This window comes from Nelusetta ayraudi, unplaced genomic scaffold (assembly GCF_046127955.1).
Source record: "Nelusetta ayraudi isolate G7.1 ecotype Tasmania unplaced genomic scaffold, CSIRO-AGI_Nayr_v1 ptg000071l, whole genome shotgun sequence".
In the NCBI taxonomy this organism is placed as follows: domain Eukaryota; kingdom Metazoa; phylum Chordata; class Actinopteri; order Tetraodontiformes; family Monacanthidae; genus Nelusetta; species Nelusetta ayraudi.
In genome coordinates, this window is record NW_027466121.1 from 2,066,855 (window position 1) to 2,211,033 (window position 144,179).

The 144,179-nt window shown below is 42.9% G+C and overlaps 6 protein-coding genes across 13 annotated transcripts in view; all 6 read right to left on the reverse strand.

Moving 5' to 3' along the window:
• Positions 1–8,685, reverse strand: part of cbfb (core-binding factor subunit beta) — a 27,133-nt gene extending 18,448 nt beyond the window's left edge. The window contains exons 1-3 of one of the 3 annotated variants that reach the window (XM_076042747.1): positions 8,487–8,685; positions 7,775–7,861; positions 2,630–2,746 (exon numbers count right to left, since the gene is read on the reverse strand). In XM_076042747.1, coding sequence (XP_075898862.1) covers positions 2,630–2,746; positions 7,775–7,861; positions 8,487–8,564 — 282 coding nt within the window. In that variant the 5' untranslated portion in view covers positions 8,565–8,685. The remainder of the gene's footprint in view (positions 1–2,629; positions 2,747–7,774; positions 7,862–8,486) is intronic. The other 2 variants (XM_076042749.1, XM_076042748.1) reach the window with 2 other exon arrangements.
• Positions 8,686–24,663: 15,978 nt separating this feature from the next.
• On the reverse strand, positions 24,664–102,879 carry gnao1a (guanine nucleotide binding protein (G protein), alpha activating activity polypeptide O, a). Of its 6 annotated transcripts, none has more exons than XR_012928712.1 (9): positions 101,975–102,876; positions 101,003–101,045; positions 84,578–84,719; positions 47,020–47,180; positions 41,116–41,244; positions 38,752–38,881; positions 34,130–34,283; positions 29,531–32,675; positions 28,323–29,464 (listed from the first exon to the last, which is right to left on the reverse strand). XR_012928712.1 is itself a non-coding variant. In XM_076042746.1 (8 exons), the coding sequence occupies exons 1-8, from the start codon at positions 102,090–102,092 to the stop codon at positions 26,704–26,706; spliced, it is 1,065 nt and encodes a 354-aa protein (XP_075898861.1). In that variant the 5' UTR covers positions 102,093–102,879; the 3' UTR covers positions 24,664–26,703. The 6 variants fall into 6 exon arrangements, 2 of the variants coding, with proteins under 2 accessions (XP_075898861.1, XP_075898860.1); XR_012928711.1 differs by having other exon boundaries at positions 29,525–32,675; XR_012928710.1 differs by having other exon boundaries at positions 29,517–32,675.
• A 10,190-nt stretch (positions 102,880–113,069) lies between these two features.
• Positions 113,070–127,239, reverse strand: hsf4 (heat shock transcription factor 4). The gene is made up of 13 exons (XM_076042856.1): positions 126,424–127,239; positions 125,167–125,275; positions 124,936–125,063; positions 124,423–124,547; positions 122,340–122,415; positions 121,795–121,862; positions 120,914–121,013; positions 119,934–120,052; positions 119,403–119,645; positions 119,104–119,221; positions 118,865–118,930; positions 117,010–117,100; positions 113,070–115,232 (listed from the first exon to the last, which is right to left on the reverse strand). The coding sequence occupies exons 1-12, from the start codon at positions 126,547–126,549 to the stop codon at positions 117,041–117,043; spliced, it is 1,338 nt and encodes a 445-aa protein (XP_075898971.1). The 5' UTR covers positions 126,550–127,239; the 3' UTR covers positions 113,070–115,232; positions 117,010–117,040.
• A 305-nt stretch (positions 127,240–127,544) lies between these two features.
• Positions 127,545–132,545, reverse strand: LOC142899311 (cytochrome P450 2D14-like). Its single transcript, XM_076042852.1, has 11 exons — positions 132,343–132,545; positions 131,322–131,484; positions 130,911–131,075; positions 130,601–130,761; positions 130,120–130,188; positions 129,847–129,951; positions 129,594–129,732; positions 129,268–129,353; positions 129,091–129,192; positions 128,124–128,265; positions 127,545–128,031 (listed from the first exon to the last, which is right to left on the reverse strand). The coding sequence occupies exons 1-11, from the start codon at positions 132,502–132,504 to the stop codon at positions 127,853–127,855; spliced, it is 1,473 nt and encodes a 490-aa protein (XP_075898967.1). The 5' UTR covers positions 132,505–132,545; the 3' UTR covers positions 127,545–127,852.
• Positions 132,546–134,442: 1,897 nt separating this feature from the next.
• Positions 134,443–138,382, reverse strand: LOC142899312 (cytochrome P450 2F2-like). Its single transcript, XM_076042853.1, has 11 exons — positions 138,175–138,382; positions 137,528–137,690; positions 137,103–137,267; positions 136,764–136,924; positions 136,569–136,637; positions 135,986–136,090; positions 135,730–135,868; positions 135,512–135,597; positions 135,335–135,436; positions 135,051–135,192; positions 134,443–134,967 (listed from the first exon to the last, which is right to left on the reverse strand). Exons 1-11 carry the CDS (start codon positions 138,334–138,336, stop codon positions 134,789–134,791), a joined length of 1,473 nt encoding a protein of 490 aa, XP_075898968.1. The 5' UTR covers positions 138,337–138,382; the 3' UTR covers positions 134,443–134,788.
• An 870-nt stretch (positions 138,383–139,252) lies between these two features.
• LOC142899313 (cytochrome P450 2J6-like) overlaps positions 139,253–144,179 on the reverse strand; it is a 6,301-nt gene continuing 1,374 nt past the window's right edge. The window contains exons 2-11 of the mRNA XM_076042854.1: positions 143,434–143,596; positions 143,030–143,182; positions 142,634–142,794; positions 141,716–141,784; positions 141,509–141,613; positions 141,293–141,431; positions 141,076–141,161; positions 140,813–140,914; positions 140,548–140,689; positions 139,253–140,401 (exon numbers count right to left, since the gene is read on the reverse strand). Coding sequence (XP_075898969.1) covers positions 140,214–140,401; positions 140,548–140,689; positions 140,813–140,914; positions 141,076–141,161; positions 141,293–141,431; positions 141,509–141,613; positions 141,716–141,784; positions 142,634–142,794; positions 143,030–143,182; positions 143,434–143,596 — 1,308 coding nt within the window. The 3' untranslated portion in view covers positions 139,253–140,213. The remainder of the gene's footprint in view (positions 140,402–140,547; positions 140,690–140,812; positions 140,915–141,075; positions 141,162–141,292; positions 141,432–141,508; positions 141,614–141,715; positions 141,785–142,633; positions 142,795–143,029; positions 143,183–143,433; positions 143,597–144,179) is intronic.

Sequence of the window (144,179 nt, forward strand, 5' to 3'; positions counted from 1 at the left end):
ATTCTGTAAAAAAAAATTGGAAAATATCAAACTTATTCAATAATAACTAGAGTTATTATGAGAGTGCTGTGCTTTGAGACTCCACAGGGCTTGCGGCATCCAACTGCTTCTGCTTATGAAAGAAAGGAACTGGGAATGGGACTTCACATTAGTTTGACACCATTTTCTTTAGTTTTGCTTGTGACGAATGACTTTGTAAAAAGGCTTTGAAAAAGTTCGAAATGTACTTAACAAAGTAGCCAGACCTCACATCAGACTTAACCCGGTGCCACTGGTTATGGCAACGCGTCGATGTGATTAGGTGAAAATAAGACAGACTCTTCTCACTCAATAGTAAAAAAAAAGAAAAAAAAGTTTGTCCAATGAGGAGGTGAAACTGTCTCTCTTCCCCTCATCTGTGTGCGGACAAAACCTTAATGTTTCCAGTCTAAGCTTTTGGTTTGTAAATGTGCTTTGCAGTGTTTCTGTTGCAAATTCCTGCGTGCAAATGCATTTAAATAAGGGGGAAAAATGGCAACGTGGATTGAACTTAAGGACACACGATCAACCCCAAATATGTTGCCTGCTCTTGCTGGCTCACAACAACGCAGCTCAGCTTTTTGTGTCCGTTGTTATTTCTGTGAAAATGCTTGTGTGAGAGAATTAGAACAGAAGGTGTAAAATTTCAGGTTTCGGGGATGAAGGACTCATCGTGGGGAGCGTATTGTGTGATTGTGTTGTGACATTAATTAAGAGCAGAGGTTGCAGCGTACACGAAATCTCTGCCTCACCCTGACAGTTGCAGTCTACAGGGAGGTCCAGCAGGCTGCTGCAGAGGGTGGTGTGTGTGTGTGTGTGTGTGTGGGGCAACAGTACTTGTTGGGAAACTACAGAGAAAACATCTCATACACAATGAAAGACTGCATTGGGCAACACAACAAAGTGTCGTAGTCCACATCTACAATCATATATTTAAATTACGTTGCGCTCAAGACACCATGTTGAGCACTTGGCCTGTCATGTAAAACAAAAAGGTGAAATAAAACTACACGTCTTGACTGAAGCTGTCAAAAAGCAGCTTCTGAGACATCTAATTTGACTCCTTGTGGTGGAGGCACACAGTGTCAGTACAGATACATAGATAAAAGGAGTGAAAAAAAATGGTCAGAATGTTTGAGTTTATCCACAGTGTGTAAGAGTGTGTTGAGTGCGTGAATTATTGGCTTCCGGTTCAAAAGAGCCACAATGAAAGTTCTTTAAAACCAATGACTCTTAGGCCTTGTCCACATGGAGACAAAAAATAGGTGTTCATTTCAAAATACTTCCTTTGACTTTTCATTGTACCGAAGAATTTGAAACCGTTGCAGTGTATATGCCAGGCCTGTAAGGGGAGCTCTACATGAAACTCTTGTGATGTAAACAAACCAAGCCATAGGTATGCTTTTTGGGCCCCATGTGATTTTTCTTTTTCTTCTTGCAACACCACGGGTGGCCACTGAAAAAATAAGCATGCTAGCCAAGTGAAGGTGTTATAATACAACCATGAAACAAAGTGAAAGAAAAGGAAAAAAATAGAGCGATGATGTTACGAATATGAACGCACGAGCGAGAAAGCGTGAACGTTCATGTCAATCAAAGACATTTAAAAGGAATTTTAAGCGAACCCAAGACTGTATGTAATCTGCCACTGTTGCTGTTGTTGGCAGGATTAGCCCACACGGGTCAAGGGAGATTTTGGACTATGAAGTAAATATGGAAATGCTCTTTGTTTGTTTGATAATGCATCCACACATTAGAAAAGTCTTACCAATACTCCAAACCTCGGCCCCGTGAGGACGAGGCCTTGGCCTCATTAAAACTTCACAGATATGTGAGCACTGTTTTGGTGACCGGGGACTGAAAAATCGTCTTAAGCGCGGCCACAAACTCACTGTGGACAATGTGCACGCCACGCACGTTGCCGATTGAAGTTGTATGCAAAACACTCGGAGAGGTGTATACTGGCACACACACACGGTTTGCACCCATGGAGGCACTTGTGTGTGTTAAATAATTAACAGGGTGAGATTAGCGCATCAGCCCTGGGCTCATTGATTCTCTGAGAATGCATTTTTAATGAGCCGCCAGTGAGCATTCACTTCAGCTGGCCAGTGTCCGTGGAGGAGCTTCTGACTTCTAGTCACACACACACACACACACACACACACACACACACACACACACACACACACACACGTACACACATACAGGGATTTAGTGCCATGGGAGACAATTAACAAACAAACACATCAAGCAGTAGGAGGACCTCTGCACAGCACACTACAGCGGATCACGTCCAGAGCGACAGAATGAGCGAACCGATGTCTTTGCAGCCTGCTCAGCTGGTTTAGCTTTGTGTCTCTGGTTGTCTGGACGGCCATTTTCACTTCATAACATAAAAGAGGAACAGAAAGCAAACAAGCAGACGTAGAACATTTTTCAAAATGTGTGTATCAAATGAATCAAACAATCATGTGAGAGCCTGACACCCCACCCCTCCGCCTCTCCAGGAACCTTTAAGTCTTATGTTGAAATCAGTCACATCATCAACAGCTGATGTGAGAGCACATGAACCTTGTGAGTTTTTGGGATATCTCGCGCCTGGTCTTACCTTTCCCGTCTCCCTCTCAAAGTCAACGTAGTCCCTCGTGGGAACCTGCCGCTGCTCTCCGAGCAGGTTGGCAGGGAAGAACTGGAGAGAGAGGTTGGTGCCTGTGGCCACAAAGGCCTTGAGAGGGAGACAAGAACAAACAGAGCGAATATTAAGAGGTGTCCACATTTGTCAAACTTTACAAGCAAAACGCTGTTTTGATTAAAATCAAACAAACAAATGACTTGAAAGCAGTAGATATTTTTAGACTATCAAATTGGAAACTTTTCTTTTAGACAGGAACTGGAGCTTTAATAACAAATAAAAACAACTTTACTAAAGTAATAGTATTTGTTACTGTAATATGATATATATACATATATAAATATGTATTATTATTATTATTATTATTATACACACTTATGTACGTATGTATATCTATATGTATATATACATATACATTTATACACACACACACACACACACACACACACACACACACACACACACACACATATATACATATTAATATAATTATAAAATACACATATATGTTTTGTTTATATATTTGCATAGATATTATATATAGATATATGTACAGGTAGATTTGGTCCTTTCAGGCCTTTTTTATTATTTCGGTCTTAACCTAGAAAATGTAAAACGTCTCAGTCAAGTCCGTTCCGGACTGACAAGAACGAGCTTGTGACCTGCTCTTCCCACACACACATAATCACATCAAACTGCTCTAGTCCTCAGTTTTTGATTTCTATAAAACTGCCTCTTGCTCTAATGGAAGACATTTCCATCGTAATAAGCCTGCAAGCACACGTGCGCTCACACGCGCACACACACACACACACACACACACACACACACACAGACACAAATTAAATGGAAATCGATGGATTACATTTTTCTGTTGCAGAGGGGCAGAAAATCTAGTTAGAAATTGTGTATTTCATGCACAAATGTGCATGTGTGTGAGGATTGTCTTTGTGTGTGTTCCCGGTGCGTTGTGTTTCGCTCAGACAGATCAATGCTAAAGGCATTAGGGCGGGAAGCACATGAATTATGCACCCTGCCAAGTATCGCTCATCAAAGACAGAAAGATTGAGGGACAAAAAATGACTTCGGGGAGAAGAAGGAGAGGACAACAACAGGAAGAGGACGGCCACTCGCAGTGTGTCCGCAGGAACACAAGTGAGAACCCCTTTTAGTCAAGCACACACACACACACAAAGACACACACACACTAGGGGCAAGGAAAGCACGAGAAGACGCAAGTCATCATTTCTGCTGCGTTTGAAGTGTTGGATTACGACCATCTGATAGTCATTTGCTGCCTTGTAGTGTGAAAGAAATGGAGGGAAAGAGAGGCGGAAGGAGGAAACCTCAGGGTGAAAAAAAGGAAAAAGAAAAATAGGGGAAGAACTGCAAATGTAAGGGAGGGCTGAGAAAGACAGAGTGAAGGGAAAGAAATTCAAACGGGAAAATTCAACAGAAATTGGATGTGGAAATAGTGATAAAAATGTTAAATTCGGCAGAATACGGTGGATTAACGGAGAGATTCGTACGCACTGCAGCACAATCGATTGCAGTCAGGAAAGCAACTCATGTCTAATGAGATAATCCACTCTGAATGATTGTTCAATTGGGTAGATCAATCCTGAACACTTTAGACTCGATCCGTGTGTGTGTGTGTGTGTGTGTGTGTGTGTGTGTGCCAGAGGGAGAGAGACCGAGACAGAGAGAGGGAGAGAGCGAGTGCGAGGAAAAGAATTCCTTGCTGCACGATAAACACGATGAGCAGTTTGAAGCAAAAATAATTCTCAAAATAAAACTTTGCCCGGACTTATTTTTCACCTCCGTCAACAGGCCTTATATTTATTTCAGACAACAAAATACAATACTATATAAAATATAAAAAAAGTAGTGTTAAATTCTTTATTTAAAAGTAAATATATATGTATTTCTTCTTCTTCTTCTTCTTCTATCTAAACTGAAAATGCGAGTTGATTCCAGTTAGACTGATCAAGCTACACCCGACCACATCGCTCCTGAACAGGTTATCGTGCATCCGGTCTCGGGCGCCTGCGCTCGATGGGAAACGTCCCAACGTAGAAAAAAAAGAAATTGCTCCTCGACAGCAGCCCTTGAGCCCCGCTGAGTCGCAGAAGTTGTTCACACGCGCCGCTAAAATAGCGCCATGATGTCACACCTGCCGTCCGGCCTATTAAAGCCGCCGGCATCAATTCTCACAGAAGAGGAGCCACGATAAATATGGTCGAGGGCCGCCAGACGGACGGACAGACGGACAGACAGACACATCATGCCCCTCGGAAACACGGTGAAAACTAGCTTCTGGGGACCGACTACGGTCGGTGTGCGAAATAACCCGTCAGTATTCGGAGGGGGAGGCCCCCTGATTGTTACACACAGGACCGGTTGGCTCCGCTTGGCAAAAACAAAATTGTGAATAACATTTTTTTTTTTAAATTCATATCGCCCCAACCATGAGTTCAGGAAGAAGCGGGTATTGAAAATGGATGGACAGGTGGATGAAACAATTAATATTTATAATTATATTTATAATACTTTGAGGCTTTCAGGGACTCTCGTGGGTTAATCGGGGCAGTCTGACCCCCCCGGATCTCCCTGTAAATCCCACACTGACTACACCGCAGGTGTGCCAGCAGCCCGAAGGCTCCTCGCCTCACTTTTTATCGACAACTTAATAAAGAGGATGTCTTAAGTACTTCAGACTCGGAGTGAGCAGCAGCCGCATCACACGAGTTCGAGTGAGTCCTCGCTCGCCTCGAAGCGACACGCTGCGCTTCCCAGGTGTTACGCCCCTTTTTATTTTTGCAAGGCAACCAAACAAAGGTCACCTGGTTCGGCTGACACTCAGAGGAAACTCCCCTCTGCAGAGACGTGGTGGTTAGATGTGTTTCGACTCCACTGAGCGTGTTTTTCTCCCACCGGCGCAGATTGACGTGCCTGCGTTTTCACTTTGTCAAACAAAAAAGTTTAGACGAAACAATCTAAACTGTTATAATATTGACTGGCACGGTAATATCATGGCAGATGGTGGCCGCAATAAGCAAGACTGATGTTATACTGAAACTGCTCTTTCATCGTGCTCTTACTGTTGCTGTATCCATAGGAAAAAAAGAGAGAATTTGTAAAAGGAATCGCATTAAAAACAGGAACATCAAAGCTGATGATAGCTGATTAAACCAATGCAAACATAAAATATTGCATATATGAAATAATGGGCTTATTTTCAAGGACAAAAATTAAATACAAAGTGATTCATTTTGACTGTATGCACGTCAGACATCTTTTTCAAACATATCCAACTTCCACTGCGGGGCTTCTGCTATTAAAAGACCACATTTTAAGCTGCATCGAGCAGTGTTGTTGGGTTCGGTGTGTGAGTTCACCTCACGGACAGGGAAATCTAATTATAAGTGATATAGCCGTCGATATTTCAGACCTGAAAAAGAGGCTATCGTTTTGTCAGCAGGCCCGCGGCCAAGTTTTAAAACAGGAGGAAAAGCAGCTAAGACGCACGCTGAAAAAAGGCACGCTGGCGGGGAAGATCAGTCAGAAGAAAAACACACACACACGCACACACACACACACACACAAAGGATGAAAGGCGGAAGCTATGAAATAATTTTAAAAAAGCTTTTTGGCCATATGGTTTATACATTTCAATTGATCATAAAGCAAAGGCAACTCTGTCTTACCAATATATTCATTTTTTTTTTTTTCCGAATAGCAACCGCAATCTTATTAAGGCCCTAAAATGAAATGTTAAATTTCTGAAAGCATGTGATTCGGGAGCTATTTATACAAAATCAGAGATTTGCCCTTTTAATCATTCCAAAAATGCAACTTAAACAATGAAAATATGACATTTTCACTGACACTGGTGGGTCAAATTATTTTGAGAAAGAAAAATAGTGCTTAGTCAGAGGCAGCGCTCTGACGCCATGCGCTGATGTGAACTGGCGAGCACAGCCACAAGCCACATCAGGTCTTTCCCTCTCTTCGGAGGCAGACCGATGTGAAGAAAACGCCAGATCGAACGTATTTTTAAAAAAAACAAAACGTGGCAGCGGAGAAATGTGATTGGATGGTGGACGTAGACTGAGACGACTGACTGCTGTGAATTCAGGGCTTTGTGTTTTGTCAATTGGCCAGCTGCAACTCCAACCAAGTGGATTCAATTTTTGTTTTGTTTATTTTTACCGCACCTAAAAAAAAAAATAAAAGTTGATGGTAAGTACATAAAACAACAACAAGCTGGTTAGTTGCCAGGTTTAAAATGATTCTTTCCGAATGAGAAAGGGCGTCTCGATGCAAATGCGCATTTGAAATTCAAACGTAAGTCATTTTTTTCTCGTTAGTCAATGACAGAGCAGAAAATAGCTGATACATATTATTTGTCAGTCTCCCCAAATAAAGAGCGGAGTGACAAAACAGGAATGGAGTTGCTAATACTCACAGGTTTTCACCGCCTATTTACCAGTTCTTAGCATTACGGTGCCGCTGACCACAACGCAGTGTGACGTCACAGGACACTTATCTTTCTGTTTCTCTCACAGCACGCCGACCAAAATTAGAAACATGAACGAGTGATGTTTACCTGATGTGACCGACAAAATGACGGCCCTAACGCTGCCTATTGTAACCATAATATGAGCATATCGTGACGATAACCATCAGTTCTCACACACCGGCGTGAGTAAGCTGCAAAATTTAGAGGGGAAGCGGTGATGAAACGAAGACTGGTGGCTCTGCATGACAGACAACACGTCCTCTTCCTGGTGCACAACACACACACACACACACACACACACACACACACACACACACACACACACAAACACACGTATAGCGCAACCGAGGTGTCGCTGCGAGCACAAACTGCTCAGCCTTCGTGTTCTCGTGATAAGGACAAGTTTGTGTCTTCGGGAGGGAAGAGAAAAAACCTGAACGAGCTGAGCTGCTCTTCCCATTGGCGATATTGACATATCTTCACACACACACAAACACACACACACATACATTTCCATGAACAAATGCACCAGTTTTGTTGGGGTGTTTTGACAACAAATAGCAAAAACATGGGAAAATCAGAAACGGCCTTGCACTCACCACTTCTGAGCGGCCATCCCTGCAGGCGTTCTGGAAGCGGGCTTGCCTCTCCTCGTGGGGCCGGTCCCTGAACCCGGTGTATTTGATCTGCCATGAGAGGAACACATGGTTTTAAGTTTCCCGGACCACCTTTTTTTTTTTCTTCTTCTTTTTGGGTCTAATTTTGGGGCGAGGAAACGCTCCATCTGTGCTGCTTGACGGCGACCGGTGATTCTCACCGCCAGCAAGTTCGGGGAGGTGGGGGGGGGGGTTGTAATTTGAAGAGAAGCCACAGGAATTTTCATATAAGACAGAGGGCATCATTCTTTGTTTGTCATCATTTCTTCATCGGAGCCTTCACCCCAACCACCCAAACCAGTACAGACCCAAACATCACATGAATAATAATTCACTGTGTATTTGTATTAAGAGATTAAATGCACAAATAAGAGTTTTTGCCATGAAAGAAAAAAAAAATCCCAGACTTGACGCTTCAGGGCGGCTTTACTCTTCTCTTTACTGTATTAACGTACAGGATCAGTTTAATCCTGCTGCCCATTCAATGACTGAATTGAAAGAGCGTTGGGTGGTGTGAACGTACACACAGCGCTGTCTTAATTTCCGCCACCAGTCTTCGCAGAATGGACCCAGTGTGTGTGTGTGTGTGTGTGTGTGTGTGTGTGTGTGTGTGTGTGTGTGTGTGTGTGTGTGTGTGCGTGCGCGTGACGCTCACCTCACACTCTCTGCTCAACTTGCGGAAAAACTCCTCATTGTCAAACTTGCTCCTCTGGTCCGGGACTACCCGCGGCATCTTCTTCACCAGCACTTCTTCTCTTTTTATTGTTGTTGCGGCACCGCTCGCGCTCTACTCACTTTTCAGCGCTCCCCCGGTTTTTTTCTTCAGAAAAATAAAGAAGGAATAAAAATGATAAAACAAAAAGAAAAAAAAAAGAAAAAAAAAAGAAAAGATGATCCGTTCGAAGTAGAAGTGGAACTGCGCCTCTCTCTCTCTCTCTCTGTGTCTCCGTCACTCTCCCGCACTCACTTCTTCTCTTCCGTGTCTCTGACTGTGCGTGCGTGTGTGTGTGTGTGTGTGTGTGTCTCTCTCTCTCTTTTTCTTTTCTTTTCTTCCCTGTCTGTGTGTGTATGTGTGTGTGTGGAGTAGTTGCGCTCTGTGATTCGTCCGCAGCTCCCGTGCGCAAGGACTCGCCTCTGACTCCAAAATGCTTCTTCAGTGAGTGAAGTGAAGTGACCCACGGCGGTGGAGAGTCAGCCTGACCGTCTCTCTCTCTCTCTCTCTCTCTCTCTCTCTCTCTCTCTCTCTCTCTCTCTCTCTCTCTCTCACTCTGTCTCACGCCCTCGTCTACCTGCAACTTTCACGAGCCTCTCCCCGGTAGGCCCGCCGATTACTGGCGCGTCTCGAGAGAGATTTTCTTTCTTTCTTTCTTTCTTTTATTTATTTATTTTTTTTGTGAGTGCGCGCAATTTACGCGGAGACACAAAAGACTCGTGGTTAAAGCAGCCGAGCCAATGCACCCTGTAATTATAGTTTAAAGAGGCGATGCCGATTCTCTGTTGCTGTTTGTTTTCCGGAATCAAGAGTTTTGGCGCATCGCCCAATTTGTTTTATTTTCAATTTGAGTTCTTAGTTGTTGTTTTTTTTACGCATCGCAAAGGGCAAAATAACACAGAACAACACAACGCGAACGCTACTTGCTTTATGGGTTTTTTTTTCTTTTTCTTTTAAAGTTAAAGGGTTGTAGCTAAAGCTTGAAACGAAATACGAACAATTACGTAACAACGACAAGAAGCGCAAAACGAGCGAGGTGTGGCTGTAAGTTGCAAATTGATGCACCCTGGCTGCCGTTCGTTGATAGTTTTTACAACGCATTTACACTTTATTCCCCACACACACACACACACACTTCTTCCGTGCGTCGTCTGTACGGCAAGGCAACGCCTGCTGGCGCTCAGAATTACGACCGTTCCGCGAGTTCGTGAAGGCGTCAAGCAGCCTTCCTACTTCCTGGCTCCGCCGAGTCGCTCCTGTGACTGTACACCCGAAATACCCTCCTCCTCCTCCACCTCCTCCTCCTCACCCCCCTCAGCCCCATTCACAATAATAATACTACTACACACGCTACTCGGGGCCTCCACTGCGCACGCGTGGGGAAACTTTATAGAATCCGTATGCGAGTAGACAAAAGAGGAGGCGAGAGCGTGTCAGGAGCCCCCCCCACCCCCTCCAGCAATCCTAAAATCCTCCTGCTAAGCGGGTGAAGACTTCAGTGAGAGAGATGCACACATGTTATGTTGCCATAGGAGCAGGGGTACACACCCTGAAGCTTGCTCTTGTTTCAGGTATATGTTTTTGTCTTTCAGTGGGTCAACTGACATGGAGGACTTTGTTCACTTTGAAAACAAACAAACGAAGAAACTGAAATTCACAGATTCTTCCATATCAGTGCTTGGATGTATTAAGAGAGGATTAGGGAATAAAGTTGAAATTTCTTGAAAAAAAGACGACATTTTTGAGTTACTTCACGTTGAAATGAATTGCAAAATTTTGATTTTACTCTCGAAAATTCAACTTTTTTCTTGAATTGGAAACTTGGGAGAAAGAAAAATCTTACTTTTTTTTCTCTTCTTGTGGCCCTAATCCTCTTCTGTAATTAAAATGACTGGAATATGTTGCTGTGCAGGACATCCTGTTTTAGGGCCTTTAGAGAACTTGATGTTTTTTAAGGATGCGTTCAGGCTGCAGTTTGTAAGTGAGTCATGTGGGAATCTGACAAATTTTTTCTTTCCCGTACCTCCTCAGATATGAAACAGTTTTGCCTCACAATCTTTTTTCTCTGCTGCCGGATGCTGGAAAGTGAGTTTCTTTTCTTTTTTTAAAAAAAAATAAATAAAAATGTAAAAAAAAGAGAAACGAAGAAGAAAAAAAGAAATTGATTTTCTCAATGGCAGGACCTTAAACAACAGCACAAAATAAGCCACCCTGGGGTTATACAAGCTTCAAATTTTCGTCGGTGTGCTGCTAGCAATTTTTCAACCCCATGACTGAAAATCAGTTTGGGGCCCCCTCTCTTAGATACTGGACCCCCCCCACACCCCCTGCACCCTGGTGACTGCTGGGCCCATAAAATCGTTCACATTGTCCCCCAGTCAACAGTGGCCTCAGCAGGGAGACATGACTAAAGACTCTGGCCAGACTGAACAAGTCACCACCTCAGAATGTAATACGAGGTCAAAAAGCGAAACAAAATAAAAGCAGAAGTCTTGGGTGATTTTCGCTGCTGACTGTGGTGACAACTACCTATGCCGCAACACTGGAAAGAGTGAGGGGGAGAATTAAGCCCCCAGAATCCAAGATGGCGGCCCATTCATTTCAATGAATTTGGAAAAATCACATCACATGCGCCGAAAAAGTTCTTGAGTTGCGCATTAATGGGCCCATAGAGCATGCGCGGTTGTGTCACTTCCCATCATGCCTCTGTAAGTCACATCATCTAATTGACCAATCAGATCAATGCGACATCGCGCTGCGAAGAAACTCTTTTCTGGTGATTTTCTGTCCTTTGTCATTCCTTTAAATGATCTATGGGAAAAAATGCTTTTTGGGCCATGGGATTTTTTTTTTTTTTTTTTTGCTGCAGTACCTCGAGTGACCACTGGAAAAATCGTCGAGCGCCGCCATATTGCCAGTCCGGTTTCCAGCTCTTATAATGCATCAATGGGGAGACTCTGCTCAGGCTGTGTTCATCGAATGCTTTGCCTTCGTGTGAGGTTCATGATGTTTATGCAAAACACAGACACACACACACATACACACACACACACACGTAAACACAGAGTCAGGCAGACAGTCAAAATATTTAACCGCAGCTCAGACGTATTGCAAGATAATGAGGAAGAAATAATGCACAGGTGACTACAAACACACTCCACGGTACAAGTCAGTGCACACATGCGCGTACACGCCCGCATGCACGCGTAAGCACAATGTAAATACTGCATGACAACCAGACTCCCAAGAGAGTTGCGTAATCAACCACACTCGTCTACATTGAACTACCAGCAACTTGCAAAACAGTGTGTTTGTGTTTGCACTGTTTGTTCTGTGCTATTTCTTTCAAACATTACACATTATTTGAAGCAAAACATATTGGGTTTGTGTTTGTGAAAGCAATCGCAGTCTGGTGTATCTAATCTGATTGCTGCTGCATTAAGCGTACCTGCAGAACTGTGTCCTTCCTACATCTGGTGCATGTGTTAATCCTATGAAAGAACTCATTTGCATTGACCTCTTGGGGCTTTACGGCTGGATCGATGTCTTCGGGCGATAACATATGCTCTGACTCTTCCACATGAAAAGACACACTCCCCTTTATGACCCATCGCTATTGATTTCCTCCCAATTGCCCAGGTAAATCAGTGTCAGTGTGAATACACGTGCACACAAAAAAACCCTCTCCACTTTAAAACTGACTGTCCGTGCGTTAGCTGCAGGCGAAAAGAGTGCGTGAATGAGTCGCAAACACAAGCTGGTGAGGCTGTTAAAAAGGTTCATTAATGGATGAGAGCATCTGAGGCTGTAGTTCAGACGTGCAGCCTGGTCTGATCTGAGTAAAGCACACTGAACAGTGTTACTCCTCATTAGTATTTTTGTACAAAATGACAGTTTTGTTTTTTTATCTTTGTTTCAGGTTAAACTTCATTTAAACTTAATTGAACTTTTCAGCTGTTTGAAAACACAAGTTCAATGCACACTTAGAACTTAACTAAAGGTATGGGCTTGAATGTATAGGTATCATATGGTCCCCTTATCAGCAAGTAACTGCCAACTGCCACCCATTGTACTTTTTCCTGTAGCTGTCTGTGACAATAGCTTTATCTGTCTGTTAGTACAGTTAACATGCTAGTGACCCTAAAGATACTATAGCCTGTCAGGGGTTACAGGGCTCGAAGACAGCGGAGCCTCTCTGGGCACCAGACTGGGACTGCACTGGCAAAGTGCCATGTGATGACAGCAGGCAGAGGACATGAGGAAATCTAAATGGGCCAATAAATGACAGTCAGTAGGTGAAGCATCCTGTCACGTGTACAGGAGGTGCAAATTACATTCTGTGAACAGTGAAAACCCACACAGAAACCAAATGGAATTTGATAAATGTTTTTCAGTGCAATTATTTACTGCATGAGTAATGAGTAATGAGTAGGACAAAGTTGACTTTTGACCCCATAGACTTACATGGCATTTAGTTTTTATTGGTCTTGGGACAGTGTGTGTAGCATTGTTTGGGGGTGCGGGGGCCCTGTGACTACAATTTTCACTTCACAAGTCGCGGGACAACTCATGATTTGTGTGGACAGGTTACGACCAAACTTGTCGGTAGTTTATTTTGTGTGAGCATGTGGAGAAAAAAAGGAGTAAAATGATCTGGAATTCATCCAGCATTGTACAGGCTTGTCCCTCATCGTCAGTATTCAAAGACAGGAGTATCTGTACGTGGTTTGCTGGTAAAAAAAAAAAGAAATGCTGCTGCTGCAGTGGAAGTGGCCTAATGCATATTTAAAACCCATCAATAACACATGAGGACAGAAAAGCTAACGATGCTGCAGTGACACGTTGTTGACTGGAGAGGAGGTGGGAGGTGTGTGTTTGTGTTGGTGTGTGTGTGTGTGTGTGTGTGTGGCGGCTTGTGCTTCCAACAAACCTCCTTGATGTCTGCGCGCTCCAAAAAATCCGAGCAGGAAAATGAAGGTGGTGGCTGCACCTCCACCACCTCCAGCTGTCTTTCTTCGCAGCTACCTGCTTGCTAGGCTGCTCCTCGTCAATAATGTACAAACGCAGCCGCGGCTGACGCGGGAGGTTTTGCAACTTTTCTGTCAGTCTGACAAAGAGCGCAAGACAACCATGCAACTCGTCGACGCAACACTTTCCACTCCCGGGGAGCCATGCATCATGCATGAAGGGAGGGTATTTCAAAAAAGATTGCGAGACGCCCTCCTCTCCGCTCTTCACTGCCGTGAAAACCCAAATCCCCTCGTCTTGAAACATTTTTTTCCTCTTTTGTGGGAGAACTGGGAACGCACGCACGCACGCGTCCACTAAATTCTCGTCCAAACTATTTCCTGTTGGTTTTGACAGGAGGGGTCAGAGGGTTTTACGAGGAGTCAGCGGGGTCATAAGGCCACGGGCTGAAATGATGTAATAGTTCTGCTTTAGATGGAAACGACCATCGGGTGCAGACAAGATTACCGCGGGCCCGCACGTGGCCTCGATGTGAACCAGCTCTCCCAGTCAGCTTACATCAGCGACTGGGAATCAACCTCCTTCCTCAGCAACACAACCCCTTTGCTGAGACACACACGCACACACGCACAGGAGCTGAGTGTAAAGCAGGGGAGACGCCGCGATGTGTGTGTGTTTATTCTTGGTGCGACGGCTGGATCCCGTGGCTGGCAGACAAATTTGGAATGGCGCATGGTCCAGTATTTAAGTGTATCAGTTACACTGTTATGGTCAGTCAGTCTGTCTGCCTGTCTGTTTGTCTGTCTGACTGTCTGCCTTCCGAGGATACACCGCGGCCTGCGAGTGGCTGCGAGTGCGTGTGGGCGGACCCCGAGCGACTCCTGAGTGCAAAAAATAAACATACACCTCGTAAATGTGGAGCCACACGTTAGTTGTGATGCAGAAGTCACAGCAAACCCCCCCCCCCCCCCCCCCCCCCGGCGCTAAGTGTTTTAATTCACTAAGTGACAACTTAGTGACCTCTGTACGCACGTTTCACTTTTATTTTTGATCACGAGAAAAGACATCGTCACTCGAGCAAAGATTTTGCTGCATGCTCTTATTTTGAAACAACCGAGAGAGGATTTTGATTGTAATTACTAGATTTGCGAACACGATTGTATGGATTTGGCCAGATTTCAGACATTACATGTATACGTTTTTCACCGGTAATACCTGAATTTTAATTATCCTGGCTTTGCTGCCCCCTTGTGGATGGCGAACATAGTTGGCATTCATGATCGCGCTCCCTGAATAAGCGTCTCTCTCTCTCTCTCTCTCTCTCTCTCTCTCTCTCTCTCTCTCTCTCTCTCTCTCTCTTGATTTGTTCCACATGGAGGGCGAATGAGGTCAAAGAGGTCAACGCGGTGTCTGTCATGTCCCATTTGGCCATATTAAAGAACTCAGAGAACACATAACAGTTGTGAGTCCAAGAAACTGAACTCTGGACAGCTGGATTCTGGTGATGTAACCTTGAAGGGTTTTGTTGAAGTGATCAAGAGAGCAACAATGAACAGCAACCTGATGGGAAAACATGCAAATAGAAAAAAAATGTTAGAAGTAACAACAACAAAATCAGGATAACATTTAATTCAAGAAAACAGCAGGATAAAATAAATTATCTTAGCTAAATTATAAAAGCTTTGTCCTTTTGGGAGGTTGCTGCAAGTGAAAAGTTGAATCATTTGAAAATTTAAAAAAATTTGATGAGATTCCAAGGTTGAACTGTCTTTTTGCCACCATGGGTGCCTACAACCTACCTCCGCTGAGTTCTGCAAAAAAATTTGGACACATTTTTAATACGTGCTGCTGCCCAGTCACCTGTCTTTTTAACTGAACAACCTCAGTACGTTGCGGCACAACTGCACAGGGTGATGGCTGCAGATACTGAAGACTTCTAGCTGGATTGCACCGCCACTGAGTCACCCTGAGGAGAGCTGCATCATATGAAAGGCTGCTGGACAGTGAGCTCTTACAAATCGTTTTTTTTTTTTTTTAAAGTAATAATTTCACCCATAGCGTGCAGTGATGGAACAGCATTTGATTGTTGCCATCATTTTGTCATTGTAATGTTTTAGTATTATTATTGCTTTAAAAAAAAAAAAAAGTTTTTTAATAGTTTTTGGAAATTAACATTTTTTTTTTTCGTTTGGGGGAAATAGCATGTGTGGTTATTTGCGCCTGTGTCCGTTAGCAAAAACAAATGAAGAATAAGTGAATGAAATTAGACATTTCTGGTTAAAATAAAATGAAAACGAAAGATTAAAATAAAACCTTCCTACCTTTCTGGGCCATTCTGCTGAATCGTGCTGTTACCAGGAGGGGGCGACGCAGAGCTTTCCCTCAGTCTCCGGCAGTCTGCTGGGAAGGCCTTCGCAGTTGCCACGACAACCGGATTCGTGCCGTCGACAAATCACCATCAGCATTTTGTCTCCTGTGCCAGTGTTTGTGTGAGTGTGCGATGAAAACGACGCTGACGCCATCTCGGAAAAGTGTGTGGGTGAGCGCCGTCAGAGGCGCAGACAGTATCAGCCAAGGCTGGGCACATGAAAGGGGGTTTAGTCAGAGAAGGGTGGAGGAAGAGACGGAGGGCACTTTTCAGTAGTCTGGTGCTGCTGTGGCGAGCGGCATGGCGACTGGGTGGGGTGGCGCAGTGGCGCACACCGGCCACAGGGTGGATCACCTCTTCCACTGGAGGAGTGGAAGGAGGGCTGCAGGCGCGGAGCAAAGTCGACTTTTGACGCCCATCGCCCTCTTATCGCACCGGGGATCTCATAATAAGAGCAGCAAGCAGAAGGGAAAAAACATCTTGTGTTATTAAAAACACCCACTTAGCAACCTCCCCAGACCTGCCTCATCTTATTAGATCTCCTTCCCCCCCCGGCATTGTTTTCGTGATAGGATAGGAATAACAGAGTTCTATCTGTATGCTTGGCTACATCGCAGCTGCTGTGCTTATTGAGCACATGGGGAACACGCCGAAGGTGGACAAACTCTAACCTGGTGCCAGTTAGGCTGCAACGGAAGCTCTCCTAATATCCACCATCAGCTTCAAAAGCTCAGGAATGCCAGCGGCAGGCGCCCAAATATCTTTCAATGACGCAACGCTGGTTTAAGCGCTGATTAAACAAAGGTCATATTGTTTTGAGGTACAATGATCTCTGAAGTACTCACTTTTGGAGGGTCCAAAGACTGATTGCGTCTCCAGATGCCTTGGTATTTTCAACGGTGAATCTGTAATGCCTCACATTCGGCCGCTGGCGGAGACGCTCCAAGCGAAACCGGGGACTTTATTATTTTTTTTAATGAAATCATGCCTTTCTTTAGAGTCCAAAAACAGAATAGCCAACGAGTGCTGTGATGTTTTATACACGCATGTCTCGTTCCAGGGCCTGCATGCATTGCACAAAGTGTATGTTGGAGATTAATTTAAAGCCCCTTGCACACCACTTTGTTGTCTGGTCATGTTGCTGTTGGCCTTGAAGAATCTACAAAACCACTTTTTGTCTACGTGTTGCTTCTGATTTCATGTTCCTATGGTACGAAAAGAAGAAACATCCAGTCAGTTAGCTGCTACATTAGCCGGTTTGTTCAGCCGCAGTGCTGGACACAGAGTAGAGCAAGTTGCAGGCTGATCTGAAATCGGATCTGAACGTTTCTCTTTGGTACGTCAAGAGCGTAGTTGACAAAGTCAAGCAAAATAGTTTTGCAGTCATGAGAAGGAGACTCTGAATCGCGTTGTTTATCAGACGCACTAAACATATGACTTGACGACTTATGACTACCACGTATGAATTTGTCTATTTGGTGGCAGTCCCAGGCTCTAGTGCTTTCCCAACATAAGTCTGTTGGTTTGTGTTAGAGGTCCCCCAGCGAGATGCTAGTGCTGTTTGGGGGGCCTTGGCGGGGGAAAGTTTGGGAACCACCTGTTCTAACACCCGACACCACCTCAGAGGTCAAGTTTTTGTCCGTCAGTTCAGTGATGCTTATTTTCTCGTTCTCTTCTCTTTTATTTTGAAATGCTGTTCCCTTGCGTGGTCGCTTGACTCGTCCTTTCCTTGCGCATCCCCACCTGATTAGCATCCAGTACCTTGGAAGTATTTATTGTACGCATCTTGTTCATTGCAACAGAGCGCCACTCGTGAATTTTATTTGATACTGTGTGCATTATTGTAGCATTTCCTCCGCGGAGTGATTCTGGGTTTAGAACTCTTGCTTATTGGTTTTTCCTCTTCAGAGTGATTTTATGTTCAGAACTTTAGATTACGTTTTTCCCTCCTTGGAGCGATTTTGTGTTTAGAATGTTTTTTTTTCTTGTTTTTTTTTTCTCGTGATTATTGTTTTTGACACAAAGTGAGCAAGGATTGCTTCTGCCTTCCTGGTAGACCTTGATGTGAACAAGACATAGAGCTCCTCAGTGCTGATCCCAGCAATATCAGCATGTCGAAGGCGAACCTAAGCCAGCAGATAAAAGAGAAGGTTAAAACAGATTCAATAGAACAAGGATAAAACATCATTGTAAAGGAGAAATCCACACTGAGTATTTCTCGACTTCTGGTAAAAGCACACATCATTCAGGTTGTTATTGTACCCAGACAGTACAGTACAGTACAGTTGACTGCCTGGCCACGACTCAAAACAGATGCTGCATTGTAAGGGATCAAAGTCTGCTCACATGGTGGTTACTGTCTGTGACAGAATGGCTCTGCATGCGGTATCCTGCCTACTTATTACCAACTAGTGTCTGCACATTTATAGTCATTTATTGCCACTGTTAAAAGATGATTTGATTTGTAAACCAAACACTGTTTTCTTTTTTTTTTTGTCTTGTCACGAATTCTGGCCTGAAATAAAAGTGTCCTCCTGCTCTGTTGAACTCATGAAGTGTGTTGTCCCTCCAGCTCCTCTCTTTGCCCTGGCTCTGACTTTTACTTTTAAGTCCACTATAAAACTACTGAGACCACAAGACAAGCATGAAACGCAGTCGGCCAATCAAAATGCCGCGTATCTTGCTGTGGAAAGTCGATGGCGGACAGCAAGGAGGGGGGAAAAAAAAGTGCAGTTAAAAGATGCCACATGCATGTTTTACTTTTGTGCACTTTGCAGTCTCTTGTTGTCATCATCAGATTATACTCATGAGACCTTTCATGAGAATACAGCCTTGGCTTCAATCCTGAAAGTAACCACTGTGGACTTTCCAGACTTACCTTGGCCGACAGTGTGTTCTGTCTCTTGTCTGGGTTTTTTTTTTTGTTTTTTTTTGTTATTCTGTGGTGGTGTGCATCCTCAAAGGGGAAAGTTTGTGGATTGAGAAGAATTCTAGTTAAAAATTTGTGATGAATTTCCTGAGGCTGCAGAAGCCCTTTAAACACTCTTTCAAACTCATGGTTTCATTTCAAATCCGAGGCGCCTGAGGATAGAGGCAAGGTAAACAAAAACCTGTATTAATACTGTTTGCAGTTTAAAGGCTCATCTTGGTTGTTTTTTTTTTTCCTCTCTTGAACAAGATGACTCCAAGACCTGAGGTGAAATATTTTAATGATGTGGGGAAGAGCTACACAAGAGCAGGCCAAACAGAGATAGCCAACCCCTGCAATGCATCCGACTTTAAAACAACCTTCTCGACCAACTTGAAATAGCTTACAGGTTCGTAAAAAAACACCTTGTGCTCTGGACTTAGAATTCAGCACTTTTCACCAATAAAATGATTATTGCTGTCAAATTTCAGCGATGAATCTCCCAAAGCACGACGCAGAGTGATTAGGGCTCCATGACGCCAACGAGTTCCTTTAAAGAAAGCCGCAAGTCTTTGCCTTTCACGGTACTGTTGAATATGACTTCTAAGTGTGATGTGAACAGGCTGCACCACTCCTGCTTTCTTCTTCTACACTCTGTCCCGCTGACTCATTAATGTTTTTGTCTGGATTTAAGAATACCTCTCAAGCAGCCCCGGGGCCATAGTTCACATGGGGTTGAAATTTGTGACACTTGAGTCTCCCCCGTAGCTGTCAGTCACCTCTTCCCTCAATGTATCCCTGCCATTCCTTTGTCGGATAAAAGTTAAGGTCAACTCCTCTGCTGTGGCCTTTTTCTTATTTTATTCCCCCCGTTTTACTTACCACTTAGACTGGCTTTCTTTTATAGAAAAAAGAACTACTCCAAAGTCAGGCTAAGAGGGTTTGAACATGTGCAGAGGAGCGTTTGTGAATGTCTAGGTAGAAGGATGCTGAGGTTGGATGTGTCAGACAGGTGGGCTAGAGGAAGAGCAAATAGGAGATTTATGGATGTAGTTAAAGAGGGCATGAAGTTAGTTGGTGTGAGGGAGGAGGATACAGAAGGTTAGGGTGAGATGGAGACGGATGAATCGCTGTGGCCAGAGCCTGCAGGGAATAGCGGAATGTGGAGGTACATCGTGTACGAGTCTTAGTTTATTGCAGGGCTGACAAAGAGTGTTCATTTTTAGTTCAGTTATGGTGCTGGTGGATAATAGGTTCCCTAAAGAAATGGGAGTGTGGCCAGACACCAAGAACCTCAGAGTTCAGGATCAAACATGAGTCGATTACTGTTTTTTTTTTGTTGTTGTTGTTGTTTTTATCCACTAGGAATATACACAAAAACCTGCCAAGAAATATAAGTGTTCCATGGGACGGCTGTCTCCTTCATCATTCAGCAGTGAAGGCGTTCGGCATGTCTTCACTGCTCAGCAATTGGGACCAGCAGAACACGCCCACCCAGTTGATATACTGCAGCAGATGTATCCCCACCTGGCAAGGCTCCCTCTGCAGGTATTAAAAAAAAAGTACACCCTGTGCTCCTGATTGGCTCTGATTACGTGCACCTGATAACATTGAACATAAACAAATGTATGAAACAAATGACACAGTGACAAACAATGCTGGTCAGGGGACTGCTGCAGGTGTAGTGAGAGAGAGAGAGAGAGAGAGAGAGACACACACACACACACACACACACACACACACACACACACACACACACCTGCTGGCACTCATGTTTAATGCCGCCCAGCACTCACATCCACGCCTGGGGACAATGTTGAGGTGTCAGCTAGCCTGACATCTTTAGACTGTCAGCACTGCATTACACACTGTGCAACTGCTGCCAAGCACCGTACAAGATGCACTTTCGAAACTTGGTATCACAATGATGCAACAGCCAGTGTTGGGGAGCAGTTAGCTATTGTAATGTATGTGTATATAATTTACTGTAGAAATGTTAAGGTGATGTAAATACATCATAAAGATATTTGTAATCAGTTGCATTAATTGCACAGCAATTTCACAGTTACAGTTACAATAGTTACACAATAATGACATTAGTAATTGGGTAACTTGTAATTGTAACCAATTACATTTTGCAAAGTAATCCTTGCGGCCAGGCGCACTGCCAGTTCCTGGGCCGCTCGCGGACTTACAGTGGGCACAAACAGGAAGCGAGTATGCGGGATCTCCTCCCTCTGCTGCTCCCTCCCATCTAGCCAGCGTCTCCTCTTGTCAGTCTGTTGTCAGTTTGTTGTGCACAACAACAGCAGCGAACCGGCCTTTCTCTTTTCTCTGCCGCAGAGCAGAGCCCCCCCCCGCCCCCCGGCCCCCCACTGGACTGACTGACTCTTCCAAGTGTGAACGCTCGCCGTCTGACACAAGCCTGCTCTCTGCCTGCCTCCTATCGCTCCCACTCACATTTACTATTCTATTTGCCCCGACAGGGATTCTCTCTGATCTGTGCCTGTGATGTACCCCAGTCAATAGGAGCCGCCACTGGCAGAGAGCCGCACCTTTATGTGAGGCCGGAGATGAATGTTATCTGGAGAAATGTGTGTGTACAGTATGTCCAGGATTTCTCCCTGGCTTCATATCAGTGTGGGGACAGGGAGGCGGCCTTGTGCACGTTGTGTTTGAGCTGTAGAGGCACATGCTTTATCAACACAGATAACTGCGTGCACAAGCAAGTGGAGGACAACGCAAAAATTACCCATTGCCCTCCAGTCGATGTGTAAAAGTGGATTAGGAACATACCTGCGAATGGTTTAAAGTTACACCTCAGCGCGGGAAGTTGAGGACTCTGCAATTGTTTTATTATGTAAATGTCATGTCCAGCAGGGGATGAACAACATCCATGTATCCATTTCCTATGATTGCTGATGGTTGGGGTTATACCCTGGGCAAACAACCACAGTCAAACAACAGTAACATCTTGTGCAGAAATGTGTTCACGTGTGTCAGGTAGCAAATGTAGAAGTCCTGTGCGCTGGTTTGTTTGACTGAGCTACAAGAAAAATGTCATTAAAATAGATTTGGAAATGGAATGGAATTCCTACCTCCCAATCACAACCTCTCTTTTAAAAAAAAATACATGATGTGGCAACTTCATATTCATTTGCACTATGTACATACATATCATATATTATATATACTGTACATATGTACAGTATATATAATTTGTTATATAACGTGTATATACTGTACATTTGTATTTAATTCCCTGCTAAGCACTTCTGTTTGGATGCTAACTGCATTTCATTACTCTGTACTTGTGACGTGCATTGACAATAAAGTTGAATCTAATCTAATCTACCTCAACTATTTCATACAACTACTTCAAAAACAACAACAAAAAAAACAATTTTAAGATGCTGACTGAATGGACCTATCCACACTTCTGAAAATAGCCCCACCAAAAACCTCAAATCACGCTGCTATCTGTCGGCAGTTTTATTCCAGGACGCTAATTGGTCCGCACTACAAAGTTGAAGAAGTTCATGACTTAAAGTCTTGCAAGACCGAATCTCGCGGGATTTTGCCTCAAAGACAGAGATGCTCATTAGCGTCGGTGCTCTTTGCTCAGCGAGTGGATGAACTCGTGCGGCTGGTTCTCAGATGATTACACTCGGTAACATCTTGAGCTGACTTTACATAAACTCAAGTGATCATTCATTATATCAGCGGTGCCTTCAATACATAGGGAGTGTGCACACTCAATGGTGAAGTCATAATCTGAGATCTCTATGACAGAGAATTATGTAGCATCTCTTTGTGGCATATAACGGCTATAGTTCCTGAGAAAGAACCACTAATCATGGCAAGTGGACGACCCTCTGATGGATTTTATTTTGGTGAAGCAAAACTCATACTTCAGATTAAGTGAGTAAGTTTGTTTGGGCATTTGTATTGAGTGCCAAAAAAAGCTGAACAACAACACATCCATCGCAACAGTGACCATTATGTAACTGCAGTGATGCTGCTCCTTCAATTTGTGAGGAAACAAGATCATATACACATTCCTGTTTGCAGCCCTGTTTATTTTCCTGGACCGCTGACTCTGCTTTTTGTCCCTTGAGGTTACACCCGCGCAACCTACTGCTGCCAAGAGCTTGTTAGCTTTTTTTTTTTCTTTTTTTTTAATTTTTATTAAATAAATAAAATAAGCTCTTGATGACTGCAAGGAATGAACAGCATCGAAATGGGAGTCACAGTTTGTACCAACAGCAATCCTTCAGTTATATAAAAAATGCTCTTAATCTGCAAACCATAATTGTCTGACTTGATGCAGAAAAAGATTTTTGGCAGGGTCAGCTGGACATTATTTTAATGCTGTATTGCAGAAATTTGGCTTTAGTTTCATCTGAGTTTTATGCATCACTTGGCTTATGCCGCTTTCCTGTTTTCTTTCTAAATGGTGTACGTCTCCATAGATTGGAATATGTCACTGCTGATCTACTGGGTAACGCACTGGGACACACCGATTCAGATTCAGTAGATGCGTAGTGGCAGATACCGATTTACAGAGGCATAAACTGCTTAGAAAGGCATGAGAAAAATTTGAAAAATTGAAATTAATTTTTTATCACAACTTCTCCAGCACTCCTATCCCAGCCATCTCGTGGAGAAGGTGGGTTACACCCTGGATAGGCTGTCAGTTGGTCTTAGTGCCACACAGGGGGGAAACTATTTACACTCATTAACACCTACAGGCAATTTTCAGGTTCTCAACCAACCTTGTGTGTATACATCACTGGACTGTGGGATAAAGCGAGGCCACCTGGAGGGAACATCCCAAAGGCCTCGGATGGGAATCGAACCCGCTACCTTCTTGCAGTGTGGCGAGGTTTCTCTCTCTCTCTCTCTCTCTCTCTCTCTCTCTCTCTCTCTCTCTCTCTCTCTCTCTCTCTCTCTCTCTCTCTCTCTCCCTCTCTCTCTCTCTCTCTCCTCAAAAAAAAAAAAAAAAAGCAGTGACAGAAAACGACTCAGAGATGAGAAATTGACGTTTCTTTTTGTAGTCATGAAAACAGTGGCTTTTTAATGTAAACACTACATTCGATTTGTTTTTCCAGCACGGACATCCCACATGAAATAACAACCATTCACTAAAGAGGAGTAGAGGGAGAGAGAAAGAGAGAGAGCTGCACAGAAATAAAAGCATTCACTGGGGGGGGGTAAATAACAGAACAGAGTTAAAAAAATATATAATGAAGAGAACAGAAACAGAAAGAAACAGGTATATAATGTCATTATACACAATAGTTTTTTTTTTTCCTTTAAAATTCAGAAATAAAGAAGGTCGGGAGATAGAGATTTATATAGATAGATTGATGATGGCTAACATAGATAAGGTATGAAGAGATAAATTCCCAAATCTACTCATTGTGTTTGTGTCTGTCTGTCTGCGTGTGTGTATATGTGTGTGTATCTGTGTGATGTGAGGCTGTGCTTTTCACTGTAGACCTGGAAGGTGTGTGCTAAACTGAAAAGAGACAGAGAGGAAGAAGAAGTCGTAGTAGTAGGAGAAGGAGGAGGAGGAGGAGGAGGAGAAGAAGCAGAAGAAGAAAGGAGCATGACTTTTATACAGCGTCGATGTGTGAACATGCGGCGTCACTAGCTCGCGGACGCAGCGAGAAACGTGCTCCCACCCCACCCCCGAAAAAAAATTGGTTTGTATTTATTCTTTTTTTTTTCTTTTTTCCCCTCTCTCGTCAGAAATAATAAAAAATAGATAATGTCATAATAGTATATTTAAGTCGTTCTGAGTCAGGCTAAAGTGTGGACACTGTCATTCTAATGCAGGGAAACAAGCAAAATGGTCAGAGGAGAGAGAGAGAGAGAGAGAGAGAGAGAGAGAGAGAGAGAGAGAGAGGGAGAGAGAGAGAGAGAGAGAGGGGGGGGGGGGGTCACAGTTCAGAGCATTACAACAACACAGGTGGGGCCAGTCTGCCGAGTTCACTATGGTTCCAAATCAGCTCAACATCAGACTGGAACTATTTGCAAAACATCTTTTTTTGTTGTTGTTGTTTTTCTTACTTAAAAAAGGGTTGATATATATATAGAGAGAGAACTGAAAAGGTTCTGGAGCTACAAAGCACAAGAAAGATTATCTCTTAAAGAATGTCACAGGAGCATGAGGACAGTTCCTGTTGTTGTAATACCCACGATCCTTGATTTTGTCATTGTTGTGTTGGTACGAGAGTAAAGACTCTTGTCTTTCATTTTTTTGGAAAGATCAACCTTTACACTTTTTCCTTTTGAAATACCAAAATCCCTCTTACACCCTTTCCACCAATCACCTCCCCTCCCATCTGCTGTCTAGCTAGTTTTTACAACCTCGATTTTTTTTTATTTTTTTTAATTCATCTTTTGCTATTTTTATGGGATTTTTTTTTAAACATTATTATCAACGGTACCTATGTGCTGTTTTTCTTTGTTCTTCTCGTTTGCAAGTTTGATGAACTCTCCGTCTATACAAAGGCTCGAGTATTTCATGCTAAACTGAGCTTCGGGTGGAAGTGGGGAAAAAGAGGAGAGCGGGGGCGGGGCGGCGGCGGGGGGGGGGGGGGGGCGTGTTTACAAGGAAGAAGGGGCTCTTTCACCCTGAATCCAGACCACCGTTAAAGAATGACGCAAGTGGAGGTGTGAGGAGCGCGAGAGGCGTGGCGGCGTGAGCGACAAGAGGTCGGAAGGGCGAGAGATCAATAAATAAATTAATGAACGGGCCGCCCGTCCGTTGCCGCGCTGGACGGGAGGACTGTGCGGAGGTGGAGAGTGGCAGCGGGTCTAAACGTTAGAACAGAAGGGGAAAGGTCAGAATTAGATGGTGGTATATACCTGCTTCTAAAAAGCCTAGCTATCTACAGTACGGTACCGCCCCCTCCGTCGCGCGGTACCGATCGGGACCCCTCAGTCTCGGCCACCGCTAACTGTCGGCAGACGGCTGCGTTTGGATGGCGGGAAAACCTTCCTCGTGCCAGTGGATGAACTCCGTTAGAGAGAGAGAGAGATGAGAGGTCAATTAAGAAGAGAAACCAAGTATAACGACAAACGGAAAAATCTTGGCCGATGTAAACAAAACAGAAAAGTTAAAATCAACGTCAGTTTAAGCAGAAAATTGTCAATTTAAAAAGAAATACAGTTCATAAACCTACCTGCCGACGGGTTCTGTTTTAGTGATGTCGACATGTTGACGCACTAGCGAGACAAATGTTACAAAAGAAACCCTAGCCGAGCAACAAAACAAGAAGGACGTGATTAAAAGTGTCAGTGTGAGGCAAAATGTGAATATAAATCAGTGTGCTCACTGATGCTCATGGAATAAATACACATACACACAAGTCCCAAAAAAAAAAAAAAAATCCAAATCATAACAATAATAATAATAATAATAAAAAGAGCTGCAATAAAAAGTACAGGTTTGCCTTTTGTTAACGACACAAGACACGAGTGAGAAATGAAAGTAGATCTGGGGGGAGAACACAGGCTTTCATTAACTTTCTTCTTGAAGTTTTCAAGGCTGCGGGGCGAGGGGGCTGGGGGGGGGGTTTCCTTCTGAAACAAATTAGTCTGATTGGCAGCAGGCCAGGGAACGTCAGGAAAAAAGACAAGAAGAACTAAAAACATTATATATATATTTATATATATGTATGCCTATTTTTTTTTAAATTATCCTCATTATTAATATGTACCTAGTTGCATTTTTTCTTTTCTTCTTCTTTAAATATTCAGCAAAATCATCATTATCATCATCTTTTTCCCCACAGCGGTTGTCAAAGGAAATGGGGGGGGCGCTGAGGGGGGGTAGGGGCGGGGGAGGGCACTGGGGGGGTGGGGGAGAAGTCGGGGGCCGGTCGTCTGTCGAGGACCGGGCGCGCTCAGTACAAGCCGCAGCCCCGCAGGTTGTTGGCGATGATGATGTCGGTGACGGCGTCGAACACCACCTGGATGTTTCCCGTGTCTGTGGCGCAGGTCATGTGACAGTAGATCTCCTTGTTGGGCGAGCGGTTCTTGCTCTCAAACTGGGCCTGGATGTAAGCCGCCGCGTCGTCGTAGGTGTTGGGCCCTGCAGCGAGGGAGAGAAGACTTCACCTGAGGGCACGCTGACCAGCAGCCAGGGCTGGTGGTGCGGACGGAGGTCAGCTCCACCAGTGCGTGAGCGCTACACATCGTTTCCTCCGCCGCGGCCTATGGAATGCTGTACGGCGGCGTTTCTCAACTGGTGGTTCGCAACTCGGAAGTAGGGATCGACGCGGAGCTACATCTCACATCGTTACACCGTCCTGCTCAAAACCTTGATCTAAAAATAAATAACCCTGCTTTCAATGAAGCTTATCCAGTGCTCCAGGTGGGTGCAGTAGAAGCAGAACGGTGAAAGAAGTGAGACGCTGCGTTTTTTTTGCCATACATCAGAACACCGCTTGTGTAAACTGATCAGTCAATTTACACTCATCTCCGTTTCTGTCCTCAGTAATTGGATTGTTTCACTGCTCCGCCGCTGCCTGTGCTCTGCAGGAAAGTAATTTCGCACACCTGTCAAGTTCACTTCGTCCAAGATGTTTTGAGAGCTGCTGTTTTCCCACACACACACTCCCTCCATTAAAAAAAAAAAAAAAAAAAAAAAAAAAAAATGCTACTCCCTTCTGTTTACCTGTGTATTCAGGGAAGCAGATGCTGAGTGCAGACTTCTTGATCTTCTCCGCAAACAGATCCTTCTTGTTGAGGAAGAGGATGATGGAAGTGTCAATGAAGAACTTGTTGTTGCAGATGGAGTCAAACAGCATCAGGGACTCGTGCATGCGATTCTGCAGAGGAGGACGAAGGAGACGGAGATTGATGGCAGGAGGTGAGGAGGAGGAGGTTGGAAGAGAGAGAAGAAGGAGAAGGAGGAGAAGAAGGAGGGTGAGTTCAGAGGGGATGAAAACATCAGGTGGGAGGACGAGGGGAGGATTAGGAGACGAGGGGGCCGAGGAGGAGGGATTCATAGAGGTGACATAAAGGACGGGGAAGGAGAAAAAAAAGAAAATGAGAATGTGTGATGGCGGAGGAGGGACAGAGGGGGTGAAGAAAAAAAGAAGCGACCGTCAGTCTCACACTGTGACCTCAACCAACTCGGACCTCCACACAAGACGAGTGCAAGAAATACCCGATGTAGTCAGGTGCCGCACGTGGGTCGGACAAAATCACATGATGCGTTGAATTCACACATTCACACAGAGGAAGTATTCCTACATGTCATGCGCGCACGCACACGCACACGCACACACACGAGTAACGGTGTAGGATTACAAAAGCTAGTTTCCTCAGGAAGTTCCTCCCAACAAAATAATCACAGTTTCTGAAAAACAAATAGACTGTAGAGATGGAGGGAGGAAAAATACCCAGCATCCGGGTTTCATAAAAAAATATTGCAGAAACGCGCCCACACACGCACACACGCACACAAACACGCGCACGGCAGGCAACAAAAATAAGTGGGTCAGAAAAAACAATCACACAGTGGCTGTTGTGCTTTATTATCACTTCTCTTGTATAAATACAATGTTTAATAAATTATCACAGCAGTGAGGGAGATACAGCAGATGTAAATATATATACATATATATGTATATATGTATATATATTTTACATGACAGTGCTCAATAAAATACAACACAGACACGTACACGCAACATACACTCAAATACTTGGGGTTGTGGCCTCTGCTTTACAGTTTGGAAAGGCGGCGACCCGGCATGGAGACCGTGAGTGCCTCCCAGTGGGTCAGAACATGCTGCCTACCCTCCTCTTTCCTTCAATACTACACCGCTTCTTTATGCCCATCTGACCCAGCCACTTAATGCAGCCAGAGAGCGATAAACAGCTTAGGTCAACTAAAGCCCAGCAGGAAGTCAACACGTCAGACAACAGCGAATGTATGTCGCAGGAAACGGGGACAACACCTTTCACACCACTCCTTTGTCTGGCTAAATTAGAGTGAACTACGTGAAGTCTTAGGGACGGCGCAAAAAAAAAAAAAAAAAAAAAAAAAGATCCGTTACGCAGATTAAATTAGGTACAGTGTGTAAAACTCTGCCATCTGGTGGTCAGACTTTAGATTGCGGCGCTCATTTGCTCGCCCTCCCTCTCCCAAGCTTGCCAGGGAACTACGGTGGCCTGCGCACACAAACCTGGGTACCTCGTCCACCTTCTTCTTCGTTGGTTTATTTGAGGATGCGAGCGTTCACCCTAAGTACGGCAGCTAACTGGAAGCAAGACCCTTCCTTTGCCCTACGTATATTCTTATATATAGATAAGAATCGTTCTGAGGGTAGGAAACCCAATTGACTTTTACTGTGTTGTGATAATACACTTCCATCAGTAGTCAAGCTTTTACCAATTTAAAAATCACAAATCAGGCAAAATTTTACATGCTGGACCTTCATAAAAAAAAGAAATCTTGATGTTTCGCAGGATGTTGCAAGCACATACAAAGACACACATAGACAATATTGTGCTGAAGGAGATGAAGAGATTTTTCAGGGCGGGTGCACTGAAAAATCTTTGAAACAACATCCCCGCTGACTGTGTGAGCTGCCTGAGGGTGAGCACGTGGCGCAGGAGACAGAAGCCTGAGCAGAACGCCGCTTCCGTTTTCCCCTGGGGGGACACACACACGCACAGAAACACACACACACACACACACACACACACACACACACACACACACACACACACACACACACACACACACACACACACACACACACACATTTCGACACTTTCTTTTCATCAAAGTGCGACTTGGAGATGACGAGAACTTTTTTGAGGGCACGCAGATCTTGGAAACAGAACGCCTCCTCAACCTCCGAGTGGGATGACGACGATGACGCATCTGACATCAAATGAAACGGATGCCGAGGGAAGAAGGAGAGGTCACCTCTCATTTCTGAGACTAAACCTGAACTGCTGCTGTTCCTCTGACCTTTGAAAATAAGCAGCCGGTTGCCGTCAAGTTTTTGAACGTTCTCTCTCCAAAAGCAAAAGGTTCGCGCTCATGACGGCGGGAGTCCTAACAAGCGACGAGTAGAAGATGAAAGTTTGGGGGCTGCAGGAGTCACATTTCAGCGAGAGACAAGGGAGAATGGGATTCATAAGCTACCCAGCGAACGAGTCGCTGTGACATTTCAGAGTCCCAGGGAGAGTGTTTGTGTCTCCGCTGTGCCAGCGTGAGTGTGTGAGTTTAAAGGGTAGACAGGTGCCTTCTGGGTAATTAATCCGCAGACACTTCCTGACAAAGTGACGCCTGAGTGGGGCTGACGGTGTCCTCTGCACACCAGCGGCCACACATCGCACAAACACACCTTTATTATCCTTTGACGCTGGTAGTAAAGATATTGCATCACTTTTAAAGGTTGGAAGACGTGTGCACACGGGCACAAAGAAATTGTTAGCCGCTAGGCTAACGCTTCCAACCCTTCAAAGCCATTTTTGCAAAATGAATGTATGTATTGTTTCATTAATGGCAGAAAAAAATAATTTTTAATTTTTACTTGAGTACATTTCAAAACGTGTACTTTATTACTTTTACTTGAGTCAAGGAGTTCAATCAGTGCTTTTACTTTTATCAGAGTACATTTTTTTTTTAACACAAGTATCCTTTTTTTTTTTTTAACCAAAGTACAGAATGTGAATACTTTTAACACCTCTGAGATAGACAGACAAACAGACAGACAGACAGACAGACATACAGACGCTGCCCATAAGAACACTTAAGCTGTTTATTCGGCTCTCTGGCTTCAACGGCGAGGCTGAAACTGTGACCATTGGCAGCTGCAAGAGTCCAGCAACACTCTACAGTACAGCAGTGTTTCTCAACTGGTGGGTCGCGGAGCAGTTATGATTTGGTCGCGGCCTTGTGGCCATCCCCAACCTGTTTTTTTTGTTGTTTTTTTTTAAGGGATTAAAAAAGAAAAAGAAAAAATCTCTCCACCAGTTGAGAACCACTGCTCTGCAGTCTGGGACGCTTCCTTCACTTCAGGGGTCGTACGTACCACCACCACCTCTCAAACTCTGGCTTTTTTTTTTTTTAAGGAAGGAGTGCTGGGCATCAGGGACATGGTGCACAATGGATGCGGCCCTCGGGCCCAATGAAATGGACACTTCTTCAGAAGCACCGACAGAGTTTGTGTGCTTGAGTCAGCACACTGGCTCGTGTATGTATCTCTTTCTGTCAGGTAATTTTATCGCCGGCCCCAATGTCTGCTCGCGACACAAGAAAAATCGATGCCTGTGTATGACCAGAGGTGAAGTCCACAGGGAGACATGATCACACCGCAGTTTATCACACTAAAAAATAAAATGAAATAAAAGGCAGGCTAAAGGAGTAAGAAAACACAGCTATCCCTCTCTAAATTTGATCTGCTCTCTGCACGTTTTCAAACCGTCGTAAGGGGATCAAACATAAATGTACTTTCCAGGCCGGGACTCATGCAATCGTTGCTCAAAGCGAACTGGATGATGTCTACGATGAGAGTCTTGTCAAATAAGGATGATTAAATAAAAAATAAAGCGTAATTATTTTTTTTAAAACCAAACTGAAAACCACAAGCTCGGAGAAATTTTGACACAACAACTGAGATACATTCAGCATCAATGTACAGCCACTTGGATTTGGGTCTGGCGGAACCTTCAGGTTCAAAGATCAGTCCAGTATCTTCAAATGAATACATTCTGAGAATTTAAGACATGTAACTTTACATCAACATAGACAGTTACTTGAAGTACCATTGGTGCTATGACACCTTGTAGGTTGGTTTCAGTCTGGTGGGTTCCACTCAGACAGGTGGAGCGCTGAATGAGATGAATCCACTTTATTATTCATTTAAACCTACAGTATCGAAAGTTTGTCTCCCCCCGCTGGCAGGGAGGAATTATTGCTTGAAGACAGTTAAAGTTAACCCGCTGGATCGATACTATAAATATATGTATTGTGTATTTCATACCATTATGAGAATTAAATATGTACAGTACTTTATATAATATAACAGTATTTATTCTTATATAAATCAAAACTGTTGGCGGTAACATCTTAAAAATCGATAAAATATCAGTCAGTTGGAGCGCCGGAGATAGCTGCGTGACACTGTGCATTCAACGGTAGACTAGCAAACAGCAACAAAATCTAAGTGTTTAAGAAGTTCTAACTTTTTGCAACTCATGACTCACAAAGGAACTTGTAAACTGAGACGAGACAAACTTGAATCCTTCATCTTCGTCAAGGCAGAAATCTATGGCAGGAAGGCACTTACAAACTGAAACAGGCTTTAAAATAGCTTTACCAGACAGTTAAGGGCAAGGAGTTTTTCAGAAACGGATCATCCAAGAGCTTCCTTGGTACCATTTAAGGCACAAGGTTAAATAATTAGGGCCGGAGACAATTTTACCAAAGGAAAAAAAAAAGAGATTTGAAGCCGTGGATAAAATGGCCAAACAGACATTTTTCATTTTCAATCAAAAACAACAAAAGCCGCTTAGCTCTTCAGGAAAAGCAGGATCATGATATCACATATACAACCTGTCCCCTGCGTACTGGCGGGGGTTGGGGATCGGGGGGGGGGAGAGAGAGGAGGGTTTGGTGGGGGGGAACGTGCCGCGCAACGGCCTCCCATGTGACAGAGGCGTCAGTAGAGGCCACACCCCCGCAGGTTGTTGGCGATGATGATGTCGGTGACGGCGTCGAACACCACCTGGATGTTTCCCGTGTCGGTGGCGCAGGTCACGTGGGAGTACACCTCCTTGTTGGTCGACTGGTTCTTGGTCTCGTACTGACACTTGATGTAGGCGATGCCCTCTAAGTAAGTGTCGGGACCTGAGAGAGAGACACGGAGGAACAGAGAGGGAGAGAGTGGACAAGCAGTGGGAATCAGCTTTAAAAAAAAACCTTTAAAAAGCGACGATCTGTATCTGCCTCCTGCGTCAGCACTATTTCCGAGGCTTTCTCAGAGCCTCGACCTCTGACCGCTGCAGCTCAGTGCACTCTCTGCTGCTGGAGTGTGTGGAGGGATATGTGATACGCGCGCAGGTTTTCTTTCTGTCTTTTTTTTTTTTTTTTTTTTAAAAAAAAAAGGTCCAGATAGTAAGGGATTAAGTGCAAAAAAAATGCAATGCAGTGGAAGAAGTAGCCTTGGGTGATAAGTGCCGTCAGTTTTGGGATTACTGCCGACCTCCCGGTCTTCGCAGAGCATCGGACCAAACGCATCAGTTGCCAAACCAGCAACGTTCAATATTTTTTATTTTTTTTTAAATTCTACCTGCGGTATGAATTCTGCTCCGATTAGCCAACAGCATCGTTGGTTTTGTCGTGCTGAGCGTCTAGACCAGGTGTGGGCAAACTACGGCCTGGTGGCCACATGTGGTCCGTTAAGCTTTTTAATCCGGAAGAAAATAGCTAAGCTAAAAATAGCTGCATTTCACCATTTTTTTTAAAAAAGTGTTTTAAGAGTCATTTCAATAAAGAGCTAAATACCGTGGGGCTTCAAAGACACATATTTTGTTGGAACTTACTTTGGTCCATTTTCAATTGACATTAAGGCGCATGTTTTCTATATATCCCATGATATATTTTTTTCTCCTATGAGCTGGGTCACCGAAACACTCCGGCCCCCCCTCTGCTGTTAGATGTTTCCATCCGACGAGCCGCGAGCATCTCCGCATCTCCACCGCTGTGTTTGCCAGCCTCATCGGGGCGTACACAAACGCGCGGCCACGCAAACAACGCACAGAGGGCTGAAGAAGTGGAGGACAGCGAACCGCAGTGGAATCCTAATTTCTTCTTTGACAGCCCTCTTGTCTCTGCAGCTTTCCCACACTCCCGCTCTGACTACAGTCCACTGGCTTTCTCACGCTGAACCCCCCCCCCCCCCCCCCCCGTCATCTTAGTTGATCGAGATGGAATACTGTGATACTGTGAGGTACATTTCTGCTTCCAATCACTGAAAGCACTAAGCAGTAGCTGTCATTGAGACTCTGTGTGAGTCCAGACCTAGCAAATCAAATCTTTCTTGTTTTTTTTTTTATTGTAAATCAGCCCACACCCAACAGCTCGATGCTTTGTTCTGCTGTTTTGGTGACTTATTTGTGGCTGTTTAAAAATAGAAATGTACATTTTGAAAACATCCTTATAATATCACCCTCTAAGCTCGACAAAATCAAACATTTGCAAAAGACACCCTTTATGGGCTTCTGAACTGTTGCATTGAAATGTCTTTACTACTGTTTTTACAAGTAAGAATTAGACCTGGTCAAAGCCAAGCTGCACTGTACCTGTGTATTCAGGAAAGCAGATGCTCAGTGGTGACTTGACTATCTTATTTTCAAAGATGTCCTTTTTGTTTAGGAAGAGGATGATGGACGTGTCTTTGAACCACTTGTTGTTGCAGATGGAGTCAAACAGCTTCAGAGACTCATGCATACGGTTCTGTGGAAGAGATGCCGAGGTTAATCAAGGGTTGTTAGAGAGGCCGTTTCTTACAAGATGTTCCAAAACCGAGAATGAGACGCATCAATACTTACCAAACAAAAAACCCACCAAAACGGAATTACTGTGACATTGTCACTCAAAGGGGCCAAATCATAAAACGCATCAAGTGAAATGTGAAGAGGACCTGAGTGAAAACAACCAGAGCAGAAGTACTGAGAGGTTCCACTGGTGTGTGGTCGGTCTTACCTCTGCGGTGTGTATTTGTTTGTGGGCACGTGTGAAAGATCCCACTGATAGATGTGAAGAGGGTATTAGTGAGCTAAGGTACACAAAGCCATGCACGTAGCTGTGAGCTGCTGCCTCCGCTAACTGCACCTCTGTTGGAGCGAAGTTCTTAGTAGTAGGGGCAGCGCAGAGCAAAGTGTGAAAGGGCGCTTCTACAGTGTGACATCTGTGCCAAGGAGATAGTCTGCTCACTTTGGACGCACATTTATGCACGCTACAGTTCATCTTCAATCTGCAATCAATTTACAGAGGGAAGATCTTGGAGGAATTCTAAAGGGGGTACGATTAAGTTGAGGCAAGTTAATCTTCAACTGCCACGATGACCTGGATTACTGAGAACCGTCACAGACAATTATGAACTACGAACAGTCAACCAGTCAGGGATGGGTCTAAACCACACTTTTCCCAAACTGTTTTTATATTTATAGACCTTGGCCAACATTTTGGTAAGCATCAAACAACAGAACAAAACACCACTTTATCAACCACTGTTGACAAATAACGGAATTTGCTCTGTTATCTAAAATGATCAGTGACACACACTGTCAGGGTGCGAGGTGGTAGTATAAATAAATTTATAAAAAAAAGGACGCAAAAAAGCAACGTGCATAAACCTAAAACTGTCAAGACTCCTTTCGAAGGTGCCTAGCGATAAAAAACAGAGTCGGATTCTTTTGATGACGTGAGTCGAACGCAGTTTCTCTCTGGTTATGATCTGTTTTTAGCTTAGGAAATAATGTGGGAAGGTGGTTGATGTAGCTTATCAAGCTGCAAACTCCCCCCCCCCCCCCCCCCGCACCGCAAGATACTGGAGATGTAGGCAACGAGGCATAACATTCAGCAGCAGAATAAAAGAGGTTAACTAGCTAGTGTCGTACTAAAGAGTGGCCAGGCGGGCAAAGAGGAAGACAGCTAGACGTCTCACACGGGGGACTGAAAGCTCAGCAAAACATGCACACCCTGACAACTCGCACTCTTTAAAGCTCACAATACAGGGAGGGTGCGTGAATTGGAAAAAAAGGTTTCATACCTGCACGTGGGGTGGAGCATCTGCAGAAGGTCTGACAGCTGATTGGTTAGAGAGGACAGTCGACGGCGAAAAGTGACAGGAGGAGCGGAAGGAGCCAAAAGATGCTGCAGGACGGAGCTTAGAGCAGGAACAGAAATGCAAGGGACCCGCTCGCCCACCCAGCCACTTCCTGTGTGTGACCCCCCCCCCCCCCCCCCCCCCCCAACTCCCCGCCGAAAAACCCGCGTGCGAGAAGTGGGTGCTGAAGGACGGTTAATCCAGTCTGGTTCCAGTGGTAACGACGTTTTTTACAACAACAAAAAGAAATGCACCTTCAATGGTCAAAAGGAGGAAAGTTTAGGAAAATGACGGCGCAAATTGCTGTGAGTACCACATGTGTTTTTTTGGGGGGGGGACTGAAAGGATAAGTAGCTGCTGGAGATGATGACACAATACTTCTGAAGCTGCAGGTTTTTGCAAGGAACAAAGATAAACAGAGCCAAGAACATGAAAGACATGCAGACAAATAAAATAAAATTGTACATTCGGTAAAATGGTGGCGGTAACTGTGGGTGGCACAGTGCCGCCTTTCTCCCAATGATAGAATTGCATAACAGCATAAATAAGTTCTCTGTTGCTCCGACTTGAGCCGAGGACCCATGACAGTCACATGGTGCGAGGCGTCCAGCACTAGGTTGTGTCAGATGTGTGCGGGCAGAAAATCATCATTCTGCGCACTAAACTCTTGTTCATTATGTCAACACAGGTGATGCTTCATGCAGGAAAAACCAGTCCAGTAACACCAATTATAACAATTGCCTCATGTTAGGTGAGGCAGACCAAAAAAAAAAATAGAAGAACTGAAAAATTCACCATTTGAATGAAAGATTTTGTAAATCAAACCAGACTAAATTTAATGTAATCAGATGTTTGGTATTTGGCATATATTTGGCATATATTTGCTATATATTTGGTATAGACAGTAAAAAAAAAATTTTTGAAAAAATGTATTGAGACTGTTTTTGGAATTGCTCAGTTCAAAGAACTGCACAAAAGTGACGTATGCGTTAACTTTGCGCGCATGTGATTGCGAAGTGGTGAAAGGCCCCAGAGCTGACGCGAGGACGTGGGCGCTTGCCGAAAAACATTTAGCTATTCCCCTCCTGGCAATTAGAACTCCTACACGGGGTGTTTGCCATTTAATGGCAACCCGTGATGTTGATCAGAACACAGTCTGCCGTGCAAAAAAAAAAAAAACCCTCATCAGCGCTGCCATTAACGCTGCCTGAGTAGCTACCACGACACAGATAATTGTTGCCTTTTCAGTGCCACGTTTGCCCATTTGGTTTCAATGACATTTTCCATTCCGCGCCGGCGCCAGCGGCTACGGCGGCTCCCGAGGGAGAACTGAAAGCCGTCGCGGCGGGTGTGTGTCCGAAAAAAAAAAAAAAGGCAATTTGGAAAACAAACAAAAAAAAAAACAGACGTGGCGCCGGAAGAACACGGCCGCGTCGTGACTAGCTGTCTCGCGACGGACGTCTCCTCGCCTTATCCGACGTTCCTCTGGCGCTCCGTGACACCTCTGATGCAAGAAAAAAAAAAAAAAACGCGACGGCGACAGCAATTTCACCGTTTCGAAATTCTCCAGGGAAATTCCTCGAGCCTCTAAATAGCAGGTGGCGCCGCGCATTCAAATCAGCTCATTTGTTTCCATCTCGACTCGGCGACTCGGCCCCTGCTTTCAAACAACGGACTAATTCATCGGTGTCCCTGTTTTCTCTGTGCCCAGGTGCTTTTTCTTATTGAGGATTTAGCAGAGCTGCTGCAACAACACTGGGTTTTTATATACGAATAAACCAATGAGAGAGGGAGATTTCAGTTTTTCACGTCGGTACTGCACTTGTGTCATCCGCAGGTTTGACTGATGACGCTCGGGCGTTTTTCTTGTGTTTTGTCGAAATACGCGTACAATGGCGTTATTTGTGATTGTCCGTGAATTACAGTTCAGCAAAGTGTGAATGACTCATCGCAAGTTGCTCACAAATGCATGAGACTGGTGCGTGACTCAGAATTTACAGCCTCTGGTCCAAAATGAAGACTGTCATGTGTGTGTAAAACAAAACAAAGAAGTCAAGAAACAAAACGTCCTTCAGACTGTTTTGTGTTCTTTTTTTTCTTCCTACGTCAACACAATTTGCATATACGAATTCTACAACCCATATAACTGTACTTCTCTGTTTTGGCTACGGCCGACATTGCTTTGCTAAACAAATTTTTTTTTAATGGCCGTTGTCCAATCTTACTGGTCAATTTGCATATTTTCGGTTATGACGCCTCACAGTTGAGCTCGAGTGTCGCAAACAAGGAGGGAGGGATGCAAACATTCTGCATGTTGTTTTCACAGCAGAGGTGGAAATAGCAACAGCGAGGCTCTGCTCATAATAGCTATATTTCAAATGTGAAGAAAACACAAACATTAAAGGGAGTTCACACCTTAATTACTTTAGAAGCTACTTTAAAAGTGCAGTGTGTAAAATTTGGCCAGATTTACGATTTTTACATTGGTAAAAGCTTAATATAATGGCAGTAAATATATCAATATAAGTGTGTACTCTCGGTACAATAAAAGTAATTTGGTTTTCAAGCCAAATGGTTCTTATTTATATATAAGAATATACATAGAACAAGAGTCTTGTTCCCGGTTAGCTGCCATATTTAGGGGGAATGCTCACATCCTCACATAAACCAACAAAGAAAAAGGTGGACGAGGTATCCAGGTTTTTGTGCACAGGCCACCGTAGTTCACTGGCAAGCTCAGGAGAGGTCGACAGGGATAGGGCGAGCGAATAAGCTTGGTAATTTAAAGTCTGACCACCACATGACAGAATTTTACACACTGTACCTTTAAGAAAAAGCAAAAAAACAAATCCTTCCATGTCTAGATCCTTTATTCAACTTACACACTTTTCCGTGGCAGGTTTCTGATACGCTCGCTGCTGTGAAGCCCATCATTAAAAACAACAGAAAATCCTCAGCGTTGTCCCTCCTGCGTACCACCCGACATGATGTTACCTGTGCTACACCCTACGAGGTCACGAGTCGCGGTGCGCCGCACAGTTGAAGTGACGACGGCGGCTTCAGGTAGGTGGAGCTACGGGCAAAGTGTCTTACCGTGGTCTCGTCCTCATGCAGCACCTGGTCGTATCCACTGAGCGCCACGCAGAAAATGATGGCCGTTACGTCTTCGAAACAGTGGATCCACTTCTTCCTCTCTGACCTCTGACCTCCAACATCAAACAGCCTGACAGACACAGGAACACGTTTGCAGTCAAGGGAATTGTAAACAGACTTTTGAAAATGGACTTTAAAAAGAGAGCTAAGCTAGTGCTCTGTGGCCCTGTGCCTGATCTGATAAAAAAAGATGCTACGTCACATGTTGCTGTCCGTTTTAATCTTGTAACTATTTAATCTTTGCAGGTCTACTAGCGCTGGCTGTGAGTAACACCAGAAACAACTTCTTGGTCACGTGAGGAGCCTGCTTACGATGACAGAGTCCATTCAGCACACTCTTTTCATTTTGTAAAATAGCTCTGATTGTAAAAAGACTAAAACCATGTCAGGCATTCCTAATGTGTATAATTTTCAAAAAGGTTTTCTGGAAGCACATGAAGCGACATGTTATTAATCACAGATCACTGCAGAGAAAAAAAACACACGGGTTTCCACTTCCTTCGATCAAGCCCCTGCCAAATTCCAAGACGGTTTAATTGGTTTTAGAAGGAGGCAGCGAGGAGGCGCTGCTCTCAGACTGCACACTCTCCATTGCATAAATGATGGTTTTTGTGCCTTTATGAAAACGGAACAACGCTACAACTACGCCCTGCCAGCAAAAGACCGAATCCGTCACAAACTCCGTCCTACATGTGAGGTATAATGGTAGGCAGTTCGATGGGTCGCACCCACCACAACAAAACACTGTGGACTCCCACTTACTGCCCGACTGCCAGTAATAGCTAGTGGTCCCATCAATATTTAGAGCTTCTCAACCAAACACGCCCAGCACACCGCCTACTCGGTGGCAGGAGACGTGGACGAGAGCGCCCATCAGCTGTGCATGTCGAAACACAGAGGGAACGTGTTGATCTGAATCGCTGAATGTACACGGATTGCAAATTTGAAGGGAAAACGTGTGACGGCGCATCCATTCAGAATAAAACAAGAAGCACATACTGGTTTTGTGTAATTGGTGGCCAACACATCTAAAATGTAAAGAAGTTGGTAAACTTGTATTTTGCCTCGGTGATCACTAATTTGCACCCTTTCAAAAGAGTGAATGTAAATGTTTTTCAGGATTCAAGAACTTCATTTGTATCTGCATCAGTCTGATTGTAACTTACTCCATATGCTGCCACCATTTCCTCCTGTCTTTATCATAGCAGTTCAGAAAAAATATTGATGTATGGTCATTTTAGATCTATATTTAGTACAGAGAGCAAATTACAGTCGTTTTTTGCCCCACAATAACAAAACAGCGATGCAAAACGTATTTTAATCCTCAGTTTTCCTTCATTAAATAAAATGCCCATAACGGGTAGATATTCTTGACTTTTTGAACCACTGGTCTCTGCTCAGGCAGCAGAGGCTCCCTTTTTGGAAAGCGGGCGGCAACAGGAGCAATTTCTAGGAGTTTTCAGCTACAATCCCAACATGCTTGTACTCCCAGCAGTCAGCAGTCCCACGGCGCCTTGCTCTAATTCAGTCAGATCTCATTTAAAGGCCAGGCAATGAACCTGTTTGATGCTTTCCTTCATTAACCACAGACTGGAGTTCCCTGCTCCATCAAAACACAGAAGAGTCGGGAAATGTGTTGTAGATAGTTGAGACTCAAGTCCAATGCACACATGAGAAGGTGAAACCTTCTTTTGTTCCTCTGTCTTCTGACACAGTTCAGAGGCCACGTGCTCCGAGCATTTCTGGCAGAATGTTGATTTAAACAACATTTAAAGAACCTCAGTTATAATTAACCAAATAAACTAAGAACTTCAGGGTTCAGTGTGTGAAATGTGGCTTAATTTGTAATTTTTATATTGGTAAAAGCTTAATCTACTGCCCATAAGTACAATAATAAAAGTGTGCAAGCACAGTATAATAAAAGTAATTCGGTTTGAACGGTTCTCATATACTGTATATTAAAGAATATACTTAAAGCAAGGGTCTTGCTTCCAGTTAACTGCCATCTTGCACTGACATGTTTCTAAGGAAGCCCGGTGTGGACAATCCAGCCCGCCTGACAGCGCTTATCATGATTAGGGACACTGATAACGTCCTCAAATAAACCCACAAAGAAGATGGTGGACGAGGTATCCAGGTGTGGGTGCTAAGGCCATCGTAGCTCACTGGCAAGCTCAGGAAGGGGAGGGAAGGGAAAGCGGCAATCTAAAATGTAACCACTATGTTGAGCAAAATGCGGACAGTATTTTCATAAATGACCCAAAACCCTCTGCTGATGTGTGTCAGCCCTGGCTGTCGACTGACCTGAAGTGGAGGTTTTTGAAGGTAAAGTGTGTCTCGACGATGCCCGTGGTCTTCACCCGGGTCCTCAGGATGTCCTGCTCTGTGGGCTGGTAGTCCGCCGCACCGATCCGATCTAGGCTGTCTAGATAGCTGCACACAGAGACACGCAAAGCAGAGGAAAGCAGGAGAGTTAGGGAGTGGAAACATTTGTGACATACTTGATAATGTACACGACTGGATCAGATAAATGTCAGTGCGCAGTTCAGAGATCCATCACGGCTTCTGAATGGCTGCCTCCTGGTTAAAATGTCATCTCTGCACAAGAATGACCGAAGATAACCCTCTTGTCTGTTTCTGGGTTTGGCCTATAAGTGTAATATATATTTATAAAATAACGCCTCACTAGTGCAAATAAAACACTGAATGTGAAACAAATTGACAAATAAAGGAACAGCTTTGTGACTGTGAGACGATACGGACTGAGCGAAGGTTATTATCATTTGCAAAGTCATACTCTGAAACCCACAGCTCTCCCTCTGAAACTGGGGGCGGGGGCAGAGGAAGGTCTCAGAAATGCTAATCATTTCATACACAAACAACAGTTTAAACATTATTAGTATTCTGAGTCAAGAGTGATGGGGGATTGGGCGGAATGTACACACAATGTGCATCTCATTGGTGGGGGGGGGAGGTGAAATGGATGCTGAATAATATCAATAATGATAATGACAGTACTTCCAGAAAGATGAGTGGGAAAGGATTAGCCCTTCATTTCTGAGCGCTGGGTCTTTCCCCAGCCACGTTTTTGTTATACCGAGACTGTTAATTACAAGATTTATACTATGGATTTTACATTCTAACGACATTTTTGCCCACCCCCACATCATATCACAAACACCTCTATGGGGATCATTCACGGCAATATGGATTGCTTGCATAATTCATGGCTGCTAACCAGTTCATTTTGTTCAGCTAAAATGTTTTTTTTAAATAGTTTTGTGGCGTTGGGCGTTGTTGGAGGTGGTAACCTCTTTTAGTCAGAATGCTTGATGCAAATATGTCAATGTGTAATAAAAGAACAGACCGTGTTTAATTAAAGGTTATTACTAATGAATGCTGATATTAAAAAGAAATTAAGAATGTTACATACTGGTGTATTTTTCAAAATTGTTAATTGTAACGTTTGCAAATGATTATATGATTGTAAAAATGGTTAATTAATTGTGATTCATTAAATCTTTCTGGTAAAATGGTAAAAACACAGACAGATGGACAGCCGGACAGCCGGACAGACAGACAGACAGACAGACACACACACACACACACACACACATACACACACACAGACACATCTAATAGAGTGGTGGTGTGTTAAGTGGCATTCACGATGAATCACATGTTCAATGTTAAATTTTGAATGTAAAATAATTTTCTTTTTCCAACCGTTACTTTTCAAACCTACAAAAGCTCCTCTTACTTAAGCCTGCAGACACCTTCCCCATAGAAAAACACATTTGACACGACTTGCAAACACACACCAACACAGCTCCACGTATGGAACTGTTATTCCCCCGAGGGCGGCGAGTGCAGCGATGTACATTGCATTAAATCATGCCTGGGCAAGCTAATAACGGCATCCTTGAGTGGCCTGGTTTTTTTTAAAGCCACATGCAGGCCATCCCTGTTACTGGCCCCTTTGTTTGCGTCACACAGACACACTCTTCATGGTGCACTCAGTCAGTCAGTTGACTGCAAAGCCCACAATATGTTTCGGCCCCCCCCCCAACCTGTCACGTACGGTACAGTATTGAAAATAATGTAGAAATCCGACGAGGTGATACCGACAAGCAGGAGTTGTGCGTTTGTGTATGTGTGTGGGTGTGCTTCCAGCACAGAAAATGACAGAGTGCTTCCTGACAGGCCGCTATTTGCCGCAACATTGTTTTGACACCGCACACGGCGTGTTCTCAAGCCAATCAACGTTTTAATGTGATTTTTTTCCCCGTGGCTCACACAAGCGCACAAGGTGTGCCTGCGCCCGGAGCGAGGGCACACAAGAGTTTCATTTACTACTCATGCATAATGGAATATACCCGAGTTTTAAAAGCCAAAGAGTGGGCCAATGGGGCAGCCTGGAGGGCCCGGCGCTCAGCTTTCCTCCTGAAACGAAGCTGTGACGTTTTTCGGCGATTAACTCGATTAATTATCGCTGTTATTTCGGAAAAAAAACTTCACCAGAGGCGACTCGAGCGTTGACAGCTGACAGCGTGTGTCAGAGCAGAATGCTAGCCTCGACCTTTCGCTAACATTCTGACATACACTGCACGCTACGAGTATCGTCTTGATATCGCAAAAATAGCTAATTTTCATTCAAATGTCAAGCAAATTTGAATACATTTGCTATAAAGATAAAAAAAAAAAAAAAAAAAAAAAAATAGATACATAGTGTTGCATTTCAATTAAAGGTCCAGTATGTAACATTTGGTCTGATTTCCAATTTTTATATTGGTAAATATTTTGGGTATTGGGTATAATGTCCATAAATACATTAATGGAAATGAATACTCACAGTACATTAAAAGTAATTTGGTATTGCTACCCATAGAACGGTTATCATATATATAAGAATATACACAGATCAAGGGTCTTGATCCCAGTTAGCTGCCATCTTGCACCACCTTATTTCCAAGGAAGGCCAGTGTGGACAATCCAGGCTGCCTGACAGTGCGTAACGTAATTAGGGTGACTGCTCTATTTCACTGGCAAGCTCGGGAGAGGGAGGGTGAGAGGGTAACCACCACTGTAACCACTTGGTGTCACTGTTTCTTCCAATCTTTAAGAATTTGACGCAAGTTGGCGCGATTACATAAAGGCTGTTCACGCCATGGGAAGGTGCTACCTGGCTACTGGAAGGAGAAGAGGGGAACAAACAACTAAAACCGCAAAACCATATGATGCAATAGTTTGCATACACCAACTTCCTGGTACACAACAAGAACAGTATCAGTACCATCTCCTCTTATTCGTTCTCAGTTATTAGTATTATTATACAAATTATTATTTCTTTCTTTAAACAAATGTAACTCCAATATGTGAAGTTTATGATGGAGAACGACGTCAGTCGTTTTTGCATGACTGCAGAGTTTGATTTTGAAATGAACCCATGCGAACTTGGTGGCACCATTTGCCACCGCAGTGGCAGAAAACGTAATCTCCTTATCTCACATCCCGGCGTCTCGCAGTGGGGTACTTTCTGCTGATGCATGCATAACATCATGTCACAAAGACAGAGGATGTACATCACAAACATAGTGCATGTGTATTGTGGTAAATAGGTCAGCGCGCGCAGGGCTTGTACACACAGAGAGCGAGAGGGAGAGGGAGAGAGGGAAGGAGAGGGAGAGAGAGAGAGAGAGGGAGAGAGAGAGAGAAGAGAGAGAGAGAGAGAGAGAGAGAGAGAGAGAAGGGCTTGGGGCACTACTTGCTCCTCGCAGAAGAGAGCTTTTCTGCTTTCTATGGAATACAAACACACATTACACGCATGTGTGAGTGCACCCGCGCCCACACACAGTGACACTGGCTTTTACACCGCGAGCACACTTCACACACAGCCCCGGCAACACGGAGGCGACTGGCCTGTGGACGATAAGGACGTACCTCTACTTTGACTGTCAAATAAAAAACACACATACAGTACACACACACACACACACACACACACACACACACACACACACACACACACACACACAAAGCTAGGTTCGATCATGTGACGTCTGTCCTATCGGCTCACTGGCTGGCTCCAGCAGAACTCCACAGGGCACATCATACTGGGAAGTGTGCATCAATCTTTAATGTGACATTTAGCTCAGTCACTCTGGAACACACAAGCGCACACATGCTCGTTCCCACTCACACACCCATCACAGCTGATCGGGCTTTGATTGGAGGCGACTGGATGATTGTCCATGTTGACTGCAGTAGGTTGACCCTCCCTTCACCGGCTGACGATCAGGATTATACAAAGCAGCTGCAGATATCCGTCGCGCGCTGGCAGTTTTTGTTTTGTTTGTTTCCGTAAAATTTGGCGTTCGAAACCTGAACGAAAATATTTGCTGCTTCCTGAGTTCCCAACTTCAAACTCACTCAAATCCTCAAATCTCTCTCTGTCCTTTTTCCAAACAGGTTCGGAATGAGTTTAGATGCGGTGCAAGACACTAATGCGCCTGAATATCATGGTTTTTCTTTTCCTTTCTGACGTAGATCAAACACCAAAAATCTTAAAAATATTGCTGGGGGAAAAAACGCAGAAACGTGTCACTAGCCGCAGAGTCAGTTCCAGGTTGGGATGGGGAGAGTTGACAGTAAATACAAGAGAAGCCGTGGGGTGAATGAAAACATTGACAATCTGTCTGCAAATGCGCCGTTCGGGTCGAAAGATGTCAGCTCATGGATACGAGCAGCTTCTTAAGCGCGTCCAAGTCTCCTCTGTTCCTTCTCAAAAACGCAAGGAAAAAAAATGAATGTGGAGTCAACTTCCATTTGCAGACAAAAAAGGTGCATTGACTCCAGAACCGTTGGTGAGTTTCGAGGTTCAACGTCGATCAATAGACATAAATAAACAAATAAATATGGATGATTCCTAACTTTAGGAGGTTCTGAAGAAATCAAGACGTCCTGCATTTGAACGGGTTGTCGCGGAACATTTGATCGCCGTCGTCTTATTAAAAGGTCCCCCGTCAACGCCTGCAATAGTAAGTGGCGGCTACGTAACTGATACACTGATAAACGTCTCCATCTGTCATTCGGGTCCAATTTCCCTTCGTGCCACCGCGTAACTCCATTAGACGCAACGTATGGGACACAATTAACGAGGGCTACAAGCGCAAACACGGCGCTTGAGGAGAATCTCACGACGCGGCGGCGCTGTGTTCGCGCAGCCCGCTGCACTTTCACATTAATCGGACGCTGCCCTTGTAATGGGCATTGACTTTGCGTCGTGATAGATTTCCCAGGATGACAAAGGCGTCGCGAGGGTGTGTTTCCTGGCCTTGGAGACGTGGGCCAATTGTAACTAATGCACAATCAAGTCGTGCCTTTAAGCTGCGGCACTTGCAATGCGACTCACTGCGGCCTGTAGAGGGAAGTTTGACGCGGCTCTGGTTAATATGCAGCTGATTTGACCTCTGAATGAGTTCTAGCGCTAGCGTCTACAACAAATGACAGAGCACAGTAACCGTGGTGCGGTCATTTGTACACAAATATCTGTACTTTCTACTTCTTGCATTGGTTACATTGTTTAAAAGTGTTTAAAAAATACAAATTCTGCTCAAAGTCATTCACTCATATTATAGTTGTTGCTTGACGTGGAGACATTTGAACTGGTCGAGTTGCTGTGCAGCTCAATGTAAAAGTGGATCATATTTTGGAGGGAGACTATTATAGAGTACCCTTGGCTTTGGGGTCGCTGTTCAGTATATTTTCAGCACAGAGAATAACATTGGTGACTGTTGTTAAATGTGTAAACATCCAACAATGGGGTCACTGCTCATAACTATTAATGATTACAGCTTGGTTATATACTGTAACTGTAGTATCGAGAGTACCGAAGCTGTAAGAAATGTCTCTGGTCAGTTCAGTCCAGACTATCCTGTCACAACCTTTTCATTTTTGCAAAACAATCACTGAATGTAGAGTTGCATTAATGGCAAAAAAACTTTTCAGAAGCTGCACTTTTGCTGAAGTAAAGGAGTCTAATCAGTACTTTTTCACACAAGTGTCTGTACTTCTACTTTAGTACAGAATGTGAATACCTATGCCACCTCTGCAGAGAGGACAGAGTTAAATGGAGGCAGGTGACCGACCCTCGATGGAACAGCCGGAAGCAAAAGAAAAGCAGTAGAGGGTGAACTGCACGATACGTACTACTGCGCTGAGTCGTTGAGCTGGTACTCTCGGGCGCGACTGAAACACTCCTGGATGCCGGAGTCGGACCACAGGCGCATCATGGCGGAGAGCAGCTCGGCAGAGTAAGGCTCCGTGTCCTCCATGCGGCTGACCACGTCGCAAACCATCTTAGCGTCCGCCTGGAGAAGACACAGAGGGAGGGAGGTGAGAGTCAGAATCAAAAACAGGTTTGCGGTTTTATTCTACAAATGATGAGTTCCGCGAGCAACTGTGCACAATCGGAAAAATCTCTGCTGAGCACAAAACCAACAACAAAAAAAAGAAATTCTGGAAAAAAGGGAATGTTTACTTCAATGCAAAATGAGAGACACAAGTTGAAGACAGAAGCCATCGTTAAATATCCGAGAGTCATGACAACCTTCTGCTCAACGCTCCTCCCAATGATAAAGTGCAGAGTGGTGTGAGGCTTTTCTTTACAAGTTATCTGGAATCTTCTCTGCTCCTGCAGATGATCAGCTTGTGGGACCTGACAGGAGGTGAGCTGCCAGCTTCAGTTCAATTCCGATAATTATTTCCTCCCAGAAACTGTACGTCGCCTGTGACGGTTTCCAAGTGAACATTGATGGATTGGGTCTCGCTAGATAATTGCAACGCTCAGATAAAGTAATTCAATGTCGACTCCTTTTGTTGTATTTCCCCGTGTGTAAAGAAGGCAGGAAGTGGCTGACAGCAACACTCTGCCCCTCCCTCTTCTCTTTCCCCGCTGCTCTTATAGATTTATTTTCCAATCTCTCACCTCCTACATGACCATTGTTGGCCACAGTAATAACCTGCCACTGGCCTTTGCACTAATAACCTCCTGCGCGGCTCCTGATGGAGGTGAACTCTCGATTGAAGACATGCGCACATGCAGCATTGAACAGTAATGGACGGTGATTTGCAGATAATCTGAGTTCTCTTTTGAATTTCTGCATAGGAGCCCCTTTTTTTCAGTTGGTTTTCAACTCCTATATTTATCTTCAAGCAACGGTGGCTACTCTATGCATTTCAACTGATTGATTGATTACAGTGGCTTTTTATCAGAAAGAAAAAAAGCATGAACTGTTTTTACAGTCCAGAATGCCTTGACATTGACTATTGACTAGAGACTTCTCGACAGTTTGAAGAGAAAAATACACATTCCCAGAGTGCAATGTGAATTTAATTGGACGTTATACGTTATCCTAGACTACTGAGAGTCCAACTCCGTCACCCCCTACTCTCTAATCCCTGCCCCCTTTTCTTCTTTTTGTCCACTTCCTGTTCTCCATTCACCAAATGCACTATTTTAAAAAATAAAGGTTTTTGCAGCGAGTGGTGGTTTATTTTTTGTATTTTTTTTTTTATATATTAAGAGCCTACAATGACTTAAACACTGAAACCTTGTGTGTAAAACCAAGAATACCAAGAATACAGCGTTGCTAAAATCACCAAGCTAAAATTACCAACATTTCCACCATGTTACGTAAGCGTTACACATAAACCACTGAATCTATATTTTGCACAAAGATATAATTTCAGCCTTCAGGTGGAAAAGTTTCCTGAGGCAAAGAGCTAGCGTCAGCAAAACTGGGGGTAATAAAAAAAAAAAGGCACACACTTTGGCAGGGCTCAAACCAAACATGCAACACGGCACCTGGAAAGATATCTGCATTCCGTATACTTGGCGAGCAGGCGAAGCGGCGCGGCGCGTATTTGATGGCACAGCACGCAGGCTGGAATTTCAGCCCCTGAATGATTTGTTTGAGTTTGCCCGTCTTTATGAATTTCAAGAGCTTGCCACATAATCAGGGATCAATAAAAACAGAAAACGTGCAAGCAGTGAAGCTTGAAATCGCTTCATTTGCTGAAGGATTTGACTCTAAAAGCCACAAAGCTCCCACATTAGGCAACTATGATTTTACAATGATGCTCTATGATAATGTTGTTTTGCTAGTATGCAACTCTGAAGCTGAAAAAAAAACTAACTTAGCTACTCAAATGTAAAAGGCACAGCCTTTGACGTGATCAACTGTGAACGGTATTGTTGTTTCTTTTCTTTCTAATTCACTCTGTGCACTTCAAATGTTTTTTTTTTTTTTTTTTTTAACTTAGTTTATGTTTTGCAGACTAGGACTTCTGTTGCAATTACCTCTAATGTGTTTACCCTCCTGTAATGCAATGCATTTATATGAACCCTCTGTTGGCAATGACACTATAACGTGAATAACATGCTAACTCGTATTATTTGCATCACAAAACTCAAAACTCATTAACCCAAATACACAGTAACAATTGCCTTGACATGATGGCATCTGTTCAGAGGGATGCAAACTGTTTGTCTTGGTGCAGGATACAAAAAGGTTGTTAATATGTTTTCAAGTGGTATTTCATTCTTCCTGATTTGCTCTTTGCCTCATTCTGTCTCTGCATCGAACCACTGTTGTCCCCAACCGACACTATCCAGGTGTCCCTTCATTGTCTCTTTTTTAAATTAGTCCCTCCTTCCATCATTTTTAGTGTCCATTTCGCCTCTTCTGGGGGTTTTGTTACTGTTGTCGCTCTCATTTTCTTCCTGCAGATTCTAACCTGCCTCTCTCCTTGTCCTTTTGTCTCTCTCCTTTCCTCGCCGGGAAACTATTTTCGCTCCCCACCCTCCTGTTACCCTCTTATCACTGTTCTCCATGTCCGCCCTTGTTTATCGGCAACCCCTTCTCTCATTACATTCCGTCTGTGTCCATCTCTCCTGATCTGCTCCTCGCTTTTTTACAATGACTCAGTCTTCACCGTCTCCTGTTGTGTCAGGTCATTGCTAAGTCTTGTCGTCAAAGCGTGCGCAGGCTGTGATAATTAAAAAAAAAAAAAGAAAAGAAAAAGAAAAAATGAACGTACCCTGGCCTCATGTTTATCTTTGTAAACAAGTGCTCGGCGTTATGTTGTCTTTCTTTTTGGTCTACCTAGAGAACAAACGCGAAAAACAACTATTTTTACAGCAACTGCAGTGTAACGAGTTTTTCCATTGAGACGGATGAAGGTTGTGCGTCTCCCAACATTCCAAAAGACTAAAGTCGAAGTTCAGTGATGGCTCTGATCTGAATACAAACAGTGAAGTGGTACAGAGCAGTGTTGGGTTCTCTTACTTTCCCTGCCATGCAAAGCTAGTAGAAACATACTGTATCTGCAAGTGCAAGTTGCACCAATGTGATTTTGTTATCTTACAAATGCTGTAGAATCGTTTATATCTTGTCTCTCTGGACTCAAGCCAATCGCCTGATGTGACAGCCTGCCAGCACTCCCTCAGCACGCACACGATGAGATAACGCTCCCATTCATCTGCCCATTTAATCGTCGGCTAGCGCAAATTAGTAAATATCGTAAATCAGCTGTATGAAGCCTTATAAACGTATATATACTAAACACACGTTATTAATGATAATGGTAGTGCTGAGATACACACTCTTTCATTCACAATTAATCCACACTCAGCTGCACTACTGCATTGCTTGAATCCTGTTATAAATTAAAAAAGCAGGTCATTTATTTGAAGATTTGGAAGTTCCCCCTCATGTAAAAATGGTTAGATATAAAAAAGATGCCTTTTTTTAAAAAACAATATTTCAATATGCATGTATACTGTGTGTAGAAACATTGCTTTGGATGACACACTAACCAAAACGCAATACGTTTCTTTTTTTGTTCCTGTGTGTGTCCGATGTGCTATGTTACACATCTTAATTCTTTGGTCATTGTTTGACCCGGTGGGCCTGCGATGAACTGGCGACTTGTCCAGGGTGTCACCCTGCCTTTGCCCTAAGACAGCTGGGATAGGCTCCAGCAGACCCCCGTGACCCTGAATAGGAATAAGCGGGTATAGAAGATGAATGAATGAATGAATGAATGAATGAATGAATGTTTGACCCGGGACAACACAGATTTTCTGATGTCGGTTTTTGCTACATTTCAACACAAATTCTTCAAAAAATTTAATTCAACGTTCAAGTTTTTCGACAATGCAACGCTTAGAAAAAACTCTCGGTCTCGAGGGGGAAAACAAAGGAACAAAACTTTCTAAGTATGATTTTTTTTTTTTTTATGTCGACCTTCCCGCCGCAGCCCCACTTCTTAAGACGCGAAGCTCTGCATTGTATACCCATCGGCAGCCTGTCATTATCTTAAATCAATTCCTGAGAGGTTACCATTAAACCAGACCAGACCATAACTAAATATAGAGTCAGAGCTGCAGCATGATCTGAAAAAAAAAGAGTCTGCTGGGAGAAACAGGCAGCTGGTAATAAATAAACAACAATAAAAAAAAAACAAAAAAAACAGAAAATCATTTAAAGCCTGCGACACCTGCAGATTTTGCCTGTTTTTTTCCACCTCTACTCAAAGGCATCATCATAGCAACGACCTCTCCGGGACCGCGCTTTGTTTTCCGCTCAAATACCTCCACCGAGTATCTCAATCCGCCCATCAAAGAGCGCCATCTAAAAATAAACGACCCGCTGCTTTTTTTTTTCTCAACCGGTCTCACAGATTTCAGAAACCCTTTTCCATTGACTGAAAGGTCTGAACGCTGCTTAAATGCCACACTGTTTTGCTGGGGGGAACGGAGGAGGGAGTAATGACAGTTATTTTGCATGCTGTTTAGATGATGAAAAGATAAGAGGGGTGTTTTTTTTTTTTTTTTTTTTTCAAAAAGCACAGGAGAACTGCAGAGCTTTGAGACTCTTGAGTACCTGCAGTGCCAATTAGCATGACGTCTGCTCCAACACAGACACAGCGCATATGCGGTAATGCATGATGTTGTCAAATATCCCTAAATATACAGTATCTGTTGCTGCTTTGAAACTTCTGTTTGTGTTCACTCCAGCACTTCTTACTCTTGCTTTTTGCATTCTGACTCGGGATGCAAATTATCGATTCGTTCATCAATCGTTAGTTGATTGACCTTATCCTTCCATTCACGATTAATTGATAAGCACCGTTTTTTCTGAGAACCTAAATTTCACAATGAAAAACGTTTAATGAACACATTATTTAACCCTCATATAATGTTGAGGGTCCAATGTGCCTAAAGATTTATCCTCTGACTTTAAGTTGACTTCTAATGGGTCACATTTCAACTTTTCTTTTAAAAAAAAGAAGAAGAAGAAAAAAAAAAGTTGTTTGAAAATAACTTGATCTAGTTATACAAGTATACACCATGCCATTTAACAAAAAAAAACAACAAAAACAAACCCAGTGTAAAAAAATGTATTTAATTTACTCGACTACATTCTTAATCGACAATTAATCGATAATCGATTAATTGTTAACATCCCTAATTCTGACTGAAACTAAACCCAACTAGCCAGAGCGTATTTTAATATCTAACAGTTCCAAAGCTCAGAATATATAGCATCTTTCGAATATACAAAAATAAAAACATCCAGATTTTAAACTGACTCAAGTGTTGGGAGTAAACTGCGAAAAACACTGATTAGGTTACATTTTGTGAATCAGATTTGCTGCAACTTGCTTTCCAGGTGGATATAAAAACCAAAAGGACACGTTTGCTCAGCAGACATGAAGTGCTTTTACAGTGTGCTGGCCCCATTCAAATAATCCAGACGTTTCCTTTGCATCACATGATATAAATTGAGTTGCTGCAGGAGGCTGACAGAAGCCAGATGACTTTAATGCACAGAAAAAGGCACAACAGAGTCTCAACATATATAGAGTCAATTGGCCCAACCCCCTAAAACAGCTAAAGGAGCCACAGCCAGCCTTCCATGCAAACCCACTGGTGTGCAAACATTTACAAGTAGCATTCATTTTTTGGCATGAACTGCTGAGGGAACATTATTTTATTATAAGCTTGAGTAATTTGGGGTCATCTGCAGTGTGAAAAAAAAAGAAAAGAATGTGTTTTGGCACAAGGTAAAGCGAGTCAAATTGATTTCAAATCAGCAGAACGACTTGGTCTGCCAAATTTTGCAAACAAGCAGTAAACTGTAAAAACACTAATTGTGTGTGTTAGTGAGGCAATTAAACATTTGACAACCGTCACGTGCAACCTCTGTCACAGTTTTTGGTTGGTGTACTGCGTGTCAGTGACACATCCGCGGTGCACCGTCACATGGCTACCGTGGCTGCAGCAGGTAACATTGTGGGTGTGAGGAGAAAAGTAAACAGATTGTGTTGATCAAAGTAGCTAGGATGTAGTGCTAGGTGGGATCTGATGTAGATCAGATAGATATCTTCTTTTTGCACTGTATATGCTGCTTGAACTGTACAAATTTCCCCAATGTGGGATCATTAAAGGCATTCTTATCTTCTTGTCCAATATCTATTTTGCCTGAGTTGCGGATGTACTCATCACCATAATATAGAGGTTGTAGGCATTGTTATATAGAAAAACAACATTAGCTGTCACTCAACTGCAATCGAAATTCCACCAAAATCATTGACTTTTGATCTGACCTTTGTTAAAGAGCATTTTTTGTGACATTATTATTATCATTATTATTATTATTAATAATAATGGGGAATGTGTAGAAACCTAAAACCCCCATCCGAGACGAGTTTAGTTGAAATTTTTATTTCCTATATTGTATGCATTGTTGATGCAGTTAAGTGAAAAAAAAAAAAAAAGTCAACTGTCTTGATGATGAAATGATGCACATTTCAGCTGCATGACACGAAATCAAAGCATCTCAACCCCAAAGTAAGAGACAACGCATCATGCTGCACAGCCCAGGAAAACTTCACTTCACTTCAAAGATTTTCTGCTGAAAGCACCTGTTGTCAGCCAGCGAGGGCCACAATTAATCACACGTTTCCGGGCCACGTAGTTAAAACAACAAAACCAAAAAAACAAACCCTGATCGTTATGACGAAGTGGCGGTCGATGAAAATGCCACATCACAAACAACGGGGACGGAGGCTGATTAAATTGTGAGCCGAGACGCGTCGTGTGCGTGTCTGTGCCGTCGCCACGGTGGGCGTCAGCCGTCGGATCTAATGGAGGGAAGGGAGAACAAAAATATATCGTTGCTGGTGTTTGCCATCAACAATCTGTTCTCGCTCTCTCTCTCTCTCTCTCTATCTCGCCGGCGCTTATTGTTTTCCCGCCCCGCCCCCCCCCCCTTTTTTTTTTTTGCTATTTTGGGAGCTCCGTTATCTCTCTCAAGCATCTTTCCCAACCCTCCAAACCAGCTCTGCCTCCATTTCTCCCTCCGCACTCAGCGACGTTGCTTCAAACTGTCTTTCTTCCCTCCTCTCTTCTCCTTTCCTTCCCTCCCCGCACCTCCCTCATGATTATTTCACCGTCTCCCATTCTATTTTCACTCCTCCCCTCCTCTGCCGTCTGCCGGCACGCCCTGCTCGCTCTCCTTCCCTCCCTCCCTCCCCTTTTTTTTATTTCGCACTCGCTCCTCTGCGTCATGTGACTTTTGGCTGCAGTTGCCATGGTGACCATCCTCATTTTCCCAGGAACGCAATCTCTGATTTTCTCTCCCTTTACCCTTCCCCTCATTCTGTCACACCCTCCTCCTCCTCCTCCTCTTTCCCCTGCATCGGCCTCATCCCACCCTCCATCCTCCCTCCCCTCCCTCTCTTCTCCTCTTCTTTCCAAAATAATTCGAATCACTTTCCGCGGTGCCGATGAGCTGCGTTCGACCTCCCTCGTCGTCTCCTCCCTTCTCCCTCTGGTGCTTTGCTGAATGGTGGGAATGATGAAATATTAAAGTGTTGTTCGGCCCTCCCGTGGACGGCCCCGGCTGAGCGCTAACAAACACATCCGCACAGGTCTGTGTGTGTGTGTGTGTGTGTGTGTGTGTGTGTTTATGTCTGTATGCAGCAGGAATCTCGTTCCAGCGGCGCTTCCGTTGCCGCCCTCGCAGGGCTTCCTGCTCGCCACGCCCGTGACGGCGTGCACCCACGCACAGCACAGGGGAGACAGCGGATACGATGCGCGCGCCGCATGCTGTTATACGGGGCGGGTCGGTGGAACGCACTTTGGTCAACAGCAGCTGGCGGGTGGAAAGTAGTGGGCAAAAAAAAAATCTAAAATGCAAAAAGAAACCTAAAAAAAAAAAAATAGATGATAATCAATTCCTTCATCCCTGCCTCGACCCCGATAGAGAGAGAGAGGGAGAGAGATAGAGATAGAGAGAGAGGGAGAGAGAGAGAGAGAGAGAGAGAGAGAGGAGAAACAGGCCCAGTGCGCTGGGGGAAGATGCACAACTTTGCATACAAACATGAGAGCAAACATGAGCCTGTTACCTAACATTAAGTATGCAAAGCCTTTCTGTTCCGGTTTTATTTGTGCAGAGCTGCAGGACACAACTTGCTCCACCTGCTGTGAGCTTTATAAAAAAAAATTAAAAAAGTCGAGTGTGTCCAGGAAGCGGTTGTAACCAACAACTCAGGTTCAGTTGCAGTATACAAGCATTAGTCCGATCTCACCTGGTGCCGTTTTGCTCTGCTCTTTGTCTCCTTGTACTGCACCTGTTATCTGCGTACTTCAAAGATTTCTTGCTCTGTTCTTACTCTGTCGCACACTTTGCTTTCCTTGTTTCTGTTGGTGGGATTCGTCGCTTGTATTCCTAAGCGCGAATCCTCAATCGTTACCTTCATGTATTGCCCTCATCTTTTATGATACCGTTGACAATTTAACTGCTTTTACTATTTCAAAGCTTAAATGTGAAATTAACATGGCTTCATTCCTCACTGTCAAAGGCCGGCACCTTCGTTTTTTCAATATTACACTTTGATAGGAGCGCAAATGCATTCTTGATATTTTTGATATTTATTAACCGTCATATTGACTTGAAGGATGTCCTGAAGCATCACTTATCAACTGGGCAATACACTGAAAGATGCTGATCTCGCCACTATCAGCATGATCAATCTTCTGTCCACACTGCAGAGAACTGCTCGCATTGCAATAAGTTGCATCCGTGTATCATTCCTTTCATGCGGTTTGTGACAGTATACTGGACAATTTGGCAAATTGACAACATTTTATGGCCTTGTAACCGCCCGCCCCTGGCGGGGGGGGTGGACGCTTGTAAGTAGTGGCGTTAAGCACATGCAGGTGAATGACACAGCTCTGTGTTATTATGTTTTTTTTTGCATTCATTCAAACCATATCGCCATCTCAGCTTTCAATACATTGTAACATCACGCAACTCTAGTGTTAATCATTGCTTAAGTTCAGTCGGCATATTGCAATCCTTCCTGTCTACCTCTCTCAAACTGCGTTTCCATTTACCCCAAGAATTGCTAAATATCGCGATAAAAAACTGGTAATGGAAGCACCTAAATTCCGAAAAAAAACAAAAAAAACCTCTCAAATATCGCTAAAAGGTTTTTACGCTCTCATGAGGTGGTTTTTCAGACGTATCGATATAGAGGTACATCGCGAAAGTGTCATAGAAAAACGCTTTTCGCATTTACGAGTCATCGGACGTACGTCGTCACGTGACCAGTTCACTTCAAGTGAAAATGGTGCGTTATGTTTGGACAGAGGAAGTAATCAAAGAGAAAAAATATAACAACCATTCTTGACAGAAAACAAATGTAAACAAACAAAAGCAAACGTAATTCTCACGGGGCGAGATTTTATGAGAATTACGGCTTGTGCCCTTCACACCATTTAATGGAAACACCAGCAAATCGCAGAAATATATTGCTTTCATTTTGCGAAAAAATTTAATGAAAGCGCATCTTCTGATATTTCTGAACTATTATTACTGCAAGTGGTCCCACAAAGCTGACTTTTGACCCCATAGACTTGCATGGCATTAGAGCAGTGGTCCTCAAACTTTCTCTGTCACGCCCCACCTTAGAGGACTCTTATTTTAAAGCAATTTTACACTTATATTCACAAACATATTTATGGGAGAGCATGAAGCCCAACTTCTGCCAACAAATATTGACACATTTTACACACCGAGCCTTTCAATTAATAATTAGTTAATGATTTTCTCCAGCCTCATTGCCGTATGTATTGACCACCACACATTCTCCTTCCTGTCTACTGCTTTCTTGCGCACGCCTCGCAATTTCCGTTCCATTCCGCTCCAACTTTCCCCCCTCCTGTATCACTGGCCCCCTCCGTGATCACAGCTCTCCCCGGCTCTCTCACCCAGGTGTCAATCTCTTGTTCAATATGCTTCTCTGTCATTCACTGTCTCTTTCTCCCACACTTCATCTATACTTAGATCAAGCAGCAGGCTGTCACCACTTTCCAAACCTCGGCGCCACTCCTCGTCTATGCGCACACACCACACTGACACCGAGTGTGTTAAATTTAGCATTAACAAGTTCAAGCCGAGCACAACAATAGTTGAGTAGTGATCACTAAAAATGACTAGCGCTCGCGTGCCTGCGAGCGTGACGGACAGAGCGAGGGCTGTTCGGCGAGGGAAAGAAAAACAAGTGCGGGAGAGCAGCACCCATGTTTAGAGCCTGGTAGTTTAGCAGGCTAATTATACACATTATAGACATGTGCCCTTTTACCCGAGCGTTTGCTTCCCTGTCGTCATCCGTATCCGCCACCATGGCAAAACCCTCGCACTGTCGTTTGATATCCATGGCCGCACTCCACCAAAGGACATTTAAAAAGGAAGGACACGGATGATCTCTCCTCGCATGGCCACTTACAACCAGGCAGCGTCGCCGCTGACCAGACAGTGACATGTAGCGTCTCTACTGCGCTCTCACAGCGAATTGCGTAATGAAGACGGATGAAGGCGCTACGTGGTATGAAGCCAGTGCAAACAGTCAGTCGGCGAATTACTAACCCGCTGGGCCCCGACGCAGCAGGGGCAGCGGTGTACCTTTGTGGAACTGTCGCCTATTTTCTTTTTTTGCCTATTCTTTTCTTTGTAACAGTTAAATAAACCTGGCGAGGCCATCGTTTCCTGGTTAAACTGTTCGAAATGCTCCAGAGCCACTCGCTCGTTGCACAACAGGCTTTTACGCAAGACTAGAGTGACGTCCGCTGTTGTCAAACGGCCATTTGTCTTGAGCTGCGCTGCTGCTGCTGCTACCATGAATAAGTAATGCTCCTAACATATTCATCGTCTTATTATTGTTCTTATATCTGATATAACAGTGTGTGGATGTGCCAGGTTTTTTTTTGTTTTTTTCAATGGAACAGACGTGTATGCTGTTCCTTCCTGACACAACTTACAGGAGCGCAGAAAACTGAACAAATCACAGAAAAATGCTTCACAAGCAAAAGCCAGGACGCGGTTGTCATAGCGCTGCCTGAACTCACGTGTCGTCCTTCCATAAATATAAAGTTTGGTTAAGTTAGTCAAGGAGCAACATCGCCAACTCACTCAGTGGTACATGGAGAAAACTGAGGGTACGTCACCAATGTCATTAAGGTGGTTCACTTAGGAGCTTTTCACGACTTCCTGATTAACAATGATATCTCCCAGCAGGCCTTGTTGCTCAGTGGTCGAGAGCACTTGGAACACTTAGGGTAATGGACATGAACAAAATTTTAAATTCTGACTCCACTGCTACACCCACGTTGTTTCAAGTTTTTTTTTTATAAACAGAATTTATAAAATGTACCTATCAAGGACTTTGATACGTTTATTTAGGTGTTTTGCTTGAATGGAGTCAGTCACATTAAGGAGACAAGAACATATGCAGAAAGCAATCATTATTGTCAGAGGTCATACCAGACAAAGTATTTAAAGAAAAATTCGCAACATGGAAACACGAAGAAAATAAATTCAGAAAAATCTCCCTTCTCTACAGTAACTCAGTTCATCTGCACCTGCAGGTCATGAACATCATGACCAAAAAAGTATCAAAAAAAGTATCATAAGATTGTTGTTGGACTGGGAGTTTCAAAAGCAGAATGGCTTTGTTTCATAAGTTTTGCATAATAGGCTCCTGTGTCTTAAGCAGTTCACAAAATATACCAAAAAAAAGAAAAAAGAAATAAATCCAGAGGCTGAAAGGAGCTGTGAATGTCGCCAAACAGGGCCGAAGCTCTGAAACAAGTATTGAAAATATTGTTTAGGAGCACGGAGGAGCATTAAGATTGTTCCCTCCCGAAATTGCTGCAAGTGTTTCTAATCCGAAGCAGCTGAAGCTGAAAGCTAACGCTCCCCACTCCGATCCATATGCAAATCTTGCGTTTGCCAGACACACAGTCAATCAAAGAGGAAGTATCGAATGGGAATCCACTCTGCCGCTGTAACACAATCCCAGTGTTGGCTGGAGAGGCGAGGACGGGGGAGAGGGAACTGTGAGGTGGAGGAGGTTCGGGGGAGAAAAAAAGGGCTGAACACCGAAGAGAAAAGGGGATAAAAAGGAGGAGAGTGAGAGAGAAAGAGAGAAAGAGACTTGAGGCCTCCTGTTCTGACCAATGGTGTGTCAACAGACATGTCCCAAACCCACCATCCAATCCTGTGAAAACAGGTGGTCATGTGACCACGTAGCTGCGCGCTCCAAAGTGATGGCTGGTTGAACGGGTTGCTACGGTAACTGCACGGTATCCTGGAGACTGAATATGGGGCTTATAGAAAAACAGAATGGCAGTGAGGGAGGAGAGAGAGGGAGAGAGAGAAAGAAGAAAGAATAGGGACGTAGTTGGTGGGAAAAAAAAAAGAAGAAAGAACCGAAAAAACTAAGATCTACCTCATATTTTATGACTTTAACCAAAATGTGAACGGCCGCTTCTACAGTTTGTGAACATGTGTGTAGCGTGTGTGTTTCTGTGTAAAAGGAAGTGCCGACCCTGTGAAGCAGTTACCACATCCTGAGCAGTCCGCGTCCACACAGGACACTAAACAGAGAGTACGAGCAGTTCCTGTGCGGTCAGAATGCGATGCTGCCAAGCGATGTGTGAGAGGCCGTCCACGCTGACAAAGAGCGCAGTGAGAAGGTGTTTGACCACACCGGATGTTTGTTTTGATGAATCATCCGTCGGTGGACACAGGCTTTTTAAACTGTATGCGTCATCTGACATGTCGTATTTCGTTTTTTTAAAGGTATTTTTTTGTTGATCCGAGACAACAGTGGAAAAAAAAAAAAAGACTTAAAAATGTCCAGTGCGTAATATTTAGCCTGATTTACGATTTTTTTAAATACTGGGAACAGCTTAATATACTGCCCATAAATACATGTATACTCACAGTACAATTTAAAGTAAGTTGGTTGTACCTATTTAGGGTGAATGCTCGCATCCTCAAAAAAACCTATGGAGGAGAAGGTGGACAAGCTATCCAGGTTTGGGTGCGCAGGCTGTAGTTTACTGGCAAGCTTGGGAGAAGGGAAGGTGAGAGGGTTAGCGCCGCAATCTAAAGTGTTACCACCTGATGTCGCTGTTTCTTCTCAAATTTTCCAAATATTACACACTCAACCTTTACATAAAAGCATCATCAAGCATCATGTGAAGTTGTTTTTTAGTCGTGCAAAGCTTGGCCCGCATCTCAGGAGACTTTTTTTTTTTTTTTTAAATCTCTGGGACTGTTGTGTGGTCATTTGAAGGGTGCTGGTGCCCTCTGTCACGTCACATAGCACTCATTTGCTGAAACACTGGGCAGTTAGTTACTCATGGAGATGATGGTGATGATTATTACTCTGAAACAAGCATTCATGGCGTCTCTGCCATCTGTCCCCATCCCTCTACAACGACGACAGAACAGACCAGTGTGTGTCTGTTCATGGAAGAAGCTCCTGGGCAGAACTTTCTGCAGCACAAGACAAGAAAGCAGCGCACACACACACACAGCATGCACACACACATTTTTTCTAGTTCTATCCGCTCCTTCTGTTCACTTGGCCCACCTCATTTCTGCGTTCTATTCAAACCTCCTCCTCTCTTCACGGAGGCATAAGAATAGTGAAGACCCTCCCTCCACAAACACGCATACACATTTACCGCACACACACACACACACACACACACACACACACACACACACACACACACAACACACACACACACACACACACACACACACACACACACACACACACACAAAGAAGGGATGTGCTGAGGCGTATTGCAGTATGCATGATGGAACTCATACAGAAGTCACTGGAGCTCTCAACTCACAGGAACACCATGAGAACAGAAGACAAATTCATCAGACATGAGCTTCTCTGCCTATCCTGCAGGTCTGATTCTTGTGTGCCCTCAACTGCATCAAGGCAGCATACAGTGTGCTCCTTATCTTCCAAAACATATAAGGTCTTTGTGTAGCAGTATGATCAGTATTTTATGAAAAATGCTGCTGAAGTACAAATCACAGCCACGGATTTACTGATTTTTGGTAATTTAGTGTGGCCCTATTCTAAGAAAGTAACCTTTTCCAGCTCTTTAACTTGTCTTTTAGCTTTACTAGCGAGCTAACTAACACACAAAGTACGTAAAATGACAACTTGGGATGGCTTTTTTCGTGTCACTGCAGTGAAACGAGCTGTTCGGATTTTGCTCAACTTTCTACGTCAAAAGTCAGGCTGATTCGTGGGCGAGGTCACTGCGTGAGAGCTGATAGTCATCTTTCCTACTAGCTAGTACTGGCGGTGTGCGTGGCTAGCCAATCACAAGGTTCCATGGTGTAGTCACAGATGGAGCAACGTTTTTTTTGTTTTTTTTTAACCACAAAATTTATTGATAAAATCTGGAAATTCCAAAAAACGGGGCATTTAACTTCACCACCACCCAGACATGGTCTTTTATCTTGACTCAGCACTGAGGTGGGTAGAGAAAATAATACGAATGTTGTAGAAATGCAATGACTAACATGCACACACACCCCTCCACATTGTGACTCTTTGGATATGAGATCAGTTGCTTTTCAAAGGAGCTAGCAGCAGCTTAAGATCAACAAAGCTGAAAGCTGACACAGGTGATATTGAAATGCTCCCATTGTGTGGCTACAGATGTAGCCAACCACCGCCAGTTGGGTTGTGGTGTCAATGAATGATGGTTTCAGTGAGAGCTTAGAGTGCCAAGAAAAGCAGAATACAAATCCAAACCATTCTTATTACTGCCAATGCATGCTGTTCTTCAGAATCATTACAACCATACAGTCCATCATTAAAATACTGCTTTTTCACTCCAGACATGATTCCGATAATACACCCGTTACAATTCCTGAAATACCAATGAAAAAAAAAGGCTGCAACAGCTCAACAAATATGTAAAATCAATCTAACAACGATATGAAATGAGTTCAGAAGTGACATAAAATGAAATATATATGGAGAAACTTGTGAGGGATATAAACAAACAAACTAAAACCAAAAATGTGGATGAAAATTTTCAGCCGCATTATGAACTCGTGAGTTGCTTCTAGGATGGATTGAAATAACCCACTCGCACTACACCAGATCTGAAATTTGAAAAAGCAGCGCAAGTCTGTGAAAAACAAACTTTTGCCGAGTCTCATAAGTGCATCACATTCTGCCATTGTTAACAATCCCGAGAGCAAAAGTGGAGACATGAGAAGAGAAAGCTGGGCTGCGAATGAGGGTAAAGAGAAAAAGGACAACATGACAATTTCAGGGAGAGAGTGAGAAAGGCTAGAGGGGAGGACGCTAATGAGATTGATCATAAGGCCCGAAAAAACTCCAACAAGCTTTCTATTAAAAGTCTAGACACATTGGGGCCAATGTTCCCACATCCATACGCGCAAAAACTCTGTTATCCCCCCCGTCCATTTGAATCACCGTGTGTAATGTCCTTAGCCTTTCTGTGGTCTACTGTGTACATACACGCTCTTCATCCTGCATCACCCTGTGTGAACATTTTGTTCACTTTACTCCACTGCTCAAACTCGTCCTTTCTGTCTAATCCTCTCTGACATTTCTGAACAAATGTCCAGTAATTAGATATGATTCACGACGGAATATCTGACACCAAAATCACTGATGGAAATCAGGCGGAAGTGTAAATGTACGTAGCAACAGGTGGGGTGGGAGGGGGGACGCGACGAAAATGTCATGAAAAGTGAATTGTAAATATGTGCAAGACCCATGCTGTACATAAAAGAACCATTAAATGGGTAAGAAAACCAAACTACAGCTATTGTACACTTAATAAAAACACATTTATAGGAAGAATATTAAGCTTTCTATACCTCTAGACAAATTTTACACACTGTACTGTTAATGCTACTGTGTGTTGTTCATCAATCATTATGTAAAAAATGTGCATTGAAAGGTTTGATGTAAAGTCATTAGAAGACGGGGACAGGGGCAGTGTGTGAAATACATGTCAATACATGGGGGAATCCCCGATTGTTATAGACAGGACCAGTTGGCTCCGATTGGCAAAAAAATAAAAATAAATAAAAATTGTAATTATTACACAGAATCTTAAAGGCATTTTAGTGACAATTTGTTACAATGATATATAGTAGTTTTAGCTTTATTAAGGGAGTCTTAAAAATATAAGACCCCTTAAAATTTTGCTCTGAGGATTTCAGGGGGTCTCATGGGTTCGGGGTCCCCCCCCTAAGAAGAAGAAGAAGACAGGGAAACGAACTGGAGGGAGACAAGTGGGCTGCTGTAGAGACAGGTGACGTTTTCTTTTCCAACTCGGATTCACACACAGGGGAATGGGTCTTATGCTTCTAGTCATGCCCCCGTGCGCGCGCACACACACACAGACACAGACACAGACACACACACACACACACAGACACACACACAGATACACACACACGCGCGCACACACACACGCGGGACACCCCATTTAAGGCTCAATTATTAATGAACGGGCAGATGCAGCTTTTTATGAAGTTAATAATTGAAGACAGATGAATTAAAGCAGGGAAAGGGGATGACTGAAGGGACGACGAGGAAGAGAGGAAGTCGAAAAGAGACAAAGGAGGAAATGTCTCTTGGAAATGAACGGCTGCCCTCACGAATCCACTCGTACTGTAACACTGGATTTTTCACTGTCCCTTGGCTTGAAAAACGAACGGACAAAAAATAAATTAAATAAACAGGTCGTAGAGAATTCCTCTCATCTCGTCTTCATCGTCTTTGTCCGACGTCCTCGTCTTCTGCCTTTTCCCCTCAAGTGTCCTTGCAACCATGACAACGGCATACATTAGAATCAATCACCTGAAGGCCCAACGAGGGGAAACACACATACACACGCACACACGCGCGCTTTGTTGATGTGATATCACTGTCCTAATTGCTGGGTGCTGCTGACTCCACATACCAACAAGTATTGTTTTGGCTGGGGCTCATCACGGCTGTGACACAGTGGTGATTGATTAGAGGTGATTAGTCAGTGGTCTTCTCTGCAAACGCTTCAGGGCAATCCGTTAATGCAAACAGCGCCTGGGTCCGTACACTTGAACCCTGGCGGTTTCTCCTCGTAGAATTCAAGGGACGGAGAGCTTCCTCCCTCCCGCGTTTTGCATAATGTGCTGGCGAGCGAAAGGCGAGCGGACGTGAGCGGGCAAACAACAGAGGCGCGTTGCCTTTTCCGACGCGCTCCATCGACCTTAAGAGTCTGCGAAGTGTGCGAAGTCCACATGTGGCGGTCACGTAACGTAACGCAACAGCTGCAGACGATGCAAACCTGAATTCCTACGCTGTGCGCTGAAACGCGTCTTGCACAACACAATCACCGGGAAGAAGTGATGGTGTGGAATTTGGGCGCAATGCATCTCAGCACGTGCGCCGCGCGAATACTTATTAGTCGTATGCGGAAAGAAAAAAAGCGCAGAAAAAAGAGAGAGAGTGAGTGAGAGACGGAGAGATAGAGAGTCGCGCTGATGATATCTGCTAACCTTCAATTAGCAGCGGTAGTCAGCAGGCCATTGATTAGCCTCTAAATGCCATGGCCACTCTCACACAGAGACACACGTATGCACACACACACACAGACACACACACACATCAATGTCACAAGTGACTTCACAGGGATTAGACGTTCGTGGACCCAAGTGGAGAACCAAGGATTTGGAAAACCTTTGACCTTTACCCTCTGAGAGCTACGAGTCCTCGTCTAAACATGTGACCAGCGTTGCCATCAGCATACGTCATGGTCTTATTCATTACCGTCTAACTGATCGTTCATATCATCCAAAATTACATATAAATGAACTTACAGTTAAATGTAAATGTTACCATCTGATACAGTGCACCTGCTAATAGCTACAAGCAAATTCTCATCTTCCATTGACAGGTCAATAAATATATAATGATTCTTGAGTTATTGTTTGCACTGACCTTTATGGGTGTCATTTTCCACAAAGGTGGAACTAACTTGTTGTTTATTATTGGGCTTTGGCATGACGCTTATTATAATACTATAATTACATTACATTAATAACATTAATAATAATATCTGATCGCATTTTTCTATTTCTTTGTAATATTTAGATTTAATAAATTATAACATTTATTACAATTATAATAAAAGTGAAAACACTTCACTTCATCCAGCCTCCATTAACATATACTCAGGTGTCTATATATAAATGTCTCAGGCATTGATAATCTACCACAAAAAACTGAAAGTGTAACTGACTCATGTTCTTCACCGACTAGAATAATGCGACAGAAGATTTTCTTCATTCTATTTTAAGACGCAACTGGTCCCAGCTATTTGACTTCCTGGCACTAATGCCTAATTAAAGGTATCTCCTCATCTCATGCTGCCACTTGCCAGGTTGGTGATGCCGACAAAGGCTTTCAAAAGCCTTTGCTCAGTGTGTGACATTTTACCCAGGGGGTGGCTGTCTTTCAGAAAGGAATTTCAATTCAGGAATTGAAAAGATGAGAGCGCACGAGGCTCGGCGTCAACTAACGTCAATTAACCAGCAAAACCGAATGGGTTGCCCGTTCTCGTCAAAACACGCACTTCACTATTTGGATGCCATCGCTGACATCGTAAGCTCTACTCAAAAAACTACTAATTCTCCAAAGATCACAACTTGGAAATGTTGGACTTCTTCTCTATCCTAAACAGGCAGCTGTTGTTGTTTTTCTTCAGGCTGCTTAGCGCCATTTGTTCTTCCTCTCAGCCCTGCGCTGTATTTCCCAACATTCTCTCACAGCTTTCATTTCTACCGCAGCTCTCCGTCCGTCTGGGCTTTGTTGCATAAGAGCGAGGCTGCGTCCTTCAAGGAGCATTATTAGCCGAGGGACCACCGGGTTGCCGCGTGTGCACTCGTGTAAGCGAGCGTATACGTATACTGCGGGCGCGGGGAGCATGTCTACAGGCTGCTGCCGTGCATCACTACTGCGTGCAATCGCCTGTGCAGATCAGGGAAGACAGCGGCGGTCTAGAAAACCACTGAGTCAGTTTTCATTTTCAGAGACAGAGGACCGAGGCCAGTCAATCATTCACGATACAGCACCGTCCTCCTACACATATACACGACTTACTCACATCTGCAGTTTGCAAAACATCCGGAGGACTAACAACTCTTGTCAGAAAGTATTAACCCCTAATAAGAAAAAAGTAACCAAACCTGTGCTGTATTAGACGAATGATGGTGAAATCACAAATAAATTGTGGATTTATTGGATGTGGAAGTGGAGGAATGATGGAAACATTTATATTCATAACATGAATATTTATATTAGAGCTGATTCACTTCACTAATTAAATGAATGGCTACTGTAGTGACTGAATCCTTCTTAAGCAGTGAAGCATTTATACTAAAGTTTTTTTTTTTTTTTTTTTTTTTAAATCTGAGGTCCACAGTAGGCACTGTAAACACTTGCTTGTCCCAGGGCGTGCACATTTCCATTTTATGTTCTGGATGAGCTGTGATCCATAAAAAAAAACGTGTGAACGCTTTAGGTGGAAACAGTGGCGATGCCTCTGTCCTAGTTCCCTGTACGATTTCAATTTCAACTGCCTTTTCTCACTATTTTCACAATCACTACGTTTCAACAGAGATGCTTCAAATATGCAACATTAATGCTCTAATAAAAAAAGAAAATGGTACATGAACTAAAACAAATAGGCTGCTATTTTGAAATCTGTTTTTGTGACACAACCAAAGTGTGAAGGAGACAATTTCTTTTTCTTATTTTTTGCTTAAATTCTATACTTCTTTTTAGAGTAAAGCAACGTGTAATCTACATTAATTCAGACAAAAACTTGCTAGTTTTGCAACTTGCTAATTATTTAATATTAACATTCGCTTCAGAACAGTTCGGGCTCACTAGCCGATCCACGACGGCCATTCAACAGGCTGTGAGAGTAGAATGATCCCCAACAAGGCGAGCAGATAGAAAGACTAGTTAACTCTGCCACTCTGTGAGTCATGCCAGCAAGACGTCAAAAGGTACATTACTCATCGGCATCAAAATAAATCCTATTTTGGGTAATTCTACATTTTTTGGGGACAATGGGCGTTCACCTCAGCGAAGGTGTGTAATCATCCCCTCTCTTGCATCTCGGAGGGAGCAGAAACATGCGAGCGGGATTGGGGGGGAACATGTTCTTCTCATAATTATTATCAAGTGTGCTGTGACGCTTCAAGAAGCACCTTTGGATATCTATTTGGGTGTCACATCAGTCCCTTGCATGCACTGGAGATCTGTGTGATGAAAGTTGCGGTGAATTTTGAGTGAAATCCTGAGAAACAGCGGCAGGCTGACTCATTTGCGCTCAGATGGGGATTGGCAGCAAAAAAAAACAACAAAACAAAACAAAACAAAACAGTGGCTGATTGTTTCTCCTGCACAGTGGTTCTCAAACTTTCTCTGTCACGCCCCACCTTGGAGGACGAACATTTTTCATGCACGCTAGAAGCCCCAAATTTGACGTGGCTGTGTCTTGAGGGATCCCGATGAACCTGCAAGTGGTCCCATGTCTCTAGGACAAAGTTGACTTTTGACCCCATAGACTTGCATGGCATTAGGGTTAGCGATAAGGCTGGAATTAGGGTTAGGGTTAGGGTTACTGCTGGAATTGGGGTTAGGGTTGCGGGGTTCCTCATGGGCTAGAAGCCCCAAATTTGACATGGCTGTGTCTTGAGGGATCCCGATGAACCTGCAAGTGGCCCCATGTCTCTAGGACAAAGTTGACTTTTGGCCCCATAGACTTGCATGGCATTAGGGTTAGTGATAAGGCTGGAATTAGGGTTAGGGTTAGGGTTACTGCTGGAATTGGGGTTAGGGTTGCGGGGTTCCTCATGGGCTAGAAGCCCCAAATTTGACATGGCTGTGTCTTGAGGGATCCCGATGAACCTGCAAGTGGCCCCATGTCTCTAGGACAAAGTTGACTTTTGGCCCCATAGACTTGCATGGCATTAGCAGCAGATATCAAATCTAAACATCTGTAAACAGACGTGGAATTGTATATTCTCGTCCTGATACTCAACTAGCATCAATCAAAAAGCAGCAGTGAGGCAAGCTCAGAAATGAGAACAACGGCTGGACGGCAGAAAAGCTGGCAAGACAGACCCAGTTTGCCAGATGATCCACCTGCTCTCGCAGCTTTGCTGAACACAACCAACACCAGATGTCAGGATGAAAACTAGGACAGCAGCAAAGACATACGCTCTCCTGTGACTTCAGCTGGCAAGACTGCAACTCAGCAAAAGTTTGGCTCGCAAATGTTTCTCCCTAAATGTACTCAAAATGCCTAATGATTAAACAATATTATAGGAGTGTGCAAAGGTCAACTTTTGGGTGGAGTTTGTGATCGCACTGGAACTGCTTGACTGACAACACAACACATTTTTCTGCACGTTTTTGCACTTTCACTGATTTCCGTGTTCCTCCACGTTTGCATTACAGCTAATTCTGCCGGTATGTAAGGGGACCTATACTTGCATTTTCCAGATTTAAATAAAGAGATTTAGTACATTTTGAAATTTTTTGAATTTTTGGTCTACGTAGAACAATACACAAGGTTTGTGCTGTACAGGCCTACAAAAAAGTGTTTCTCTCACTCAGCCTCTCTTCCCCCTCCCCTACCTGCTCCATCCGTGGTTCCACCTTGTGATTGGTCAGCTGCTTACTGCTAGGCCTTGCTAGGGCAGATACAAGCCCCGACACAGTGAACGAATTGGCCACATTTGATGAAAAGAACGTCTACAGAGGCGTTACCATGACAATCAGTTCAACTTCCTACGTAGGAAGTCGAGCGAAATCTGAAGGGCTCGTTTTAGTGCGGCAGCTATAGCACCTAGCAAGCATACCTACTGCCAACAATGTTGTTCGTAGCATGAGATAAATACATCAAAAAGTACAAACAGATAAAAACCTTTAGAAAAACTTACTGAACAGGCTACCATAACGGAAGGAATCCTTTTGGATTTGGATATTTTTGCTTAAGTTCTACACGCACACGTGAAGAAAGATTATGCTGCCTTTTCTTAATTATTTAGCAGATCTTCATGCGAGGGCGGCGCGAGGACTCGCTGACCTCTCGAGACAAGAACACACCGTCACACAGCAACAAGGCGGACGAACTCAAAGGCGGCGACCTTTCGTACTGTCGAGAGCTGCATGTATGCACTCACACACACAGACACACACACACTTACGAACACACGGACGCCGAAGCCTTAACACTGTGGCAAACGCCTGGTTTCTTAATAGGAAGCGGTCATCAAATATAGATTGAAAAATCTTTCATAATTTAAATCTTCCAGGCGCGGGGAACAAGGCCGCGGGAACATACACATGAACGCACAAACGCATGCACACAAACACACATTTACTGCCCTTTTCCCCTGCGTGTGCTCCCTGAGAGCTCTGTTTATTCTGTGCATGGGGACGGGGAGCGACGGCGTCACCGGGCAAAAGCAGGGCAAAACTCAAAAAGAAAAAGGGGGAAGGAAATGAGGATGAAACGACAAAGAAAAATAACACTTCCTCGCTCTCCTCAGATGCGACTGCGTCTCCAGCCGGGGCAGATGGAGCAAAGAGTCGGTGTCAATTTAGCAGAAGTTCGTAATTGCAGGTGTGCTCTGTCAGGGAAAAATTTTTAGCTTTTAAGAAGGTCCCTGGCTCAGCATCTGCGCCTGGTGTTTGCTGAAAGAGCAAACGATGTGTGACGGCCACAAGGTAAGCACTGTCTGTCCAAATATTTGTCGTGGATTCTAAACACATACAGTAATCATGACGGATGAGGTGGCCGTGACTGCTCGCAGAGAGCGGGGAGACAGCTATGGCGTGCGCTTCCTGCTCGCAAACGTCTCCCACACTGGATGATGCCGATGTGCCTTTTAAAAAAAAATTAAAAAAAATAAAAATATCAAAGTTCAACCTTTGTCGTGGTAATCAACGGATAAAACGATACTAATAAGTGACAGATTATGTGGCAGCGATTCAGAGAGGGAAAAAGTCGAATAAAGCTGAGCATTCAGGCAACTTTATTAGCTGTCATAAAGAGAGCAACTGGCTCTCCTTGCTCACTGTCTGAATGATAGAAAGTCTGACTTTGTTTTGAGGTGAGACAGATCCGTCAATCAACGCTTCAATTCGACTTGCGCTAACTAACCCATCTAAATGAACAAAGAGTTAAACGCCGTATTGTGGACTGCCAAGGCCCATGGCTTCCGCATTATGTGGCCTATAGAGCATGCGCACTTCACACCATGCCCCTGTAACTCCTGTGATACACCAGGACGCATCAGCCAATCAGAACGAGCTGAGAGACAGCAGCACGTATGACGCTGTGATGTCACGCTGGGAATAAACGGCTTTCTGGCAGACCATGACTAAAAGTCTGCAATGCAAATATTTGCGATGAACCGCGTGTGAGGTCACAGTCGTCCTGTCAGCCGTTTTACAGGGGTTTCTTTTTGTATTGCGGTCTATAAGAAAAATACTTTTTGGGCCTTACGGTGGTTTTGACTGCAGTACCTTGAGTAGCCACCGGAAAAGACTCGCTGCGCTGCCATATTGCCAGCCCGGTCAGTTTTCAGTTGTTATAATTCAGTTGTTATAATTCATCCATCATGTCCGCCCTGAAGCTGGAAGGTCGTGGGCTACATCGTCAGAAGGGTCATATATATACACAAAAGGCTATAGAGGTGGTGGCCTGTTTGCTCCAGGGTCAGCAGCCAGGCTTAGCTCATCAAATGATTCCCCGAGTGCATCACAGCGGCCGCACATTGCTCCCATGGGGTGGGGGTGGGGCGGCGGTGGGGACGGGTCAATAAATAAAACTGTCGATCAATCAATAAAATACATTTTTCCTCCTCTATTTGTTGTACAACCAGCCGTTACAGTTTATGACTTAAAGCGGCACTAGCCGTAACCACGTGCATGATTTGGTGTTGATTTAGCACCCGACTACCTCTGATGGAATTAGCCGGTATTACCTACCTATGCTAAAAAAAAAACAACAAAAAAACAAATGCTAGGACTGTCTTTCTTTTTTGACTTACTGCTGGACTGCCGTTAACCTTGATGTGACACAATGGCTGGGTATGAATACCAAAGGGCAGCTGAATGGAACGCACCATCAGACTAACTAAGGCAGTTGCTTTCTCATTGTGCGCTCCCCACTCCAATGACGCCAAGTTTAAAACTTCAAATTGTTTGTGACCTACAAAAGCGTGCACCCGTTCAGCCTCTGTTGTTGTTGTGTTGCATGAACCGGATAGAAATTATCCACTTAAGATTTGGTGCCTCATAATTACTGACTGCAAGTGGATTGGCATGCGTGGGGCACACCTTCAGCACAACCAGGACAGCTCTCACACAACGAAAAGCTTTTCTTATGTGTGAGATTGATCAGTGAAATGCCACTCAGCCTTTCAGTGAGACAATGGAGGACTTTACATCTGTCAATGCAAAAGTTCTGACAGTAAATATACATATATATATGTATATATATATATGTACAGTATGTATAGACATATACACATATATATTATATATTTGAACCTATGACTGTTAACACCTGAAGTATCGATTTCAATTTGTAAGTTGTGAACGTGCGTTTCACAGTTCAGACAATGGCTGTCTCACTGTCTCAACTCATTCCATATGTTAATCTCATACACTGGGTGTCTATTTTTGGTGAGGCTTAATTACCAGCCACAGCAGACTCAGCCTCCCAAAGGCCCGTCTCGGAAAAATAGTTCATGCCACCGTTTTCTGCCTGATTGCAGGCCTTTTGTGCGGCCAATATTTGAATTCCATCAATGTCTATTTGGAGAGCGGTGAAATCGTCAGACTGCCAAGGGTTTCTACATTACACGCTCTGAACGCTCGCGAGCGCACCGCCCATATATTGAGTGCCGACAAATCAACCATCATTTGTTTCACAGATACAGTTATCTTATAGGCGGGCGGATATTTTTAGAATGGCCTCATTAGCTTTCACAGCGGTTGGCTGGCAGAGTGAACAACAGAGCGAGAGAAGACGTCGCCAACGGAGCATCCGCAAAGAAGACGTCAACGCTCCAAAAGTGTGACGGGGATGCGCGGAAAAGCGAAATCTCTGGAAGACTTGGAAAGAAGGCAAAGCCAATCACATGGCGGAAGAAGACCGGCCATCGGTTCATCAAGGATCTCTGGAATGACTGTGTGTGATACTCGTGTCAAGAGCGCAAACAGCAGTTCAGCGATTTATCGTATCTATAAAAAGCATTATGCCTTAAACATGATGGGTGGAAAATCCCACTAATAACAAGTTTTCTTTTTAAAACAACATGCATGAAAAACGACAGAAAAAAAAAAGCTTAAATTTACATAATTATGTGAAAACGTTTCACCAAGATGATTTTCATGTCGTTAGGCTAAATGATAACAAAATGACAGGCAGCGGTGCTGGCATTGATGGATGACGTTAATATTAGCACACTTAAAAAATGAAAATTGTCTTGCAAAACGGTGACAATTACCTGGTAGAAATGTGAAAAACAAGAAACTTCACACAGTAAGGCGATTATGAGCCTTGTTATTGTGACATTACATGAAAACTGTCTCGTACGACATGAAACTTTTCACGTCATTACATGGTAATGAGGATTTTGCACGCGCGTGCATGTGTGTCAGCAATACACTTTGGTAAAAATAAAAAAAAAAAGCAAAAAAAAAAAAAAAAAAAAAAAAAAAGGGTCGGAGCTTATCTGCTTTAGTTCTGTGTAAACCTTAAAGGCTTTGAAAGTGTTTCCAAAAGGAGGCCTACAGTTTATGGGCAACTACAATACACACATATAAACAGCCAGTACAGTACATGGGGGTATGCTGCTGCTGCTGTCTCAGGGACTCCACTCTGACTTTTGTGAACAGGGTGGGAGGTTGGGGGGGGGCGTTTATTGCTGTAAAACATTACAGCACACAAGGCGCATATGCACTTCAGAAGCTCACTGTAAACCTGTCCTCTTTTTCTGCATCAGGGTGCAGCTGCAGGGACTCTCTCTCTCTCTCTCTCTCTCTCTCTCTCTCACTCCCTCTCTCTCTCTCTCGTCATCACTCAGCTGCACACTCACTCCAGCCTAATCTAATCGCGCGGGCAGACGCTTTCAATGTCATACGAACGAGCGTGATGCTGACGCGTGGCCCCGCAGTTTGCACACAGCGCGAGCGTCGCGCGTTCGAATTTTCAAGCCGGCGGGAGAAGCCTCCCACGAAAGTAGACGCGTCTGTCTAAGAATAACGCTGGTCCAGGAACATTGAAAGACACAGGGGATTGAATTATTCAGTCACGCCACTTCTCTTTCCCAACAGCTCGCGGTCAGACGCGAGCGATCCTGATGTCATTAGGTCCCTTTATGATCTCAATGGGGGGGTGGGGGGTCTAACGCACTGTAAGTGGTCACATCTGGCTGACAATATGGTGGCACAGATCTATAAAGCCAGGATACCTCAACATGAGACACACACACACACACACACACACAAGAATGACCACGCACAGGCATGTTCAGCCCCTAGGGACCCTCTCTGTTCTTCCTCGGCACCTCTCGCTCGACCCTCTCCCGTCCCCATCGCTGCCACGGCACCTAAGGGAGAATATTCTATCTTCACTTTTTTTCCCCCACACCTCTCGTGGGAGAGTGGAGCGTGTTCCCTCTCCCTCTCTCTCAGCACCTGAGATCCTGATCCCTGAGGTAACTCGTGCGCAGCATTAGGAGAAAACAACTCCAACAGCACACAAGTGCACGCACAAACCGCCGGCAGCTTCCTCGAGCAAATGGTTGCTTTGCATAAAGAAAGGAGGATTCAATTCTACAAACAAACGACCTCCTATTAAACTGCTCTTGCAGGGAGACGGCAGGATTTTTTTCTTGTGCTTGTGCATTCCGAGAACGAGATGATGGCCTGACTCCTACGAACTTCAGGAATCAAAGCCTTGTTTTGCCACTTTGTACTTTTTTTTTCTCTTCTTTTTAAAGAAAACACAAACGATCCAACTCAAAGCCGATCAAGCCCACTCGCCAAAATTTTTAGTACAAGAATGTCTTTCTTTGGGGTAGCTTTGCAGACTTACAGCAGATTGCGCCACACAACAGAAATCACAGTTTTTTTCCCAATTGTTCAAATCCTTTTGATTTCATAATACAGTCAGGTCAAAGTGAACTTTGATTGACTGGCAAAACAGGTCATTTTTATCTCTCTACAAGCTGATTTTATGCATGGCAAAAAGAATTGCAACATTTCATTACACTGTGCATGCAAGAATTCTAGGATAATGAGTTGAAAACCAATTTTCATTGGGATGCCAAAAGACTGGGAATACATTTAGGACTATACTTGGTGACAGGTAGGACAAAACAAACATGATGATGAGGGGACACAAACAGTAGGATTTAAGGAGATGAAAAATAAGAAATGGGAAATGGCCTCTTTCTGTTGTAGCCAGTTAAAAGCAGACTGAAGCGCTGGGATTTCGGCTTTTAATTAGGACATATCCAGTCCCAACACAACAGCTCTTCTGGACTCATAGCATGACAAAGCCACAGCAATTCAAAATCCAAAGCCTAGATACCACACATGCGTTCTTTCAACATTACAGACACTGGAAGTTGAGATCAAGAAAACTAGCCTTTTTTTTTCAAGGCTAATAAATAAAAATGATTGTTGATAGATACAAAAGGTGTTGCCCCAGACAGCGGATGGGTGACACGAGGCTCCATTTTCACTCTTTGGGAGACGCTGCACAAAGCTTGTTTCCATCCTGACTTATGAATGGCTGCAATGTCAGTGAGGGGATCAAACCTCTTCCAAAGAGCTTACTGGCTTCAGGGGTCACGAGATGCTGGAGAGGATCCCAGTCTACAGTCGCTGTGTGCCAGTCTGACATGGGGGTCAGGTGCGCACACACTGACCGACACATGCACACATTCACACCTACTGGCAACACACGGAGGCCACTTTGCCAAAGCGGCGTGTATTTGGACTGTGGGGGAAGCGGCAGGGAATCTGCCAAATGTGCACGTTTAGTTTCTGGTCGGTCCCTCCGACCATCAGGTGCTACTGAGGTTGGTCAGGGTTGTCTACCGTAGGACGCTGCCACTGGGCTGGGCATCCTGATAAAAACATGTTTAAGTGGGTGTTTTTGTTTAAAGGAGCCAGCGTACACAGACACATTTTTCTAAATGTTTCCTATCGTGTTGTGTTTTTATATATCACTGTGATTTTTGTATAAATGCTGTGGTCCTAAATGAACTTAACACCGAAACCTAAAGACAGCTGTTTGTCTTTTGTTAACATGTGTCTAAATCAGTGTTTCTCAACTGGTGGGTTGCCACCCAAAAGTGGGTGGCGGAGCTGTTTGGATTGGGGTTGCACCCTTTTTCTTTATCAATATATTTATAGAGAAAATGTTGGTCATTTATAACGCAGGACACACAATTAAACAATTACAATAATTCATTTACTAGACATGACAGAAAGCGGGCTCGCGTTTTGATTTTTGTGGAATAAATTTGGACCGCAACTTCATGGTAAGGAACAAAATGTGGGTCCTGAGACTCCACCAGTTGAGAACCACTGGTCTAAATTATTATTATTTTTTTTTTTAATGGTGAGACGTACATGGCAATAAAATAAATCTCAAACCTGCTCTGCTCTTATTTATCTCTCTCTCTCACACACACACACAAACCCTTTGTTTCAGGTACGGGATGGTGTCCCCCCCCCCCCCCTCTGTTGCTAGGATACGCTGCTTCATCTCTCTGCTCTGCATCTCACTTTCGTGAGGCCGACTCTTTACCTCCATCTTCTCTTCTTTGCCTTATGCTATATTTATCTCTGTCTCTCCACGTGCACTTACCTCATACACGCGCGCACGCACACAGCTTGAGCTGGAGTGTGTGGTAATTAGCCAGCTGCGGCAAATCTACAGATGAAAATGACCTCTCGCCATCAGGAAGGTAAGGCAGTGAAGCGTCTCTGCGGATCGAGCCCAGCAGATGCCTTCGACGGGGGCCGAAGCCCATTGATTTTCAATGCGTTTGACGGCGCGATCGGAAAGGGACCGCGCCGATACCGCGGATAGCCGAGAGGGAGTGCGGCTGAAACCGGAATTGACAGAAGGGGGCGGAACGGAGGGTTTGGGGAGAAGCGCGAGCAGATGAAAGCGGTGGGGGAAACATGGAGCGACGGCTCATTAGGGGGGGAGGAAAAGTCTGCGAGACAATGATATGAGGGATGCGGAGATGAGGAGGGATAGGTGGAGGGCGGAGAGCGGGGGAGGGCCTCGGACGAGGAGGAATGGAGGGCCGGAAATCAAAGGGAGAGCGGCAGTGCAGGTAAGCGGCCGACTGGAGGACTTCAATAGCGTGCAGACGCGCGCGCACACACACACTCGGGCTGCAACACGGAAGTGCACAAAAACTTCAAACGACTGTGTCTGTGTAATGACCTTCTCAACCTGGCTGGAATTAATCTGTAATGTCTTCCCCTCTCTTTTTACACACGCACACGCACACACACACACACACACACACACACACACACACACACACACACACACACACACACACACACACACACACACACACACACACGCGCACGCGCACACGCACAGACATACACACAAAGTGGATGCTGCAATTTAAAATGTCCAGTGTGTAAAATCTGGCTTGATTTATGATTTTTCTTTTGGTAAAAGCTTAATACGCTGCCCATAGACACGTTAACAGAAGTGTACAATCGCAGAACAATAAAAGTCATTTGGCCTTTCTACCCTAAGAACAGTTCTCATACAGTATGTATAAGAATATACATAAAGCAACAAGGCTCTCATTCCTAGTTAGCTGCCAATTTGCGCCGCTATTTTTTTCTAGAAGCCCGCATGACAGCGACTCTAATTATGAAATGCGCAGTCAGGTGGGCTTCCCTTAAAATTTTATGGACCAAAGTACAACATGGTTTACGCTCTTCCTCAACGACTCAGCGCCGCGGTGATCCCCACCCCGCACCCGTTTAGCTCGGCTCAAGTCTTTTCAAAAATTAATGTTCTTCCGCAAGAAAGCAGCAGTCGTTTTCCCATCTCCCTTTACGGATAAATTGGGTCACACAACAATGCGGGAATTCAGATAGGGGCAATAAGTTCTGGGGATATTTTCAGCACCGCAAGGCATCGGATTTGAATTTTATAATTCAGCTGCAAACGACGGGGCCCCTCCGCCTCCAGGGTGGCTGGGTGGTGGATAACGCGGTGCGCGTGCACGAGCCGTGGATACACAAAATCTAGTGAGCTGGTTTCTGGAGTCTATAGTGTTTATTCGCAATAATAACAAAAATTGCCAGATCAAAAATGATCTGAACACCAGAAATGGTGTTGCAGAGTCAGGGGCAGCGTCCTCGACGAGAGCGTTTGGCTGAGAAGCCTTCTGAGTGACACAATCACTGCCAGTGTTTTCCCTCACTGACTAATTTCAAAGTAATCTGAACTGACGCTCTCAATTTGAATGAAATAGAGTCATATTTTGCATTTTGACAGGTGACACTATCAGGAATCAGAACAAATACAATGCAGTGAGGTGATTTTATTTGGGAAAATGTCTTTCCTTCCTTCCTTTCCTTCTTTCTTCCTTCCTTACTTCCTTTCTTTACTTTCATTCTTCCTTCCTCCTTCCTTTCTTTGCTTCTTTTCTTTCTTTCCTTCCTTCCTTTCTTAATTTCTTTCTTTCCTTCCTTCCTTCCTTTTTCTTTATTTTCTTCCTTTCTTCCAGGAGGTAGGAAAGAACCCTTAGACAGATTTCTGACGTTGACTAGCGGTTTTAATACGACCCAAGGTGATAAACAACGTTTGGCTTTTCGCACCTCGTAGTTGATGCAAATCTTCAAATGCCCTCAAAAACTGCCAACATCTCAAAAGGAACCGGGACGGGACACGAAGCGGGCACATGTGCGCGCTGCTTGTTTATTCTCTAACGAGCAGTGGGAGCACTCGAATCAGCGGGGCGTTGTTCGTGTGTGCGCGCGCACGTGCACGTCCGCACACTCGCCCGTGAGGACAGCGGGCTGGTTTCCACAACAACAGGCATCAACCCGTCTGCCCTCACTACGCCCCCCCCCCCTCCCCCCGCCCCACTCCAAACCTACTCATACCTTTATGCCGCTCATCCCACTGTTCCTCATCGTTCCCTACGCTCCCCGTAAAGAGTCCATTGAGACGCAAAGTGTTTTTCTCATGTCAGCCCCGGCGCGCCGCAGTCTAGCAGCAGCTGCGTCCTTCATTTCCTCCGCTGCGCCGCTCGCTGAGGCTTTCTATTGTGTGTTAAGAGGCAACACTGTGACAAGAGAGACAAGGGATTCGTCCCAACCAACTATCAGCTCTCTCTCTCTGTTTCGGGACAGGGTAATTGGAGAAATCCAATTTAAAATAATGGCGGGTAAAGAAATGCATTTTATTATTGACGGAGGGAACGTAAAGCAGGCGTCTCTGGCTGCCAGTGGCTTCAGTGCTGACAACCTGCCTTCAAAATCTGTCTTCAGAGTTATTTCCAGTGGGCAGGTCTGCCGATGTTGAACAAATAAGGTAAAATAAACCTATCGTGGTACACGAGGGAATTTTCATCACACCGCTCGCTGTGCAGACACAATGAGGCAATTAGCGGTCGAGAATTAGAAACCAGGGACCAACGTACATATTGGCTTTTACTCAGGAAAGAAAGGAACTCTGGCTACTACATTAGACTTGTATGAACATTACATAACCATACTCGAGTACTCCGTGTAGTTTGTATCCTGTCTCCACTTATTGTTCACAATGGTAAATGGACTGCACTTATATAGCGCTTTTTCCAGCACCTACACGGTACCCCAAAGCGCTTTACAAAGGCCTCGTGCCTTAAATTCTAGTTGAAGGTGTGACTTTTTTTTTTTTTTTAGAATTTTTTTTTTTTTCCTTTTTGATGTTGCTTACTCTATTTAGTTGTATTTTATCTTTTAGATATATTGTTGCCATTCATGTTGTCTATTTTATCTTAGTTTAAGTACTTTTTGAAATGTTACTCTCATGGTTATATGCCCAATAAGCACTTCGAGATCATTTGTCTGATGTAAAGCGCAGTATAAATAAAGTTCATTCTTATTATTTATTATTATGACTGGTACGACTCTCTATCTTGCCATGGTGTCCACAGAGTTTTCAGTATTTATTTAGACAATACATTTAAATGAAATTAATATATGATTCATAAAACAAGAGAAAGGTAGTGCTCTTGAAAGGGTGACATTTTTATAAGAAAAAGAACTGGAAAAGTTGAACTTAGTGCAGTGGTTCTCAAACTTTCTCTGTCACGCCCCACCTTGGAGGAAGAAAATTTTTCATGCCCCCCTAGAGGCCCCAAATTTGACGTGGCTGTGTCTTGAGGGATCCCGATGAACCTGGAAGTGGCCCCATGTCTCTCTAGGACAAAGTTGACTTTTGACCCCATGGCATTCGCATGGCATTAGGGCAGTGGTTCCCAAACTTTCTCTGTCACGCCCCACCTGTGTACCTGAGCAGCATTTTTCATAGCTACAACCTACTGAACACTTTTTGTTAATTGTTCCGCCGTGGAAAAAGTTCCGACGTGAAATCATCAGTTCCCCCGGGCGTCCCATCTCCCTCCCACCCAGTGTTTCGCACACCCCCAGACGTGACTCTATGCCCCCCAGGGGGGCTTAAAGCATTAACTATAACATCAGGTGTATGTTTCCATTATGACACACACACTTGTCTTTTTCTGTCACGTCAGATTAATAGCAGCAGATTGTTAGCCATGCAAAATACAAGCACGTAATGAAGAGGTGAATTCAATATGAACACAACATGTTGCGGTCGGAACTGTTGCTGCGGCCAAACTCCCATCAAGTCTGCAAAGACTCGACTGAAAGCTGCTCAAAGCGAGCAGCTTCATCCCCGCGGAAGTCAGAGTGAAAACTGTCTTGTGCAGCAGTCACAACGCGCAGTCTATTTCAGGCCCGCTATCACTGAGTGAGTGTATGCTATGTGAGTGTGTGTCAAGCCGCCCTTGGACATGGGCTCGCGGAATGTGTTGAGAGCGAGGCAAAACAATGGGTTGCCACAGCAACCGTTTGAGGCTGGGAAAACACACAGGGGCCAAACGTACTGTAAGTGAAAACGACGGGGGTGTGGGTGGGGGGGGGGGTGTTGGATGGATCACATTAGCGTTCAATTCATCAATCTTTTAATGGGCATGGGGTGGAAAGAAAATGCACTTATTGGATGTGTAAATGTTTCCCCCCATTCTGGATCTGCGCCATTGATCCATTATGTATCAGTCCGCTTGGGACTCGGAGCCAGATCCCCCAAAAAATAGACAGTGCCTCAAATCTTCTGCTCCACTTTAGCATCGTATTCAAAAAGGTTTTTACCCTAATGATATGCCGGCATAAACTCGTCCACAAAAAAATAAATCAATGAAGAAGTAACTTAAGAAAGTACCCGGGAGATTCTTAATGCAAAACGTCGCAAAGGCATGTGTCCGTTTATCCCCCCCCCGACCTCCTAACCGAGTCTTCATCCATTCCGTGTCTTTCAATTGCAAATTTCAATATACAAACACCCGGTGCGCACATCACTTGCACCCCACCATGTCACAGACCCGTATTAACAAACGCGCCCGCTGCCGTGCTCTTGGATGGCCTCTATGGCAACAATACCCATCTTACCTCAGGCCCTTCCTTTCACCTCCGAATCGAAATCCAACACTGAGATAAATTTAACTCCGAAGCACGCAAACACGCACTGATAAACACATATTATATCTCGATCAATAGATGTGTTGATATTTCAACCCTGTGCTCTGGTATCAATAGCTTCATTGAGATTAAAATAAACTGTGCCTTTGGATAAGGTTAAGGCCCATAACACGTGCCCCTCTCTCTCTCTCTCTCTCAGTGTGTGTGTGTGTGTGTGTGTGTGTGCAAAAAGAACGAAAAAATCAAGAAAGGAAGGCACACAAAAAAATCATGAGGACAAAAATTAGGAACTGAATTTAGATGTTTTGTGTGCATATAGTTGGAGTGGATGTGGCGTATCGATGCTGTTACAGTTTACAGGGTCTATTTACAGGGTTCATCGATCCCCGGCGGAAGACCATGTCATCCATTTGAGGCTCCCTTTCAAGCCCTCACATTAAAAGCACGCCACAAAATGGCAAAACACACTCGTGCGCGCACGAATATAATGTCCTCAATTACGATAAATTTGAGGTCTTTACACATAAAGGGCCAGAGACGGGTTAGTCTTACATAATGCAGTCTTCATTGTCCTTGTATCTCACATTAATCTCTCCCCATTGTAAACCGACACTCACATGTGGATTAGACTTGTAATCCTCAATTAGCGTATTATATACTAAACTTGTGTGCTTTAGTACTGAGAGGATTTAGAGGCTGGGCTAACGGAGACTGGCATGAAGGAATGTTGGCATGGGCATGATTGGCTATGCCGCTAGTTTTTTGCATCGGCCTCAAAATCAAAGCTGGCTTAGGCAGTTTTGTTTTTTGTTTTTTTGTTGTTGTTGTTGTTTTTTTTTTTTTAAATGAAGGCTGACATTTACTGCCCGCTGTGAAGTTGAGGGCGCTAACAAATATAAGTGAAAAAAATGACGTAGTCTCTGAATTTCTTCCACAGCTGAAAAAACAGCACAACTATTGAAAACAAGTTAGACCACACCCCTCACCCCCACCCTGCAACATGTGATTCAGCCAGCAGTATGGCTTAATTGTTAGTAGGGAGGTTGGGGAGCTGTTTGCCTATCAGCCATTCACACATTGTTAAAGTTAATAATCCATGTGGTGGTAAATCAACTGACTCGTGTGACAAACACACATTGTTTTCTATGAATTGATGATGAGCGCCTTCAATGACTTATTTTCGTATGGAGTGGACATTGTTCAAATGTTCTTACTGACAGCTAGACCGAACAATCTGACCATTTCAAAGGTTAATATAATGTTTTTACAAAAAGGAAAATGCTAATTCATCAGCTCAGTATGACTTCAGTCAGACATTTTCTTTTTTCTTTAGGCCTATCATCATTCAGGCGCATTAATCACTGTGGTCAGTCACAGTGAGCAGCTCTCGTTTGAGCCGGCTTTTTGTGGTGTTTCGTGAGTGGAGAGGCAATACTTCACAGTGACACCGGGGTGTTTGGCAGCTGAAATGAGCTGCCAACAGCTTCAAATGCAATCGCGCAAGCTCTCTCATGTTCGCAGCCCTTAACGGCCGGAAACGCAGCTCGCATCCTCTGCCAAATGCCTTGGCATCAGCCGAAGCTGCCACGACCCAAGTTCGGATGTGCTATGCCGGTAATGTCCGTGTGGCACTGTGGCATTGTCACAGATCCCCGGAGTCCCTCCTTCAATCCGCGTCATAGCTTTGGCTAAAGTGCAAGAAACAACTCCAGGTGTCATTTCAGTCTATCTGTAGACCTATTATTATGAAAGTCTAGTTCTCACATTGTTGAGTCACTACTATGTTTAGTGACTGGGGTCTTTAACGTGTAATAGGCACTTTCAAGTACGGTGCAGCACCAGGTGATGCCCATCAAAACGTTGGTCCTCATCTTTTTCTGTGTTCCAATTCCATAAATATGTACCCACATTTCTGAGGACATTAGGTTTTGCGAGGCTTACACCAAGGCTGCAGCAAGGTACTGCTCACTGATTTTACAATAGTATAGGGTGTTGATTATTCTTATATCAATAGTTTATGCATCATTACTCTCACATTTGGAGAAATGGATGTAGAATTTGTGAAATGAAAGGAGGTATACAAATAAAAACTAAAAATGTGTGTTGTTTCCACATGTACCTTTCTAATCATTAACTCGTATTTGGCAATGTTCTTTGCAAATGACCTACTTGTTGCTGATACTGCTGGCTAGTATCTGGCACCACTACAGAGATGAGGTCCTACCTCTGATATCCCACCTCCAGCTGACAGGATGACATATGCCCTGCTACTGGATCTCCCCCACAGCTGCACCCATCTGAATTCACAGCTCAGCTATGCTAACCTCATCAACAGTGGGGATATTAACTAGGAAAATCCGAATGCTCTCCACACATGAACTACAAATTCTAAAAGCAAGTTGCTATGACCACGATTAAAGCAGATTGAGACTCCTTTGGAAAGAGCCAGCCAGTATTTTTAAAGTTTTGCAATGTTAGTGTCAGCCTGTAACTGGAACGCCCACTTTTACAAAGACATTTGCTCTCCAGCGAGAAGCTTCCAGCTGCGGTGCACTGTGATACATAAAGGCCGTGAGCACAGACTCAAACTAATGCACCGCGGTTGACGGCATCCTTCTACAATAACGATGATCGCCTCCCGGAAACGATCCCTTCCCCCGTCGATGTAATATGATCACTTTATATTTAATTTCGAGAGGTCAAAGCAAGGACCTGAAGCTGGTCGAGTTCAATGTCCTGGACTTGGTTGAAGACTTTAACTGTGCAACTGGTGGCCTGTCCAGCAGCTATATGTATATATATATATGTATATATATATATATGTATATATATATATATATATATATATATATATATATATATATATATATATATGTATATATATATGTATATATATATATATGTATACATATATATATATATATATATATATATATATATGTATACATATATATATATATGTATACATATATATATATATATATACATATATATATATATGTATACATATATATATATATATATATACATATATATATATATGTATACATATATATATATATATACATATATATATATATACATATATATATATATATATATATATATATATATATATATACATATATATATATATATGTATATATGTATATATATATATATATATATATATATACATATATATATATATGTATATATGTATATATATATATATATATATGTATGTATATATATATATATATATATATGTATATATGTATATATATATATATATATATATATATATATATATATATATATATATATATATATATATATTGTGTGGGGACTCAATTCTGATCTTCTTTAAACCTCAGGGACAAGAGCAGTCGTCACACTTTGAAAGTCTTAAGTCTATCCAGCCCTTTGGTGTCATTGTTCCGTGTTACAACCTAAAGATCTAGCACGCCAGTGGTACATGAGGGTGGTGGGTGCTGACCTTCCGTTCTTTGTCTCCGTACTCCAGGCCCAGGGTATCCATGGCGCGCACGATTGCAGCCAAGGACTGGATGGTGTTGCTGTAAACAACAGGCTTGTACTGCTTTACATCATCGCCGGAGAAACCGTCCTCATGGATGATCCTGGACACAAAGGAAGGTATCGCGTCAAGTCAGCAGATAAAACAGATACACAAGAAAAATGGAAAACAGCAGTGAAACTCAGGGTCAGACGAGATGTAATGAATGAATGTATTACAAGGAAACCGTAAAAGAACAAAGGTTTGTGACTAGGGTGATTAATTGTGGCCAAAGGAAGCTGACGACAAAACACAAAAGAGAGCCAGCACCAGGAAGCTCCATAACCAGTAGGCTGATGTGACATTTAGGCCTACAGAGGCTGCGGTGGCAGCTCATACTGCTCTTTTAAATGTCATGGCGTCTTCCGCTGCAGCTAACACACAGCCGAGACGACAGACAGGCTCGAAGAAAGACACGGCAAAGCTGGGCCGACAGAGCGGCTGAGAGAGAGCGAGGGAGAGCGGGAGACTGAACAGATGGACAAATCGGTCCGAGTCAAATAGACGACAAAGGGAGAGAGGGAGAGAGAGAGAGAGAGAGACAGACAGACAGGAACAGCAGGCGGAACGGCAACCAACAAGTGGCTGATGCAGGGAGACAGATACAGGTTGGGACGACGCAGCGGGAGACGTTCTCAGGAGGACAGGAGTTGTGCAAACCTGAGGAGAGCGAGTTCCCCTCGCGGAATGTCGTGGGGCAAAGGAGCAAAGCCAGCAGGCAACACAATCGTAACAAGGTTCATTGCCTCGTTAGCACTACTGTTGTAAAATGCATTGGTATTGTCTCATTAGAGAAAGGACAATTTCTCTCGCAAAGGTTGCAGGGATGATCGGTCGACATTTGCATTCAGTTCAGTGTTGGACGTGAACTCAAAGTCTGTGAATTCACCACATATATTTACTATGTATCTGTTATTAGCCAATTAATGAAGCTTCTTCTTGAATAGACTTCTGTGCTAAAGTGCCTTTTTCATAGAGCAAAGATTGAATTAAGAATACAAAATTGGATGTTAAACTGTAAATGGTGCACTTCCGGTTTATTTTAGGTCAGGGGTGTCAGCATGTGAATTGTTGGTCTTGATGAGGTGAACAAGTGGGTTTTTGTTCCATCCCTCAACCACCTTCCTGGTGGCCACAGGGGATGTTTTTTGTGTTCACAGAGCGTTCATTCTCATTTCTCAAAGTTTTCACCAGTTTTAACACACACACACACACACACACACACACACACACACACACACACACAAGCAGCAATAAGGAGTTAGATCTACATCTCTGGTCTACATCGTCGACATCTTCCATCCAGCTTTCCAAAGCAGCGCTGTTTATGTGAAAACTAATGAGGCCATTCCTTCCTCATATGGAGCCAGTCCCAGCTGTCATAGGGCCAAGGCGGGGTTACACACTGGAATATATCACAAGTTCATCGCAGGGCCACATTGAAAGACGAACAGCCATTCACACTCACACCTGTGGGAAATGAAGAGTTCCAATTTGCAGAGGAAGACATATATGACCAATTGGGAAGTGCTGCTAGCTGCTGTTGAGTTAAAGCCTCCGAAGACATAGTGGCGACGACTCCAACCCTGACAACCGTTAACGTGCATCTTCTCAATGATGGTCCAGGAAAGTGCCGTTACATGTACCAATCCACATAACATATTCATTAACATGTTCAAAAGTGTAATGCAGGACTTTGACGTCCGTTATTTCAATAACACACTTGAAAAAATGAGGTAAGTGGCCTGAGGAGGGGAGATAGAAGGTGGGAAAGAATATAGAGAAAGGAAGGGGGAGTGAGAGAGAGAGAGAGAGAGAGAGAGAGAGAGAGAGAGAGAGAGACCATGTTTATGTTGTATGAGTCTGAGTGTTTGTGCTGTTGAGGACAGCCCAAGTCCCGGTCAGTGTTATTTTCCAGATGATTCAGTTGGCCTGCCAGTCCCTTTATAAATACACCAGGCTACTGTTTACATCAGGCGGCCAAGTCTCGGGGCTCCAACCTGACAGAGTCTCAAAGTTCTGGAGGCAATATAAAATGGGTGGAGGACAAAGACCTCTGGCGGAAGCGAGGGTGCACGAACCGACTTAAGTTGTCGGTGGGCTTCGTCGTCTCCCACTTCATGCAGGCGAGAGAGAAAAAGAAAGGAATGTGCAACAGTCACTGGTTGCACTTTCTGAAACACAATGGCTGTTCTACCATCATTTTAGCATGTGATAGATCCACGAGTTCCCCCAGAGATGAAAATAACTCTCCCATATGACCTTCAAGTAAAAGTGTACACTGAGGCGACTCGCAGCTGAGGGTGAATTCTTTCAAGCGAAATGGCCCAGGAGAATCGGTACAGGAGAGAGTGAGACACAGAAAGAAAATCACTCTGTCGCTAAAACAAACAAAGCGCAACTAAAATAACACAAAACAAGACATCCAAGTTCATCAAACTTATTAAAGTGCACTTCTCCTCAGTGTGCGTTGCTGTCGGGCTGGCTGGCCTGCTGATGTGAGTGGTCAGGCATGAGGACCTTTCTCATTACCCACTCGGCAAGCCCTTCTGTCAGCAAAGACGGAGCCAGTGCGTGTTCCTGCGAGGATGTCTGCGCACGTGCACGCGCGCGCTCGCACCTGGCCCCTGGCACAGTTTTTGCTCGGTGACCTGATGCACAGTTTAGTTTCACACCGAGTCCCAACAGATGAACGCAGGGACGGACATATGGGCAATTTAACACTGACATTGTTCCGCAATATCATCACGTCGGTTGCCGCTTTGTGAGCTACGTGGCCGGTGTCGCCACACTGGCAATGAGTCGTTCATTTTTAAAGGTCCAGTGTGTAAAATTTGGCCTGATTTATGATTTTTAATTGGTAAAAAGCTTCACATACAGCCCATAAATACATGAAAAAAGCAGTACAAAAATGAAAGTAATTGGTTTTCCTACCATTAGAACGGTTCTTATTTATATAAAAAGAATATACATTGAGCAAAGCGCGTTTCATATTAACGCTCGCGTCCTCAAATAAACCAACCAAGAAGAAGGTGGACGAGCTATCCGGGTTTGGGTGCGCAGGCGGTAGTTTACTGGCAAGTTAGGGAGAGGGAAGGTGCGAGGGTGAGCGCTGCACTGTAAAATGTTACCACTTGATGTCGCTGTTTTTTCTCAAAATCTCCAAACATTACACATTCAACCTTTAAATAAAAGCCATCGTGTCTAGTCATTTTTCAGCCGTGCAAAGTTTGGACCACATCTTTGTGGTACAAACACCGCCACTGCAATCTTAAGGAGACTTTACCTTAAATACCTGGCGTTCTAAAAAATTTTTACACACTGGACCTTTTTTTAATAACAAAACTTTGCTTGTTTTTTTATTTTCTATTTAGAAGCTTTCTCCTGCACGTGGGTGTTTCCTGGAGCCTATCATCCCAGTTTATTTGCAGGACCATATAGAAAGACAAAGACAAACACTACACTACTCGCACTCACACACTCAAACAAAGGGACAATTTAGACTTCCCAAATTTCCCTGGCATGCATGTTTTTTGGACGCAGACACCAAACAGAAATGCCCCCAAACCTCTTCCTTCATTTATCAAACAATAATGGACTGGGTTTTTATTATCTTTAACAATTGATTTAGCCCAAAAACGAGACAAAAGAAACATTTCAATGCTTATTTACACCGCTTTTTTTCCCCCCTAGCTAATAAAAAGCAAAGACAACACAGCTATGGATGGCTTAAAAGACACACACAACTCAGCAGGCTTGCGTATGTTTCAATCGCGGCTAACCATAGTGATGTCTGTTTTCGAGTGTACACGAGTGCAGAACAAGGTTGCTTCACTGCTGTGCAGGTGCCGACCAGTGACTCACAAAACAAACATAGCCTCATATCAGACCACCCGACCACCTCGACACCAGGACGACCGATCTTTACTTCTGTCCCATCAAGCTGCCGGCAACAGGCAACGTGGGTTCGCCTGCCTTCTTTAGTCAGCGGGCTTTCTGATTGGTTGCTATGTACTTGACCAACCTTGCAACAACCAATTAGAAAGTCAGTTTAAATTATGTCAAAGTTCCTGCTGTGCGATCGCTGACAGTGCGAGAAGATTTCTAAGTCGGAGTGACATGTGGTATTAAGAGAGATTCCCAGTAATATAATATAATATAATAATATACCAGAGTAATGTGTGGTTTTCTCTTCTCCTTTTGGTGGTGCAACCAAAGCTAGACATCAACCAAAGTTAGGCAATTTCTTTCACAACATCTCAGTATCGCTCGCCTGGAGCCACATTTGCTTGTGACAGGAAGCCAGAATGTGTGTGTGTGTGTGTGTGTGTGTGTGTGTGTGTGTGTGTGTGTGTGTACGCGCAATGGTAAAGGGATATCATAATCCGCAGTTCCTGCTGAAGCATAGAAGTGGCGTCTCCCACGTGAAGGTCACTCTGTGTCTCCTACGTTAGACTTCCAAACAGAAAGATGCTTGCCATCCTCATTTGATCTAACCCGGTGTCACACACTCTGTGCTGACGTCAAACTAGGGATGTGAATCTTTGGGAGAGTCAATTCGATTCAGATTCTTGAGGCCACGATTTGATCCAAAAATTGATTCTTGATTCAGACAATTCTCAATTTAAAAAGATCAATGCAGAGCATAGTCTGTTAATAATTGGGCAAATGATGGCATCAAAAGAGAACACAGTTTATATAACGTGATTTTGACATATTAAAGCTATTTCAACTGAATATAATGATGACAAAACTACCGCTGCCAAACGTAAGACAAAAAGTAATTTATTTATTTATGCTTAGGCTGGACAAGAAATAATGTTGTGACATAAATAAATTATAAAAATAAAAATTTCACAAACTAAAACCTCGGACTAACTGTCCTTTTCTCCTCACAAAAACAAAAGTGTACACAAATAACACAAATTTGTGCTTTGTGTGATTTTTCTGAATCGCAGAGGATAAGAATGGCAACACTTGCGTGATTTTTCATTTATCAAACAATAATTGACTGGGTTTTGTCATCTTCAACAATTGATTTAGAGCTACCCAGACCTCAAACCTCAAAAAAAGGGGAGAAAGAGAGGATTATGCAGCCAGCATGAGACGCACACACACTCACACATAGTGAAAATGCAACATGCCTGCGCCCTCGTCGCCTCCTGTTATCTCTCACACTCATATTTTTGTCCTCACACCCACTCATGTGAACACACCGACTCAAAACCTTCAAACGGCGCCGGGCAAAGAGGCCTTCTTACTATCTGGCTAAACCCGCAGTTTGTCCTCGTCCGCTCGCTCGCTGTCGATGGAACTCGAGTCACGACAAAGTGCACGACATTCAGTCCCGTTCGGCCCTTTTGGCCGTCAGGGCTGGTGAAAAAAAAAAAGAAGAACGACTACAACGAAAGCATCAACAGAAGGAGTAAAGGATGAAAAAAGGGGAATTGATGTGAGGAAGTGCATTTCAGAGAACAATGACAGTGAAAGTAGAGGCTGACACGTTCACGCAACAAAATGGAGGCATCATCATCAGCTGCTCTGTCATTTAGCTCCCATGACTTTCCATCACACCTTGAGGTCAAGCCGCATCGTCCTGGGCAATACACACACGCACTCACACACACACAGGGGGGGGGGGCGGGAGGGGCTTCTCCCTGAGCTCTGGTCTTTCTGCAGTGTCACTGGTGTCTCCGCACGACTTGTCATACAATTCAACGCAGGAAGGCAAGAATGTTTCAGAGGGGCAGTCGGTGAAGGCACATAAAACAGCCGAGTGTCACCGTCTGACTTTGAACAGGACTTTACTTGTGTTCTGATATTTGCAGAGAGTACCAGTGAGTTTTTTTGTACAATCTGCGGTTTCGTGAAAAGGGATGTTTTGCGACTCTGGAGATCCCCTGACTTTGCCTCCGGTCAGCCTGGAAAGTTCAATTGATGATTTCAAATGCTCTCGTAAATAACGGGATATGAACTACCAGGAAAATGTATGTAAGGTGTGTAAGGTCCTTGCACATTTTTCATTGGGAAATTTAGGTTCTCGGGAAAAATCGTTAATCGATCGATAAAGTCAATCAACTGACGATTAATGAATTAATCGGTGATTTGCATCCCTAGTTTAAGTAGCATCTGGAAGTGCCTAACTATTGTTCGGAACTTCCCTTCATTGGAATATCAAACCTGGAGCACAGGTGCATTTAACATTTGCTTTGTTTGTATCGTACTTGAAGCCTTTCAGGGTATCTGATGTCCTTGAGTCTGGCTGTTCTTTTGCGGTTTCCAACTCAAAGTCAAGCGCGAATGGTCGTCGCTGATCTGAACCTATGAGCAGTAGCTAGTACACAGTGCGTCCACTGAGTCCACACAATATTCTGGATGGAATTGACTGTGGCAACCTGCATTCCTCAATGTTATGATGCATGATGCAGGATGTCAGTATGCAGTGCAGATGCAAAAAAAATTCAAATGATTTATGTGTTATATTTATTTTTGAATAATAATATAATAATTCTGTTTTTTTTTGTTAGTTTTACAATTCAAGATTTCCACTCACAAGTCATTATTTCTTTCCAGGTGATTTTAACTGTGGTCTAGTTAAGAATTAAAATAAATTGCTATCATTAACATGAGTCACACATAACATTGGAAGCAACTTTCCCGTAAAAAAGGAGAGTTATATTTATAGTCGCCCTGCTTTAATCCATTCCGTTTGTATTTCTTGGCATGTCTGTCCTTCCCTCCAAGCCTTGCCACAGTCACCATCAGCTGACTTTATATCAGCTGAGTGCAGTCAATGGAACAAGACTCCTTTGTCTCACAGTGCCCAGAACTGACAGGAAATCTGCCAAACGCTAACACACACACACACACACACACACACACACACACACACACACACACACACACACACACACACACACACACACACACACACACACACCCAACAGTGTGGACATATGTGCACAGACAAAAAGACAGAGGGGGGAAAAAAAGATGGCTCAATGACATGTGAATATATATGACCACGCAGACATCTATCCATACATTTTCTGCATACAAATTAGGTTTTTTTTTTAATGTTTTTTTTTTCCTTGTTTCTGGACCACACACGCACGCACGTACGCACGCACGCACGCACACACGCACACACAGCCTTGACCTGATACCAATACTCATCTAATGAATTTTGTATGAAGAAGAAGAGATTGAGATTGTCTGATGCACAAAACGGCTCAAATTATTCATTCGATTGTAGAGAAAAGAGGGGGAAATATTTTCTATGCTACCAGCAGGTGAGTGCCTTAAATGTCTTTCAAGTGTTAAAAGTTGGTTTGCAAAAAGCCAAGTCACAAACAGAAGAAACCATGAGAGCTACATGCTTATGTTTGCTACTTCCCAAATATCACCAATGTATGTGACTGGAGAGATATTTTACTTTAAAGTCACTCCAATAGCGCGGCTGCACATTTGAGGTTGGTTGTCTCAGAGGGTTGCTTCCGCTGCACACAACGCTTGTGTTTAACTTTAATGTCAACCGTGCCTGATTCTAGGGCTACATTCCAAGTGAGAAAACACCCTAACAGTCTGCAGGGTTGCTCATTGAAATACCCCGCAGCATAGTGGAACCAATGAGGGTGTCCGCTTTTGGATTAACAGCAATCTGAACGAATAGTGTATTGAAATACCGTGTTGGTAGATGACCAAAGTCAAAGCTGTAAGCTCGTCTGAGACCTGACTTGCATATTTCATTTTGGATCTGCAGCAAAGGAAAACCATTCTTTCATTCGGTTCAATTTCTCAGAATTTATCTCGAAAGCAACCTATTCTATCCATTTTCTTCTTCTACTGGTCGCAATTTGACCTGACCAATTTTCTGCCAATTAATAGTAATTTCACACATGCACTGTTTTAAACAGAACAAACTAAGTCCACTTTGTGAACCAAGAAGTAGAATGAAGAAAAGGGACCGAGCTATTTTTGTATTCACATTGTCAGCTGATCCACTTCAGCTCTGTTATGGGCCCAGACCTCTTGTTGAACCTGAAAACTTGGACTACTTTGTGCGTGTGCCCACTGTTAGATTGAGGTGGTCTCTCAGCTCAGTCCACCTCTCTGATCTGATCTGAGTTTGTCTGAAGCCTTGCTTTCACTGATTCGCAAAGGGTCTGAGTCTACATCAGGGGCTGCAACAGCGCTAGTGTGAAAAACACCCTGAGAAGCAAGTGGCAGTGGCAACAAGCAAGTTTCAGTTAACACGAAAACAGAAGCAACATTAGAAGCTCGATGTGTGCCAAGGTATTCTGATCATAGTGTCGCTATCGCTTGCCAACTATTCAAAAACACCTGCCAAATTGTTATTGGATACAACTGGAACTATCATCCAGAGTCAGACACTAAAACAACAAAACACAGAGAAAATCTTTTTCTTATCAAGACAACAATAAAAACACAATTAAAGTAATTCTCAGTATGTCACTTATTCACTGTATTCTATACATTATATTTGTTCCAGGATGTCCTGATTTTAAAAAATGGCTTAAATTAAAGAAGTCAGATTAAATAGTGAACATATTGCTATCAGATCCCCCCTTATAATCGCCTTGAAAAGAATCCATGACACTGTCACGCTTTGAATGGAATGAATGAAATATATTGCTTTAATTGATATCTCCATCAGTCTTCATGCATTCGTTTAAATCAAGAGAGGAAACCTTCACCTCAAGAGGAATTAAAACATTCTAAAAAAAAATATGTGGCATAAACTATTTTGGAAAATACATCTGTTGACCATTATCTAGCGTAACAAGACAATAAAAAACACAAAAGCAACAGCGGAGCGCCTATTTTCAAGACACTAATATTAATATTCTTAGAGTGCATTAACAATCATTAGATTTATGATTTCTAATGATCTGTGATTTATTTATTTCTTTTACTTAATTTATTTAAAATGGACACACACACACACACACACACACACACTGTGCACAGCTATCATGAGCCGGCGCCTTGCTGTTGATTCAGAGCTCGCTCAAGGCAGCCAATCAAATCATTCCGGTGACAAGCGTGCCAACGGCTATATTTACCCAATGAAGGTTGACTATCTGGCTGACAGACTCGTTTTGATCACCAGTTACAGGCTGTCGCTTCATGCACGACTTGAGATGATGCCAGCGTGACCTCCTACCCCCCCCCCCCCCTTGCACTCCTCCACCCCCGCCCCCAATCCTTGCTCTACTGTCTCGCCCTGCTCCTTAAAATCCCGGGGATGCGGCGGCTCATAATTACCGAGGAGACCAGAGTCCAGGAGGAGGAGGAGAAGGAGGAGGAGGAGGAGGAGAAGGAGGATCCTTGCACCCTATCCCTCCGCCGGCAGCCACGGCCCAGTCTCTCTCTCACACCTCGTGGCTCGGCAAATAAGTGTGAATGTGCCCCTTCGCTTCGCCAGTGTCTGTTCCTGCTCAAAATGGCTTCATTTTTAGTGCCCTTACCTCCCCAACCTCATTTACACTCAGCCTCCTCTTTACCCTCTCTTTGCCACGCCTGTTTCTTTTCACACTGCCACATCAATTGAATTTATTTCCCCCCCGCTCGGCGTCCCTGCTATACTCACCACCGTGTCCCCTTCGTCAGTCTTTCATCGCTTCCTCCTTCACAGCGCTCATCTCTTTCTGCAACTAATTCAGTTCGCTGCTTGTCTTTTGCCGTACGGCACAGAGCGTTTGTGAGTGTTTTTCTTCAGCTATCCCCCTCTCGCTATGTGGCCAGCAAAACACCACCTTTTTCCCCCCTCTCTATCTTTCCCCCTTTGCCCCATTATTCTGCTCTTTTGAGGCTTGAACCTAATTATCTCCTGGAACACCCCCCTCCTGCACACACACACACACACACACACACACACACACACACACACACACACACACACACACACACACACACACACACACACACACACACACACACACTCTCATGGTGGGAACAGCCTGTGGGAAGCAGTGCAGGCGTGAGGGACGGACAGCGTTTGTTCTCCCTTTGGCCAGTCACTCCCAATCACGTCAGTGTGGCGTGCGCAAGGGTGTGCACACACACACACACACACACACTGAGCGAACACACAGTGTGTCTTCAGAGTGTGCGCTTCTAAAAGCTGGAGGTAGTAATCTCAAGTGAGGACTTCATTGTGAGTATCCCTTGGAGTCACAGGTAGAGATCGCTCCATCCCAAGATGAGATCCAGCTCCGCAATTACAGCAGGGAGAAAGTTTGCACTCGGACACTGATTTGAATTTTTTTTTTTTAAAAATCACTTTCAAGTTGACATGCGCTTTGAGGTTAAAGAAAAATACTCCCGTCTGGCTGCGTGTACCATCCAGAGTAGCAGCCGACTACATTACGGAAGGACCAACTCAGGGAACCTTCAGTGCTTTCACCCGATCGCCTTGAACCTTGACAGTTTATATGGTTTTATAGCGGTTGTAGAGGATCAATGATTGAACAAGGTGAGAGTTGAAAGCTTCACCATGCATCAAATGGTTGATGCTGTTCGTCATGGACTAGGGATGTTAACAATTAATCGATTACTGATTAATTGTCGTTTGAGAATGTAATCGATTCATTTCTTTTTTACATAGGTAATTGAAATCATTATAACAGTGTCGTGGCAGGAAAGAGCAACTCCCCTGTGATGGTCATAATATACCTAGAACAAGTTACTTTTAAACAATTTTTTAAACGTTTTTATTGTTTTCGAATGTAAAAGTGGGTCACATTGGACCCTCAATATTATTCAAGGGTTAAATAATGTGTTCCTTACACATTTTTCATTGTGAAATTTAGGTTCTCCGGAAAAATCGGCGCTTATCAATTAATCGTTAACCGATCGATAAGGTCAATCGATCGATAACGATTAATGAATTAATCGATAATTTGCATCCCTATCATGGACGTCTGTCAATCAAAGGGCCAGCTGAACACTGGTGGTTCAGTAACACAAATATAACCACTTTCCTGTTGGTAACTTAAAACAAACACTATGCTTTATTTCATTATTATCATATCATTTAGAGACACTTTCATATTTTCATTTACTGATAACAATGGACAGTATTTCATTTAAATTAACACAAGTCTGCCAGTCCATTCAAGAACTTCAAAGCAAATTCCCACTAATACAATTCCACTAAACCAAGGCTCACATGGGCCCTTTCTGTGTGGAGCCTTCATGCACATCCCCCTTGTTGGTGTGGGTTTCTTTTTTGGTACTTTTTCTTCCCACCACAGTCCAACAACGACAAACACATGTAGGTGAGCCAAGGCGAAACAAGGGTCAAATAAGAGCTACTTCCGCACAGAGACCCATGTACCTTCCCCACAATGTGACTAAAGCAAAACATCAAAGCAAGAATTGAATATTATGCTAGCTGCTCTAGTTTCTCTTCTTCGTAGGTCTCATAACGATACCACAAGCCTCTACGCAGCACACACAGCCCCATCTTGATTCTGTAACGACCTCTCAGGCAAGAACATCAGCTGAGCCATTGGTACGACACACGACTGGCGTGTGCTTCGATCACAGAGCAGCTGGTAAAAATAGCTGTGCAACTTTGGACACCTTTTAATCAGCCATTTATCTCTGGGAGAGGTGACGCATTTGTTTCTGGTTCACACTACATACATATACCTCTAGCCGTGATTTTGAAAGCGGGTTTAACAAGCTCCTCTACGACAACACAAGAGGTCTACACAATCACACCCATGTCAGCTGTTGGGAGCAGAGTGCAAATAAGTCACACACAATCTGAAATGATAAAGAGCAAAGTGGGGGTGCACAGACAGAAAAAAAAACAGTGTTTGGATGAATACTTCACTAAGCACTGTGTCATTGGGCTTAGTAAAGTCAGGAAGTGGTTCCCTTGACTGCTGCTCAACTAAAATGAAACTGATGATAAATGAATATTCTTGCGTAAACAGTGAGACACACTCAAGCGGTGCTGGAGAGGTCAGGCCGCCAGCTGGGCGCAGAGAAAACCTTTACACACATCCAACACACACACACACACACACACACACACACACACACACACACACACACACACACACACACACACACACACACACACACACACACACACACACACACACACAGGCGTCGTTAACAGATGGTGTCGTGGAGGACTCGGCGCGGGATGGAGATGTGCTGCTCACCCATGACAAGGTCCCCTGGGGTGGCCAGCCCAAAGATAACACTCACTGATAGGTTTCAGTGCTCTGTCTCTACAGCAAATCAATTTCTCCTTTTCCGTCCTGTCATGTGTCGCCTTCCTTCCTTGTTTTTTTCTTCCTCATTTTACACCTTCCTTTACACCATCAACTGCGTTTTCCATTGCAGCTTTTCACAACATAAAAGCAAGAATTCTAAAATTTCCACAAAGTGATATTGCGATTGGCAGGTGTTTCCATTGAACGGTGTGAACGCATAAGCCGTAATTCTCGTAAAATCTCGTCCCGCGAGACCCCACTTGGAGGAGGATTTTCTCTTATTCCATCTCCTCCTCCGTCCAAACACAATGTGCCATGTTCACTTGAAGTGAACTGGTCACGTGGCCCGCCACCCGACCACCTCATGAGAGCGTAAAAACCTTTTAGCGATATGTGAGAGGTTTTTCGAAGTTTAGGTGTTTCCATTACCAATTTTTTTATTGTGATATTTAGATTTTGTGCAATTATAGGTAATGGAAACACAGCTACTGTTTTTTAACCACTGTGCTGCGGCACACTGGCGTACGGTGAACTGATGTCACATGTGCCGTGAAAAATTATCCAACTTCACTGAATACAGTGGTTCTCAAACTTTCTCTGTCACGCCCCACCTTGGAGGAAGAAAAAATTTCATGCCCCCCTAGAAGCCGTGGCTGTGTCTTGAGGGATCCCGATGAACCTGCAAGTGGTCCCATGTCCCTAGGACAAAACTGACCCCATAGACTTGCATGGCATTAGGGTTAGCGATAAGGCTGGAATTAGGGTTAGGGTTAGGGTTACTGCTGGAATAAGGGTTAGGGTTGCGGGGTTCCTCATGGGCTAGAAGCCCCAAATTTGACGTGGCTGTGTCTTGAGGGATCCCCATGAACCTGCAAGTGGCCCCATGTCTCTAGGACAAAGGTGACCTTTGACCCCAGAGACTTGCATGGCTTTATAGGTCTAAAAATAATAATAACCTCCATTGTGGCGCGACTGCGATTTAAAAGAAATGTGACTTGTCCACGTGCTGCAAAGTAAGTGTTGCTTGCTTTCTTTGATCCATGCCCCGCCCACCCACCCATCGACCCACAACCTCTCCCAGCTCATACCAATATAATACCAATGCCTCATTATTAGGTGTGATCTTGATGTGAGATAAAGAAGTCTCAGTAGTGCTCGGGGTTGGGCGCAGTTACAACATTTTATCAGTGTACTGTGCAGCCGGCTGGTAAAGAGATTACAAATTTCCTCTCGCTGACATAACATACAGGGCTGCGGCGCGCGCGCACACACACACACACACGCTCGACACGCGCACACGTAATATAAATCTAGATCTAATTTAATCATTCTCCCTCGCTATCTTTCAGGGGAAGTGGAAAGCTTGCGTGCTCGTGTGTGCGCGCGCACACACACACAAAGACGCGCCCACACAATTGGTCACTTAAGCACAACCCAGATGTTGAAAGCAATGGAGAGGGAGAGAGAGAGAGAGAACCGAGTGAGGGCTTTCCACTCCTCTGTTGCCACTCCGGAAATAGCCGATCTTCCCTGAACAGGAACGCAGAGGCTTCTCTGGCTCTGGTTCTGTCCGTTACTTCTAAGCAGACTCTCTTACAATAACATCAGATCTCCCTGGGTCTGGAAAAAAAAAACCTGAAACAAAACAAACACTGGGGCACTCCGTGACAATCTGGCATCTCGGCTTTGACGCCAAATACCTCGTTTAAAATTGGAAGAGGGTTTATTTTCCATCCGTCCATTTTCAATACCCGCTTCTTCCTGAGCTCAGGGTCACATGGGGTCTGCTGGAGCCTAACTCAGCTGTCATAGGGCCAAGGCAGGGTGACAACCAGGACAAGTTGCCAGTTCATCACAGGGCCACGTAGAGTCAAACAATCATTCTCACACATAAGGACAATTTAGAGCTTCCAATTCACCTCACACGCATGTTTTTGGAAGCCGGAGAACCCGGAGAGAACATGCAAACTCCACACAGAAAGGTCCCAGGCATGGAATCAAACCTACAACCTTCTTGCTGTGAGGCGGCAGCGATAACCACTGCACCGCTGTTTTATTTTTTTTGCAAAAAGAAAGGTTGGCATCGACCGCCACGTTTGCGAAAGCACATTGTATCACATTTCCCGTAAGGAGGCCTCTCTCCACTCCAAAAAAGGCTTAGCCGAAACGCCTTGTAAAAAAGTGACAGGCAATGTGCTCTTTGAGATACCCATTACTTCCCATTCATATGCATGAGCAACAACAAAAACATGGAGGTGGCATGGCTGGAATAATTAAGGCCCGCGTAGGAAGAGGCAGCAGGATGGAGAGCATCAAATTGTGTGAAATCAAATGTAGTAATTGTTCACACAGACCGCCATTTACCGACGAGAAAAGCGACAAAAACCTACACTCCATCACCACTCTGGTGAAGAACAAGGTAAAAACCTTCCTGGAATCTAGACATTTATGTCTTTCTTTGTATGTTTCTTTCCCCAAGGAGCCCGTTGGGAGCAGTGGTCAGTCACCGTGGAGAATGTGCTGTACTGCCAAGAGTGACCAATAACAGCTGAGGAGCAGGATCATCTGGAGCATATAAATCATATCTTCCTATGTCACCAAATTGCCCCGGATAAAACCATTTATAGGCTTTAACGGACTCGGCTGCCTGTAAATGAAGAAGCTAAGGAGACAAGCATATGTCCCAACCAGATTATGTCAAAACCAGATTACACATACAATAACTAATGGGGGTGGGGAACTCATGATGTACTGGTGATGTGCTGCAATGTTAAGCAGCAACAGTGAAGGGAAGCCAAAGCCAGCAGTTTGTCTTGTATCTGTATTATAATTACAGTATCTGTTTGATTATTGTTTTACACACTGTGCACATGCTATATATAAATAAGTGCATTACTTGCATGTATAGCATAGTGTGTGCATGTATACGATACAAGCAAGGTTTAATGATACGATAGCAACTGATTTTTTTGAGGAGAAAAGGAGAAAATTCAAGTATGTAGAGCTTGTGAGAGACAGGATTACAGTAGCAGCAGCAACCAGGGTGACTGTGTCAGTCAGAACAGCGATCAAGAACAATTTGGGTTGCAACTGTTAATTATATTCATTAGTCTCTATTTACCATTTTTTCAAAGTCTAAGAAGAATGCAATTACTGTTGCATCAATTTTTAAACAGTTAGTGCCTCAAATAGCAATTTATAGAAAACAGTAATAGTTACGGTTTAATTCATAGTATAGTCATGTATTCTAAAGGAGTCACTAAAAAGTGAATATTAAATTCTTGCGTCAATGAAATGTTTGAAATTTATTCATTTTCCATTCCCACTTTTTCCTACACTGTGTCGCTGGGGTTTGCTGGAGCCAGTCACAGCTGTCAGTGGGCGTCGCAAAAGTCACCGTTTGAACTTTATTTGTATCTTGTTTTGTGTCATGCCACCATTGTGGCCAATGTCATCTAAAATTACATGACGCATATACAAATATTGCATATTTCTTTAGTTCTTCATGTCTACTCCCCCGTCACGCTCCCGTGGCTTCTTAATAAACCACGGTTAAGTTGAATCGACTTGCAGGAGAAACAAAGTCGAGAAAAGAATCAACTTTCCCTTTAAAGGGAAACCTTATCTTGTCTGAACTGAGTTTATCTTGTCCGTCGCCACTTAAATTGAAAGCGCTGTTGTTTAGCACTGGCGCCACACTTCACATCCGAGCCGCTTCACTGATGCAAGCGGGTGAAATCCAGCTGACCCTCGAATGGAAAGAGGGTAGGAACGAGTGTGTGCAACAGAAAACCTTAAATCAGTAGCGACGTATGCACATTCCGTCTCAGTCCTGAGAAAATGTGCACTGAAGAGCATTGAAATAATGCAATTTCGAAGAGATGCCTGTCAAGACCAGCGTGGGTTCTCATCTGATCAACAGTCAAGACAGTCCTGACACAAAATCACCGTTTTATCAAGCAATGGCAGTCATTTAATTTTGATGTCAAGCTGTGTGTGAGTGTATAAGGGAAAGAGAAAGACCGAAGACTTGAAAGAGGGACAAACACACTATATAGGGTTATTGGACCGTGCTTATGAGAAGACTTACTTCATCTGTTTGACGATGGTGCTTTTCCCTGACTCTCCAGCCCCTGGGGATAGGAGACAAGAAGACAATGTAAACATGGTGTGTGTGCGTGCGCGCATGCATGGCAAGCAGCTGAAAGAGGGGGTGGAGAAACAGCGAATCAGAGTGTTTTTTTTTTTTCACTCTTCTCTTTTTTTAAGAACCTGCGTGAATAGAGCAGCAATAGCAGCAGCATCAGGGTGGAGATACGGAGGTGGAGAAAGTGGCTGCGGCCTCATCCTCCTCGTTTCATCTGCTACCGCGGATCTAATTCCTTTAAGTGAGACACCTTAATGCTTTTGGCTACTTTCTTACACCTTACACCCCCGCTGAGAACCCGCCTAATGAAATACACCCACCAAAAACAGCTAAGTAAACCACCACCGCTGCTGTGCATCCGGCCCTGCGTTGATGCAGAAACCTGCCATTTTTTCCCCCTCCCACGAACGCAACCGTCTGCAATCACCATCCTTGCTTGATTGCTTGCGTTACCGTTATCCTTTATCACTGTGAAGTCATTTTGAACTGTGAAAATGAGCACCCCACCCCTCACAGTTTTTGTTTTCTAAAAGGAGAAATCCTTAGCAGGTGCTTCCGAGGTGATGTAATAAGGAGGGAGGGTGTAAATGGGACGGGGAGGGGTGGAAGAAGGGAGGAGGGGAGGAGAGGGTCCGTCTGTGCAAACATGAGATTGGTCCCATGAGAGACGTGGTGCGCTTCCCGATCATTTCTGTGGTGTTAACAGGGAATGGTCTCTTTTACACAAAAACAAAACCACCCCTCATCACACACACACACACACACACACACACAGAGAGACGAGGCAAGGCACCACACCTTCCTCCCACCACCTCCCCTGTGAGAGCTCGGTTCGTCTGTGCCGAGCCGAGGCTCGCTAGGCCCTGCGGTGCTGGTGGTACTGGTAGTGCTGGTGCTGGTGGAGGCTGATCTTACCGAGCAGCAGCAGTTTGACATCTTTGGCCGCGGTGAGGCCGTCCTCCTTGAGGTTCTTTTCGATGGCTTTGCTCCGGTCCAGAGCCGCCCTCTCCTCTGCGCTCAAAGTACATCCCATGGTCAGAGAACACAGCTTGATCGCGTTGATGAGACTGGGATCCACGGCAAAATCGGACAGCGGGGGGCGAAGAAGAGAAAGAAGGAGGAGGAGGAGGAGAAAAGGGCTCGCCTATTGGAGGGGGAAGGCAAAAGAAAAACTTGGAGCAAAACTCACTTTGCTCCGCTTTTTTCACCCCTTCTTGTGCTGCTAAACCCTCTTTTTCTCTCTATTTACGAGCCCTCCGTGTGTCTCTGTCGCTCTCTGGGCAGCTCCCACTCTCTGTTGCTCTCGGGCCCGGGCTTCGCTACTGTTAGAGCATTTAAATGAGGAGTCCGCACGGTTTGCTCCACGGCGCAAAGGAAGGAAAAGAAAACGCCCGATGTGGCCACCGCAGCTGTCTGTTTCCCAAGCCTGAGGCTCTGTGCTGCTGCTGCTGCTGCTGCTGCCGCTGCTGCTGTGGCTGTTGCTGCTGCCGCTGCTGGTGTTGCTTCCGCCCGCCCGTCCGTCCGTCTGTCCGGCCGGCCGTCTCCGCTCTGTTTCGCCTGTGTCGGTAAATCACGGCAACGGCTCCCCTTTACTCCTCCTGTCGTCGGGTTTGTCAGAGTTACTGGGCGGTGGCGAGCAGCTCTCTCATCGTCTGCCTTGTGTCTCTGTCTCGGCGGCTCGGTGCGGACCTTCCTCCGTGTGGTTCCTCCAGGCGGCGGCGGCGGCGGTGGTGGTGGTGGTGGAGGGGGGGGACTAGCTGTGTTGAGCGCAGCGCTGCCTCCCGGTAGCTCCGGTGAAAGACTCCGCGTTCGTCGTTAGTTCATTCGTTCAATTGCGGGTTGGTGACGTCACAACAAGGGGGGCGGAGGCGGGAAGTAAAGTAGCGGTGAAGACAAGGTCCCAGTGGCGCGGCCTGGTGGCGTACAGAGAGGTTTTCTTTTCCCGCTCCTTTCCCCCTCCTTCGTCTCCTTTCTCAAACGATAGTCTAACGAGTAAACAGTATGACGATTTAGCGCATACGCCGCTTGCTAGAGTTTACAGAGTGAAAGAGTTTGAGTTTAAACCTGGACATGTCAGCCTGATTTCTATCTGGTACTCGGCTTATGGAGGTGTTTCATGACCAATAGCCTACCGGAAGTCCGTTTTTTTCTTGCGTGTTGTATGCTGCACGTGCGAACGTCCTCCTGTTAAGATATCTTGCAAGTGTATGTATTACAAGTACAAGCAACACAGTCTCACCCCATAGTAAGAAAGTTGTACGATCAATTGCTGTGGTCCCCTGTGTTGCCCAGTGATAAATTGTCGATTTGTCCAGTATATGTACCCTGCCTTTGCCCCAAGACAGCTGTTAGGAGGTTGTGTGGAGGAAGACATGTAGTCGATGTCCTTGGTTGAGCCTGGATTTTGTCTCCAGCTTTGATGAAGGTGAATGCCTTCGTGGGTATGAGGTGGTTTTACTGGCTATGATGGCTGAGTAACATCAGCAACTGCCATAAGCAACTGATCATGGCACCTCCGATACAGGCAATCTGCAAGTGACATGTTTTAAGGAGCTTCTTCCAAAGCAAAGGAGACAGGAAGGTATCTCGCTCTTTCCCCAAGCCATTGAGCTTTGTGAGGCTTTGCAGGGCCATGTAGACTGCAAGCACACAGACATTTTTATACTCATATTGAATTTGTGCCTTCAGAAAAATAGGGACAGTATACTGGAAGATTTATCGGTTTCATTCTCATGCCTGAGATCATGTCTGAAATTTTAATGCTCCTCTTGGAGAGCTCTGTTTTCCACTTGGAGATTTGCAGCAAGGTGTCCTTGCTCTTTTTGAGTATGGCTTGCAGCTACCAGAACAGGAAGCTCTTCGGCTGAACGAGCATGTCAAGATCACCCTGGAACGCTTCAGCATGTGGTGTGATAGTGGAGAGCCTGGATTCAGGCTGGTTGGCTGTATTCAAAAATATTTTAACCCTGGAGTTCTGTCTTAAAATTCCCCTTGTCCAAATGAGGATCTTGCAGATCCTCGCAATTAACAGGATGGATCTTTTCATCTTCTGTCTGGCAGTTTTTCCTTTCTTTTTGGCCATCCTGCGATTGCCATGGGTTTCTTGATTGCTGTATTTCGTCAGCCTCTCCAGCAAACTTCCTAGACAAGATGATGAAATCGGTTCTTCCTTTGTTCGCTGTGAGTGTAAAATTGGTTTTGCTGGAAGACCAGAAATTAAGTAGTTCCATTTCATTTCTGGTCAGAAATGAAGTTGTTTGTTTTATGTTGGTTTCACACATCAGGACTGGTGGCAGTTGTGGTGGGATGATTTAGCACCAAGTGCCGTTAATAAAAATTGCAAAATACTTGTTGTGTAAAATGTAGCTTGCTTAGCTTTAGACAACGTTGCAATGCTTGACAAGATGAGTCCCAACTCGGTGTGGCTTGTTATGGTGTTTTTCACCTTGACCTCTGCCCTTGTTGTGTCAACAACAGACAGAAAAAGATCAAGAGATTATCACCAAGACAACACGGCAACAGCAAAGATTTGTTAACGTCTCACATATGTGGTTGGACACAGTTGGTCATTTTAGTAAAATAACCTAGCTTTTGACTAGCTTAATTTTGAATTTTTTTTAGCTTAACATTAAGACTTGATGAACAAAAGGTTTTCTTTTTTTCTACCTATACCTATCTTCGTTGGCTTGCCGCACCTATGCCGTACTCTGAGTCGGGCAAATGTTACACAGTTAGATTCCTCACAACCTGAGCTAAAAGATTATTTTTAAACCAGAAAGGAACCCATTAGAAGTTTTTGTTTACCAGGTTTCAAAACAAAGCTAACCGCAAGCCTCTGCTATTGATCCAGTGGGGAGACATGGCACAGTTGCTGTTACTCAGAAATATCACGCTGCGGAATGCTTATTGAGGAGTTTTGTGGCGTCGGAAAGGGCTGGAGGGCATATTATAATATATTATATCATATTATAATATTTAGATTGTTAATTTAGAAAGGAATATGCCCACATGTATTTTAGATACCTGAGCAAAGATGACAATACATTCTGCAGACCCTATATAGTGAAAACTCATAAAGTGTAGGAGTATCAGCAGTGAAACAGTGTCAACTTTAGCTTGAACTAATAAGCGTCCAAAAAACCCACACACAAACACACACTCTAACTCCCAAAAGGCACTAAAGCATTAGTGTGTGAAGTGTAATCCCTGTTAATCCAAACAAACAGCAAACAGTCAGTAGGAGATAACAGTGGATGTGCATATTTATTTTGCTCTACAGGAAAAGTATCTTAGCTTTGGAAGGAAATGGTTTAGGATATCGGAGAGGGGTTCATTATGGTCACCATGCAGCCTATATAGCCGATTCTTCAGTAGGGTATCAGGTTCCTCACGTTCAATATTACAAATCTCGAATGGTCATACATGACAGACAAACAGGAAGAGGCAGTGATGGTTGTTTTCACACACACACACACACACACACACACACACACACACACACACACACACACACACACACACACACACAAACAATTATGGAAAAAGTAATGGAGAATCTGTCTGTTCACTTCAGTTGTTGGAGGATGTACCCCCACTTTCACCTCAACACAGTTGGGATAAACTCCTGCATCTTTCACAACCCAGAGTGCAGGAGAAGTGGAAATATAAAATAGGTATAGTAGCCCATATTTGTGTCAGAATTGTGTAAATTCAAGCGAAGTAGTAGAGAGAGAATTTTTTTTTAACAGAAGTAATTTGGTTTTGGATATGTTAGGTAATATGTTACATAATAGTGCTATGAATTCTGGGAAACCACGTGACTCCACAGAGTGCATCGGCATACCTATGAAAAGATTTCTTTTCTGAATCTTCACTCGATGACATTCCAGATTTTTTTGATTTTGCTTCTGTTTGCAGTCGGTACCAACCGCTGGTCCTCCTGGTATTTTAGAGTTCAGCCCATATCAGATCCTTGGAATGCCTATTGTCCAATCGAAATACTTGTTCGAAAGTTTTCTATAATGCAGTGTAACTCATTAACCATTCTGTCCTCTTTGACGTCTGTGGTTCTTTTTCTCTCGCAGCTGGCTTGCATTGTCACAACTGCGGTGCAACTATAAAAAGAGTTTTGGAATAAAAAATGCAGAAGCCCTCTTGTAACTCAATTGCCTAGCTCTTTGGCAACATATAAGAAAAGAAGAAGAAGAAGGGAGAAAAAAAAGTGACAAAAAGGCCACTGCTGGTAAAAGAGGAAACTCAATAAAGGAAGTAAGAGCAGAAACGTGATGGAAGCCACTTTAGGCTGCGAATAATGAAGACAAAAAAAATTGCTTTAATGTATTTTTTCTGTCTTCCCAGGAGCACTTTATCTCTCTCTCTCTCTCTCTCTCTCTCTCTCTCTCTCTCTCTCTCTCTCACTCTCTCTCTCTCTCTCTCTCACACACACACACACACACACATACACATACACACAGTGGAAGTCTCATTGAACAGCATTAAGCTCATGACGTTATATTTCAGACTTCTTTGCAATGCACTCAACCCCTCATTTCTGCTGTAGTTTTTCCATCTTTTGCCACCAACGTATTTCATCCATCCGCTCCTCCCACCATATGAACGCAACTCTTCAGCATCTTTTCGAAACTCATAGTGTGTTTCAACTCACTCGCTTATGAGTGAAGAACTAGAAAGGCACGTTCCTTCTGATCTCTCTCCCCCTTTTTGTTTTGTCTGTGTCGCCGCAGTGGCCCTGCTCTGTGATGTGGCTCCGAAGTGCTTCGGCTATGTGCTGCTGCCTGTTATAAATAAAAGACGCCTTGTTCTGTTGTAGTCTGTCCCCGCATCTGCCTGCAGCTGCTGCTTAAGCGATCTCTGAGGACCCCCTACAACCTCCCCCCACCAACCCCAGGCTGGTATTTGGGGGAGAGAGAGAGAAAGGGAGAGAGAGAGGAGGAGCATTGGAGACATGGTAGACTTGAGAACTGCTTGCCATTTGTCTGCCGATGCAGGAAAACACTTGACGGCTAAATGCATGGGGCACAGTGTATCCATCCCCCTTGTGTGCGTTGTCCACCCTTTTGTAGAGCAGGGAAGTAATGTTGAACGGGATGCAAAGAGAGGAGAAGTACTCGGGGATAAGACCAGCCACTGAATAATGCAGCAGTGTGGGGGTTGGTGGTGGTGGTGGTGTTGGTGGGGGGCTGATGCGGTGCAAAAATGTTCCACTGTAAAGAAAGCGCAGAGAAAGGCAGAGGATGTGCGAGAGGAAATGAGGCGCAGGATGAAGCGAGGGAAAGAGACGTAGGGAAATGAGGAGGAGAGCAGATTCATGGTGGCACAGGGGAGGTGAAGAGGAGGAACTTAGCCGGCTTGGCTCAGCGGAAAATTCATCTTTATGTTGTTGGCGAGGCAGCTATCATCACACACGTATAACCCCTTGATACTTTCTGTAAAAATGTTGCAGGTTCCCATGATGTAGTATTAAGAGATATGAGTCAAGAATGTAATGCTGGTATCAACTGGTTAAAGAAAATAAGCCTTAAATACAAAAGCACCTGAAATGTAAGAGGTGCTTTGGAAAAAGTCATGCATGAAATCCATTTTTTTTTTTTTTTTTTTTTTTAAATGCTGCACAACGCTGGTCTTTCTGACTGTCTGGTACCAGTTATCACTGTTGTTCAAAATTGATTGATCGATCATACGTAGAATACTGAGCTGGTACTTGCTGCTGATTAACCGGCCGTCCACCTGTCTTATTATTCATACTTGGAGCAAAAGCCTATGAGATTTGTAAGCACTGAGGCTTGCTTTGGACAGTATTTTAATAATATATGTGCACATGCCTCAGTGTGTACGTGTGGGACTCTATTTTTATGGCCTCAATTTTTTTTTTCTTTATCAAGTTCACTTCTGTGGGTTGCCCATTGATTGTTGGTTTGGCAGACTTGGACACAGTGGTTACAACACAGAGAAGTGTGGGTTCATGGATGGAGGAAGTTTGATAAATTTATAAATATTGTTGTTTTGACACAGTACATTCAATCAACAAATAATTAGATCTACACATAAATAATCAAACTTACAATTTATTTCAAACTGATTAAAGTTTAATTTTGTTTTAACGCTTCCGGTAATACCAACATCCACTACTTCTGATTTACAAAACAACGCAGATGAACTTGCAGGTTATATAACATGAACATCAACAACATAAACATTAAACAAAAAAGAGTAAAAGTCTTAAGAAAAGGTGATTAGACACTAACTCACTCTAATCGAATATATTTAACCTTTACCAGAAAGTCCATGGAAATCTCTCTGAGAGGCACACTGGTACAGTGCGAAAGAGAAAACAGAGTAACAGCAAAAAAAAAGAAGGAAAATGTTTAAAGCTGAAGAGGATTTGGCAGATTTTTCTAAGACCCAGTGCCGTTTTTTCAATCCATCGGATTCTCAGAGCAGGAGCCAAAGTGATGAACAAGAGAGGCACTCCTGGCTGCAGAAAAGCAGCATCACATACATGAGGGTTGTTTGTCTTGGTAAACAATCCTCCGTTGCCTCTGATGATAATAGCAGACAGAAACAACTCAGCAAAAAAAACACTAAATTACTGCTTTTCTGTCTTTTTCACTTCATCCTCTTTGAGCTGACGTCAAACATTTTTAGTGCGCCACAAGCAGCTTCTGTTCTTCTTTACTCTCCATATTGCGCAATATCGGCTTAGTTTGTGGGGGGAGCAGGGCCAGCATTTCATTTGCTTGTTCGAAAAATCTTGACCATTCAAACCGAGTAGTAAGAGGTGGTGGTTTAAATGAGACATTCACGTGAGAACATGTTTCACCAGACATCTGAGTTTTTTGTTGTTTTTTTTTTTACGCAGGCTGAGGTGCTGTGTATTTGTGAGATATTTAGCATGCCAACAATCTGTATCACTTGCATGGGCTTTAGGGATCATTTTGTTATTTACCATTATATTTGGCATTGTCTCATGAGTGTTGTTTCACATTGCCTAGGGACTATTTTAAATGTTAAAAACTTCTTTTTACCCTTTTCATATTAATGTATTGATTATTTGAATTTTTAATCCATATATATACACATTACAATTTTGCAGTGTTGAAGACATAAATTGTCAATTTCTGAAAATGACAATTTGTGTGATGAGATGGCCCACTACTTGCTTTTTAGGCAGATGAGTAAGATGAAAAGCTCATTTATTTTGCTAAAGACAAAAGGCTTAGCATTGCCTGAGCTGGTAATAAATCTAGAGCTGAATGAGATGCTTTCACTCATACGTTTTCTTGTGTATGCGGTCTGTGAATAGCCGTCCAAGCTTATCTTACTCACAGCCTCTCAGCTTGAGCTGTCAGATGGATTTGGAATGGGAACTACATCAAAAGTCCCTTTGCCAGGCGTAAGCCTTGGAAAAGTATTTTTCAAATTGACATAGAAGCAGTATGGCGTCTTTACTGCAGCCCTGTAAAGAATTGCTCCTTTTTCTGCTTCTCCTTTTTTTTTCTTTTTTTTTACAAAGAAAATGAGCATACAAAAATAAAACACAATATGTTATTTTCCTTTCGCTAGACACAGCCACTGAAATGTGAAGCGAGCTCTGCACGATTTTAACCATGACACATGACCAAACTCGTCCACAAGTATGCCATCTCACCTCAGATGGAGCAATGCGATACTCTCCCAGTGCGTTGCAGAGTGAAGCAAAGAGACGCATTTGCAAGGCACTCTCCTTAATAAAAGCCAAAGCCATGACAGTATCCATAATGTCAGAGAACCCATTAGAAAGCAGTCCTCTGGCAACGACAGACCCTCTGTGCAGCATCCGGTGATTCAACTTTACTTTTACAGTGACTTTTCCATCAGTCAATTTTTTCGCTGCTAACCACAAATTTTGCTCAGTTTCTCTGATTTGCTCATAAGAAAGAGAATCTATCACAATATTCCAGGGCTCGGTGTTTGTTCTGGAAGCTTTTTGCAAAATGAAAACCCATCACTCATTAAGTTTTGGACAACAAAACAGAATCACCACAAACCATGCATCTACTCATTCAGTTACTACCTCGTATCAACTGCCCTTTAACCTGTTCACTGAGAAATGATTGCATATGATGAGAGAATCACTTTTTTTTCTTCTGTAAATACAATTTACATATCTGTGGCCTTGGGTGATATCAATTCTTGTGCAAATACATGCATGTTCTTTTTGTACAACAATACAAAGTAAAACTTGGTATGAGGCATTGACAGCAAGTTCATCATCGTTTGCTTACTCATCGTTGTCTGCTGGCTATACGTCTCCTGGCCTAGTGACTGGAGCGAGTGGGCTGTTGCTGTTGTCTGAGTGTTGCTGTGCAAACAACAAACATTGACAATTCCATTTATTTGCTGTCTTTGCTGACATCAAATCCAAACTTGTTGCCTACAGATACCCTAACAGCCATTGTGGCAGTGTCAAGTCTCTTTGCAGATCCTTTCAACGAGGTATCGAGTATGCGTGGTACTTCTCCCTCTATTTACTTTTGTCCTCTATTGTGGGACTGGAATAATAAAAATGACTTTGAGTAAAAAGTATCCCATTTTTACGGTCCGGTCAATTTAGTTATTTGTAAAAAAATTACCCAATTCTTAACTTTGATGTGATGTTTGTCCAATTTCTAAGCGAACCCCATGAATTTCATGGATCACCCAGGGGTTGCAACCCCCTTTGGATTGGATTGAAACCTAAAAACAATATGCTCTGTGACTTGACTGTCAGAAAATCCAACACAGCTCTTTTTTTGAAGCTCACACTTTAGGCCATTGGCTGCTTGAAAGGGTTCAAATCTAATTTGGTTGAGTAATAAATGTAATATATGCTACATCAGAGGTGTAACTGGAGAGGAGACAATTTCAGGGAGGCAACCTGAAGAGACGAAGGCACAGAAACTTGCAGCTCTGTATACGAGCGCAACCATCAGTGTGATATTACATTTGTGATGTGGTTTTATAGATTAATTAATTAATAAGTAATTTTCACTCTCTCTTACAACACCTGGGTCTGCATACAACCAGACTGATTTTGACTGAAATGTTTTGCAAAACTACAACATTTCCCATTAATTTTTAATGAGACCCTCTGTGATCCAGCTGCAGTGGTTATCACTGCTGCCTGTGAAATAATTAGGCAATGACTCTTTCTTCTTTTACGTCCTGTTTGGACAAAACTGCGAATCACATTTGCACACACAACAACATCTCTCTCACTGCACTAAGGGGTCAGCAACCGAATTATCATAATTAAGGTAATTTTCTCACTGTGACAGTTAACTCCAAAACATAAAAATACAAGGAAGTAGAATGGGAAATGAGGGAGAAGGGCTTCGAAAAGCTGTGCTCTCGCGGGACGAGATTATAAGAGAATTATGGCTTATGCACTTCACACCATTCAATGGAAACACCTGCAAATCACAATTGTGCTTTGTCGAAATTTTAGAAATATCACTTTTATTTTGTGAAAAACTATAATGGAAACGCAACTAGAGACTCTGTACCTTCGCACTCCTGAGCTTGCCGGTGAACTTCGGTGGCCTGCAAGCACAATACTGGATTCTCATACACGCTCACCCTAAATATGAAACACGCTCTCAGACTGGCTGGATTGTCCATCCTTCCATCCAAGCTTCCTTAGAAATAAGGCAGTGCAAGATGCTAACAGACAGCTAACAGGTAGCAAGACCCTTGCTTTAAGTGAGTGGTTCTCAAACTTTCTCTGTCGCACTTTGGAAGAACAAAAACTTTCATGGCCCCCTAGAAGCCTCAAATTTGACGTGGCTGTGTCTTGAGGGATCCCAATGAACCTGGAAGTGGCCCCATGTCTCTAGGACAAAGTCGTATATGTACAGTATATTCTGATGTACATATAAGAACCGTTCTAAGGGCAGGAAAACCAAATAACTTTTATTGTAATGTGAGTATAGACTTTTATTTATGTATTTATGGATGGTATGTTAAGCTTTTACCAATATAACCCAAATTTTACACACTGAACCTTTAACTTTTGTCACCTAACTAATGCTAAAGTGAGCTACCCTTTTCTAATGGCAACTTACACATTTAAAGTCAACACAGCAATAACACAAATAGATCGTTAAATATTTTATTATGCTTTTCTTTAAGTTATTGGGTTTAACAACTTAAATCTTTCATACATAGGTGGAGTACATTGTCAGCATCTCAGACCTTCTAACAATACGCTTAATTGTTTGCAGAAACCAATAAAACAATTCACATTTTTTCCGCATGTAGTCGGCCACCTTTAACAGCATCAGAGCACTTCAATTCTTTATGTGTGTCTATAGCAGGTGACAGCAGGTATAGATAGTAGGCAGCAGATAGGGACAGGATACTTTAAGTATTCCTCGCCATAGGTATGGTTTTCCCATTCATAGTGCTGAGGTGCTTCTGAGATACAGGGCTTTATTGCAGCTCCGATCATTTCACTCAGTCAACAAAAATACTCCCTCATTTATCTGTTGTTCTGACAAGAATAAATATCATGTGACCACACACATCTGTTCATTTCCAGTGCAAATGATTAAAAGAAAACATCAGCAGCAGATTGTATATCCATCACCCTTTTAAAAAAAAAAAGGAAAATCATGAACACTCATGGTCTTGTGTGGGACAATAATAAAAGCTATATCTACACTGTACCATATACTCTTAAATATCAAACACAACTGTGATTTTAGTGCAATGTCACTTTTTTATACCTTAAATTATTTTAAGTCACTTGTCCATGAGGAGGAAGGAAGGACGTAAAGATAAAATCCTAAAGCTAGTAGGGCAGTTTGCAGAACTTTTAAAGCACAATTGGTGTCATTACAAAATGTTCTTGATAATTGTAAGTCAAATCTAAATGGAAAGTTAAAGTGAATAGCTAATCTTTTAAAACTGTAACCTCAACAAAATATTTTGATATAGGGTTATGTATAAATATATATACATATATATATATATATATATATATATATATATATGTCGCAATGGGTATCTTCTTCCTTTGCGGCTCTGTTTCAGAAACTTTGGCTTGCTGTCAAGACTTGTATATTAAGTAATTTACCTTAAACCAACCTCCTACCAATGAAAAACAACTTAGAAAATACACTAATTATTTTTTTCTTCTCATAATTCTTAGTTGTGGCTGCTTGGTTCGCTGTTTTGTGACGCATTGGTGATGTGTTTTCCACAATTCAAGGTCAGAAATCAAAACTTTTGGAAAAATCTAAGAAAAGATAACATTGTTTAAGATAGACCTCAAGTACTTTCACTACAAATGACTAAACTATCCACTGCCTGATTGGAGAGCCCATAAGCCATTTGCTAAGCTATGCCTACTTTTGTGTATAGAATTGGAGGCTTTTTCTTCAACTCTTTGTTACACTATGTTCACACCAAATGCAAATAAACTATTCAGCAGCTCTCAATAGAAGCAGGGTCATGTAGAAATAATAATAAGGATTCAAATGTCCCTGTCCAATGTCCAGTCCCTGCATGCTCTGTTCCTTTCTTTTCTTTCAAAGTTTGCTGTCCTTGTCATACACTCCACAAAGCTCCAACATCACACAGCTCAAGAGCATATGTCTTCTTCACATTGTGATTTGTATTTGTAATTGACTTATTTGACTTGTACTGAGTATGCGTATGTTCGTGAAAGTCATTTTTTACTATCATCCCCCCACCCCAAAAATTTGGCTGTCCAAATACTTAATTTTGCTTGTGATGTGAACATATGTCTAGCGCTAGCATGAATGCTAGCATAGCATGGCTTTGCAGACTCCTAAGCTAACATTGTCTGACTGCAGTGCATTTTGCAATCGTGTCCTTGAATCCACCAATCACATTGTCCTACATTCCTACGGTCATTCATGTATTGCAACTTTGTGACTTCTCACAGCTCTGTACAATATTGCACAATTCAAACTTTTTTCAGGACGTTTGCCAGAAGTGTTCTAAGCATCCTTTACTTACTGTTGCCTGCAACCAGCGATGAGGATTAAAAAGCATTGTAATCATTTTTAGTGATACGAAGAATAACAAAGATATTTCGTGCTTGCTTAAGTTTCAATTCTTATGTTTTCCACCATACCAAACATTTCATAAAATGCAGCCACCCATGAAAAAATATTGCGAAAGGAAAGCTCTTGGAGGACAGTTGAGTCATTTTCAACGCCTATGTCTACGTCTATGTCGACTCAACTTGGTAGTGACAATCAGAGACCTCATTTCTCCATGACAAATCTATCAAATCATACCATGATGCCAGTGTTTGTCTTCACAAGTATGTCTAGAGAAACAAAGTATTTGTTTTGTACAAACAGAAAATAAAAGACTTGTTTCCTAAATAAAGCCATACAGATTGTGCAAAATTGCATAGAATTTTGTCAAAGAAGTCTGCCTTTCATATTTCCAAGAAACCTCACATTTAAATGGACAGGAGAGAGATAACTAAGAATTACTATCTATGTGTGAGGCCTGAAAATGTTTGTGAAACATTTTCTCACAATAGGCTTTAACAAAACTATTTTTTTTTTAATGTTATGTTGTGTCAATCCATGTTTTGCTCTCATAGAACTTTTTATTCTAGAAGGCTAACTCTGTTCTGATCCATCTCCACACAGTTATTTTGTTTTGCAATGCAATGAAGTATCAGGAACCCCTCACACAGTATAAACAAATTCACATTGCTTGTGATACACAGTATATACATTGCTGCCCTTTTTAACGTCATTTTTCTCTGAAATACAAATACAAAATTTAGCAATATAACGATTTACCATAGTTGTAAAATATCCATTGACACACTTGAAGCAAATTCACTGAGGAAAAAGTCATCTCCACGAGCAGAAACTCTGTCTCACACAAAGAATAAAGTGCTGTTGCCAAGTTGGCTTGATATTAGAGTCTTTAGATAATAATGGAACACGCTTTGGGTATTTGGGTAAGAAATGAGCAGCTTTCCTTGTAAAGGACAGTGGTCATTTCTTCATCATTAGGGATTTTGGATGTACCTAAATGCAAAGAAAGTGGATATAGCTGTGTCTGTGACACAGCTGGCCAGGGCCTTGAAATTCAATCCATGCTGAGTGGATTAGTGAGGATTAAATGCAGCTCCCTTGACCTGGGGAGAGAAACAGAGACTTACAATACACACATAGCATTCTGAAAATACTCACGAGTGAGAAAACCAACATAATACAGTATATCATACTCGTGTATTGTTTGGGGAAAGGACTCTCAATTTGTAAGCACAGATTAATGTGACTCTTTGTTTTCTGATGTATTGTTGTATGTTGTAAACTTCTGTTCTGTTGTTACTGTTTGAGTAAATTGTCTACAAATCCTGCGTTGGATGTGCTTCATCTGTATTTCACCATTACCAGAGGGCTTCATCTCAGGCACATTTAAAAATTCCCTCCTGGCACCTACAGTTTGAATGTTCGGTAACCACAGTTACCATGAGCGAACAATTCAATGATATCAGCAATAATACAGAATGAAAGCTTAAATTTAGTCCAATTCTGACATGAAACTCTTCCCAGATCAGTTAAGAGGCTATTGCACAAAGAGCTTCATTCAAAACTTCTTAAAGAACTGTGGAAGAAAATCTTGCTTCCCAGATTTGTTCTTAGCATAAGAATCTCTTTCACCAAGAAAGCTGCACTGCAGGACTACAGTGGTGGGCAGCTTGCCAATAGAGCTTGTTAAAGAACAATCTTAGGAGTGTTCATAAGAAGTCACCTGGGTAACACATCTTGTTGTGTTACCCAGAACACAACAAGATGTGTCGCTTCTTGGCTGAACCCTGAATCCGTAAGAAGGGTCCGATCTGGGAAACCCTGGCCATTTCACAGTCGCTGGTGCTTTTAATTGATTGATTGACACATTCATTCTTTGTATTTTAAAGACAGAGCAGAACTGTCACAACCTGGCGTGAGTGAGCTGTGATTGGCATGAGTGCAATCTTTGCACGTCCATGTATAGTCATGGCAATTAAACAAAAGGCAGCTAAACCACTGACCTATTCCGACTTTATTTCTAAATTGGATTTTAGAGAATTTATTAAGACCTACACGTTAGCAATTCAGCTTGATTATGAAACTAATCAAATCCCTGAATCTATGCTTTGTTTAAGCGGTGTCCTTTAATTAAAGGGCATGGTGCAGGTGAGAGATATCAGTCATTCAATCTGAAAATGTCAGGAAGTAATTTACGTACTAATATGCCTCTGTTTGCAATACAGTGACTTCCAGAATGTCATGATTTCATCCTGCTGTCTCTATCAAAAAACTGTTGAGGCTAAAGATAGTTTTGAGGAGGAGGAAGAGGTTGAAAATAATGCACCTTCACAGTTAGACAATCCTTATCTTTAAATCCCAATGTCATTCAAGCAGCATTGCGTTTAATTGCGCAAGACCCTGACTTAGCCAGAAGTCCCCCTCTGTTCAGCTGTACAAATTGTCACAATGGCCAAGTTCCGTCCTCTTTCTTTTTCCTCTTGTCAGGGAAATGAACGCTATGAGCCAGACCCACAAAGATTGGGTTGTGTTCTGCGACGACATTGCACCCATAATCTATGCCACATTCCATAGTCTGGCGTATCACAAATGTTTTCGAGATGAGATGGTTTTTGAGATCAAACACCTGCTGCATGCTCTTCATAATTTGTGTGTGTGTGTTTGACCAGCAGACATGCATATATATATATATACGCTTGAGATGAATTTGTCAACCCAGCAATAGGAAGATAAAACAAGTTCCAATCCATACATAATGCGACGCAATGCATTGCATACTAAATTGACGCAAATATATATATGTATATATATGTATATACCAGTCTTCTGAGATGATCATGACTGTCAAAATAAATAAAGATAAAATCACTGGATGGTTACCTGCTGCTTCAGAAAGGACAGCACCGATCAATCAATGTTCCTCGCAGCCAGATGCTGGAAAAGCCTCCGTCTCCTCGCTCTGGAACATGTACTGATGAGGAAAAGCATGAGCACACAGGTCACCACTTTTCCTCATGAACATTTGAAAGTAGTCTGTAAAGTAGTGCGTGGGTCACCAAGATTTTCTTCCTGAAAGACTTAGCTACTAAATATCACGACTTCCTTCAATTTGTTTGATGTTTATGAAAACAGAGAGATACAAACTGTGATTAGACATAATCACAGTTTAAAAACTGTCCCTAATTACTGTGAGAGGTGTTGACTGTCAACTGCACAAACAGAAACATAGACTGCAGATAAAAGAGCTTGTTAGACACTGGAGAAAACCGCCTTTCAGCCAGACTAGTCTTGCTGTGGATAATGGATAGTAATGATTTCCCCCCACCCCCCTCTCTGTCCACAAGCGCTGTTGCTATTTTACGGTCCACTTTAGTAGGTGCAATAACAGGAAGTGAGGCATTTAAGGGGAGCCTCCAAGAAAAGAAAAGAAAAATCTTACAGCTGTTAACGTTTTGGTGTTAAAATTCAATGATATGTGTGATAGTACATGTACCGTTAGACTCACAGGAAAATGTGACTATAACATATATTAGTGTCTATTTATTTCATTAAATCAGTGTGGGTTCACTGCTTAACAGGAGGATTCTCTGTACATCATCAGTTCCTTCACTGATGATGTGATGTGAAGAACTGTTGGAAAAATGACGTGGCTCTATCTGAATGGATTGCCAATTCGCAATTTGCCCCATTTTCAATTCAACATTATAGTACGAAATGCATTTGCTATTTTATAAAATTTGTCCATATTATTGTTCATCCATCATCGATCACTGCTTCAACAGCACTCAGCATTGTTGCCGGGTTATTGCAGGTCCACATCGAGGCCAACTATTATCCATGCTCTGACTCAAGTACAGACAGTTTTAGAAGTTACCAGTTAGTCTAATGCGCCTAACGTGCATCTCTTTGGTTCTACCTCAGTGCACCTGAAGAGAAGCATCGCTGATTCTGCATAACAAGAAATGGCACAGGTGGGAATCGAATATGTGACCCTCTTGATCTGAGCGGAGAGTGCTAACCCCTGCACCAACACGTCACCCTATAGCTGCTACCCTTTAGTCATTTTCAAACTCGTTAAAGAGATCGGGAACATGTAATTCTAATGACACTCTTCGCATTGTAAGTATTAGAGCTAGGGTTCGAGTTAGAGGGGTTAGGATTGGCTTAGGATGGTTAGGGTTGGGGTTGGGTTTTGGGTTATGGTTGTGTTAGGGTTATGGTTGGGGTTGGGTTAGAGTTGGGTTAGGAACGTTAGGGATAGGGTTGGGGTTAGTGGGGTTAGGATTGTTAGGGTTAGGGTTGGCTTAGGGCAGTGGATCTCAAACTTTCTCTGTCACGCCCCACCTTGGAGGAAGAAAATTTTTCATGCCCCCCTAGAAGCCCCAAATTTGACGTGGCTGTGTCTTGAGGGATCCCGATGAACCTGCAAGTGGTCCCATGTCTCTAGGACAAAGCTGACTTTTGACCCCATAGACTTGCATGGCATTAGGGTTAGCGATAAGGCTGGAATTAGGGTTAGGGTGAGGGTTACTGCTGGAATTAGGGTTAGGGTTTCGGGGTTCTTCATGGGCTAGAAGCCCCAAATTTGACGTGGCTGTGTCTTGAGGGATCCCGATGAACCTGCAAGTGGCCCCATGTCTCTAGGACAAAGTTGACTTTTGACCCCATAGACTTGCATGGCATTAGGGTTAGGGTTAGGGTTGCTGCAACAGAGCCCATACTTTGGCTGACTTACCGATTTGAGGTTGGACTCCATCTCAGTGAAGTTCCACTCAGTCAAAGGGAGGCTTAGACTGAAGGGCTGGAGGGGTATGGTGGGGGGGTGGGGGGTGGGGGGAAAAGGAGAAGAATGTCAGGGTTGGGGCCAAGTTGTTAGTGCCCTCACGGTGGCAGACACATCCAAAACGCACAAATTAGCCACCCTGTCTCTGTTATTCAAGTTTCAACTGGACTTTACGCTGAAAAGTCACTGACATCCATGACGGCGCTGGCTCCGGCCTCCACGGCGCCCTGCTGGTGGCTCCTGAGCAGCAGCTGCTGCAGCTCCTCCAGGCTCATGTCCACGTTCTCCACACCGTCCGAAACCTCCACCCTGTCAGCGCACAGAGAAAACAGTTTATTTTGTTTCTTTATTTCTTTTTAATTGATATGTTTTTTCCTTCTTCTCTTTGCACTAAAAATGGTGCTGTAATTATGCAAATTTCTGCAATGTGGGATAAATAAAGGCCTTCTATTCTATTCTATTCTATTCTAACAACCTGTGAAGAGCTTACCTGTCCAAGAGAGGCCTCTTACTCCTCCTCTCCAGCACTGAGGCCATGGAACCCCTCCCCTCCAAAACAGACTGGACCATGGCGACGGGGAGGACGGGAGGCTCTGAGGAGCACACCTCACAGGTCGACGAGGCAGACGTCAGTGCCACGGCATCTCCCCCTCCGACTCCTGCGGCTCCTTTTCCAGCCCCTCTCACCCCGGGACTGACGGGCTCCTCCTTTATGAGCATCATGCACTTCTCCCTGGTGTCAAAGGTCACATAGGTCAAGCCAAATTTTGTTTTTGTTTTTTGTCTGCAGTGATGAATGTGAAAACAAGCTGTTTTTTGATTGTTTGTTTTTATTGCTCTGTTACTGAGGCTGTCTGTGAAGGTACTCAGTTAACCAGGTCATTACACCCCAAGATTTCAAATTAAGTAAGTTGAGTATTCCAGTGAGTGTTCAATTAAGGGGCATAGCTAAACAAAAAATAAGCAAAGGCTTGATGGAAATACTAGAATTAGTGTTGAATTGCAAATCTATTTCACTGACCTGCTCTCTTCGGGCTGCAGCTGGAGGGCAATGCTGGCCTGAGACATATCAGTAACATCTGATATGATTGGTCCTCCTGTCAGCCCACTGGTGGAACACGAGGCACTTTCACTGGATGGCTGAGGAAGACATGCATGGGAACCTTTAGTTGAGTCCTCTGTCATGCAAACAACCCTGTATCCACAGTCTGCTGCTCTTGCCGCAGGTGAACAGTGTTGGTGATGGTGAACATGGTAGAACTGAGAGGTTTACGTTTCTCAGAACATTCTTAATCTGAAACATGACCTTTTTGTTTTAAAGAAACGACTGTGGCTCCTCTTCCCGTGAGAATATCATGATTATTCTGCTGTGACAGCTGATGACTTTGTGCAGCTTGTACTGTCACACTGAAACATCTTTCTAAAGATCACCCTCTGCTACCCTCCAGTGGCGACATTATAACAGATGCACAAACTCCAACAGATATACTACAGCCCATGGAATGCAGTTTGTATCTTTAAATGCAACTTGAAATAAGCTTTAGCTATTTCAAAATAATAAGAGTAAATACTGACATGTAAGTGACGATTCAGTATCAAATACAGCATGATGACCAGCCTGTAATTTCCTGCTATTGCCACAAATGCAAACTGTGGAAGGGTGACAGCAAAGTATCTCACTAATAAAAGTTTCCAATGAATGTGTCATTTAAAATGGGCTGCTTTTCAAACTAAAAGCATTACATTGTTGAAATAAAAATGCATTTAAAGTCACCTTTCACTAAGTCCCGGCCTCATGATATTTCAAAGAAAATCATATCCACTTGCCAAAGTAATAGTGTGGAGACCACCGCAGTTTACAGGAAAGCTTGGGAGAGGGAGGTTGAGCATATGGATGCTATAATCTAACAAGTCTGACCACTGGATGTCACTGTTCTTCCTAATTTTTTCTAAATTTTTTACACGCTGTACCTTTAAATCCCTGGGGTTTGTTCCGCTTACCGACTGGATGTAGAAGGACTCATGCATTGCCTCCGCTGGGTGACTGTGGCTGAACTTGGATGCGGGAGGGCTTGGGGAGCCATCATCCAGCATCAGGGGCCTGAAGAGTATAAGTCAGACATCAACACATTCAAAGTAGATGTAAAATATAAAAACCCTCATGTTTCAAAGCCAGCAGGAGATCATCTTTATAACACTGCTTCACAGTTATATCGTCAGTATACTATCTCAGGTAACTGGAATTTCTGTGATAGAACCATTTTCATGACTCTTGTAAGCTAATATTTTACTTTTTTCTCCAGTTTATTTTCTTGGTTGAGGTGATTTATTACATTAGCACTGTTTGCTGATTCTAGCTTTTCACCATAGTCTCGCATGGTCACTGAGTCATGGAAGTGGCTCAGTCAGTGAAAGGAATTAATGCTTAGAGCAACACCAATTGAAACCAATTGCCAAACTAAGTCGTACAGTGAAGCTGAAATCGGTGTTTCTGCAGCACTTTTGTGTTCCAGCGTGCCTCCCCTTTCTCGCGTTGGCCTTGTTCACACTCGGCAGCAAAGCTGAACCAGCACTTTGCACACACAGGCTGCAGCGCGGGGTCACGCACTCTAGCGTTAGCTTCAGAGTGAATGTGTGTGCGTCTGACTGATTCAGCACTTGTCTCCATTCACAGCGCTTGTTAGAGTTAGATTGTTCAGTGTGTCAGCTGAGCCAGCCCTTCCATCTGGCCCACTAAGGCCTGTTTGTCTCACTTTTGTTGATTGCTCTCCAATGTGTCTGTGGTGTGCGCGCACCCGCCACGAGGTATGACTAGGCTTTTTTTTTTTCCACGCTGTTTTTTTGGGGGGTGAGGCAGGGGGGTGGATTTTGCATGTACTCACAGCTTTCTCTTTAGGCCCACGGTGCTGGGCGTGCCGGACTGCATCTGACTGAACAGAAACTGAATCAGCTGGCAAAGAGAGAGGGGGAAAAAAAAACACAGGATGAATCAGCGCCCTCCTGCATGCACGCAGAAAGACACGCACGAGTGCCACGCACATAGCCAATAGTAATAATGTATCTGTTGAAACTGAAGAAAAGGAGAAGTGATTTGGTGGATTGGAATGTCTATTTTAGAATTTTATCAGTGTATTCTGCATCAGGCAATAACATGCATATAAAGAATAGATACAGTACATTTTCTATGAAACCAAACAAGTCTAGAACAAAACACAGCCTCTCTGTCATTGTGAAATACTACTACTAATAATGATAATAATAATAATGATGATAATAATATTAACTCAATAATGATGGTAATTCAAGAGAGGCACGGGTTAAAACTTGACTCAAATCCAATTAGTTGCAACTCAATGAGAGTGCGTGCAGGGGGGTCATGTTTCCTAGATGCCGGTAGTTCAGTTACAGGTGTGTAATGCCCACTGACCTTGTTCATGACTTTCTGCTGCTGAGTGTGGTTCTGTCTAAGTGAGACCACTTCCCTCCACAGCACTTCATTCTGCCTGCAGGCGGGACGATGGACAAAGTTCAGAGGTAAATCATTTAAATCATGTAGAATTTGTTTCATCAAGATGGCTTGTGGGTGGTTTTTGTTTTTTTTCCCATTTCATAATTTGCTTTGCTTCTCATCTTTATATCTGTGTCCTACAAACTGCAGCTCCTTGCTTTGTTAGCCCACAACAAAGCAAGGCCCACAACCGTCGACCTACCAAACTATCTGTCTACAAAAATAGAATTTTCCCTCCGGACTTTCCCATGGGGCTTAAAAAATGCATTTGAATATCCATCCCCAGCTGGAATCTGCTGATGAGAGACAAACGCCCTCACCGCCACCACTCTGGGGGGCAGTGGAGGGTGGGGTCCCGGCCAGTCAGTCCAATTAGTCTGCCAATTAGTCTTTGCGGCCCTACACTGGCTTCCTGTGTCATATAGAATTGGCTTAAAGGCCTCCTCCTAGTATACAAAGCACCTCAAGGAGCAGGCCAGATTGCTAACTCTTGTTAGCTATTTACGTCAAAGGACACTGCCATCGTCCACTGCTGGTCCCCTACAACAGTCAACAGACAATTGGGGATGCTGCCTTTGTTACTCGCACTTGAGCTTTGGAACAAGCTAGCTTTAGATATCAAAGAAGCAAGCTCACTAGATATTTTTCAAGGAAAACTAAAAACCTGCTTTTTCACTTTAGCCTTTAGCTATGTGTGTGTTGCCCAGTATTCCCACCTCGTGGGAAAGTGAGACAGGAAAATAGTTTTTCTGTGAACCGGACCAAAGAGTATTGAGAGAACTGAAATAGAACACAGGTTAACCTAAAATGTTAACGTTTTTTTTTTTTTGGTTCTCTCACTTAAACGTTTTAAACGTCTTGTTTTCCATGTTGTGAGTCACTGTGTGAAAAGATGCTCTACAAAAAATAGTTGTTTATCATCAATATTACCAATCCTGCGATAACTTTGGGATCTGCACAGATTGAATTGAAAGACTTGAACTTTAAACTCACACATTGGCCGGTGACTACAAAAGTTTGTTGGCCATGACATATGTATACAATTCAAGTGCTCCGTTTGGGATTTATTCCAAATATCAAAAACTGGACCCTTTAAAGTGAACTTTTGAGTTGACCAAGTGGGCCCTCCTTCCTCAGTACTTCCTTCTGAGCCCTGTTAGATGTTTGTGTATCATCTGGAATCCGGAAATTTCTCCTCCTTCACCGTCCTTTCAAACAGACTGGGGGGAACTAATATCTTTACCGTCCGTGCTAGATGTTTAGAAAGCACTGTCTATGCTGCATTTACGACCGCACGTGCGCAAGTGACCACGTATGGCCATTATCTCTCCTAGAATGGTGATTTTGCTTTGCATGTGTGTGCATGTTTTTGTGAGCATGTATTTGTGCGCGTGCGCACGCCGGTCAGGTGAGCAGGTGAACATTCTCTCCTCTCATTAGCAAACAATGCCCAGCACAAAGCGCCACACAATAGACACACGCAAGCTATTTTCAGCGATAACTGCCTGGACAGAAAGACGTGTAATTATTCTCTGGGTACCCACCCCTCCCCCCACCCAACTCCCACTTGCTTCAACAGAGTAATCAAAAAATGGACAAACAGGCATTTTGGATCGGTCGATATGTTTGTTTTTCAAAAGTTCGGACATGCCCACATTCGATCATTTTCAATTTAAGGGTTGTTCATCTGTATAATGCATGGAGGGGAAAAGGTGCCAGTGACATTGTGGAATTAGGTCAAAAGATATTTCATCATCTGGCAGAAACCTTGAGCAGTCCCAGACACAAGACAGCTAGGTGTGAATGACATAGTACAGACATAGTACAGACACAGAAAATCAAAGGATGCCCCATTTGGTTAATAAAGTTGGTTGTGTTTTTCAAGGTTTTCAAACCAGGCCGGATTTGATAGAAAATTGACAACTACAACCTTTCACGAAACCTTCCTCTACAACCTTCAGACACAGAAACACAAAACCTGCACACACACATCTGCACTCACTGTTTCATGTCCTGCATCTGACACTCCATGTTGTCCTGCTGAGTTCTGAGAAGCTGAACTTCATACAACAGTTTGCTGAGGTCCTCCTGGCGAACTTTGGTCTCTTCACTCTTCACAATGGACACCTTAGATTAACGTGTATTACATTATTATTGCAGCGTTAGTTTGTTTTTTGTGGTGAACAAAAGATTGATCGTTGTCCAAATCTGACTACGTTTTACACATCTACAGAGCCAATAGAAAACATTTGGAAATGGTGAACCACCTGTCTATCACACCATAAACACGTTGCATTTCTTCAGTTAGGTAAACTGGTCACAGCGCAAAATACTGTAAATCTGTGAGAACTAAGCTTTGAAAGTGCTGCAATTTCATAAAAACGAGTCCTTCAATTAAAGCTTCATATCAGATGACCTCTTTAGTCAGTATAACATAATGTGTGATAGCAGCCTGCATTATTTTACTTGGACAAATTCTGCTAAGTTTGTCTTGTGTCCGCAACTGTCCATGTACCTTCCTCTTGATGTGCTCCAGCATGTGTTCATGCCCTTGGAGGAAGTACAGATGTTGGAACTCTGTATCGTCTCTCTCAGGCTTCACCAGGCCACTCTGCTCAATGTTTACCACCTTACGGAAACCATCTAAACACACGTGGACATTTGCACATCAGTTTTTTTTGTTTGCTTATTCCGAGATGCCATTCTGAGATGAGAGTGAAGAAGCGGGGAAAAAAACTTTACTCACACATGTTGAGCTGACGAACAAAGCTTGCCATGTTGTTGTGTTTAAAGTACTTTGGCAGAACTTCCTTTGCGAATCGTCCTTGGTCAAACACATGAAAACTCGTTCCCGTCTGAAATAGAGAATATTCAGGAGAGAAAATTCTTACTTCTATCCTACAATACGCCAACACCTAAAATGAAAACATTTTTTTTTTAAACAAGGTGCATTTCTGCCTTTATAATTTCATCAAATTAAACATTTTTGTGCAGTACTCAAAACAAATATAGTAGGCCAGAAAATGTATTGTCCAGAAAAGTAAGCTCAGTCAGTCAACTGAAAGCACATATTAAATAGCTTTTGAAGAATCAGTAAGTCAAACTGAATGGGTCTCTAAATAGGTCTCTATGTCATATAAACAGACAATTAACAATGCAATGCTGTCAGTGATACGTTTGTCATATCATTGGACATGATGCAACATCAGTCCACACGTTTGTCTCCCTAAAGAGAACAACAACAAAGAAATTGTGTTGTCAATTAAACCCTCTCACTGTCCATACATCAGTCTCGCCCAAATAATTAAGACTAAATCCTCTTTTTTTGTCCTTATGTTTGCACTTTTGTCAGCAAACAGCCAGAAGAAAATCGTTGCCACCTAAAAAAAAAAAATCATAATCCTATTTTATAAATCAAATGTACTCGTACAAATAGGCAATGCCTTTGAGTTACTGTCTCCTGTTGGGCTGTTACACTGATCATTTATTAGCCAATGTATTCATTTAACTTTTGCTCTTAATTATGATGCTGCTGCATGAAGCTCCTAAAATCTCTATTTTAGGAGCTGCCCATTATAGGACTTTCTACTTACTTTATTCAATTTATCCATTGGTGAAAAGCACAAAGATAGTGTTTAGAATGAAGGAAGAACTTGGAAATTGACGCAACCCGGCTGCCTTGCATCCAGTGTACAATACTCAGCCAATCACAAGTAAAGAGGAGCAATGGTGTCCCCCTCGAGAAAAGTAGCTCACTTATGATAAAACTGCCACTGTAGCTGCATCCCTACACATTATATAGCTGCATTCCTGGTTTACAACTCACGCAAGCTTCTCCACTCTGTTTTTCCCATAGCACTTCATTGCCCACATGTCGGCTCTTAGTGTCTTAGACCGACTGATGTTAAAGCTAGATGTTGAAGAACACCAAAGCTTTATTACCAGACTCTAAACCTCAAGGCAATTCTCTTGGTCTTTATTACTGGTCTGAAGTCTGACTTACAGCGCTCCAGCAGATGAGGTGGTTGGTGTCCGGATCCTCCACCAGGGTCCACAACTTGGTGAGAAATGCTGGGACGTTGCTGGCGTAGTTGCTGTCTACGCCCATGGCACTTGGAGACTCCTGCATATTCGCACCTGTCTTCTGTAAGACACCTCACCCCAGGAAAGTTTGCGTGTGTGTGTGTGTGTGTGTGTGTGTGTGTGTGTGTGTGTGTGTGTATGTGTGTGTGTGTGTGTGTGTTTCAGAATTCCAGATTAGTCCATGTTTGAGAAACTCTGATTTTGCTGATCCATCACTGATAATCCCAAGTTTGTCTCAGTCCATTTGATTCCATCTCTGCCTATCAAACTGGCGTCCCTCTGAAACCTCTTCTTGCCTCTTCTTGCTTCTTCTGGCTTCCGTATTTCACTCTGTTCCACTCCCTTGACAGTGTCTGTTTAATACATCCTTCCTTCACCGTTCTGTGCGGCCTGTTCTTCCTTTCTCACTTAGGCCACTCTCTCTGCCGCAGCAGTCATCCAACTGAATATCATCACAGTAGGTCCACGTCAGCACACACATACACACGCCACTGGAGCCCACCCCTTTACCCCTGGCCTCCAGCTGACAATCAAGTGAGTGGCCATTGGAACTATACAACATTCACACAAAGGATCTAACAAAACACCAGGGTCCCACCATCAAACCTGCTGCTGTCAAGTAGGAGGACCTGGTTCAGTGTACAGGCTTGCCAGGTGGGAATCATAACTCTTTGTTCTGTTTCACAGTTATGATAGATTTCTGAAAGTTGACTGTTTTTGCAGCTTGGACAATTTACAGTATTAATTATATGTTAAAGTGAGTGAGAGAGATATCTTTTTTTTTTTTAACAGGGTACAAAAACATAAACCCTATAGAGTGGGTAGAGTCAATAGTCATTTGACGGATCAAATCACTAAAAATTCAATAATCATGAGAAAATGCACGATGACCAAAAACATTTTATATTAGCAAATTCTTTAGTGTTTCACCATTTTCAAAGTTGTCTGCCATTAACCATCATCACTGCAACCAATAGATTTTAGCTCAGTACACAAAAATAGCTTTCAAAAAGGAGTTGAAAGAATACTGAATACAAACAGTTTTGGTATGAGTTGACTTAAGTTTTATTTTTATGACAATTTTTTTGCATCTCTTATTTTTTGATACATGGAATAGAGTTACTATTAAGTTGATGAAATTTGTTTTGTTGTTTCATTTGTTCTTGTATTAAAATTCTTTCTGTGTAAGACTCCAGCAGTATTAGCTTATTAACTGGCAAAAGCTACTCGTAATAAACAATCTGAGAAATAAGAACAACAAAAAAAAGTAGAAAAAACAGTAGAAATAGTGCAACGAATTATCATAGGGTCAAGGTACTCTATTAAAAGGACTTAGATGTATTCAAGGATTATCTGAGTTGGACTGTCATGGAATAAGGTTTGGGGGTTTGGGTGACTCCATAAACAGGTGTTAGGTCTGGCTTTCCTGCCTTTTCAGGCCAGCTGAACTTGAACCTCTGTAGCAGAGTCACTATGATAAGGAACAGTTCCATACGAGCCAGACCTTCTCCAAGACACGTTCGAGGACCTGTGAGGTAAAATATCCATGTATGAAAATCATGATCTTCACTTGATAATTATGGCTGTTCCTCAGCCTACAAATGAAACAGTTTCACTTACCAACAGAGAAAGGAACAAACGCATCTGGCTTCACAAACTCTCCCTTGTCGTTCAGAAAATTTTCAGGATTAAATTCATGAGGGAACTTCCAGTGATCCTTGTCCATCAGCACAGAGGTGAGGTTGGGAATGACTGTAGTTCCCTGTTTGAAGACAGAATTTGTACCTGATTAAAATGGATTTACATGGGATTCTGTAGATATGTGGTACCAGGCATTTCATTTTTGATTAGTTTTGTGTTATATTCAAGAGCCTCAAGCACATCTGAGCAGCTTGCCCAATTTTGGCATTTGGCATCACTAAAGACACGACCAGGTCTTCAAGGCCAATTTTAGCGAGAAAATCAGCAAGAGAAATGGTGACAGCAGGCTTCCCTCAATGTAGCTAAAATAATCCAGTGCATTGAGGCAGGAGAGTCTATCTCTCTAATCTATCGGGAAGGTCTGGCTCTGCCAGATAACATGGCAATGGTAGCTGATCTGGAGTGGCAGCTGAAGATTCCTGCCATACATCACTGACTCTACATTGGGACTGGACGTCATCTTGCTCTGAGATGCAGGAAGTTAGCTCGTCCTTTTTTTCTGCACAGAAGTGAGTAGAAGACTGCCACAGGAATGAGTGGAGGAGATTTGAAGGTCAATCCCTTAGCAAGACCTATGGAATCTTGAGTCAAAGCAGGAGAAGGGCCCTCAAATACAACCACAAGGCAGCAGATATGGCATTTGTAAAGCACTGGCAAATTGGCTCAAACACCCATTTCGTCTAATGTTTCAAGGAGAATCCAACACATGAAAAAAGCCCTCATGGCAATCCAGAGGTACTACAAAAAGTCTGGTGATGAGGAAGATCTATTAGACCCTTCTTAGTCTTTTAGTTGCTTTAAAAATAAATAAATAAATGTTTGTAACAAATGTGTGTGTGTGTGTCTGTGTGTGTATATATATACACATAATTTGGGTACCACTTACTTCAGGAATGGAGTAACCTAGCACCTCTGTGTCTTTCGTGGTGCAGTGGAAGACACTAAGGGGAACAGTGCTCGCCATCCTCTGACTCTCATGAAGAACAGCCTGCATTGACGGAGACACACTGAAATTCCAAGAGTCTGGAACACTGAAAAAACTTAAACTCTTAAAATGTTGTACCTGCACATAAGGCATCTGGTGTCTATCCTCAAACTTGATTTGACCTTTTTCATCAATAACTCTGTCAAGTTCCTGATGAAAGCGCTCTTAGAAATGGAGAAGATCAGATGGACAATGAGTGACATAGTTCAAAGTGCATAAGCACAGTCCTTTTAATAATTTTGATGTGGAATCCAGATGAGCAGCCTGACATGATTGTTTATTGAGAAAACAATGTACATTTAGGTAAAATAAAAATTAAAAAATAAATTAAAAAAAAGACACTGAACAGTTCCAATGAGCCACACCTTTCTCTTTAAATGGTGGCAGATGAAAGAAATACATACCTTGTACCTCTGGATACGTCATCAGGTATAGGATAGCAAACAGCACGGTGTTGGCTGTGGTGTCAGTGCCAGCAAAATGAAGATCCAGAAGATATGCAATGAGCTGATCATCATTAAAGGATGAGCTATCATCTCCTCTCTTTAAGGGCGGCAGAGAGAGAACACATTGTCCAACAAGTTAATATGTCACTAACACTGCAACTAAAATAAACTGGATTGGTTACATTTTCACAACATAAAAAGACCCACACACCTTGTCGAGTTCGTCTAAGTAGCAGTCCATGAAGTGCCGCGGTTGACCAGGAACTCTGTTCTTTCTGCTCTCAGCCACAATCTCAGAATATTGATCACATGAACGCTGGGTATAAAAATAATGTTTTAGATTCTTTTAAATGACATCACAATTCTTTGTTCATAGCAGCATCATTTTCAATGGCAAAGGCGCACAAAAAGCATTTTTCTAATACAGGAGACAAGCAAAAACTAAATTATCAAAGAAGGAGCAATTTAGGCTTTGTAGACGTACCTTAAACAAGTGAAATATCCTTCGGAAGATCACAGGCATTTTTCGCGCCGGTGGGATGAAGTCATAAATCTAGAAAGGGATGCTTATTTTATATATATATATATATATATTTGCATTTTCAAGGTTAAAATGCAAATCATAAGTCCATGTACATTCTTTTCACTTGGTGTAACGCTCAGAGAATGCACAACAACTTACATTTTAACACTGGCAACCAGTGTTTTGTTACGTTTTTTTTTTTGGACTGTATTTTTCTCCTAAAACATTTTAACCAATCAGGGGTTGCTTATATGATATATGTCTTGTCCAATTATCATTATTATTATTACTGCTAGTGGCATAGCCCAAGCATACGGCTGGCCCAAACAGAGCCAGTCTACGCCATGGCGAAGATCCTATTACATTTTGAAATGTTTCGTTGTTGTTGTTGTTGTTCATTTTGTTGATGATAATGATGATGATGATGATGATGATGACTCACAATACTTTTGGGGCCATTGATTATTTTGGAGGTCTCATGGAAAAAATTTGCAAAAAAATCCAAGAATTGATCTTCATAGTCAAAATGCTTTGCAAAGAGAACTTGGCAGATGATGTTGGAAGCGGCTTTGTGAAACAGCAGTCGAGGATTCATTGGTTTACCTGGAAGATAAGAGGAGCGATTAGCTTGTGGGGAAAAACCTCTGAATTCTTACACATGCTTTTGAAATCAGAGATTCCAAAATGACTCAAGATTGAAAGAGAAATACATAAATACAGCTAGGTTGTCTTTCTTGTGGCACGACACTTACCAATATTCTTCTCCAGAACTGCGACAATGTATTGTATCTCATCATTGATTCTCTCCTCCATGGACTGTTTTCCCAGCCCAAAGTTTCTCAGTGACATGAGACCAAAGCGCCGTTGTTCTTTCCACGAAAAGTTATAATCTGCCAGAATCACTCCGGGAGCGTGAGCTACAAGACAAAAATAAAAATAATTTTGAATAATATTAATAATTTGAAAAAAGAATTCTCACATTTAAAACTTTCAGCACTTTAATATATCAATAGTCCATATGATAAGCACCACAAAGCTGAAGGTGAAACTCCATGTCAAACAAAATTACAATAATGATTCAATCATTCTGATTATTAGCACAGAAATCTATAACAAGCAAAACGATTGAAATACTACCCAAAATCAAAAGGTTTGCTTTGTACCTTCAGGATGTGCCGAATTTTTGGCCAATGAGTTTAGTGGTCTGCCGGAGAAGTCACTGGCTTTGTTGACCAATGCTTCCTTCACAGCCTGTAGCCCATTGAGCACAACCACAGGCCTGAAACCAATGTAAAAGGTGAAGACATTTCCATAGAGTTTGGCAAGCTGGGGGTGAGAAGCACAGTTCATTTTAGACAATTATGACTTGTTAATTAGCAATACATTGAGAATATAGAATTCTGGATTTCCTGAAACAGCTGTTGCAGTTACTGCAACCTTTATAGCACAAAATACATTTGCCATCAAACTAAATGAGCACGCCTCTTCCCATTTATACATTTGGAATGCTCTGACCGTGAAGTCAATCTCAAAATGGGCTTTCACAAACCAATAGGTGAGGTCTTTCTTGCGTATTGCTGCCCTCTACTGATCATGTTGCAAAGTTTTCAACATTGCGAGTCCTGGAACTCACAGGAGGTCGCGAGTCCATCAGAGAAATTCAATGAATGCCCAATAAAATGCAGGTTTTTGACACGGAACAGTGTTCAACAGCTCATGTAGTTCTAATATAATTGTTTTGTTTTATTACATAGTAAGATCGCTGTATTCATTGCTCTCCTCACGTCCTTTCATTTGTCCAAACAAAGTTTGACAGATTTCCAAAACCTGCTTTTGGCAACACATCAGTGAGCTGATTTACTCAAGATTGATCAGTACAGTTTGTTTGTCACAGCACACAGTCAGCAAGAAAACGTAATCATCCCAGAGCTGACTCCTCTCCCCCACACAAAATCAATCTGCGGTGTTCAATCTGCCTGCAGTTCTAAGTTCATACATTAACTTCAAAACAGTAATAATTCATGTTCTTGATGAGTGACCCAGGGCAGAATTAACATATAAACAAATGTAAAATTTGTTTGCTTTTTTTTGCCAACATTTGGAAAATTATTGTAATATTCTCTAAAGTAATAGCAGTGATAGCGGGGACAGCAGTGACAGGCATCCATTTCCAATGCATCTCACCCTCTCCATTTCTGGAACTGGGTCGTTCAGATTCAGGTCCAGCAAGTTTCCAAAAATCGGGAGTGGCCGCGGACCCGGAGGTAAATTTTTGCTCCTTTGATTCAGACTGAAGATTACGATGAGCAAGACGGCGCCAACGAGGAGAGCTGCAGAGAGGAACATGATGGAGCTGAGACTGTCACCTCTGCTGACCAATTCTCTGTTGCCAGTATTTAAAGCTCTGGAGTGATGCAACCTTTGCTCTCTATCAGGTCACCAGCACTCTTGCACCAGGATTTATTTACACATTAACCACCAAAACAGGGACATGCCCTGGATTGTAGTGGGACAGAGGCAAAGTCAGAAAAGTGCCCCCCCCAAAAAAGTGCACTGCAATATTTTTTGTGTATAATATGTAACCTAGTAGACAGTTACACAGTAACCACTTTTTCAAAACAAGAAAAGACAGAAAAATGAATTTTAGAAGCACGTGGTACAGAGACTTACTAAGACACCAAATTGAAAAGTTCACAGATTAGATAACTGCTACAGATTACTTCATGTAAACACCTAGAAGGTGCAGCTAGGACACATCACTGGTGATGAACCGGGGTTGATCAGACCCCCAGGCTTGTCTTCCAGCTGTGTCTCGCTCGATGCATCACCCACAGAAGGGCGGTGAAAGGCTGATGTTTGCTTGGCTGGATTCCCATGCATATAGCGTCCGCCACCTTCAGCCCCTGGTCATGACGCCATGTGTAGCTCCCCTCGTCCAGGACTTTAAGGGTAGCAACGAAGGATGTGCTGCCAAAAAGCCTCTTGCTGGGCAAAGCGGACATGCAGGTGTTTTTGCTAGACCGAAGTAGTGTTGGTTGGATGGGGCTTGGGCGTACAATACATCATACACTGCCTGGATCAGAAACTTGAGTGCTGTTGTTTCTGACTTCCGTTACATCAAGATGATCATCTGGGTAGATGCTTTGTCTTAGTTAGTCCAAGTCCTTCCTTGGCCTATGGGCGTTGTCCTGCTTTGGTGATCCTCTCCCACCTCTGCATGGCTTTTGCCCTGGATCAGGGTATTTGGCAGGCAGAGCCACCTGCGCAGTAACTAGCTTATTTTTTCTCTGAATCCCTTGGTGGTGGTTCCTGGTGCTTTGTATATCAGGAGCGCTTGCTTTTTCGTACCACTTGCATGGACTTTTTTTTTTTCCCCTTTTTGGTAAAGTCAAACCTGAGAAACAGGAGAGAGAGAGGTGACTTTGACTCAGAGTTTGTTGCGGCTCTAATAGATCCTGTGAAACTAAGCTGGGGCCTGTATCACGTAGCAAGATGTTCTCTGAGGGAGTGTTAACCCCAGAATTTCGGTCTCAGTAAGGTTCAATTCTTATCGGGGTACATGACCATGGTAACTTACTCTAAATGGCTAATCTTCTTGGAAGCAGGTTAGCTCGCAGGTTTCTTCTCATTTTTTCCCTCAATTTTGCCCAATTTTACACAATTGACCCTTTATTCAGTTTATTTATTAAGCATCTCTCTTTGTGTCCTCAAAGTGTTGTTTTTTTTGTTTGTTTTTTTAATTTAAAATTATTTTTCTCTTCCTCATATTCCTTGTAAACTCAGCTCTTGTACTTCACAGGTGAAACACCCACTCTGTCTGCTCACCCACTGATGTGCTTTTCCAAGTTGACGCTCATGATTGTAAATGTCAGTTGCCTAGAAACACATGCTTTTTTATGTGTGCGCCCAAGGTTCTTGATAAGAGAACCCTGGGTGGTTGAGTTACCGGGTTGATAATCAGTGTTATGATACCGATGATCCTGATTGTCCATTATCAGGGTAAGTCAACCCTGGATAAGAAGAGAATAGAATAGAAAACTTTTTATAAATCCCACGTTGGGGAATTTTCTAATTACAGTAACAGAAGTGGTGCAAAGAGAAGACAAAATTATAAAAAAAACAAGATATGTACATGTAATGAATAGATAATTTACAGTTATCTACATGATGCTTAATATAAATAATTGTTTTATTGCCATGTTTATTAAAGGATATTTTTTTTTAAATGAGTTGATAAGCTGTGTTATGCAGAAAAAAGGGCATCTTTTCTCCAATTGCATTTCAGTTTAAATTTTTCTTTTAATACAAGACACATAGTGGTTGTTAAGTTGATGGAATGAATGTTTGTTTTGTTGGTTCTTTGTTCATTAATGATCTCTTGGATGTGTCAGACCTGAGAAATATTCACTTTTCAAATACCATGAGGATCTTAAGTGACAATAAACACCACCAAAATATGCTGTAGGCAACAAAAGTCAATAAAGCTAGCCAAAAAAATAAATTGAGATTTAACAATAAAAAAAAAATCAAAAGGAATTAAAAAAAACAAACATTGGAGGCACAGCACAAAAATGTTACGAAAAAATAGGATCAATATACTGTATTAAAAGGATTTTGATGTATAGAAGGATCATCTCAGTTGGATTATCATGTCATAAGGTTTGGGGGTTTGGGTGGCTCCAAAAACAGGTGTTAGGTCTGGCTTTCCCGCCTTTTCAGGCCAGATGAACTTGAACCGCTTCAGCAGAGACACTATGATGATGAACATTTCCATGCGAGCCAGACCTTCTCCAAGACACGTTCGAGGACCTGTGAGATTAAAAAAAGAGTCATGCACAGCACATAATAGTCATGGCTCTTCATCAGCCGACATATGAAATATTTTCACTCACCAACAGAAAAAGGAACAAACGCATCTGGCTTCACAAATTCTCCCTCATCATTCAGAAAGTTTTCAGGGTTGAATTCACCAGGGAACTTCCAGTGATCCTTGTCCATAAGTGCAGAGGTGAGGTTGGGGATGACTGTGGTTCCCTGTTTGAAGACAGAAATGTCACCTGCTTGAAATGGATTTTCACTAGTGTGTTTTAGCGTTGGGCGTTGGGTGTTGTTTTTTTTTTTATATATATATATATATAAAGTGTGGGTATAAACAAAACAAAAAGATAGGACTTACTTTTGGAATGGAGTATCCCAGTACCTCTGTGTCTTTTGTGGTGCAGTGGAAAAGACTAAGAGGAAGAGTGCTCGCCATTCTCAGAGTCTCATGAAGAACAGCCTGCATTTGACAGAGACACAGTGAAGTCCCTAGAGTCTAAAATACTTACATTTTCAAACTCTCTGAATTGTCTACCTGCACATAAGGCATCTGGTGTCTATCCTCAAAACTGACTTTATCCTTTCCGTCCAGAACTCGGTCAACTTCCTGCTGAAAGCGCTCTAAGAAATACAGAGGAAAAGGTTCAGGACGATGAGTGACAGTTTACAGTTACATTCTTTTGTAGGAAATGTGCAACATAAATACAGTTTTTATTGATTGATTAAATATTGACAGATGGAAGAAATACATACCTTGTACCTCCGGGTAGGACATCAGGTAAAGGATAGCAAACAGCATGGTGTTTGCTGTTGTGTCAGTGCCAGCAAAATGAAGATCCAGAAGATATCCAACAAGCTGATCTTCATTAAAGGATGAGCCATCATCTCCTCTCTTTTAAGGGCAGCAGAGAGAGAGCACATTGTCCAACTAGTTAATATGTCAATGACATAGTTTTCAGAAAGGACAACTGGTTTGGTTATATTTTCACAACGTAAAAGACCCACACACCTTGTTGATTTCGTCTAAGTAGCAGTCTATGAAGTGCCGCGGTTGACCAGGAACTCTGCCCTTTTTGTTTTCAGCCACAATATCAGAATATCGGTCCCGTGAGCACTGGACATAAAAAAAATGTTTTAAAACATAGCATAGATCAATTTAAATGACATCATAACTCTAGACATTGATATTAAACTCTAACATGTAAATTCAGTTTTTCCTTTGGTCATATGTGAAGGTGATTATAGGTCATATGTAACCCTGCTGCTATCCTCTTGTTTGAGTGAATTTAAATTGCAGAACCACAAGCGCCTTAAAAATGTTCATGAATAGGTTGAAAACTCTGCATGGGGGGGGGGACCATTCAAGGTCTTTTAGAATACATATTTAAGGCCTCTGATGGTATAACATACATATTTGGGATGTAACAAGATTAAAATGCAACAGGATATTTTGTGTTTAAGTGAAAAAACTGTATATGTACATTTGCTTTTCCATTTTGTTTCACCTGTTACTATAAACAATAAAAAAAGAAAAATTAATGATCCCGGACATAGAAAAATATCTAAAAGTTCTCAAAGCCTTTTAGATCTACCTTGAACAAGTAAAATACCCTGTGGAAGATAAAAGGCAATTTTCGCGCTGGTGGAATAAAGTCATAAATCTGAAAAAGAATAAAACAAAATTAAATGAACATAAGGGTTATATAATTATGACAATACAGTTATTATTATTATTATTAGTAGTAGTAGTAGTAGTCGAAGTAGTAAGAGTAGTAACAATGACTCACAAGACTGCTAGGTCCATTGATTATTTTGGAGGTCTCATGGAAAAGGTTTGCATAAAAATCCAAGAATTGATCTTCATAGTCAAAATGCTTTGCAAAGAGAACTTGGCAGATGATGTTGGAAGCTGCTTTGTGAAACAGCAGTTGAGGATTCATTGTTTTACCTGGAAGATAAGGAGTGATTCGCTTTTGGGGAATACCCTCTAAACTCTTGCACATGCTTTTGAAATCAGAGATTCCAAAATGACTCAAGATTGAAAGAGAAATATATGAATATAAATGTTCTTCATCCTGTATTTGGGTTCTACAGCTAGGTTGTCTGTCTTGTGGCGTGACACTTACCAATATTCTTCTCCAAAACTGCGACAATGTATTGTATCTCATCATTGATTCTCTCCTCCATGGACTGTTTTCCCAGCCCAAAGTTTCGCAGTGTCGTGAGGCCAAAGCGCCGTTGTTCTTTCCAGGTGGCGTTATAATCAGTTAGAGCCACTCCAGGAGCGCAAGCTGCAAGCAATAAAGACAAAAAAAACAAAAAAAACAAAAACAAAAACATGAATGACCTTAAACACTCAACCTGGCAGTATGTGTTTTAAACTGACAATTTTTTTTCAATGTTTCATGGTTTATCCATGGTCGAGGATTACACTCTATGTGGCAATTACAGTTCAGTCATAATTATCATAACAGAAATATACGACGAGCAAAAGGATTGTCATTGTTTTCAGGCAAACAGTAACATAAAAATCAAAAGGTTTGCTGTGTACCATCAGGGTGAACAGAATTTTTGGCCAATGAGTTTAGTGGTCTGCCGGAGAAGTCACTGGCTTTGTTGACCAATGCTTCCTTCACAGCCTGTAGCCCATTGAGCACAACCACAGGCCTGAAACCAATGTAAAAGGTGAAGACATTCCCATAGAGTTTGGCAAGCTGGGGGTGAGAAGCACAGTTCATTTTAGACAGTTATGACTTGTTAATTAGCAATACATTGAGAATACAGAGTTCTAGATTTCCTGAAATTGCTTTTACTTTATTTATTTATGTATGTATGTATGTATGTATGTATGTATGTATGTATGTATGTATATCTTAAGAATCTAGAGATTAAAAACAGCTCACCTTCATAATATATATTTTCTGCTGCCTATTTTTGGTCATTTGTATTACTACAAGTATGAAAAATAGTAAGCATAACGCAATTTTATTAGTGAAGCTGCACCTCAGTGAACAACCAACAAAAGATAAAAATAGAAAAAATAGATGAATAAAACTTGATTTTCAAATTTTTCAAAACGGAGACTTGAACCAACATGGAAAAAAAAATTTGCAGAGAAAATTATAATCCAAATGGACAAAATGTCTCTAATGTCACCTAAAGGTTAAATCAACAGCATCCGTTTTAAATGCATCTCACCCTCTCCAACTCTGGAACTGGGTCCCTCAGGTTCAGGTCCAGCAAGTTTCCAAGCACTGGGAGTGGCCTGGGACCCGGAGGTAAATTTTTGCTCCTCGGAGTCAGACTGATTATTAGGAGAACTAAGACGGCACCAACGAGGAGAGCTGCAGAGAGGAACATGATGGAGCTGAGAATGTCACTTCTGTTGACCAGTTCTTCATCACCAGTATTTAAGCTCTTGACATATGCAACCTTTGCCTCTATCAGGTCAGCAGCATTGTTGCATCAGCATTCATTTATTCATTAACAACCAAAACGAGGGCAAATACAGGATCGTAGTGGGGCATAAGGGAAAAGTCAGAAGAGTGCAACACTCACTGCAATTTTTAAAATGTATTTATTTTTTAAGCTTAATATGTAGCCTAGTATAAAATTAATTAACAAAGTAGCTATAGGTGAGATTTATCATTAAACTGAAATGTTTTTATGGACATGCAATTCAGCTGTACTTACAAAAAGTATCATAACACTTGCTATTATGATTTATTTTATTATTATTAATATTAAAATACTGAAAATGTTCCGCTTTTCTAAGTTCAATACAAATGAATACATTAATTATTATGGCATTTTCCCCCCCAAAAAATAATGGATAATAATATTTCGTTACTTGTTTTGTTTTTTTGTCTTTAGAAAATTGTTCACCTTGTCTCAATAGACATTGCAGCTGCTGCACGTTGGCAACTGTGCAATTTGGTGCCAGACTTGATTCTAACGAATATCTCAGAATTTCATCTTCATACATCCTAAAAATGGTAAAAAAACAAAAAAAAAACAACCCGAAATGAATGTTCTTATCCAAATGAACCATTTCACCCTTGACATACAATAATTCATCTATTCATTAATCTTCTATTCCTGCACTCTCCTGCACTCTCCTGCACTCTCCTGCCCTCAGGGTCATCGGAGTTCGCTGGAGCCAGTCCCAATCTGTCACAGGGCGAACACATGGCCTTCATTTCCAAACAAAATGGAAAAAATATCAGTGTAATTCTGCAGTGTACATTGGACAAACTTCAACTTGATACACATTAGAGCCAGTAAACAGAAGTCTTTATCTTTTTTTTTTAAAGATTATCAAATTTATTTCAAGAACATTCAAGTTGATTTAACCATCTGTTTATTTCATTGTCACCGCGTATGTTGTGAACTTTGCTTCCCTTGAGTTATCAGTGCCAAAGCACTATACAACTTTTGACCCCACAAAAAAAATCTTAATAAGAAAAAAGATTAAGCAAACACTGTAGGTTATATGTCATCAAACATAAGTAAGCATGTCATGCTTCATGGTTAAGATCAGGTACGACAATCATTTCCATAAGGATGATGGTGGCTAAGCACAAAAACATAACTGCACTTTCAGACAACTCCCCAAAAAGAGACCTGGAGCCAGATCCACTTTAGCCTTGTGTCCACAAATGCTCAAACAACATGCTGGCAAAACGAGCCCACAAATTTGGCACCTGACTGAGACAGATTTATATCAATGTTAATATGTTTATTATTGGCGGCTTAAATCTGCTCAGTGCAGAAAAATTGTGGATTTTTTTCATTTCATCTTGAAATTCAAAAATGGGACAGTTTCACATTGATGTTTCCCTTGATGAAAGTTAAATGTTTGCTTTGGTTCACTGACAGAGGTATCAAAAGACATGGGCTCCCTCTTCAGTGCAATAAATCCACTTGGCATTACAGTGCATTTCAGTGGGAGGACATTTCAGGTGATTAAACTTAAGTGTGAATTGTATTTTGATGTATTCAAAGGGTTGATTCTTATTTAATTTAGTTTAGCAGAGCAATTAATTGAGGTTTCTGTCTTCCTTCTATGGTGACTCGCTATTTCATGTCAATAACAATTTTATCGATGACAAAAAAAAGAGAAATTCAACCAAAATATAATTTCGCAACAATTTTGGATTTCAATATAATCACCACAATCTGCTTTTGTCTTGAAATTTGGTCTTTGACGCAAAAAGCTGCATTTTTTTTCCTACATGTTAAGCTGCTGCTCTGAGTTGGACCTTCATTCGATAAGGTTTTGGAGTCAAAGTCACCCCATAAATTGGTTCATAGTCCGGTTCTCCAGCATCCTCTGGCCAAGAGAACTTGAACTTCCTGAGCAGCGTCACCATGATGAGGAACAACTCCATACGAGCCAGACCCTCTCCAAGACACACACGAGGACCTAATTAGAAAAAAAGGAAGTGTCAGAAAAAAGTCTTAAAAAGTTGTCATTTAAAAAAAAAAAAAGTATGGTCAACCGACCATTACTTTGCACATCAACACAGGTGTTCTAATACAATGAGGTTGTTGATTGTGTATCTCACATACCTGCAGAGAAGGGAATGAAAGCATCCACTTTAACAAACTCTCCCTTTTCATTGAGAAAGTTTTCCGGGTTAAATTCATGTGGGAATTTCCAGTGTTTCTCCTCATTCAGGACAGATGAGAGGTTTGGGATTATCATAGTGCCCTGAGTGGAAAACGTAACACAGTGAGGAGGAAAATGGAAAACTGATAGTTTTGCCATGCAGGTCAAACAGTCATCTAAAATATCCAAGTCAAGGTTTTTCTTTTCATGTGTTTTAATTCTTACTTTGGGAATGGAATAACCGTTAAGCTCTGTGTTTGCAGTTGTACAGTGGAAGACGCTGAGTGGAACAGTATTGGCTACCCTCTGCGCCTCATGAATAACAGCCTTGAAGAAGACAGATGAAAATAATTTTAATGAATAAACCAAACATATATTACCTCCAACTGCCAAGTCTTTACTCTGATTCATTTCGTTTGTGCATGTTAAGGAAACTCCGAAGCTTTTGAGTCCTGCTGTTTGCAACAACAATACATTTCCTTATTTACCTGCATGTAGGGCATCTGGTTTCTGTCATTGAAACACAACTCACTCTTCCCTTCCAACACTGTGTCTATCTCCTGCTGACATTGTTCTGAGAAATGAAAGGAAACAACACAACTGTCTGGTATGACTGTGATTCCACAAACCCTTTACATTGTTGATGCCACATTATTGATTTGTATTTTCTGTATCTGGACGAACGCGTTAAACTTGCCTACCCACCTTGTATGTGCGGGTAGGTTGTCAGGTAGAGGAAGGCAGTGAGCAAGGTGTTGGAGGTAGTGTCAGTCCCGGCAAAATGAAGGTCCATTACATACATGGTCAGTTGTTCTTCTGAAAATGAGGAGCCATCGTCGCCTCTCTGAAGAAAATTATTATTTAATTGTGATTCTGTCTTACGCAAAACATTTTCTCCACTTCTCCCCTCACCCAACAGACCTTATCCAGTTCATCCAGGTAGCAGTCGACAAAGTCTCGAGGTTCCCCGAGTACTCTGGTCTTCTTGTGCTCAGCAAACAAAGCTTTTACCAGTTTTTTACAAGTCTGATGATGACACACAGGGGACCGCCATCATAATGTAAACATGGTCAATCAATCCACTTTAGGAGAGCAAAATGGGAGTAATAGTTGGTCAAATATGCATACCTTAACATTCTCAAATGCCTTTCTGAAGGGAAGTGGCAGGCCCCTAATGAATGGAAGGGAATCATACAGCTGTAGAAATAAGACACAATTTAGGCTGAAATCAAAAGCAGATTCTGGATCACTGTGTAAAATACTATAAGCATACCATCATTAACATTGTGGTAAATACTAAATCAAAACTAGCATCACGTGTAAAGCAAATGCATATGAGTAATAGAGCAGTGGTTCTCAAACTTTCTCTGTCACGCCCCACCTTGGAGGACGAACATTTTTCATGCACGCTAGAAGCCCCAAATTTGACGTGGCTGTGTCTTGAGGGATCCCGATGAACCTGCAAGTGGTCCCATGTCTCCAGGACAAAATTGACTTTTGACCCCATAGACTTGCATGGCATTAGGGTTAGCGATAAGGCTGGAATTAGGGTTAGGGTTAGGGTTACTGCTGGAATTAGGGTTAGGGTTTCAGGGTTCCTCATGGGCTAGAAGCCCCAAATTTGACGTGGCTGTGTCTTGAGGGATCCCAATGAACCTGCAAGTGGCCCCATGTCTCTAGGACAAAGTTGACTGTTCACCCTATAGACGTCCATGGCATATAGAGCATGTTTATGTCAGTAGTGAACAGAGCAAATATAAAGACTTGGTTCGGAATGCTGCAGCTCATAGTTTGACTAAAACTGTGTTCAGACATCATGCATGAAGAAACTTTCACCTCCTCCCATCTGTTGTTACAATTATTACTAACTTCGTAATAACATTATCTGCAACTGTAAATGCTATTGTAACCAACAGTGTTCACTATTCTCCTGTCCTAGCATGCCACTGTTACTACTGGTCTTGTTTAATGTGCCATACTGTGGCAAAAAAGTTCCCCCCAATTCTCTAGACTCTTAACTTCAGAGACATACTTTGACTGACTTACCATAGCCCAAGGTCCATTGATTAGCTTGGCATTCTCAGTGAAGCACCTGATAAATGTCCGAATGAATGGATCATCATACTCATAGCGAGTGCCAAACAGAACCTGACAGATGATATTGGAGGCCGCGTTATGAAACATGAGTTGAGGACTCATTGTTTTCCCTAAAAAAAAAAAAAAAAAGTAAATAAATAAATAGATGCACAAACTTAATTATTGTTGTATTTTACAAAAACAGAAAGGAGGAAATAGCAATCATCGATCCAAAATTCAATATCCAACCAAAGATCATTCAAGAACCCAAATGTGTGAAAGCTCTGACAAGGAAAAACAATGCTGCCATGAGATAAAAATGTAAGTGGTGCTTGGTATTTGTGTTTGCATTGGGGTTGTCCTTACCGATGCTGTCGTCCAGGGTTTTAACAATGTATTGTATCTCTCCATGAATCCTCTCCTCCATAGAATTCTTTCCCAGACCAAAGTTCCTCAGGGTCATCAGAGCAAAGCGGCGATGCTCTCTCCAACAATTGCCATAGTCAGCCAAAACAATTCCTGAAAACAGTGATTGCAACTTATAGTCCAAAAGTATTGGCATCATTTTTTAAAAATAGAAAATATATCCATGATAAGTGCAATCACTGAATGTGACTCAATGTGAATCACTCATTTACTCTGTATACCCTGCAAATTTAGCTAAATAAGTCATTACTCATCATTAGTCATCTCATCGTACCAGTAACTGCAAATTCATATGTTTACATTGGAGTTGGAAATGTTGGAGTTGAATATAATTCAGGATTTACCACTCTGCTGGATGGCATCATTGATGAACAGGTCCTGAGGTCTTCCAGCGAACTCCACAGCCTTGTTCACCAGAGCCTCTTTAATGGTCTGCAACCCATTGATGATGATAGCCGGTCTGCTACCAAGGTATATACTGAAGACATCTCCATAATTCTTCCTTAACTGTGATTAGAAAATATTTGAAAACTTTAAACCAATTATAGTTATTTGTTTGACATTAAGGAGCACTATTCAGTACTATTGTCAAAATGTAGTTGTCTTACTACTGTGTTTCTTCTCTCTCTTTACGTAATTTGCTTTGTCACAAATGGGATTTTTTCTTTTCAAAATCAGCTGCAGATTTTATAGCAGGACCCCTGTCATATTTTTTAATCTTGCTCTTTCTGAAATTGAGTTTCCAAGTATATAGAAGTCTGCCTATGTGTTTCCTCTGCAGGCTGATCTCTAAGCTGAGTGGTTTTGTTAAATGTCAAGAAAAGTTTTTTTTTGAACAACATAAAGGGTTTTTAGATGCAGATGATCTCTTTTCATGCACTCCAAAAAAAGCACAGTACAGTAGCAGCTTCTAAATCTCTCCAACATCTCTTCTCCTTTGTACCTATTTTAAAGGGAGTGCGTCTAGGTTGTGTATTAGGGCCTTTGCTTTTCACTTGTATTAACAATCTACTCCTCTGATGCTGGTTTCCATTTCTATGCTGATGATATGGCTATGTATTGTTCATCTTCTTTAGTAGAACAAACATTT

Excerpts from the sequence above, each read along its gene's own strand:
- hsf4 (XM_076042856.1), bottom strand. The coding sequence starts at position 126,549 with ATGCAGGAGTCTCCAAGTGCCATGGGCGTAGACAGCAACTACGCCAGC. Across the intron at positions 125,276-126,423 it reads ACCTCATCTGCTGGAGCGCT|ACGGGAACGAGTTTTCATGT; the intron begins GTAAGTCAGACT and ends TCTCTATTTCAG. Across the intron at positions 119,646-119,933 it reads CTGCAGCCCGAAGAGAGCAG|GGAGAAGTGCATGATGCTCA; the intron begins GTCAGTGAAATA and ends CTTTGACACCAG.
- gnao1a (XM_076042746.1), bottom strand. The coding sequence starts at position 102,092 with ATGGGATGTACTTTGAGCGCAGAGGAGAGGGCGGCTCTGGACCGGAGC. Across the intron at positions 38,882-41,115 it reads TTCAAAAACCTCCACTTCAG|GCTGTTTGATGTTGGAGGTC; the intron begins GTCAGTCGACAG and ends TGTGTCTGTCAG. Across the intron at positions 26,892-27,476 it reads CTGCTTCCCTGAATACACAG|GGCCCAACACCTACGACGAC; the intron begins GTAAACAGAAGG and ends CCCTCGCTGCAG.
- LOC142899312 (XM_076042853.1), bottom strand. The coding sequence starts at position 138,336 with ATGTTCCTCTCTGCAGCTCTCCTCGTTGGTGCCGTCTTAGTTCTCCTA. Across the intron at positions 137,268-137,527 it reads AAATTCTGTTCACCCTGATG|CTTGCGCTCCTGGAGTGGCT; the intron begins GTACACAGCAAA and ends TATTGCTTGCAG. Across the intron at positions 136,638-136,763 it reads TCAATGGACCTAGCAGTCTT|ATTTATGACTTTATTCCACC; the intron begins GTGAGTCATTGT and ends ATTCTTTTTCAG.
- LOC142899311 (XM_076042852.1), bottom strand. The coding sequence starts at position 132,504 with ATGTTCCTCTCTGCAGCTCTCCTCGTTGGCGCCGTCTTGCTCATCGTA. Across the intron at positions 130,189-130,600 it reads TCAATGGCCCCAAAAGTATT|ATTTATGACTTCATCCCACC; the intron begins GTGAGTCATCAT and ends ATCCCTTTCTAG. Across the intron at positions 128,266-129,090 it reads TAGGTTACTCCATTCCTGAA|GGAACTACAGTCATTCCCAA; the intron begins GTAAGTGGTACC and ends GTCTTCAAACAG.